Source organism: Canis aureus, chromosome 31 (genome assembly GCF_053574225.1).
Source record: "Canis aureus isolate CA01 chromosome 31, VMU_Caureus_v.1.0, whole genome shotgun sequence".
In the NCBI taxonomy this organism is placed as follows: Eukaryota; Metazoa; Chordata; class Mammalia; order Carnivora; family Canidae; genus Canis; species Canis aureus.
In genome coordinates, this window is record NC_135641.1 from 13,117,833 (window position 1) to 13,262,011 (window position 144,179).

Genomic DNA, 144,179 nt, shown 5'->3' on the forward strand with positions numbered 1-144,179 from the left:
GCAGAAAGGTCGGCATTCCACAGGACAAGTCAATGAGCCTTTTCTGCTTTTCCAGACACTGTGTTGTTGGCATTGGTGCGCCCACTGGTTGGTCTAGATGAAGGTCCATGGTCTCTCCAATACAAGCTTGCTCCCAGGTAGGATGGTTCAAGTACAGCAAACCTCAGTTCAGTTGTGCCAAGCCTACACCCAGTCCTTCTGGAGCAGATGCAGCCCTCCATGTATCTGTCCTCCATGGAAGTACAATACACAGAGGGGGATCCTCTCCTCTGTCCTCAGGGAGTCTTACCAGTACCTGGCAGGCTCAACCAGGTAGCAAAATCATCCTGAGGGCAGAGCACAGGGCCCCCCAGGTGGCACATAGAACAGAAGCTTTAAACAACGCTCTCAATTACTGAGGCTCTAATACTCATTAGACACTTTGCTGAAATTCCTTTTTCCATTTTTGTCACATCATATTTTCACATGTGCTTTAAATATAATAAAATATCATAATCAATAAGAAATAAGGAAATAGCATTTTCCTTGATTTGGACAAGCATCTAAATTCATAGGATTGTTTCTAGCTTTTAACGAGGTCCTGAGAGGAAGGCAGTCACCCCGTGCCTGAGATGTCGTGACTACGCCAAAAACTGGCTGCTATGATTCATTTAGAAATGCTTTGGTTTCCTTGCTCCTTATCTGACTGCCGGTTCAACAGCGCTGTCTAGGCAGGCCATGAAGAAGGGAAATAGGATATCTTTCTCCTACAGTTCAGTTTTATAGTCACGGCTCCCCTCTTCGCCTCCCTGGGGTGGGGGTCCTGGTGTCGCAGCTCTTTGGTGTGGGTTTTTGAGCTGATCCATCTTCTTCAGGTTACAAGTGCTCATGCACAGAGGCATCCAGGCACCTTGACTTTGCCCAAAGCACAAGGGCAGTGATCGGCTTTGGCTGAGTCACGGGCGGTCCCATTGGCAGCCCTACGAATGGCAGCATTGTGAGATTCTTCTTTGAAGCAACTGGTGTGCATTCTTGACAAGGCCCAAGTGAAAGGCTTCCCAGTCCACAAGATGTGCCTCAGCATGGACCCGGGGGGCCCAAGGAGAAGAGTATGGCTGTGTGGGGGAGTCTGGCCCAGCTGGGGAGCTGCACACACAGCTGCGGGGGAGCCCTGAGCTGAGATCTATACAGAGGATACTGCTATGCTTCCAGCCACCCTTCCTGTTCTCAGCTGGGGACAGCATCCAGAGCCCTGGCAGGTGGCTGAATGTCGTCCACATGTCTGCCCTCTGACTCTGCCAAGAGTGGATTAAGGATCTGACCTCTTACACTGCCACCACAGAAGGAGGCACAAGGGATTGCTTTTCCAACACGGGCTGTGCCACAGGACAAAAGGAAGCCCTGGGGAAGTCAGGCTGGGTGCCCTGTAGCCAAGTCCACCGTCCATGAAAGTGTCAGCATCCTGCTCCTGGTAAAGCTTGTCAGGAACCATGCAGACAAGCCTAAGCTCCTCACCCTTCAGGGAATGAAGTCATGGAAGCACTTTGTCATCTCTGCAAAGAGCCAGAACTTGGCCTTGCCAGCATCAATACTACCACCTACTTCCCTCAAGCCAGCAGGGGGTCCCCCCCACATCTTTCTAATCAAAAGAAGGCAGATTCAAAACAAAAGAGTGCTGGTTTATCACACAATATGTCTCTCTGTGTGTGTTGTGGTGGTGTGCGCACCCCCATGCATGTGTGTAGATGGACACATGTTCACATAGCCCAGGGCCACTGGGCAGCACCGTCCCGGGGAAGAGGCATAGTTGGAAGTCAGGGCGTTGAAAGATCTGAATCTGAATCCAAACTTTGCCTCCCCTCTGCCCTGCTCTTGAGCACCAGTCTTTCCTGAGACAGTGGAGGTGACCATGCCCAGGCACCTGGGAGTATCCCATCGGGCACCAGTCCGCTCCAGGCACCAGCAGGTGGCAGTTGCTGCATGGTGCTTCAAAACCTCGCAGTCATGATGCACTAGGAATTCTGCACTTTTAACTCTACATGTATGTTAGTTCGTCTGTCGTATGAAAGTACCACACAGGAGGAGGCTTAGAACAACAGGAATGTGTTCCCTCTTGTAATTCGGAGGCTAGAAATTTGTGGTCAAGGTGTCAGGAGTGTTGGTTCCTTTAGGAGGAATATTTTGTGCCTCTCTCCTGGTGTCTGGAGGGTTTGTTGGCAATAGTGGTGTTCCTTGGTGTGTAAAATTATCCCTCCAGCACTGCTATCTGTTGGTCTGTCTCTATCTATCTATCATCTATCATCTATCTATCTATCTATCTATCTATCTATCTATCTATCTATCTATCTATCTAACCTATCATCTATCTAACCTATCTATAATCTATCTAAACTATCATCTATCTAATCTATCTTTCATCTATCATCTACCTATGATCTACCTATCTATCATCTATCTATTTATCTATCTCTATTTATCTACTATTTATCTATCATCTGTCTAATCTATCATCATCTATTGTCTATCATTGTCTTTTTATCTGCCTATTTACTTATTCATCCAAAAACACTTTTTAAATCACACATGCTATTACTTCACTAAGCAACAAATTTTAAGAGGAGACTATAAAAAACATCTATCCTTGAAAATATGATTGCTATTATGAGGGGGATCAATTGGTGTAGTCCAAGGAATATGAAGCGGAAAACAATTTCAACCTGTGTGTGAGTGGCAGGCCTAACAGTGTTAGAGGTAGTTTTAATTTGTCTGACCAGCAGAGGGCACTCCAGGCTTAACTTTGGAATAGATTTCTGTTTTGGGTTTTTTTGTTGTTGTTGTTTTGTTTTGTTTTTTAATAAGTCTTCAAACAAGAACAAGTGCAAATCAATTAGAATCTCATCTATATGTATCAGGTGCATCTACAGTATCTTCCAAGAGAAAAAATAAATAAACCTTACCTGCGTGAACACATATACAAACTAAAGGCTTCGGATGTGTTAGCTATCTCCAGGGTCCCTTTTTTTTTTTTCAGGAAATAATTTCATTTTTGACAACTCTTTCTAGGCAGGGTTGCATGGACTTTTACCAAGACAGAATATGCCATCTATAGCATATTGCGGCGGAACTTTCTGAATCAAGTTTACTCCATCAGGAGAATGGACGTTTGAAGGGGTTGGCATTAATTCCAAGAAGTCGATTAATTCATTCACAGTTGCATTTGTAGTGCTATAAGGAAATGTCAGAAGAGGTCATCTATTTGTTTTCATGTTGCCACTATGGCATGGACTCTCTGTGTTCCCAGTTAAGTAGATAAAAATAAATGGTTAAAATAGCTCCTTTAAATACTTCTTGTTTGTTTATACATGAGATAGCCACAGTTTCCTGAAGTCCTTGAGATGAGAATATATTATCTCAGAGACTGCTTGTTTAGAAGTTTGTATTGTATTTACAGTGTTCTCGACAAGGATATTACTATCTAGAAGCATTACCTGGGACTGGATAAGGGGATTTTATTTGCTAGTTATCCTCTCATTTAGGTCAACCACTGAATATGAATTGACCAGTTGACAGCTATCTAGAAAAGAGATAAACTTATCTAATGCTGTTTTCAACAAATTCATGAATTTAAATTACCTGCCTCCTAGAAGTAGCTCAAAATGGTCCAGGAGAGAACATCCTTCTAAACTTGGTAAATCATTCATAAATTGAATTTTATTTAAAATGGCTGATACCTATTCCTAAAACTCATTTCTCTCTCCAAACTACTGATTAAAAATCACAGTGTATTTCCTAATTGTATTGGATGAGGGGGCAGTGGGAGCTCTTTCTTGGGGAACAAAGCTTCTAAAATCTTGGGTCTGAAATCTTGGTTACCACAACACTTGGTTACCAAACAGCTTTTGCATGTTTCACAAGGGTGCCTGGGTTTGCTCTTTCAGATTTAGCAAAAAATAAATGTTCAGTGTGGTCTTATAAAGAAGAAACTGGTATTACTGAAAGAAGGAGGGAATTTGGCAATGGCTCAGTGGTGACGAAAAATGGGAACGGGAAGCAGTCATCTGTTCTGGACATCTAGTTCAGTCAACTACTTCATGGGTGTTGAGATGTTAAGGGAGGATTGTGAAGTAGACATGAATTCACATGTGTCGTGTCTCCTTTTTGGACCTTACCTTCCTCATCTTCCAACAAAGCAAGCATGGCCAAGCCAGTCACTGTGCCATTTGCCCACAGCCTCCGTTGGTTGAGGAGACCTGGACTGCCATGCTTTATGCTGAGATCACAACTCCAGCCCTTGGATGATTGCAGTAGACAGTGACCTGAGGACAACCTCCATGTCCAAATCCAGTAAGGGGTCTGGCAAAGGAAGCAAGATGCATGGATCACTATCTATTTTGAGAAACCAACCAAGAAAATATTCAGAGAAGGCAGAGGATAATATATATGCATCAAATGCATCTTAAGATGGTTTTGGATCAAGAGGAGTCATGACAAGCTCAGGTGGTCATGATACTTGAGTAAGTAGAAGGTATGAGTCTGTAAAACAGGCATGAAAGTATGCCAGTCTCAAATCATGGCTGCTATGGAGAAACAGTTGCGCATGAAGTACTTGCAATAGTGCCTGGCACACGGCAATCTCTGTAGTGCTGTCAGCGTCCCTGTCCTGGGCATTGCCCTCTCAGCCCATCTCTGAAAAAGGTGGAGTCTTCTGAGTCAGCTCCATGACACTCGTGTTGGAAGGATACGGGTACAACTCAAGTGCAGTTGACCCAGGAGGGTGTCAGAGCCTCCCTGTGATTGCTTCTTCCCAGAATCCCAGTAGGAACTGAGCAGTGACTGTGTTCTGCTCTTAAGATCTTCAGAACTATCTAGACTTTCCCATCACTCAGCACCTCTCCAGGTTTCTGTGTTGGCTGTGGGTGAGTAGGAATCCCTCCAACTCTCATTCCTAAATATTTATGTTTCTTCTCTCTGATGTCTCTGCTTCCTGAAGATGAACTAGGATGAGGTCAGGACTGTGGAAATGGGACTTGCTCTGTTTTCATGTTCCCTGCTCTCGCCCACACCATGGTTTGACTTATGGCTCCCAGGCACTAAATTTCCAGGCTCTGGCTCTTGCCAGGTCCAGCCAAAGGATAACTAGAAAGTATTGCAAGGTAGGGAATGCATCTCTCAATTTTTCAAAATCAGTCTGTATGTCAACCAATACATTTTTATGTTTTAGAAAATACTCATATGTTCACTTGAGTATTTAAATTTAATCAGAAATTGTTAAATTCCAATAAATACAACATTAGCATCAATTGCACTCATTTATTTATATGTCATAATATATGGTTGATTTGTTAAGAGATATATTATTGAATTTTCTGTGTATCCCTAAACCTTATTATGTTTAAAATTAAAATTATTTAAATTATGGCTTAATTTTCTTTGTTATATTTTACTTAGGACTTTAACGTTGATATTTGAGTTGAGGCTGTTTTGTTGGTTATAATTGTGTGTATATGTGTGTCCCTGATAACTTATGGTACACTATTATGTTGATTTTATAAACAAACAAATATGCAAAAAACTGTCTTGTTTTTTCTCTGTAATACGTTCTAGTTTAGCTGGAGTCTCAATTATATAGTTTGTGACAATCATGCATCCCTCCATCTGCTCTTCTCGCCACTTCCATGACTCTTGGTTATCGTATGCCATTTAGAGCTTCTAGTTATTACTTGTATAAAATGTAAATCATAGTGCAGAAACACCCACAGCCTGATTTCTCATATCTACATAATGGAGGCTGAATCTCCTTTGACTCTACTTCCATGTAATTTTCACTCTACTCATGGTTTTCAATTTTTCCTTGTTTTCTTTGTTTTTCTGAATCTTTGTAAGTTTGCTCAATGTGTCTCTGCTCATACATTGGCCAGGGTTATAAATATTCCCTGTGGATCTTATTTAGTTGTTTCTACTGTGGCTTTCCATCCAGATATGGTTTTCTGTTTCTCTTCTAATTCTCCATAGCTGTGTATTTTTTAAAGATTTTATTTATTTATTCATGAGAGACACAGAGAGAGAGGCAGAAACATAGCAGAGAGAGAAGCAGGCTTCATGCAGGGATGCCAATGTGGGACTCGATCCCAAGACTCCAGGATCATACCCTAAGCCGAAGGCAGATGCTCAACTGCTGAGCCACCCAGGCATCCCTCCATAGCTATGTTTACTCAAGTTCCACCTTTTTAAAAACAACTTTGTATGAGAGAATATCCAGATATTTTCTAAGAATATTTTCTCTGAGGAAAGGAGAATCAGACCTGACCTGGGCCAGTGGAAATTTTAATTCAGTTGTGTTGACTCAGAACAATTTCTCAGGAGTTGTTGTCTTCCCTGGTCTGGGATCTCCACTTACAGTAGGAAACTGTAAATAAGTACAGTCTCCATGTCACAAACTACTTAGTGAACTGGGGATCCATCTGTGGATTATGAGAAGCTAGGTTTCTATGAGGTCACTTGACAGACATCTCTCTCTCTTTTGCCAGCTTTGGTCAAGACAATGGCTATGTTCACTTCTTTGTCTATCATTCTTCCTATTGTTTTTTAAAAAATATAGTACGTGTGTGTGTTTTCTTCTTCCCTACCGCGTTTTAGCTGTCAATCAGAAGTGTGATAAGGCATTGGTGCTGTTGCTGAAGCCCATCTCTGTTGTCCCAGGCAGAGTAGGATAAAGCTTTTTGGATCCAATGATTTGGATAACTCTTCATTCTGCTTGATGTTGTTAGAGATCTGTGTCTATGGTTAGCACATTTCTATTTTAGTTTATTTTGTTTTGTTTTATTAGATTTAATTCAATTTTATTTGCATTTGTCATTCAGGTAGGTAGAGATATTTAACACTTCCATCTTCATTCTGAAGCTCTGAACATTTCTATTCTCTGTGTGAGAAGACATGCTCTCTCAGACTGATGGGGAAAGGTAGCCAGGTGTGGAGTTTTAAGATAGCCAGGTGTGGAGTTTTAAGAAAAGTTTTGAATTAACCTTTGGGAGTAGGACTTGTCTAGGGAAATATACAAATGCCTACAGGTGGTGGACTTGAGTGCCAAGTGTCCAATTTAAATTAGAGATCAAGAGCTTTAGAGTTACCAATCTTGACAGGCGTGTAATTCTTTTAGAAGTGTTGGTGTTGGCACAAAGAAAACAAGAATGCAGAATAATCAAGAATATCCACTTAATGGATAGGTACAATGAAATGGTAGCATGGCAAGAGAGTTGCCTTTCTTCTCAGCTGAGTGGTTAAAAAACAATGTTGTTTGCTGGAGGGGCAGTGGCATGAAAATATACTTCTACGTGAGAGAAGCCTCAGTGAGGTCCAACAACAGGTGTGATAGGAGAGAGAAGCTCCGGGGATGACAAGATGGGAGGCTGTGGTCAATGAGTGGATGTTTCAGAGTGAGGTTGAAGTGGAGACAGAATTGGAAGTGATGGGAAAAAACTGCTGGGTGGGGCTTGACTGCCCGTGGCTGGCTGGGAATGTGAAGAGTGAGGACAGTCCCGGTGAACTCTGGCACCTCCCAGGGCAAGAGAAAACACCGAGGTGGACAGGGAGGCCAGGCAGAAACACCTCATGCAGGGACCAGGACCTGGATCGTGGTGCATCAGCCGGATGCAGCCATAGTGAACGGGGCACGTGGGCTGTGGTACGCAGGGTGCATGGCTGGTGTCACATCGGCCTGAACTTACCCTACTTGTGAGGACTCGTGTTCTACGTGACCAGGATGTGATAGAATTCATTGGTTTCCAGAAGCACATCCATCGATTGAAAAATTGGCAGCCTCCATGGGTTATGTGGGCATTTCCTTCCATTTCCGCCTCCAACCGGTCTGCCTGACTTTTGGTACTGCTCTATATTATTGGGTTTTTAAGCCAGAGACAGAAGAAATAAAATGGATTTTTAATAGAAAAAAAATCCCTAGATCACAGGATTTAAACTCTAATTATTTCAAATTTTTCACCTTTAAGTCTACTCAACAGACCTTCAGTGGGTGGTTATCACTAACGGAGGAACACATGATATTTGGGATGTGTCACTTAGAATGTCATTACTAGTAAGTATTGAAAAATCGTTTTAATTTATAGTTTTATCTGACTCTTAGACCATTTAGAATCCTGATTGTATTTTATTGGAGAGATTTAATTTAAAAACTTCTTCTAATGAGAAAATTGCTCTTTTATTATTATAATTATTTATCCGTTTTGATTCAAATTGCAAAAAGAGAAAAATACCAAAATCCAAGATACCAGTTCCAAGTATCAATAATCAAATTTCACAGTGTAAGTATTAGCATGAATATGACTATTTGCTCCACATAGAATTGCTCCAGAAGCAGTAATCTGAGCATAATTTCCCTTGACATAGAGGACCTTGGGTTTCACAGCACGCGTGTGAAGGCTTCTTGCCTTCTTATTCTTCTATCAGTGACAATACTAAAATCTAGTTTGAGCTGAGAACTAGGGAAAGAGGATTTGCCTTTACCCTCAAATTCTATAGGAAATGGAACACGCTTTGTTTAAAGTGTTTTTATCCCCCTTCTTGGCTCATCCGCAACACACACGGCTTTTGTTTCACATGCTCAGATAGAATGCGAGCTGCAGTATGCTTTCCTCATGGCAAAGATATCAAGTGTTTAGCTATTTATGAAATCATGCAAATTATCCTACCTATCCACTTTCAGGTAGTTCATATGGCTGATACTACGCAAACCTGTATTTTGAAGTTGATGAATCGTGTGGCCATATAACCTGTCATATCAGTTTATGAAGTCACCCAGTGTAATGAGATGTGACCCACTAGAGTACATCAATTATTAGAAAGGTTTATTGTGGCAGACACTGGTAGAATGTGTGGTTTTCCCATTAGACATCTCCAATTAGTACTGAGAGGGAAAGGCTTCATGTCTACATGGACAGATTTGAGCTGGAGTAACGATAGAATAGGAAAAAGAATTAAAAACCACAGCCAGAGAAAAACTAAATGTAATGATAGTTATATTTAATATCATACACACACACACACACACACACACACACACACACACTTTTCCAAATCTCTCTGATAGTTAGGACATGGACTGCCACTCTGATAAGCCATGTTTGTTTGCACCCCAGCAGGACGGATGACCCCACATGGAGCAGAGAGTCACGTCTTCCTCTCTAAGCCACACTGCACCCTGAAATGTGCTGCATCTCACTTTGAGACACCACAAACTCTTCCAGGAGATAAATTTTCAGCAGGTTAACTGCAGATGGAAGTGGAGATACAAATGTTTACACCAAATGAGTGTAGATGCCTAGAGGATCACAAGGGTCAGGACATCATTGAGCTTTGCTGCTTTGGGTGTCTCTGAATACAAAAAAGATATTTGATGAGACAGGGAGCTGATTCCCTGGGTCCTCTAGGCTACCTTTATTCTTTGTGAGCCTGGAGTTTCTTTACTCAATGACAGAAACCATCAGCATAACCTGAGTGTTTTTAGGAAATCTGTGGCTCATAACTGATGGTGAGATGGAAGAGGTCATAAAACATGAAGGAAAAAAACCTGACGCTGTTTTTGAGAATGATCCAGAGAAACCCTCTCAGAGCCTGCAATGTTTCTGTAGCCCCTCCCCAACCTAAAGTAGTCCTCCCATCACTGTTGAGCTTCAGATCACTTCAGTGCTTGGAATAGCCTCCAGGTGGAGAGAACTTTGGTTACTTCCATCATGGACAACATGGAGACAGAGTGAGAATGGTAGATGTCTGTGTCCAAAAAGTAGAGATTGGGTTTGGGTTTCAACTCCTTTTGGCCACATGGCTTGGGTCAAGGTATTTATCTGGGTCTCACTTTCTTCCTTTGTAAAATGAACATTATGAAAAATAAACAAAATAACATACTTAAGCATGAATCTAAAGATGTGTGAAGGGTCAGGTGCTGAAAATTAGGAAACACTGATGAAGAAAGCTAAAGCCTAAATAAATGCAAAGATATACTGTTTTCATGAATCAGAAGAGTCATCTTTTTCCGAATGTCAGTTCCCCTAAATTTCCCTGTGGGTTCAGTGTAATTCTTATCAAGCCAAGCAAGGACTTTTTTTTAACAGATCAATAAGCTTATTCTAAAATTTATACAGGAAAGCAAAAGATCTAAAACAGCTAGGAACATTTTGAAAACACTGAGGTGGGAGGAAACACTCTCCCAAGTGTGAAGTATTGCTCTGCAGCTAGAGTAATAAAGACTGGAGGTTGCACAGAGCATTGGGTCAGAATAGAAAACCCAGAAACAACTCACAAAAACACATCCAGCTGATTTTTACAGGGATGCAAAAAGCAATTGCATGGAGGAAGGATGGTTTCCTCAACAAATATTACTGAGGCAATTGGATGTAGATAAAAGATAAATTAATAAATATAAAAAAGAACTTTGACTTAAATTTCACACCCTGTACGACAGAATTCAAAACTGATCACGGATTTACATGGAAAGTATAAAACTGTACAACTTTTAGAAGAAAATAGAAGAGAATCGTTGGGACCCAAGACTAGGTAAAGTATTCTTAGACACAAAACTAAGAGCATGATCCATCCAGAGAAGAATTGTGTAATGAATTGGACTTGCTCAAACCTCAAAAAAAAAAAATCACAACAACAAAAACCACCATTGCTATTCAAATGACCCTAATAATGAGGGGGTGAAAAGAGAAGTTACAGGCTTGGAGAAAATGCTTGTAAACCACATATCTGACTAAGAACTTATATTTAGAATATATTAAGAAATTGCAAAACTCAGCACTAAATAAACAGTAATAATAAACAAGTTAGAAAGTTGGCAACAGATATGAACAGCCATTCCACTAATGAGGAGCTATGGATGGCAAATGTGGGCATGAAGAGATGCTCAACATCATTAGCTCTTACAGAAATGCAAATTCAAACCCCAGTGAGCCACCACTACACACCAACCTGAATGGCTATAGTGTCCAGTGCTGGTGAGGATGCGGGCACTGGGTCACTCAGGAATGGAAAATGCTAGACCCACACTAGAAAGCAGCCTGGAGAGCTCTTGTAAAGCTAAGTGCAGCCCTTAATGCTCTTGAGTGGTTGTCCTGGAGAAAAAAAAACTAATGTTCACAGTAGAACCCTGTTCATGAGTGTTCAGAGCAGTTTGATTCATCACAGCCCCAAAGTAGAAAAAAAACAGATTTCTTTCAATTAGTGAATGAGGTTCAACAAAGTGTGCATAGCTGCACCCTGGGATTGCACTCAGAAATTAAAAGGCACAAACCGCTGATATACATAACAACCTAGATGAGCATCCAGGGGATTTTGCTGAGTGACAAAGTCAATCTCAACAAATTACATACTGCATGGTTCTCTTTATGTAACCTTGAGCTGACAAAGCTCTGCAGACTGGGAACACATTAGTTTTTGCCAGGGAAGAGGGATGGAGCCATAAAGGGGTAGCATGAGGGAGTTCCTTTGAAGTGATGAACAGTTCTGGGTACTGACAGTGGTGGTTGGTTGCTACACACGGACTCAAGTTGCATAAAACCACATGGACACACACACACACATGCTCACATATGAGTGCGTGTAAAAAACAGGTCTGTAGTCTTGGTAACTATGTTGTGCCAATGTTGATTTCCTGGCTCTGATATTATTTTACATTTATATGAGATGCCGCCATGAGTGAAAAGAGTGAAAGGGTTTAATGGAATCCACGTACTATTTTTGAAACTTTCTGGGAGCTTATGATTTATTTTGAAATCAGATATTAAAGAAACAAAGACAGCAAAGAGCATTAAGAAGCAATTTGAGAATTTCCTGCTATAACATATTTAAAAAATATCTACTGCAGCTTCTTTTTCAGGAAGTCACTGAACACAGAACGGGGAGAGCAAAAAGCAAAAGCAAGTACTCCGTCTTCCACTAGGGAAGGAGACGTTTCGAATCTTGTAATACAAGTACACACATTCAGCCTGTTGCACAGGCATTGGTCCAGCATGAAAAGGATTCTGAGAAGGTGCCTAGTATAGTGACCTCAGGTGCATCTGCACACAAGGCTATGCCTGATCTGAGGAGTAAATCCAGGGTCTGCTAAATTGGAACGACTCAGGACAGAGCAGGGCCTGAGCGTGGGCAGCAGCCCCGCAGTGGCTAATCCTTATCACTTGGAGAGAAGGAGAGGCTAAACCTCTGAGAGCCCTGCTGGGTGACAGGGCTCCACAGGGAGCCTGAACTCCACAGAGAACTCCACAGGGAACAGGGGCGTCCTCTCTCTGGCATCTGCAGAGACCTGCTCTTACGTGAACATTCAACTTGTCAACAGATGGCCTATCGAGAGTTTACTTCAATCTAAGAAGAAAATGGTCTTTCTAAATACTGTGAACAGAGAAAGAGGAAAATATACATACACAATAACAAAGGATGTGGAAGAGAAAAAACATTTTTGCCAAAAGATGTAAAAATGTCATTATTTATGATTTCCCCAAGAAACGAAAGTTCTTAATAAATGTCTGGTTTCTGTCAAATATATTGTTGAATCAATGGGGCAAGAGTTCAAGAAAGAAATGATGAAAAAGAAAAAGAAAAAGAAATGATGAAGGAAGATGTGGATGGAGGATTTGAAGTTGAGGAACAAAATGCATGTGATAAGTGAGACAACTCCAAGAAGGAAGCATGCCTTGGAGACGTCTCAGAGGAAGCTGATGGACCAAGTCACAGAAAAGCATGCAAAAAAGCGGAGAGAAGCTTTTTCTTTTTAAGATTTTATTTATTTATTCATGGAAGACAGAGAGAGAGGAGAGTCTCGATGCGGGACTAGATCCCAGAACCCAAGGATCACGCCCTGAGTCAAAGGTAGATAGATGCTCAACCATTGAGCTACCCAGGTGCCCAGAGCAAAGATTTTTAAAAGGCTAGACAGATGCACTGAAAGACAAAGAAAATTCAACATGGTATTCTTGATGAAGAGAATTAGAAGGGAAAAAGAAGTTTTCAAGATACAATTTAGGAACAGTGTCCTAAAATAAAATATCTTCTTCTGGTTTGGAAGAATGGTACAATCCTGATTCTTCAGCGCTAAGAGAGTACCTAGGAAAGATGGTAGACTAGAAAGAAAAAAGAAATTTATTATTTTTTTTTAGATAAGCAAAAGAGCCAAATTACCTCTGCCACCTTTAGGGGGTGGTCCATCTGATTTCAAACTTCTTCACCATAGTTTTCAGCTGAAGAAGGCAGTGTAATGGCACCAAGTAATTCCTCAGGAAAAACAATGCGTTTAAGGAGGAACACATGTGGCTAATGGTTACTCAAATACACGGAGGACAGATGCAGTATGTGAGAACTCAGGGAGCATAGTGTGCAAAAGCCCTTTTAAATCAAAATCATATTTGAAAGATAAATTCCACCAGCCAATAAACAAATGGAAAATTTGAAGCAAAAAGGTAAACATAGAAAGTAGGGAAGAACACAATAGGAAATATAAATACAAAACACAATATAAATACAAAATACAAAACATATTAAATATGACAATAGAGAAATATCATACGTAATAAAGGTCAAGAAATGTAGGGTGGGGAGAGAGTTCTCTTAGTGATCATTAAAAGGTTTTAGTTATTTAATATTTGAATGGAATCAATTATGGATTAATTATAAATAAAATTGTTGTCAATCTTTCCAAATGGTGCTTCTAAACTTAACAAAACATATATATATATGATTTAATAATATATGCATTTTCATTTTTAAAGTAAATGTTCCTTAGAAATATTGTGCAAATTCTTTCTCCCAGACACTAAAATCACCCGCTTTTGTGATTTTCACTGAGGCACGTGTGAGAACCTTTAAAAAGACTTGGGCCTTAGGATACTTTCTACTTCACATTTTACTGCTCCCTCTTCCTACCACCCTGAAAGATCTTGGCTTTGCTTTTATCTTTATGACTAATTCACATCTATTGGTGGCATATATATTGTTGTCTGGAATGGAATTTGGGCTTAGCAAAAAGTGCTGACAGGAAATCATAGAATCTCCCACTGACCTGTGGAAGGAGCAAACATGGCCTCTATGTTATCTATTTGCCCACATAAGGCAAGTCAAATTCTCAGATAATTTTAAGGAGGAAGCCAGAGACATTTGGCTAAGAATGGAAAGCAAATGCTAGAACTCAACTCAATCTAGCAAATGCTAGAACTCAACCCTCAATTCCAAGACTGATGCTACTCCCATGTTTTGATGTTGCATAATATTCTATTTTTTGTTGGTTTATTTCAGTGCCATCATATGTTGACTTTGCGAAACTCATCACCACTATAATAATCATTATCATCATCATCATCATCACTTCCACCATCACTATCAATACCACCATCACCACCATCACCATTATCATGACCATGACCACCATATCCACTGCCATCATCATCATCACCACCAACACCTCTACCAAAACCACTGCCATCACCACCATCACTTCTATCATCACCTCCATCATCATCATCACCATCACCATCATCACCACCATCACCCTCACCATTACCACCACCATCTTCACTACCATCATCATCACTCCCACCATCACCACCACCACCCCTACCATCACCACTACCATTGTCACACTAGTGTCATTGCCACCACCACCATCATCACTATGTCACTACCACTGCCACAGGTGTCACTGTCATCATCTGTCAGCACTTCTCAAAATCATGGCCTTTAATGCTCTTCTCCATTAAAAAAAGTCCCACTTCAACATCCCCAGCAACTCTCACCAAAAATGTGCAATTCCTTCCGACTTTCCCTGTAAAGATATTCCCTCAGGACTATAAAAAATGGAATGGCATGGAGGAAAACCAGCTGAGGTGTGTATCCCTTTGCCATGGTTGTGTCCACAAGGAAGGCACTCCAACAAATATAGCCCATCCTAGAAATGAAGAAAGTGAGACACGCAAAATGCTACTTCATTGTCTATTGACAAAATTAGAGGGTAAAGGAATCTCTGCACTTGAAACTTAAATACTGTCTCTTAAATTCTGGTGCTTCAGATGATTTTTTGCATTTAAAAAAAACATTTTATTTTCTTTCCCATTTTTGTGCATAAGCCCTGCTGTCTTATGAAAAAGTCACCTTTCATCACTTTGCTTTGCTTTGTTTGTTCATAGCTGACATTTTAGCATCTAGGTGATGTATCGTGCCTGTCTTTCCAGTAAAGAGAAGGCCCTAACAATAAGGAATTTTCTTTACTTGTGCTTTACTTACAATGATGTGTGTTAGATACCAGTTATAATCTCGACATCCCTACTATACTCTGTCCTCTACCATCTGCCATTAAATAACAGTAACAACTTTTCCCTAAAAAACTGCTTTTACCTTCAAGCCACCTCCTGGGGTAGAGCCAAAGCAAAAGGAGGCCACCCCCACCAAAGACACAAAATGTTGAACAACTAATGGCCTCGAAAGGAGTTGGAAGCGTGTTTATCAACCAATGATAAGCTCTACTTATCATTTTCTGAAATTCATCTGCTGAGATCACTTCTAGTTACACAACTATGCCATATGAAATAGCTCCAGAAACAAAATAACACAGCTAATGTGGAATTATATCCAAAATAATTCATCTGAAACATTTTTATTCAGTGCTTGGACACATTATCCATTACTCCACAAGTCCTATTGGTGGGAAATAAAAGGTGAGTTTCTCAGTCATCAGTGTGACCTTTCTCAGTACTCTGTGCTTTCCTACTTAGTGAGAAAATTGCCCAGAGAGATTGAAAGCCTTCCATTTATAATTTTCACAGAAATATTGAATATGAAAATGTGCAGAACAGACTGAGGAAAGACAATGAACCAAACTATTCATTCTAGCACTAACATATTCACCGTGTTTTATAACAAAATGAGAACCTTGAAACATTAATTGAACAAACTGTAGGGTGATTCATATTATTAATATGATCTAAAACAACCAACTGGCTCAACCTAAAATTTTGCTGCAGGATCTTTCTGGAGGTAGCAAACATTCCAGGGAGATGGAGAGCTTTGCAAGAGAATCTGGTGAGAGTTGGTGATGAACGTTCAGAAGAATATTGATTCATTTTACTCTTTAATGGGATATAACTATTTCAAGTTTTACGTTCAAAGGAAAAATGTCTACCTGCCTATAGATATCAAATGTGGTCAATTCTATATTTAACTTTCTTAAAAGTATTTTATTTTCAAGGCTGTTCAAAAATGTTCCTCAAGCAAGCCAAACATCATGTCATGGTGGATAGAGAACCATAGGTAGTTAAAATAGCCACGTGATTTTTTGATGTATAGGCTATGAGAGAATTCCACATTCCCTTTAATAAATCCACAAGATTTAAACTTTGTATTCTATCTTGAGGTTTTATGTTTTAATCTGCCTCAAGCCACAGATGAGGTGCTTTAAATATTATCCTGTGAATAAAAATCAAATAAATAGTGGCACTTTTTTTTTTTTTTTTCAGATTAAAGCATGTGGAAAGGGACCAGCTCGGAATGTCGGGCTGGCTTCCGCTGCCGGGGAGAGAGCTGGGGTTGCGTGAAGGGGTGCACTTTTGGGAAAGACTGTATGCTACCATGTTCAGTAACAGGTTTCCATGCTTTTAAAATCAGGAACAAATCATGGTAAAGGAGAAAACGAAGACAAGGCTTAGGTCACAATGGCGATTTCATGGAGAGGGTGATAAACTCAAAGGCATGTCAGAAGTCCCTCATTTATCAGGTATTATGTCATTTAAATTAAAGTTATAGCTAATTCATTAGATGTCCTCTGAGTCCCCTGGTAGACTGTCATAGTAAACCCACACAAGACTTCTGCAATAAGGTCATTAAAAAGATGCATGGGCCCCTGAGTCCTCTGCTAACTTTCCACATCGAAGCTCAGTGACTTACAACTTTCATTCTTGTGGGTAGCAGGGATGTTTGTCAGCTATTATGAGTGGACTTCCAGAGGTACTCAATTTACAGTATCTAGAGTGGAGTGAAAATGAATGAACATCTGTACATTTGCTCAGATACTATGTCAGGCGATATGAAATTAGCTGTCATAACAAGTCCATAAAGCCTTAACACACTATTTGTCTTGCTCAGTTTATAAAGTACATAAACTACTGGAAGCTGATCTAAGCTGGCTGTCTCTGGAGGACAGCTTGATCTAGCAGTAATGAGAATCTCCTATGGATTTGACCCTGCTGAGAATTTTTCTTCTGTCTTATGGGCTCTTATTTTATTTGCATCCTTAACGGTAGGTATCAGTCCATCTGGTAGTTTTCTCTTGGTTCTTTTATCTTCCACTAAAGTTTCACCAACAATAATCTAAGATTTAGAAGTATCTCTCTTTTTCTTTACAACCTCAAACCTGGTAATAATAATTTGTAGTTCAGATTTAAGAATGTTTTAGTGGGAAAATGTAAGGATAAGTATAACCTGTTTCTCCAAAGTAGTACACAAAGAAAGAGGCTAAGAGATCGATAATTTAAAAAGGTCATCTCTTTGTTGGGACTTTAGAATTCAGAAAACACTTGAAAAATGCCCCAATTTTCTTCAGGTGGTATGCCACCCCTGCTTTACCTAATCTCAGAATATCTCCCTCTTCATTTCTGTTGATTCCAAAATTTCTAGACAAAACTCATGGATATGGGGTTTTTAACTGTGAAGATTAAAAAATCTAAGACTTTGGGTTTAATATGGGGAGCTTTAGATCAATGGTTTCAAATGAGGATGTGAACATCCCTAGAACTGAACAATCCACCAGGATGCAAGAAAAAACTACTAGAACTTCCATTTACATTTATTTTAATCAAAAAGATGTATACAATTTGAGCTTTACTGATATTTATTGCATGGACTGACCCTTGAGCCCATCCTTTGTAAAGGTTATATGGTGACATATGATCAGCTGCTTTAGTTTTGAATTTATGGTGCAGTCCAGGTGTGCTCACTTATGAGGGAAACTGGTTTATGTAGTCCTGCAAAAATTGAAATTAAAGATATTCCTGATAAAGTATTCATGGGAAAGCCACACACACAAAAATGTCCTTTGTCAACCACATTAGTACCAAATGATGACCTAATTATGACTGTCAGGAAGGTGACCCCAAAAGGACATGAATTTATCAAAAAAGATAATTTGAAATATGGCTATTATAGCCAGTACTTTTAACAATATTTCTTACCCTCTGTAAATATTATGCCATGAGAAGTAAGCTACGGACCACTGAAAACCACACCAATTCAAAATTAAGCATCTAGATTGTGATGGCCCACTTCTTCCAATGTTCAGCATGTCTATAGGTATGTATTACTTCACCCAGCACTTGACAAAGGTTTATTAGCCTGGAGGGTGTAGATTGTGTGCCCAGGGCAAAAGGACAAACTAAGTTACCATATCATTGTCTTTGCAGCAACAATGAATTCTAAACCATGGAATAATTTCTCTCATATTGGAGAGAATGTAGGAGAATATCTTAAATATATTTTAGGTTGCCATATGTAATGTTTCAAGGATGAAATAATTTAAGATTTTTTTCAGGTGTGTCTGCCTGTGTGTATACCTCAAAAAACTCAACACTTTATACTCGATAGCACAGATGTTATTTCACCCAAACATGACACTGAATAAAAAACACACAAATGCAATCGTTGAAATGGCTTTCTTGCCTGAAATTAGGAAAAAAATACATAACAAGAAAAGAGGAGAAAAGTGAATTTTCCAGGTCAATATTATCCAGATAACACCAAACACAGGATTCACCTGCTGGGTCATTTGAAAGCCAGCTTAGACTAACAAAGAAACTGAAACCAGAAAAGCCCCAAATGCAAATGGCTGTAGTCAAATGGTTAATTTGTTTTATAAAAAGCTCTTTATAAAATTTTCAGTTAGAGGAAAAGCCGGAGTGAAAATCTTGCTTGGCACAGAGGAATTATGCTGCTTAAAAAACGCAGGTTTCAAAAAAAAAAAAAAAAAAAAACGCAGGTTTCTTAACTGAGGGTGTTAAATACGTAGGTGAGGGATAGGTGTTCTTCTACAGAAAGACAACTATTAAACTTTGCTAACTAATTGCTTTTGAATGAGATGACTCTGCTAGTGTGGATGCTTTATGCAGTTATTTTTAAATATGTTCAATGCCATCTTTTAAAATGAAATTTTAGTAAGCAAGGCAGCAGCTAATTTTAAAGAGAAATTTTACCAATGAAGATATAAAAATACTGAAACAATAGATTTTATGTTAGTCTTCATTATTATGCAATTTTGTTATAATAAATAATGTAAATGTATCACCTGTAAATTCACACAATCAAAAAAATTCACCTCGAAAAAAATCAAATCTGTTTGAAAATGAACTTGGAGCAATTGAGAACCTTCCGGTAATATCTAATTTTATAAGAATTTTCTATTTCTTGGAACTAATAACTTAGTATTACGAAAGTAGGAAGGTAGGAAAATAAGAAAAATTACTCACCAAGTTTAGCAAAAATCAGCATAATTAGTAAATGGGATGGAACACATTTGTTTTTGTTTGCTTTTAACAAATATAGCCATTAGTAGGCCTTTTCCATGTAAACCTATTCAGCTCTACAAGCAACATTTACCAACTACGAGGAGACCATTGCAATCAAAGATCCAAGCAGTGACCCTGGAAAGCAACTTTCAAGTTATTCCATAGCAAGATGTGACTTCAAGAGTTTACAAAACTAATTCAGTGCCAGTGATCATCTGAAAACATGACCAGCATATGGCATGTAGTAGTGAGAACGAAATTATTTCCACTGCTGACAAAAAAAATATGTCATTTGTTTTGTTTTCATGAAATGCACGTAATGCAAATGTTTTTACAATACTCCAAGTTTAGGTCAGAGACCACCTTTATATATAAGAAAAGATCTAGGTCATCAGTGTGAATTTTATTAATTCCTCTAGGTAAGAACCTGATTAAGTCTTATCTTCTTACAATTTCAGTGTATATAAAATGCTTCTGTATAATCAGAGTCCATTCATATGGTTGCTTAAGTTTCATATTTTTCTTCTAAGCCAAAATAATCATTAGACAGGGATAATTGATTTAATTGATACAGTATTTAGACTTTCCTTTTGTGATTCTAAATAAAACGCATTATGGAATAAAGCTTTCACTTCTTATGGAGCTTGAAACGATTATTTGTGTCCTCTTTGTTGTTGAGAAATCACACTCTCTCTTCCTCTTCGCCTCCCAACTTCCCTCATTATTATATCACATTTGTGTTTCTAGGAAATATCGTTTTATCCAAAACTGATCATAAAAACAATGATTTCAAAGTAAAAGAAAAAAAAAAGAAAAAAAAAGTAAAAGAAGGTGGTAAGAAGAAGGAGAACTTAAAACAGCTGTGTTTCACTGCCTTGTATCTCACAGATAGTTATTTTGGTAGGTGCTAGTTCTTCATTCATTTTCTTAGGACCTTGGTTCCCTCTGCTGGAAATTGAACGTGGTTGAAAGTAAGTGAAATAATAGAGCACAATGTCTGACACACAAGTGCACACATGATGCACACTGGCTTGTGTTACTTTTATCATTTCAAATGATATGAAAATAGTCTTCTGAGTAATGTGTAATTAAACTTTATAATTAATTAAGGAAATTGTGTGTATGTTTGCATGTGCAAACACACACGTATGCATGTATGGGCATTGTGTGTGCACACATATGCATGCATAGATGTGTGTGCAATTATGTGCATGTATGTGCATTATCCATGTGCACATATGTGTATGCACGGGCACTGTATGTGCATGGACGTGCATGTATGGGTATCGTATATGCATGTACATCATGCATAAATGGGCGTTTTGTATGTGTGCATCTATGTGTATATAATGGGTGGTGTGTGTATATATATGCATGTATGGGCATTGTGTATGTTTGCACATGCACACATATGTGCATCTATGAACATTGTGCAAAGTATTTTTCTTGAATTTTCACAGCAAACACCTGAGATTGAGATTATTATATCCATTTTACATATGTGCAAAGTGAGTGCAGAGAGAAATAACTATGGTAACCCAAGCAAGGACACAAACCTGGTAGGAGAAGGACTGGGATTTACATCCAGCCCTTCAGCCTGGAGCGGGCTCTAAGCATTCACTCCTCAGCCTCCGAGCCAGGCATCTGGAGCATCTGGGCAAGGTGGGGAGAAAAGTGGCCCACCTGAAGCTGGGGAGCCTGCTCTCACACTTCTGAAAATACCTTATAAACTGCAGAGGGAAATGTTGTACTCATCATTTTCTGAAATATTGCTTCCTCTTTGGAAACTGATGGACTTGCTAAAGATGGCCCGGTCTGTGCCTCAGATCATTCAGCTTTTCCTTCTAAGTTTGATTTACTCACATTATGTGGATTCTCAAGGTGAAAAAGTAATAAATATACAAGTAAACACCAACAATCACTAAGTAATAAATACATCTTTGATGGACGGGTAACTCTTTTCACTTGGATTCCTCACTGACTTTGGTGTTATTTTAGTGAATTTCTAAATAACCTTCTCATGTAAATGTAGAAAAATTTCAGAATAAATGTTGAAGATGCATTTAGAACAGCCTTAAGCTGACTACATGGTTCTTCCATTTAATATTTTGAGGGATTTCTGCTACATCTTTTTTTCTACCTGTTATTTTTATACATCTTGAGTTCATACTACATATGATTGTCTTCCAATATATTTTTTAAGATTTTTAAAAGAGATTTTATTTATTTGTTTGAGAGAGAGATAGAGCATGAGTGGTGGGGTATGGAGGGCAGAGGGAGAAGCAGACTCCCTGCTGAGCAGGAAGTTCAACACAGGACTCCAGATCCCAGGACCCCAGGATCATGACCTGAGCCCAAGGCAGACACTTCACTGACTGAACCACCTGGATGCTCAAGAGTGTTCTTGAAATTGTAACGTGATGCTCTTTCATTTTATTGGTGGTTTTAATCACAGGGGTCTGACGTAAGAGTCAGTCTCTAAATGTCCACTACCGAGGGCATATACTTTGCCCGATTTAAATAATGCTTCTATAAACAGTACTGTGCCTACCAATCTTAGCTGGTATACTGATTATTTCTGAGAGCAATAAACAGAAGAAAAGAAGGCTTACCACAGCTTCTAAAGGCCTGAACCAGTTAGAAAGCATTGGATGCGCATGAATAAATTACTCTCTACATGCATGTTGTCACCTTCCCAGGATCCTGCTCTCGTTTTAAATCTTTCCTAATTTTGATAGGCATTCAGGTACGTTGTCATCGATTTGGTTTCATTTGATTTGAGATCAGAGGCTGACACAGCCAGTATTTAGAGGATTTGGTTTTCAAGCAAGCATTTAAGCAAAACGTTAAAAACAGACCCAGATCTCATCAACCACTCAACCACCCATCCCTGCCCATCGCCAGAATTCCTGAGGCCTCCCACCCTTCCCATTTGTGGATCACAGGACAGGCACACCATCGCCTTCCTCCTGACTCCCAGGAGGGACTTTCCCTGTACCAGCTCCTGGTCAGCTTAAATCGCTGCTACCCCAGGAAGGAGTTTAAATTTCACTGATTTTCTGCCTTGTTTTTCTGTTATCAATTTTGTTGATTCTTGCATTTATCATTATTTTCTCATTATTTGGGTTCATTCTGGATTTAATTTTCTGGATTCTTTTTCTACTTTCTAAGATAAATGTGTACCGTATGATTGGAAATATTTCTTGTTTTTGATGTAGGAATTTTAATACTATAAATTTTCCTCTCAATACTACTTTAGCTGTGTGCCACACACATTTTGATATGTGACTTTTTTTTTTAATGCATTGCCATTCAGTCAAAAACATTTCCTAATTTCACTTTTGTTTGCTTCTTTGATGAGGGGGATGGAGAGAAGTGTGGCTTATTTAATTTGCAAGTATTTGGAGGTTTTTCATGTATTATTCTGTAATTTATTTCAAATTTAATTCCATTGTGATCAGAGTTACTGCGGTTTCACTTCTTTTTAGCTTATTGAGATTTGTTTTATAATCTGGAATATCATCTAAAGTTCCACATATGCTTGAGCAGAATGTATCTTTTGCTATTGTGAGTGGAGTGTTCTCCGTTCCCTATAAATACCAGCTGGGTCAAGTTGGTTGTGTTTAATGTGTCTTTTGGATCCTTATCAACTTCCTGTCTACATGAGGTCTGCACTAATAAGGAGTATTGAAGTCAACAAGTATAATTATAGTGTTTTCTACTTCTTTCAGCTCTATCCATTTTTCTTTTATCATTTTGAAGCTCTGATACTCTTACACATTTAGGATTGTTATGTTGTCTTTATCAATATACTCTTCTATAATTATAGAATGCCTCTTTTATCCTTAGCAATAGTCCCTGTTTTAAGTCCACTGTGTTTGACACAACAGACACTCCAGACGTTTTTTCTTAGGTTTGGGGGGTATAGATTATCTCATCTCCTTTAAGCTATCTTTTTTTTTCTTTTTCTTAAAGTGGATTTATTTTTTCACACCAGTCTCTGACTTCTATTTGTCAATAGATCATTTACATTTAATGTGCTTAAGATTACTTCTATTTAAATGTACAATTTTGCCATTTGTTTTTTATTGGTTCTTTGCTTTTCTTTCCCCTTTCTTCTGCCATTTTGTTGGAATACTTGAGTGGTTTCATTTTAATTGCCATTATCTGCTTATTAGTTACACCTCCAATGGCAGGGGAGGGGCTGGGTGGCTAGAGGAATGATGCAAGTAGAAAGGTCCAGAAACAAGGGAATTAGGGATAGCCCCATTGGAGGTGGAACGTCATCCTTCTATTCTCCAGGGCTTTCTTTGTAATCTCTCAAAGAAGAGGTTTCGTGCTCACCCCTGTGAGGAAGTGGCAGGCTTCCTCAGGTGTACTTTCAGCCTCCCTGGATGAGTAAGACTGCCAGTTTCCAGCAACACTCTCCAAACACATGATTTAGTCAGCCAGAATCAAGGACTGGGAATGAAAAAAGGATTAAGCCTAAAGAAAGATCATTTCTGCAAATTAAATTTTAGTTTACCATTTGCTTTATATTATGAAAAATTGGGGCCAAACATGGAGATCCTTCTGAAGTAAAGATCTTAAACTTCAGTTCAATGTAAATGACGGTGACACTTGTGGTGAGCATAGCTGAGTATATAAAGTTGTCCGATCAGTCACCATGTTGTCCCATCACCGTATTGTGCACCTGAAACTCAGGTAACATTTTGTGTTAATTCTACATTTACTAGATGTAACATCAAATCCCTACTGGTTTAATGATTTTTGGTTTGTGTTTATTGTTTAGTTTTTTAAATTAAAGCATCAGTTTTGGCCACCAGAATCATGTTTGGTTCTTTTTACAAATATGGGCTGTCTTTTTGTCCAGCTGTGGGTCTGGATGACATTCTGTCAATCTCTCAAGTATTAATTCACAGTCTTGTGTTTGAGATATGCAGCAATCTGGCTAACACGAGAGCCACATAAGTACTTAATGTTCTTTAAGAATGAGAATTCATCTTTGAGTGTATTCCGCTGAAGGTTGAAATTTCATTCCTTCAACTTGCTGATATGTATAATACTTTAATTTTCTTTGACAATGTTTCAGGCCATAAAGATATGTCAGAAGACCATGATTCTGGGTCCTGGCTCCAAAATGATAAGGTGCAGGACACCCAAATGTTATTTATGTTTCATAAAGAAATGATTCTTTTTTACCCTTCCAACCTAAAATAAAAATTAATGTATTAAATAACAAAATAAGTGTATCTCAAACTTCAAATCATTTCTAATGACCTCAGTTGATATGAAAGAATTGTCAAAAATGTGATTTGTACTATTTTTTTTTGAAGATTTATTCATTTATTTTAGAGAGAGATAGCAAGAGAGAGTGAGAATGGGAGGAAGGGCAGAGGAAGAGGGAGAGACAATCTGGAGCAGAGTGCCAAGGCCACTTGGGGTTTGGTCTTATGACCCTGGGATCATGACTTAAGCTGAAACCAAGACTGGAACGTTTAACAGACTGAGCCACCCAGGTGCCCCTGCATCATGCTTTAAAATAATAAATACTGTATGTGTCTTGGCTTGGTCTGCTATAGCAAAATACCCTAAACCAAATGGCCTAAATAAAACTTTGTTTTCTCACAGTACTGGAGACTGGAAATCTAAGGTCAAGGTGCTGAGTGATTTGGTGCTTGATGAGGGCTGTCTTCATGGCTTGTAGATGGTCACCACCTTCCTGTGTCCTTAGGTTGTGATCTCTTGTTTGTGCTTACATGGAGAGAAAGAATTCTATTGTCCTCTTCTTACAAGAGATTCTAACCCAATTATAGGGGCCCCAGCTTCATTACCCCATATAGGCCTAACTATTTCCCAAAGGGCCATCTCCTAGTACTATTGCTTTGGGGGTTGGGGCTTTAATATATAGCCCATAATAATACATAAGCACCCCTCATTCTTGGAAACTTGCAAGGGTGGGTTTCAAAATAAAATAAGGTGTGAAAAGTTATTCCTTATGCAACATGATTTAGTTTCATTTTCATTGGTATGTTATTGTTTCAGAAACAGAAAAGGAGGGACACCTGGGTGGCTCAGCAGTTGGTGCCTGCCTTCATCTCAGGGTGTAATCTCGGAGTCCCAGGATGGAGTCCCACATCGGGCTCCCTGCAAGCAGCCTGCTTCTCCCTCTGCCTGTGTCTCTGCCTCTCTCTCAGTCTGTGTCTCTCATGAATAAATAAATAAAAAAATCTTAAAAAAAAAAAAAAAAAGAAACAGAAAAGGATAATGATTGAATCTAGAGCTGAAATTGTACTAAAATATAACTGAGAAGTACAGGGGTACCTGGGTGGCTTAGTGGTTGAACATCTGCCTTTGGATCAGGGTGTGATCCCGGGGTCCTGGGATAGAGTCCTGCACTGGGGTTCCGTCAGGGATCCTGCTTCTCCCTCTGCCTGTGTCTCTGCCTCTCTCTTTGTGTCTCTTATGAATAAATAAATAAAATCTTTAAAAGAAAGAAAAAATGAAGTATAATACTGAAACTACATGAAGGAAAAGTTTCAGTTTAAAAGATCGCTGTTACTTTCTCTCTAATTAACAGATAAAATATTTTTAAAAATTAAAAAGATACTGTTTACTACAATAAAGAAAGATTTTTCACTATTAATATTAAAGCCCCATGGAAACCAATAAGGCTTCAGTGTGGTAAAGTAATTATCTATAGTTAATTATATATTATCTAAAACAGAAGATTGTCAGTCTTTATGTCCTGTATAATGTGCAATTGATATCAAAAAGTAAAATTTGTATACCCCAAGGTGAAAGTAGAAATTTAGCAATGATGAGAGACATTGGTTCAGCTCTGTCAGTCCCTGATGGAAAATAAATGCAAAAGTTTAAAGCCTATGTAATTAGTAAAATAGAAAAAATAAAATAAATATAAGGAGAGCATAAGGTGAGAAATACAGATACAAGCCTACTCTAAAGACAGACTGCCTGGGTGAATACTTGGCTCTGATGAAAGCTTTAGCAAACTACTTCAAATCACTGTGTTTCACTTTCCTCATCTGTAAAATGGATTTTGTCAACATTGACAAAGGTGGCATTATATGTCAATGGGAGAAAATATAGATTACTCAGTAAATGTTCTGTTTGGATAACAACTGAAAAATGAAGTGGGATATCTGCCCCATAATCTTTGCCAAAGTAAAGTAGAAATATGTACTTATTTTGAAAATATGGGGATCCCTGGGTGGCTCACCGGTTTAGCGTCTGCCTCTGGCCCAGGGCGTGATCCTAGAGTCCCGGGATCGAGTCCCACACCAGATTCCCTGCATGGAGCCTGCTTCTCCCTCTGCGTGTGTCTCTCTCTGCCTCTCTCTCTCTGTGTGTGTGTGTGTGTCTCTCATGAATAAATGAATAAAATCTTTTGTTTTAAAGAAAATAACATGCAACAATAAGAATGCTAAAAAAACTAGGTAGATTTTTAAAATATCATCTCAAAATAAGAAAGCCACTTTTAGATATAAAACAAAACTCAGAAGCCATAAAAGACAAGCATTAGTCAATTTTACTATATTAAAATATGTATAGTTAAAACCACCATAAACAAAGTCAAAGTCAAATGGCAAATGAAGGAAAATATTGACAGCTAAATATCAAAGGTCTAGTATGTAAGACATTTCTATAAATCAGTAGGATAAAGACCAACACAAAAGAAAAATTATCAAAAATAAAGTTTTAGAAAAAGAAACATAAACTTTTAAAAAAAGATTTTATTTATTTATTCATGAGAGGCCCGGAGAGAGAGAGAGAGAGAGAGAGAGAGGCAGAGACACAGGCAGAGGGAGAAGCAGGCTTCATGCAGGGAGCCCATCATGGGACTCGATCCCGGGTCTCCAGGATGATGCCCTGGGATGAAGGCAGTGCTAAAGTGCTGAGCCACTGTGGCTGCCCAACAAAAACATTTTAATAAGTGAAACAATACTGACATTATAATTAAAAATAAATGGGAGTTGAAATTAAAATAAAATATTTGTCCTTACCTGACCAGATTGGTAAAGATTTGAGTTTGAAAGTCCAATTTCTTGGTGACCATGGAGAAGCAAGTACTCTTTCACATTTATTTGATCTATCAATTGATGCAATTTATGGAAGGTGATTTGTCAGCACATCTCTAAATTTAAAATGCACATGCTCTTTTACCCAGGATGGTAAATTCCTAGGACTCTACCTGAGAAATATCCTTGGACTTGAGACTGGCGACTCTGGATACTCCCCTGGAGGAAAGCTCCGGGTAGTGCCAGGTGGGTGGTGGAAGGTTAGATCTTAACTGCCCACTCTTTAGAGCCATTTGATCATTTTCTTTTAAAGATAGATTTATTTATTTATTTATTTATTTGTTTATTTATTTATTTATTTTTGAGTGGGGAAGAGGGGCAAAGGGAAAGGGAGAGAGAATCTCAAGCAGACTCTGCACTGACATGGAGCGCTGCATGAGGCTCCATCAATCTCACGACCCTGAAATCATAATCTGAGCCAAAATCAAGAGTCAGACGCTCAATGGACTGAGCCACCCAGGTGCCCCTAGAGTTATTTGATTTTTGAAAACTGTTCATATATTACCTATTCAAAAGAAATTATTTGTAAGGAAAAGAAAAGAAGTAAATATCCCCCTGTTGTTTCCACAAACCTGGTTATTAACTCCTACACAGAAATCACTTGAATGTGTGCACAGCAAAGGGTAGGCAAAATGAAGAACAGAATTCTGGGGTGCAGGTGGTGGGAGAGACAGGGCTGCAGTTGATGAACAATGGATGCTTTCCTGTGCCAATTATCTGCTGAGTTGATCAAATAAATAGGAACCTCCTAAAGATCCCCAGCATCAGCAGAAGGCAGGTGAAGCACCACCCTTGGGTTAGATGTCAGAAGGACCCATTAGCTGAGTGATTGGCTAAATGGCCCTTCTTCAAAAGATCTGGAGAAGCAAAATGATTCCTTGTGGAGGTGGGTGGTTGGAGAACCGGGGCCCTCCCAGGGTCCACCTGTTCTTTATCACTGCCTCTCTCCTTTGGTTACTTTGTGTCCGGATTCTGAGCATTATGAAAGTGAAGCTGGCGAGTATTCTCAGTGCACCTAGTCCTACTATTCTCTGGGCGAATCCCTCTTTGTTAGCTGAGCTGTGATCAGAGCCTGAGGGCTGGGCTCCTCTGAGGGTGGCTGCTGTATTATCTAAAGGGAACTGCAGTCACCGCAGAGGGACAGCTCTGTGTAGAGCAGTCTCTACCGTGTTGACCTCGCTGACTGGGGGCAACAAGAGCCCCCTTTTCCTTGTCACAGTCTTCACAAAATTATTCCTATCCTCCCTCTAGCCTCACCTCTCCAACAGCAATGTGCAAGGCTTTTTTGATACCCCAAGAATAAATGTAAACCCCATTCTGTGTGAGCCCCTTGAAATGAACCATGTGGGGATAACTAGATGAAAAGCAGAAATCCTTCAGGTTTTTTGTTTTTGTTTTTGTTTTTGTTTTTTGTGGAAGGATCGGATTTTTTTTTCTATCTGATACTATCATTGGAAACATTTCTCACATCTCACTAATTCATCAAAGCTTCCCATGTGGCATCCTAAGGTTAGACAGGCCTGAGCCAGAGCTGCTTCCTCCCTTTGCACCAGGAGAGATTAATTTTTCTCATTTATCTGCTCTCTGGGGACTATGGCATCTTTATCATCTTGTTATGACACTGAGATCCCTCCAAAAGCACTTGCTCCCATGGGATTGAATTCAAGGGTCAGGGACTACAGTAGTCAGAGTGATTTTGGTTGCAAGTCAGAAAATCAACTCAAACTGGTTAAAGCACAAAAGTTAATGTATTGTGTCATGATGTACATACAAGATCCAGACGCAGCTGTGATTCTTGCTCCCTTCCCCTGGGTCATTTGCCTCTGGGTTGCTGAGTCCCAAGCAGGATCTTCATGCTCGGAGGCAAAGGTGGATCCCATTGCCTCAGGCTTATCTTTCATCCTCCTGGCCACAGCAAGCAGAAGAGCACACCACTTTCCTGAACAGAATTCTACTGACCCAATGCTCTCAAGTGCCCCATCTGGCAGTCACCTGCGACCAGGTGAGGGATGGATGCCATTGGCTAAGACGTAGCCTTGTGCCCTGCCTTGAGATGTTGGCTGGCTTTATCATTCCCAAATCAGAGACTGAGAGGAGGGGAGTATGGTTTTCAGAGGAGCATTGGACAAAACAAAGAAACAAACCTGGGCAAATCCACTTAAGAAGCACCTCTCATCTAGCTCACAGCTGACCTTCCTCAGCTGGGGCTTTTCCCTGACAGGGAGGTGCTTTAGTTTGGATCCTGGCCACAAGGTGGTGCTTTAGTTGTTGTTGCTAGTAGTCTAGTAACTGAATTACAGAAACTGTAAAACAATTATTTCATCAATCCTGGGCACATAGTAGTCACATAAAATGATAAACAACATTACAACATCGACCTAGGTTTTCTTTTCTTTTCTTTTTTTTTATTTATGATAGTCACACAGAGAGAGAGAGGCAGAGACACAGGCAGAGGGAGAAGCAGGCTCCATGCACTGGGAGCCTTATGTGGGATTCGATCCCGGGTCTCCAGGATCGCGCCCTGGGCCAAAGGCAGGCGCCAAACCGCTGTGCCACCCAGGGATCCCTGACCTAGGTTTTCTGAACGCTGAATACTGTGCCTACACTGGCACAACCATGCAACCAAACTAGAGCACTACTGGATTTTTGCAGTATCCTTTTAACTACTAAACTAGCAAATACGTATGTTCAGATTTGATAGTGTTTCACTTCTTCAGAAAATGATTAATGGGAAAGATATCAAATTATGAGACATTACTGAGGGTTGATGTGCCAATTTTAGATGTACCGATGGATGATATCATTTAAAGTAAAACCTATGTTTCAAATGTCACGTGCACTGATCCTTGTATTATTTACCATTAAACAAGGTGAACTAACCACAGATGAAAACATGCCTAGCGACAATTTCATTTGATTAAACCGTGATTATAAATGGGTCATCACTACTCTTCCTCTTACTTCACATTCATTTACAGTGATAGATCAGTGCATTTCCTCAACACAAAATGGCCAGTAATATTATGTGAGACAATCTCTAGCAGGGAAAGGAGGGAAAAAACCAACCTGATAAGTCAGGGCATTAAAGTTACGGGGTGGGGAGATCTACACAAACCACTTAAGCACACTCATTATTATGGCTATTGCTTCCCCAGGCCACTGGAGACTTGATAATTTAGTCAGCATTATGCAGTTTGAAGTGTTTCATGTTCTGCATGGGAGCAGGCTGCAATTCAAGTATCAGTGGCCATGAAAAATATGCACATACGTTTAGTAGGAAAATCTCCAAGGGGACAACAGAGGAGATGGGCATATGTCGTCGCTGTGTGATGGAGAGTTTCTGTGAATTAATCATCTGGACATAGTTTATCACCATTTTTCATTTTGCCAGAAACATCCCCCCTTCATTTGTTGGAGAAGCTTATTATACATGCACATCCTGGAAAGATAATAAGACTAAGGCCTCTGATGCTTAAACGCAACAGGGTTTGTAGGTTCTGTTCTGATGCCGACAGCTTTCCCACCGACGGAGCTTTCCGATGGAAAGTGTGATTGCTTACTTCATCTAGGTTAGGGGGCTGTGTCTCTTTCTAGCAGCTACTTTATTACATCAATTACTGCAAACCATCTCCTTGTATAATTTATGGGGAAGAATCCAATTTCATTGAGATCATCTTTTAAATGTAAGACATCCTTTGTTCACTTGCTTCCAAATATTAAAATTTTTATCACATGTTCTAGGAACCAGGGCCGTTTCATATTCTGTGTGGATTTAAACATCTGGCTAGACATGTAACCTGTGTGATTTGTTTGTTTAATTCGAGGGTTGAAGTGGGGGTTGTTTTGCCTCCCAGATAAGATATTTCTGAGTGAAATACCTAATCTTTAAAGCACAGTTAACATAAATGGCAATTTTTAGAAATGAATTCCTAATGCCTTTAAAGCTGGGGGTGAATGTGGCTGTCAGAATACTGGCCCGCAGTTATGCCATTTGGTTGTTGTTTTGCTTTAGAACTACTGAAATGTGCTGCTATGGTTAGCAGTGTAAGTGTAAACCAGAGCAATTGCTTTTGACACTTAAAAAGGATTTTATTGACAGTTGGAAACACGTTGGGGATTTGAAAAGAGTACTTTTCCATCTGTAATACTTGGTGTGATCAAAGATCACTCAGCAGCCCCAGATTAGTGGAAATGAGGCTGCAGTGAGTGTTTGCCACTCCACACGGGATGAGGGCTTGGTTTTTGATTCACACTAATCCCCATCACGATCTAAGTGGAATTTACGGTAATGTGGATATACTTCTCAGGGCTCCTGCCAACGTATTTTTAAAGAGCCCTAAAGTAGATAATAATATAGCCAGATTTAAAATTTCCTTTTAAAGTTAAATCTTACTTTCCCACTCTCCATTCATACACTGGTTTAATGTTTCTAACATATCATATTTAACTCTCTGCGTTTCCCATATGCATTTACAAACGTGTGCATGGTAGGTGGTGGTGTTTGAGATAATAGGGACCAATTTGCCTCAGTTCTTACTGAGCAGTGGCTAGCAAGGTGAAGTATGGGGTCATTAGGCTGCAGGAACTACTGAATAATGATAGATACTGGTCTCCGAAGACCTGGTGTTATTTATAATTCCTTTCTTCCCCCTTTCCTTCCTTTCTTCCTTCCTTCTGACTCTAAGTCATATATGTGTATGTACATGCACACATTTATTTACAAAATGGCCACTGAGTACCCTCCACCTGCTCCAAGTCCCTGGCTTATCTAAGCCATAAGTTTTACTTCTGATAAAGGAGGGAAATAATCACCTCGCTCGTAGTATTTAAGTAAGAATCAAATAGTACACCATAAGTAAAATCACCAAGTAAATGTCCCTGTTATCCTGGGTAGAGTAGAAACGACAATGAGACACAGAACAGTTGGACCCCTTCAATAAGCATGAGATACGGTGACCACCAGAAGTAAGGGGAAAGAGATTTATTTTTTATGGCAGACAAAAGAGGCACATGAGCCACCAGAATGAACCAAATGCCTGGTCTGAGGATTCCCTGGCCTTGGGAATTCCCAAGAGAGGAGCATTTTGAGGAAGGTGGTAAGGAAACAGCACAGCTTTTAAGGAGATGTGGTCCCCAATCCAATCAGTCCACTTCACTTATACATGGCATCCTATTTCCAAATCAGCATCTGATCCAATGACCCCTCAACCTTAATCCCACCCTCCAACCCCCAGCTCCAGGATGAAACCTTAGCACCAACTTTACCTACAAACTCTGGTCCCAACAACATCCTCCATCATACCACAAAGATAAACACCATCAAGCATCATCATTATTCAAGACCCATATATATGTCTTTTTTTTTAAAGAAATACTCTGTGAATTGGTGCAGATAATATTTATTTTGCTTTATATATATAATATATATTATATATATAAAGATATCAAGATTATCTAACCTGGGATCCCTGGGTGGCGCAGCAGTTTAGCGCCTGCCTTTGGCCCAGGGCGCGATCCTGGAGACCCGGGATCGAATCCCACGTCGGGCTCCCTGCGTGGAGCCTGCTTCTCCCTCTGCCTGTGTCTCTGCCTCTCTCTCTCTCTCTCTCTCTGTGTGTGTGTGACTATCATGAATAAATAAATAAAATCTTTAAAAAAAAAAAAAAAAAAGATTATCTAACCTCATTTATTTAGTTTGATTTTTAGATAAAATAATTCCTTAAAATGTTTCTGAAAACCTCTAAGAAAAAAGAGTAGGAAAAAAACGTGATTTAAAAACAAGCATACAAAAACAGAAATGGAGCCATGATCATATGTAGTTACCTACTGTACTTCCTCCAAACAGACTTGCTCAGATGAGCTGGGGCTTCCAGAGGATAGTAACATGATCCTGTCATACCTCCTACATCCTCAGTCTAACATCTGGTCCCCTTGTCCAATAAGCCAGATGCTCACGAGACTACCAACTACAGCAGGGTTTTGGAAATTCCAAACTAGTTCATGATTCACTAGATCTTTGAGAATATTAAGAAAAGTGTGCAGTAACCAGGCACAGATTTCAGAAGCAGGGCATCTGGGTGCACCTTGGCCTGCTGGGGATTTGTTTCTTTCAGAAAAGGAAGTGCAGTGGAAGATGCAGAGAGGTACAGGACTCTTGGATGTGATCATCAATTCATATGGGGTAAGTTCCCCTAGCTGGCCTTGGGGTCCTAACAACAGGCTTCAATGGTTATATTATGTGCGTGGTGATAGACAGCCTGGTGATCTGGTCCCGCTGCACAACACTCTGGACACATTCCACATCACAATTTGGGGCTATTACAGGTGGAACCACTTATTTGTAAAGATAAGCTCTCAGGCTAACAGAAAAAAATGTCATGAAAGGCTGTGTAGACAGTTGGCAGACTCTAATTCTGAAGTGGCCAGTGGGCCTAGCTGCAGCTCTCAGTATCTCCAAGAGCACATGGACAATCTCTGGACCAGAGCAAGATGTCCAATATGTCACTGGATCCAGAGAATTTTTCACAAATGGAGCCATACTTATTTTTTAAGCAATACCATGGTTTCTGAGGTTCACTTGGAAGATGATGCCTGGTTGTTAGGGAAAGTGGGGAATGATTGATTTCTGGGGGTGATGATGCTCCATTTTTTTTTAAAGATTTTTAATTTATATATTCACAAGAGACACACAGAGAGAGGCAGAGACAGAGGTAGAGGGAGAAGCAAGCTCCTTGTGGGGAACCTGATGTGGGACTCAATCCCAGGACCCCGGGATCATGACCTGAGCCAAAGGCAGATGCTCAACCACTGAGTCACCCAGGCATCCCATGATGATGCTCCATATTAATAACACAGTATGGTTGGCATTATCATGGTATCAAAAACATTACAGCATTTCTTGGGGCTAATGCCATATATGACTATTACTTTGGGGTGTAAAGAGAAACTCCTAAATATATTTTGCTGTATTTGCTAAGTATATTTTGTGACAGTTTTCTATCACAAATGGAACAACTCAGGTTTTCATAATAGTTTTACCACACCAATGCTGGAATTATACAAAGCTGTTCTCATGTGAGTTTTTAAAATTCAATCCCTCTTTCAAAAAAAAAAAAAACACACATGAGGTGAGGGATTTCTGGAATGGCAGTGAGAGAAACTCAGTGGACTCTCTTACCAGGTGAAACATCTATTTAACTGGTGACAAACATGAAAACAAAAATTAAAGTATCTGGAGATTGTCCTGAGGACATATAGCAAATGGGAAACATTTATTTAAGAGAGTCTACAATAGAGCACCTGGGTGGCTCAGTGGTTGAGCATCTGCTTTTGGCTCAGGTTGTGATCCCAGGATCCTGGGATCGACTCGTGGATCAGGCTCCCTGTGGGGAGTCTGTTTCTCCTTCTGCCTGTGTCTCTGTCTGTCTCTGTCACTCATGAATAAATACATAAAATCTTAAGAAAAAAAGTCTACTATATCGCAGTAAGAACAATAAGAGTCTGTGATGTGTGAACCATGGCCCTCTTCCAATAGTCCTTCCTATCCGGGTGTAAGGGGAGCTGTATCCCAAGTGCTTATGGCCAAGAAAATGGAGCTGATCTCCCCTAGATCCCAGGCTGGAGCTACAGTTCCATTCTGAAAGGGGAAGACCACTGTCATGGCTCATTCTGCACAGCTTCATGATGCAGAAGCCATATTTCAGGAAAGTGCAGCCAAATGGATTGGAGAGTCTTCCCTTCAACCAGCTTCTCCTTGTAGGGTAGGAGCTCTAACTTGGATGTGGCACACCATGAACGTGGGGCCCTAACAAACCTCTCCCCTTAGGTTCAGTGCCAGAAGGTACAAACCATGAGTCTGGGGCTACCATTCCTGCCTAGCCCTCAGGTTGTAGAGCAGGGTGTTTATTTTGGAAGAGTCCCCAACCCCAGAGCAGTGATACAGAGATTCTGTGTAGGGGGTGATAGGGCCATGAGAAAAGAGAACTGTTTCTGGTCTCCTCAAGTTGAATGACTATTTGGCAGGTTGTGAGTTTTGTGTCTAAAGGTTTTGTTGAAAACAATAGAGATCTTGGTAATGTGCTACTAAGACACCATTAGCAACAGTAGAAACAGTAAACCTGCTAGAAGTTTAAAAGAAAATAAGAAAAGCAATGGTTAAGAAAAGCCCTCTGAGGGCTTAAGAGTCAAGGGTAGATCCTGCCTTTTAACAGACCTCAGATATGATTGATCTGGTCTGTGGAGAAATTTATGTCGCAGAGCATTGTCAAAAACAGCCAGCAGGTGCCTAGCAATTAGTGAAGGCTAACAGCTAAGTGTGATATCCATAAAGGGAGATGAGCCTGAACCTTAATGAGAAAAATTACAGGAAGAAGCACTCCAGAGAGCTCAGCTAAAACCCTAGTTATCCTTGGTGGTAAGAAAAACCCTACATTTGCTCAAGGTTGCACACTCTGAGGAGCAATATCAGAGGCTGGGAGAAAGATGGTTCTGAATCAGTCTGGCCGTCCACTAGACAAACAAACAAGAAAGTAAACAATGGCAATAGTGAAAATCCCAAGGAGCAATCCTTACCCAGAGTTGCTACAATAGATTATATCACGGGAGCATCTGGGTGGCTCAGTGGTTGAGCATCTGCCTTTGGCTCAGGACGTAATACCAAGGTCCTAGGATCAAGTCCTGCAACAGGCTCCCCGAAGGGAGCCTGCTTCTCCCTCTGCCTATGTCCCTATTCCTCCATCTATGTTTCTCATGAATAAATAAATAAAATCTTAAAAATAATAGATTATATCAGTTGTCCAGATTTCAACAACCAAAATCATGAGATATGCAAAGATACATGAAGATGTGATCTATAAACAGAGAATAAGAAGACAAGAGCAAATGGAGACTGCCTTTGAGAGGGTTCAGATGTTGGACTTTGCAGACAAAGACTTCAATAAAGCTGTCATAAGTTATGTTCAAAGAATTAAAAGAAACAATATTTAAATAATTTAAGAAAGGGATGTTGACATGTCTCATTAAATAGAGCCATATAAAACAAAATCACACTAAAGTACCATTCACACTCACTCTCATGAATGTAGTGAGAAGGCAGACAATAACATATGATGTTGAGGGCAGAAGGAAACATTAGTCTTCATAATTTGATTGTGGCAATACAAAATAGTGAAGACACTTAGCAAAATATCAACCTCATAGTTAACACATGACCCAGGTGTTTATTCCTGAGAGATAAAACCTACATACAAAACATAAAAATAAAAACCCCTGTACTCAAATTTCCATAGCAGCATTATTGGTAGTGTCCAAAAAGTAGAAACAACCTGAGTGTCCATCAACTGGTGAGGGGATTAACCAAAGAGAAATAAGCATCCAGTGGAATTTCATTTAGCAGGAAGAGGAATGCAGTTGGGATACATGTTACAAAATGAAGGACATGAGGATATAATGTTAGGTGGATGAAGTCAGATTTTGGTGATGGTTATACACCTCTGTGAACATACTGAAAAAGATTAAACGTGCATTTTATGTGAGTGATTTGAATGGTTTGTGACTTATATCTCAATGCAGCTATTAAGTGAAATAAGTCAATCATAGAAAGGCAATTATCATATGGTTTCACTCATATGTGGAATATAAGAAATAGTACAAGGGACCGTAAGAGAAGGAGGGGAAACCGAGTGGGGAAAAATCAGAGAGGGAGACAAACCATGAGAGACTCTTAACTCTGGGAAACACACTGAGGGTTGCTGGAGGGGTGGTGGGTGGGTGGATGGGGTAACAGGGTGATGGGCATGAAGGAGGGTAGGTGATGGGATGAGCACTGGATGTTATATGCAATTGGTGAATTATTGAGCATTACATCTGGAACGAATGATGTACTATATGTTGGCAAATTGAGTTTAAATAAAAAAGTAATATAACACATTTTATCCATAAAAATGTAAATTGTAATAAGTGAATTAAGGATGTATCTACTATAAATACAGTAAGAAAATTCAAGGTTTGTTATTTTATAAAGTGCATAGGAATAAGAAAAAGCAATTGCTCACATATAAGAAAATTTAAAATGTCTGTCTGTCTTAATCCTGTCCTTTAATCCATTGAAATTAAAAAAAAAAAAAAAAAAGCCTGGGATTTGGTGAGATGTGGAGAGATGTGCTTTGTGAATCAGGCCAGTGCACAGTTGGGGTGCCACAATCCTGCCTGTGTCCTGTGACTGAGTGTTTTACCAACATAGGTTCATGTTCACCCTGCATGGTTCAGCTCCCTCAACTCCTCATGGGCACATTTCTCCTTATATGTTCCAGTTGTTCCAAAGTCAGTCTCCACTCAAACCTTCCGGACATGAAATGTGTCAGAATTGTTCTGATCCACTTACATTTCCCTAGCCATGGTGCTGAAGTGTGATCTATTAATCAACTTGCCAAAAGTAGATGCACCTTCTTCTGACTCTTTCTTTAGGGCTGTGAGTCATCTCCACACAGACCAGTTGACCAGTTGGCTCTCCATCCCTTTATGTATAAGTTCTAGGAAACCAAAGTGACTGCAGTCCAAATTTTGTCTCATTGACTGCCACACCTGGAGTTCTTCTAGTGACTGTCTCTGTGGTTTTATAATAGTGCTACTAGTGAGCAGATTTTATCTATACCCACCGACACACGAGGCTATGGCAGACCACTGCTCTTCACATCAGCCAGAAGAAGTGTTCGATTCACTTGTGCATCTCATCTTTCATGCTTTCTGATTAGACACCTTGAGCATGTAATCTGTGAATCACTCTGTGTTTTGATTCAAAGATGCATTTTAGGACAAGTGATCTGGGGTGCAAAGTGGTAGATCTCTAGCACCCCATCTCTCAAGAAATCCAGAACCAATATCACCAGATATGGTATCAAGCCATTGGGGAAACTGAGTGTGTTGAGACTTTGCTGAGCCTTGTGGTGTAAAAGCCATCATCTCTTATTTGCCATCAGCCTGGAAATATTGAATATCAAAGACTTCATCTGATTTAAAAATTTTCAGGTCAGTCCCATGATATTTTTCTAAAACTATGTTATTATCACTAGTTATTATTCTTTTAAATTAATTAATCTTTTAAAGATTTTATTTATTTATTCACGAGAAACACAGAGAGAGAGGCAGAGACATAGGCAGAAGGAGAAGCAGGCTTTATGCAGAAAGCCCAATGTGGGACTCGATCCCGGGACTCCAGGATCATGCCCTGAGCCAAAGGCAGATGCTCAACTGCTGAGCCACCCAGGCATTCCTCTACTTTTTAATTTAAATCCTGACATTGACCTAGACATATTTTTTCTGATTTTCCAAGGTGAAAAAATTCACTGCTTATTTTCTCATCAAGAAGATTTGATTCAAACATCTGCTGAAAACCTGGCCTTCATATCCATCACTTTTATTACTTAATATAATCTATACAAAAATAGCACTATTATTATATAAGTATTTTATATAATTTTATAATTATCCATTTCACTTTATGAATAACTCCTTTAACATACATCTCTATAATCCTTCATCAAACCAGGTTTCTGCCACACAGTGTTCAGAACTTGTGTGAATTCACCGCAGTCACATAGACTTAAACAGATTTCCCTGTCGCAGACAGAGTTGTAATAACCACTGATAAAATCCTGAAGAATGTTGATGTATTGAAATGTGTTTTGAGAACCACATTTTAGATTTCAAATTTTATTGAAGATCTTTTCAAACTCTGGGTTAACTATAAAATTGGTGACAACATGATGGATGTTGTGCCCTTATAAAAGTTTCTTTATGGAGTTATTAGAAATCCCCTCCTCTTAGTATGTCTTGAGTGTTTGTGGTTCCCAGTCTTATTCAAAGATTTGAGAGCGCGAACAACTTCATGACCAGTTTTGGACTAACTATGTGCTAAATATGAATCAACAGCTATGAAAATAAAAATTCACTCCTTGCTACTTTTAGAACTAGCTCAGATGCTCTACCTCTGCCTGCCTTTGTGATCTTGCATTTGGCAGGTTTTAGGGAGCATGAGCTACTTTTAAGAAAGTCATCAACATTTCCACACTGAATGTTGAGTTGCTGATTTCTACTCACTCTGTCTTTTCCTCCTCAAGCTTCAGTAGGGAAGTGTGGCCCTGTCATAGCTGCCACACATCCCTGTAGACTTATAAATCTCCTCCAAGGAGCTCTGTGCATTTCTTAAGTCTGGGAGCTTTGCAAGGCATAGAGGAAAAAATTAACAATAAAATTTTTGTTAGAAGCTACACATCTCCCACCATGCTGGCCGGCTTGTGATTCCTCCAACATGGCCAACATCACCCTTTCTTGCTGCCTTCGCATTTTCTCTTCTTTATACATAAAATATTCTTTCTCCTATAATTTTCCATGCATATTTCTTTTTTTATAAATTTATTTTTTATTAGTATTCAATTTGTCAACATATAGAATAACACCCAGTGCTCATCCTGTCAAGTGCCCCCCTCAGTGCCCATCACCCATTCACCCCCACCCCCGCCCACCTCCCCTTCCAACATCCCCAGTTCGTTTCCCAGAGTTAGGAGTCTCTCATGTTCTGTCTCCATTTCTGATATCTCCTCCATTTCTGATAATTCCCACTCATTTTTTCTCCTTTCCCCTTTATTCCCTTTCATTATTTTTTATATTCCCCAAATGAATGAGACCATATAATGTTTGTCCTTCTCCGATTGACTTATTTCACTCAGCATAATACCCTCCAGTTCCATCCACGTCGAAGCAAATGGTGGGTATTTGTCGTTTCTAATGGCTGAGGAATATTCCATTGTATACATAAACCACATCTTCTTTATCCATTCATCTTTCGATGGACACCGAGGCTCCTTCCACAGTTTGGCTATTGTGGACATTGCTGCTAGAAACATCGGGGTGCAGGTGTCCCGGCATTTCATTGCACCTGAATCTTTGGGGTAAATCCCCAGTAGTGCAATTGCTGGGTTGTAGGGCAGGTCTATTTTTAACTCTTTGAGGAAGCTCCACACAGTTTTCCAGAGTGGCTGTACCAGTTCACATTCCCACCAACAGTGCAGGAGGGTTCCCCTTTCTCCACATCCTCTCCAACATTTGTGGTTTCCTGCCTTGTTAATTTTCCCCATTCTCCCTGGTGTGAGGTGGTATCTCATCGTGGTTTTGATTTGTATTTCCCTGATGGCCAGTGATGCAGAGCATTTTCTCATGTGCGTGTTGGCCATGTCTATGTCTTCCTCTGTGAGATTTCTGTTCATGTCTTTTGCCCATTTCATGATTGGATTGTTTCTTTGCTGTTGAGTTTAATAAGTTCTTTATAGATCTTAGAACTAGCCCTTTATCTGATACGTCATTTTCCATATTTCTGCTGAAATTCCCATTTCTTGGATAAATTAATGTAATAACTTATTTGACTTCAACTTGGTATTGTGAAAACCAACTACCTAAAGGCTCTGTTGCTCTTTGCTGAGGCTATGCAGAGAAAGGGGACCATCTGAGCTACAGTTATGTGTACTTAGGTAGGGTGAGGAGTGTTAATCTGACTTTTTCCCAGCAAGGAGTGTGGACGTTTTCCAGACCAAGCTCCTACTGGCTGGGGTTTGCTGCATCCAGTCCTTCCTGAACATACTTCCCAGATGTCTCTGCTCATCAGGCCTGAAAGGAATGTCCAACCAGTTTTCATATTCTGTGGCTGGGAGGGTGACAGCAATCAGAATGGCAGGCCAGCCATCTAAGGATTCCACTCCCTCCAACAAAAAAATACATCTGGGCTTTTTCTCTGAAGGAAAAATTAAGAGTTCTCAGACTTCCCTGTGCTGAAGTGTCCTCCCACCCCTCACCCCAGGTCAAGGCATCAGCACTAGATGTCTCTGACGTCAGAGCACTTTATCAGGCCTGTGGTCAATAGCCAAAAGAGGTCTGTGTCAGGGGAGAAGTTCAAGACTTGCTTCAATTCCTATATACACACAAAGTTTCCATGGAGGTGATCAATTGCCTATGTTGGTTATAATCATTCATTCATTCAACAAACATTTATGTTGAGTCAGTTATGCTTAGGGCAAGAGACACAATGCTGGATGCACACACTACTACCCCTGGTTCCAAAAAACCTGCATTACACTGGGAAGATATTCCACAATCACAAAATAATGTTTCAATAGCAGTTATGGTGAGAGCTATAGATGAATATACATTGTATTGTGAAATTGTTTATCAATGTCCCTGATAGAGATTGGATTCTAACATGGCCTATTTGAAGAAATGTACTTGCAAGGAGATCTGAAAGCTATGCTAAGCCTGCCTTGTTTTTTGATTATAACTAAATGTACTAATACTTTATTATTATTATTATTATTATTATTTTATATCTTTCACCTGCCATTTACACTAACTGCTTCATTGGGTGCCGTTTATGGATGTTATCCCTGTCCCAATATCAGCCAAAACTGCTTTGAAATCTGTGAGGCATACACACAATTTTCTAGAAATAACCAATAGTAGGAATAGCAAACAGAAAATATTTATCAATGAAAAAAGTAAACATGAAAAGGAATTAGAATCCCTGATATAATGTTGAAACATTGTCAGGGCAACTGATGAAAATTTAATCTATTGGGAGTTCTAGAGAAAAAATGAGAAAAAACAAGTGGTGACAGAATAATAATATAAAATGCTTAATTTAACAAACAGAAATTTTATTCTCTGATCAAGAAATCATTCTGATTACAATGAAATACAAATGAAGAACTATAACATTTATATGACCCTATAGATATTCCTACACTCCAGTGAGAGGGATAAAATGTCAAAGTTTTTCCTACTGCTAGTCTTATTTTTAATTTTTTTCTATTGTTATTTTTAAATAACTTATTTTCAAAATAAAAATGATCCACAGATTGTAGACATTCACATCCTATAGTAGAAGCTCGAGATATTTGCACTCTATGCAGTTCTTGTGAGGAAATGAATGTTTTTTACCAAAATTTTAATAAATGGTACGTACCATCATTCTGTCTTTTGATGAGGAGCAAAGAATTTTTGACATTTTTAAGATATGCAGAGATTTAGGAAGTAGGAAGCTCATGTTCTCTATATGAATGATTTTTTGTCCAGGAAGTAGTCTACCCAAAAGCATTGAATCAGGAGAAAAAGAAGACAGAGCAAGATTGGATGGGAAAGATCCAATAATGAGAAAACATGTGCACCATATAAAATAGAAATCTTAATAATGAGAACATAACTAGGAATTTTAATTTCAGTAATAAGTCAAGGTTCCTAAAAGTAAAGGATAAATTCCCAGAACTTGAAATTCTAAACCATTAGAAAACAAAGGTGGCATATCCTTGACTCTGGAGGAAGAGTCATTATAGGTTCTCTCAAGGTTCCATCTCAGAATAATGAATAAGCAGATGGGAGAAACATCTCAGTGGGAAGGAACAGTTATGATTTTGTATACTTTATAAAGGAATTATCAGTTGAATGATTTATCTTAGAAAAGCATGGAGGAAAACATTGTAACTGGTTTCCCAATTAATGTATGGGGAAGAAGAAGAGGGGAATAGAGGTGAACCTAAAATATGCCAGAAAAAAAGGGGAAAATTTAAAAAGAAGCAACATATATAAAATAGGTGTTAGATATTAAACTAGGTAAACAATAAACATGCAAGTGATACATTATTACGCAGTCATACAGATTGTCATCTTGGATTTTAAAAATCCAGGCAAATTAGCAGAAATAAGCAGACCCTTTACCCCCACAAAGAAGAAGAGAGGAAGATTAAAACAAAAAAAACCTTGGAACAAATTGATTAAAAAATATCAAACAGAAGAAAGTATAGTGTCAGCATTAATAATAATTAAATCACATTTCGAAGCCCAAATTTTTGAATGAGAAAAAATGGTTATACAACTAAAAATATATATTACAGACATAATTTATATAGTCCTTTATGCACCATCCTTATCACATGCAAAAAGACAATTGCAAGAAATGCAAATATGAATTAATGAAAATAAAATATTTGAAGAATTTAATTGATGTATCCAATAATCAAAAATCAAAACATATATTTAATTTAACAATGAAGCTAATTACATACACACATATGTGTATAATTAGATATAATTTAACAATGATCAGAATGTATAAAAATTTAAGAAACATTCTTGTAGGAACTAAATTAATAACTCATTGATGAATGGAAAGTACACTGCACTCAATAAAGACAGATTAGTGGGCGGGGGGATGGGGTAACTGGGTGACGGGCACTGAGGGGGGCACTGGACGGGATGAGCGCTGGGTGTCGTACTATATGTTGGCAAATCGAACTCCAATAAAAAATATACAAAAAATATACAGACAGATTAGATACTTGGAGAGAGTTCAATAGAAGAGTCTCAAATCAAATTACAGAGATAAAACTGAATTTCAAAAGTGGAGAACAGAAAAGAGATGTGGCATATAAACAACTGGCCTGGCAAACATGTAGTCAGGTTCCCAGAATGAGAGAAGAAAGAGAATGGAAAATAAGAACCATTTGAAAACAGATACCTAATGTCTAAAAGTTGTCAAATCACTAGGCTGTCCACCTGAAACCCATGTAACACTGTGTGTCAAGTCTACTCAAATTAAGAAAAAAAGAAAGAAAGAAAACAAAGACACCTAAAACATTTTTAAGTTGTCTTACAGATGTCAACCCACAGAGTCTAGAAGCTCAGGAAACAGTAAGCTGAATGAATAGAAAGAAAGTGTCACCGAGGCCGTACGAGTGAAACATAAAACTCTTGGCTAAAGAGACAGCTTGAAAGCAGGCAGAAGAAATGTGATACATGTCCTTCAACGACACAGCAATGAGACCCAGGGCTGATTTGTGAAGATCAGTAATGGAATCCAGAAGACAACAGAACGACTTAAAAATCCTGCAGGAAAAGAAACAGAAAACTGTCAACCTGTGATTCCACACCCAGCAGATTTCCTTCCTCTCCAGCGGACAGGGCGATGGAAGCTTCCCAGACCAATCTGCCAGTGTACCTGCGATGTTGGACACTCCAGAGCAAGTTCTGAGCCTGAAGGCAGATGGCCCCAAATCGAAGGGCAGAGGTGGCAAGGGTGTCACCAGATAGGATATGAGTCACTGGCTCAGCTGACCTGGTTGTGACACCACAGCACCAGGATGGCGGATGGCCTGGCAGCAGTGGGGAAGGACGGCATCCTTCCCTCCTGCTTTATACAGTATTTCTACCTGCAGCCCAACTCCGTGGTCTCTCATGAACACCAATGACTTTTTAAAAGTTAAGTGTTCTTTAAAAATCTCCAACAAATAAACATGGAAAGAATGACAGAATTTAAAAGTAATATAAAAGTGCTGATTTAAGTACTGATTGGAGACAATGATTATGAATCATTGACAAAATGTTTGGGTGAATGGTTGATGGTAACTTCATGCTATAGACTGAATTTTTGCCCCACTCCCACCCACCCCCCACCTTCGAAATTCATGTTAGAGCCTAACCTCCAGTGTGGCTGGACCTGGCACTAAATCTTCCAAGGAAGTCACTGAGGTCAAATGAGGGAGGTCATAGGGATGGGCCCTGATCTGATAAGATTTTTGTCCTCAGAAGAAGAAATATCAGCCAGAACTTTGATCCTGGACGTCCAGTCTCTAGAACTGTGAGAGAGTAAATTTCTGCTGTGGAGGCCACCCAGACTGACTGCCCAAGCAGATGAAGACACTGGGCTTCTGTGTGATGCTTCCTCCCCCCACCCCCATAGGAAGAGTGTACAATGAAGGGATGAGGCTGTCACCACCCTAACGCAGTGGCTAGCATGAGTAGGATGTGTCTTCTGATGTGATTCGACATCAGCAATTCAACATCACCTATGTTTTGTCGTGTAAAAACCATTATGTAACATTAAACATTTAGATTTAATTTTCATTTCATGAAAATATGGGAATGAAGAACAAATTAATTGACCCTGGGAGGAAGCAGAAACAAATTGTAGCAGTGGCTCTTTCTACAGAACATTGAGCTAAGTTTCTTTAACAATCAGTTAAAGAAACTCTCTCTATATGTGTGTATATAAAGACTAATGAAGTGTCTTTATATACACTTCATTGTGTGCCCAGGCAAGGCCAATCCCCCCACTGGCTTGTTGTTGCCCTTAGAATGAAGTCCAACCCCCTCACCATGGCTTCGGTACCCTCCCGGTACCCGCCTGCCTCTTTCATGGCTGTCCGTATCACTCTTGCTCAAAAGGCTCCCAACGCATTCTATATTTCTTGCTCCTGCCACAGGGCCTTTGTGTTTGCTATTACTCCAACTGGAAAGCTCTAGCACAGGTCTTTGCAAGATTGTTTCCCCTTATAATCATGTAAGACATAGATCGTGTCACCATCTCAGACACCTTCTCCAACAGCCCAACGTAAGTACCTGTCCCTGGGTTTTCTCTTGTGCTATGTGTTCCCTCCTCTCCTACCTCATTTCTTCCTCCTTCTTCTTCTCCTTCTTCTTTGCTTCATAGCAGTTATTAATGAGATATAGTTTATTGTTTATTCCTTTATTGTCTTTTCTCTCCTTTAATATAAGCCCTGTGACTGTTCTGTTCATTGGCATGTCTTCCTCACCTTGAACGTTGTCTGCTGATACCTAATAGCCTCATGCTGAGATTCAGTGAATATGTGAATACAGGTGGGACTGAATCCAAGGTGGACCCCATGATCTGTACATATTCCTTCCTTTGTGTAATTCCCTTCCTTTGAGTCTGGGCAGAGCCTGGGAATTACGTCTTAAGTAACAGAATATGGCAAAGGTGCAGAGGCGTGCATGACTATGTATACATAATTACATGACGAGATCACCCAATATTTTGGGGCCACCCAGCTTGAGCCTGTCTCTCTCCCTTGCTGTCTGGGAAGAAGAAAGCTGCCTGGGGGAGACCTGGCAAGGTACTGTGGTTGGCCTCTAAGACTCTGGGTGACCTCTAGATAGTAAATAGCCCGAAGCCCTCGGTCCTACAGGTGCCAGGAAACCACATCCTACAATGACTTGAGAGAGCTTGGATGTGGTTACTTCCCCAGTTGAGTCTTTGATGAGAACTGAGGTGAGGCCCACACCTGGACTGCAGCTCCTTGAGACCCTGAGACAGGACTGCCAGCTAATCTCTACCCAGACTTCAGATCCACAGAAGTCGTGAGCTAAGAAAGCAGTGTAAGTCACTGTGGCTGGGGCCTTCCTGTATGCAGCGGTAGTGACAAGCACACTGACTTACTGGAGACCTTACAGAGATGTCTGCAGCATTCCCTGGAGGCCATGAGGGCTGTTCTGGCTAACAACACTGCTGGCTTTCTAGCTTAATCCTGTAGACCCTTCAGACCATCAGTGAGGGCTGGCTTGATGCCATACAAACCTAGATAGCTTTATAAGAACCAGGTGTGATGCCTCTGGAAGACGGGAAGGAGAATTTGATGTATTGTCTCCATAAGTGCTCTCCAAAAGGACCTCATCCTAACTGTGGTAGGAGAAAGGCCATTTCATGTACCTTTCCCTGGAATGGAAAACTAATTTTTGACCTCCTTTGACAGCTTTTTTGGGGGAGTGGAGGGAACAACTCTTATTATTAAAATGTCATTCATTAACTTATTAATTTTGGAAAACATGAATCAAATAACATAAACGCAAAGTGCATATTTCAAACTCAATTCTAAATTCTGTCTTAGGAGTTTTGCGAAAGAACAAAATATACGCTGACCACAATTCAAGGCTTCGGCTACGTCTCCATGACTCCGAGAGTGATAGGAAGGCTTCTCAGCAGTGCGTATCCACTTCCTCCTCTGGGTCAGGTCTGCATTCAGCACACTTTTTAGTCCGTGTCTCATAACAAACGTGGGCCTTGGAGAGCCTGCAGCTGCTGTTGACAGGATGTGTGGGATGGCCTGGTGGTGGAATGTGGAGCTTGCTACCCGATTGTCCCCCAGGTCCAACAGCCTGCAGAGCGCACAGCTGCTACGGCGACTGAGGGTCAGTCTCTGTTCTGGTGCTTTCCAGAGGACGAAGGCAGGGAGACAGTAAGGGATTAGCAGTGTGTTGGCCAGCCAGTGGTAACAACTCGAGCAGAATCAGATGTCGGAGCACACGCATGTTTGAAAGCTTGCAGGAAAATAGCCCCTTCATAGAAATCAGATTGACAGCTACATTTTTTTTTAACTTTGATCTCAGGGAGCTGGTTTAACTCCCTGGTAATAAGAACATTTTTTTTTCTTTTAATGCAAAGCTTTTTTTTTTTTTTTTTTTTTTTTTTTTTTTTTGGTATCTTACTATATTTGCTTAGTCGCTTCTTGTTCCAAGATTCTCATGTTCAGAAACTGTATTTTATTTATCTTTGTAAACTTCCCAGGATCATTTGTTGTTGGATATAGATAAATAGAGTGGATGCTCAAAAATGTCATGAGTGCTCAGAAATGGGAAAAAAAGAGAGAAAGAGGAAGGAAAAAGAAAGGAGAACAGAAAGAAGGTAAGGGGAGGGCAAGAGGAAGGAAGAAAAGGAGAAAAATATATTCCATAATTACAAACAGAATTTTCTGGAATATTCTTAACATTTACCAAATCTCAACTACTGCTTATTAATGATATCTTTTAATATATTTAACCACAAGAGACACTAGGTACACTAAAGCATTTCAAAATGTGTGAAGAAATACCAATTTAGTGAAGTGAATGATTCCTAAATAAAAATAGAGATAGGCAAGTAATAAGCAGTGACTTTCCTTTTTTGCAAACATTATAGAGTAGGACGGTATTTAAAAATACCTACAAATATTGATGGACATAGTAAAACCTGTGAATACTGGTATTTTATCATTATTAAGATTACATGCTTATTTTTAGTTCTTTTTTATTTTTAGTAATTCTAAAGTCTGTTTCATATAGCTGCTATTATTATCTACTATCTAATTCTTTTTTCTTCCACTTTTGTTAAATCATACCCCAATTTTGGCCTGGAGTTTAGGACATTGTAGTATATTGTTTGGTTTGCTCCAAAACCCACAGAAATCTGTAATAGGGAAGGGTCTCTGACTGAGACCCGACAGGCATGGCGTTTGATGGCCTGGAAGCATTCAGTGAATTTAGAGACAGTGTAGGTCCAGCAATCAAGATGCTTCTTGCAGGATCACACATTTCAGTGTTTGGAAAGCAACACCACCATGAAATTGGTGAAGAGTACACTAACTGATAAGCTGAGTCTAAAAACATCCATGTAATATATAATGGGCTCTTTTTCCTCTCTCATTGGTATATATTTGAAAACCTTTAAAAATATTCTAGAAAAAAAAATGGATGTTACATTCTTTACCATTTGCTTTAAAAAGGATTTTCCACTCGTTCATCTCCAGAAGGTCATCTTTGAGATGTACAAGCCAGCTCTTCATTAGACCCCCTCTTGCATTCATATTTAACTTTCTTTCATTCGGTGGCCTTTATTAGCTGAGCTCCTGCAGCTTGTAGCACACTTTAAACAGCAACACTGGGAGGCTGTAAATGCAGAATAATGTATCAGGACTCAAATTTGCATGGTCAAATGTCAAAAAAATTAGGCCTTCCCCAGAACCATGTCAAGAGAAATAACATAAGTGGGCGAACTCAACAGCAGGCACGCCATTATCATTTAGCGCAAGCTGTCATCACTGCCAGCGAGTGGAAGCAGTGGTCATTAGCTGGAACTCTGCCGGGGGACGTTGCAATTCTTCCCTTTCCTCTTTTTTTTTAAGATTTTTATTTTTTCCCCATCATCTGACAGTATTTCACAGAACACCGCAATGCGATGTTGCCTCCCTGACAGGAAAGTCAAGAGATGGGGGATGGCACCTCCAGAGCAGGGGAGCCAAGGGGTGAGGGACCCAGGCTCGTCCACTGTCAGCTGGAGGGTGCAGGAAGTGCATTACCTATTGGATAAATACTCATTAAGAGTAATCACTTTATTTCAGCTCTGTAATGACATTAACAAGCTTGGAATACAGGGAATTACATGAGTCAGAACAAATAATTGAATATTCTACTGCGGAGGGAACAGAGCCCACGTCTGCCTTCATGTCATGCCGTTTCTGAAGCTAGCACAAGCATGCAATTAGATAATAAGCTTAAACAGCATTAAATTGGCACTGCTCATACCACCACTGAGAAAAAAAGAAGTATTAATTGTTCAACTCTCACCTGCTTGTAATTGCACGCCACGCAAATGCTAGTCAGGCTGCCCTATTTTTATTTAAATGGACTTATACACAGGATTTAAACAAACCAATAAAAAAGGGCACATAAAGAGAATTTGAAGAGGAATGTAAGAAAGGTAAAAGAAGTGGAAGCAGATGCTGATGAGAAACCATATTAAGGCAGGAGGGCGGGTTCCTCTTTGAAAAAAAATAGAGAATGATGAAAATTTGGCTAAAATTTTAAATGTAATAATACGAATACGTGTCCTACGTCTTTTTCTCTTTGCCGTATTCTAGCAGACAATTTTCTTTCAGAGCTACCATCACATCTCCTGAATATTTGCACTGAGGAGAGAGTCCCCCAGTTTGGCATAATTAGTGCAGCAAAGTGCTTGGGCATGGATGATAATATAAATGCAGATGTGGATACAGATGCAGATACCGATAGAGGTACACACAGGGATACAGATGTAGACACAGATATGGATGCACATAAGGATACAGATGTAGATGCAGATAGAGATGCACATAGGGATACAGATGTGGTCACAGACACGGATGCACATAAGGATACAGATGTGGTCACAGATATAGATGCACATCTGGACACAGATGTACGTGCAGATAGAGATGCACATAGGGATACAGATGTAGACACAAGCAAAGATTCACTTACAGATAGAGATGTACACCCAGACATAGGTACACATATGGATACAGATATGGATTCAGATACAGCTATAGACTTGGGCGTCCGCGTAGATACAGGGCTGAGGCGTACACAATGCTGTACAATGTTGGTACATCATTTTCAATCACAAAAAATGTTAAAGGTAAGTAAGGCTTTCAAATGGAACATATGCTTCTGTGTTGGGTAGACAGGGGAAGATGGTAGAAAGCTGGTAAACAGCATGAGCCACTTTCTTAACTTGTTTAATTTATTAGCAAATCAGAATCCTAAAAGATGTAAGAGCTGCATTTTTGACACCCCATCCCAGTGCCACACAAAGGCAAAGGTGTCATTTGGTGTCCTCCACGCCCTGAGCGTGAGTTAACCCGATGTGATGCATCAAATTACAGGAGCTGTTAGAGAAAGCCAGGGAGGGAGCTCAAATCGCTGCCTGCGCTGGCCTCCTCACAGAGAGGACGGTGTCTCCCCTTCCAGAGTGTGCTGCTGAGATCAGAGCAGGCTGAGATGAGATGTGAGAGTCAGGGCTCTAGGGATGGCAATTTGGGAGCTATCAGTTTATAGCTGGTTCCGACCATAACTCCAAATCTGTGTGGTTATTCAGACGAGCCAATCAGCACTGTATATTTGATAGGCAAACTCAATAATCATTTATAATCCTGACAGGTTAAGGGTCTCCAAGGCAAGCCTTAATATACACAATGGGTTTGAAAATAAGAGAAAACAAATAAAGAAATCTCTATATTCCTGAGCAAATGTCTTTTCTTTCTCTAGTCCTACAATCTTCCAATCAGAGGTTTGCTTCATCATCCCCATCCTCTCAGGACACACAAAACCATTTTCAATCTATTTTTCTAAGTAGACCACCATCCTGGCCTTCATCTCTGTGTCTGTCTGTAGCTTATGTGGGTGTTTGGAAGTTATGCTTTAATAATGATGGGGAGAAAGGGAAACCAGAGCTGACCTGAAGACACTTAAGAATGTGTCAATAAATTTAAGATTGAGGACTAAACTGGAAAATCGAGTGTTTATCACATCTGTCCTATAAAATAACTTGAAATTGTGAGAAGAAAGATTATCCACCAGCCCAATCTTTTTGAGGGATTAACACCTAGCATATTGCATTGCTCATGGTAGGTACCCAATTTATCCTAAAAGAAAAAAAAAAACACATATCCAGGTAAAGGACATTCTTCAAGTAGAAAACTGAAATTAAAATTAGCAGCAGCAAGAATTCTCCTCTCATCTTCCTTCTGTTCCTTCTCTCTACTTTCCTTTTGCTTTTTCTCATGCCCTCCTCTCATTATAAAGCAATTTTAGTTTCAGCGCAGTCATAATGAGAGTCCATTCTATGGGACCTTAGCTTACACAAAATGCATACTAAGTATATGAAGAACTGTGTTAATTGCAATTTAGTCAAAAAGAACGTGAGCATTTATTGATTATTTAGTAAGAAATATTTTCAAGTATGTACGTTTCTGTTGGGTTCACAAGATTCATGAGACAATGATGAAAGAATAAAAACAAAACCAAGTGTTCCATTACATCAGAAAAGAATTCAGAATTAATTCCACTAAAAAGAGTTATTTATGTATTCAGCCAATAAATGTTGATTGATCACCTTCTATGTGCCCATACCAGGCATCACACTCTGTGGAAGACATAAAACACACTGAACTTCCTTGAGGACTTTTACTCCCTTGGAGGAGCCAGATACACACAGTGAGATGCGAAACATGGTATTCACTGTGATGGTTCTTTTTCAAAGAATTCTTTGAAAAAGAACCATTCTTGTCAAGATGACATCAAGAGACGTGACTTTTGGCAGCAAAGATCTGCGGGAGAAGCAGCAAACAAATGACACGAGATAATAAGACAAGAAGGACAGGACAAGAGAGAAGCAAAAGGTCATGTATCCTCCAAGTGACCCTTCTCCATGACCATCCCACGTAGTCCTCAGACTCTGGATCTTCAGAAGGATTATTAGAATTTGCACATCCTGGAGACGCAGAGGCTGAAGAATTCTGTTATTACTTTTTTTTTTTTTTAATCACCACAGAGGAAACAACAGCATTCTGTGTAGATGCAGAAGCTTGGAAGAGAAAGGGTTGCTTCGGGTGCTCAGTACTTTCTAGAAGGTGCAGAAGGCTTACTGACTGCAGAAGAATTGCAGCTTGACTCAAGTGTGGGATGACCCATGTTAAAACTTTACTAAGTCCAGAGCCTTAGAAAGAGGCAAACTGGGATTGATTATTTCGTGCAGTTAGAGCAGTTTGTGCAAAGCCATGGAAGCATAAGAAAATGTGTCTTCCAGCTCGATATTGCTGTATAGTTCATGAGGGGAAATATCATGGGTGAGGATGGTCTATCATCTCGTGGAACTGGGATCATAATTTTTCCTGAAGGGGGTAAAAATCTATGATGAGTTTAGAGTGAGGTGTGAAGGCGAAGAGGCCGTCTTGGTTAAGCTATCCCATGGTAGACATCCCAATGCACAGAGACTGAAGGAGATGAGGTCAGGGCAGTCGGACCAGGAAGCAAAGTACCCAAATAGCCCTGGGGAATTTGACTCTATTCATCAAAAAAATATTTTATTTTATTTTTATTTTTTTAAAGATTGTATTTATTTATTCATGGAGAGGGAGAGAGAGAGGCAGAGACACAAGCAGGCTCCATGCAGGGAGCCTGACGTGGGACTCGATCTCCGGTCTCCAGGATCATGCCCTGGGCTGAAGGTGGCACTAAACTGCTAAGCCACCAGGGCTGCCCAAAAGAAAGATTTTAAAAGAAGCATGAGCAGTTTTGGAAGTTTGGAACATGTTAAATTTGAGACAGGTAGACGAAGAAATCATCTATCTAGAAAACTCCTCTGCACCCACAGGAGACAATATGTGATTGGCCTCACACCTTTCCACAGCTGCATTCAGTTTCAGAGAAGAGATACACACTCTCTTCCCACACTTACCCCATCTTTAAAGGGAAAGTCCTTGATGTTTTGCAATTGCAAATGGTGGTGCCCACGTCAGCCGACACCTGTAGTGGTTGGAACTAAGTGTGGCTCTGACCGACAGAAAACACAAAATTCTAGTGATTTTGATAAGATGTTTCATTCTTCTACATGACAAAGGAGTTTGGAGGTAGACATCCCTGGGATCCATGGTCTTTGGTAAGCAAGGGGCATTCTACCTCTGCTCCACCACTGGTGGCAAAACCTGTGTGCTTCCAGAAGGCTGCTCGAGCTCTGGCCATTGCACCTGAAGGGGGAGGAAGGCTGTGCCAGCAGCACAGCATTTGGTTATGCCGTGATCCAGAACTCAGGCAAATGGCCACTCCTGGCTGTGAGAAGAGAGGAGAAATGGGATTTTTGTTCTGTGTGATCATGTGCCCAGCTAGAGATTGGGATGTCCATTGTCAGGGATAGGAGAAGATTGACATGAGGGGAAAACCAGCAACTTGCTCTTCTATCTTTTCCTAGGCTGGGGGTTGCTCCTACTCCTTTATGCAAATAATTTTTTTTCTGTAGATATCAAATAATTTAACAGAAACTAGATATTTTTAATGAAACCAAGAAGATCTCAGATAAAATATAAATCTATGTCAGTCTTTTCAAAACACTTAATCAGGCCAGCACAGTCAGAGCAGCATTGGGCAAAGCCTCAGAATAGGTTCATGGTCTATTCTGGGCACTGTCTGTGCCCCCGGCCCAGGGACAGAGCCAGCGTGGGGCTGGGAAGCCAAGCCTCGCACAGCTGGATCTCCGTGCAGGTCATGATGTAAGCTTTTTGCTCCAGGAGCAAAGTCATGGCCAACATTTTCAAATGGGCAATATGCATTCTTTTGACATTTACAACTGGGGATAAAAAGTAAGGCTCTTCACTGAAAACTGGTGAGGGAAAGACAGCCTTGGTCAGTGTGGGCCTGTCAGTGGCCCTCTGGGTATTGTTGGGGTACCAGGGCTGTGGCTGCAGACTCTGGTCCAGTGGACTTCTTCCCAATTCTGTGGGATGGAACTCGCCTGTATTCATATTCAAACATCAGTGTGTTTCTGCAACTTGCTAGCTGTGCCTTTGGGCAAAATGGCATGGCAGGACTTAAATTCGTTGTCCGCATTTTTGTACAAATAGTAAATTTGTTTGCAGACATGACCCCTGTGTCTGAGGTCCTCGGGCCCAGCTGCCAAGTGTTCAAAGTGACTGTCAAGATATGCTATCCAGGGAGCCTCAGGGGTGGATGGCAGGGTTTTGTTTTATTTTGTTTTGCAGATGTTGAGCAGCTTTCTCTTAAAATGAATATTAATGTTACATTATATTAATAGATTATTATATTAATAGATCCTCTAATTTTAAATATTAAGCAAAACAATTGAAGGTGAGATATAAACCAGTCCTTGTTCTCAGGTGATATGATTGTCTTCATTGCAAATGCAGCAAAATCTGAAGGTAACTGTAAGAACTAACTGGAGAGCTCAGAAAATTGTTGGATAAACTATTAATATACAAAAAATCAACTATACTCTTAAATATAAGCAGCAACCAGTTGTAAAATGTGATTTAAAAAATCTCACTCAAAATAGCAACAAATATACATATGAATAAATGTAACTTAAATACACATAAAAGCTTCATTTTAAAGACTGAAAATTTATTGAAAGACATAAAGGAAGACACATAAATAGACATCCTAAATTAGTGGATGGGACCAGTATATCATTTTTTCTCCAATCTATTCAACATGTGTAATGAAATTCACATCAACTACTTCATATTTTGCTGCAAAACTGGATGATTGCATCCTAAAATTTAGTAATAGTCGAACAGTGGCTAAGATAACTCTGAGGAATCATAAAGGGAGTATCTCGCCTCATCAAACAGCAAGAATAATTGTAATGCTGTGCTATTTAATGCCATGTAGGAATTGAAATGAACAAATGAGCTGCTTGGACAGAATAGAAGGTGCAGGAACAGAAACACAAACACACATTTATATATTCATATATGAAATGAACATATGGCAGATAGGACCCTGCAAATCAGTGGGATAATTGGCTATCCAAATGGAAAATTAAAATTAATTGAATTATAGCTATATTAAAGACCTAAAAGAGCAAAACCAAACTTCAAGTTGAATAGGGAGATACAATGTGTCCTCCACATGTGGCAGGGTTTTTCTATAAGGCATCAAGAAAGGAAAGAGGGGAAAAATAGGTTTTCACTATATTAAAATAAGTTGAAAATTTCTGTATAACAAACATTCTCTAAACTGAGTATACTGAAAAGTCACAGAGTGGCTACAGGCTATGGAAAGACCATCCCCATGCATATGACAAACAAAAATAAGCTTCCATAATAGGTAGCTTCCCTTTTTTTCCCCAAGATTTTAGTTTATTCATGAAAGACACAGGGAGAGAAAGAGGCAGAGACGTAGGCTGAGGGAGAAGCAGGCTCCCTTGGAGGAGCCCAATGCGGGACTTGACCCCAGGACCTGAGGATCCCAGGACCTGAGCTGAAGGCAGACGCTCAACCGCTGAGCCACCCAGGTGCCCCATAAGGTAGCTTTCCTATAATGCAATATTTAGAAGACCGGATGCAAACCCTTATAATGGCTGTGAACCTGAAATTTATAGGAAAAGAAATCTGAAAGGACCAGTGGGAATGGACTCATCATTTGAGTAGCATTCAGAAGAGTTTCACTGCTCTAAAAATCCTCTCTGCTTCACCTATTCATCCTACCCACGACCCAAAGCAACTGGTGATCTTCTTAAAGATCAATTATAGGGGCACCTGGGTGGTCCAGTTGGTTAAGTGTCCAGCTCTTGATTTCAGCTCAGGTCATGATCTCAGGGTCGTGGAATTAAGCCCCGAGTGAAACCCCACTTTGGCCTCCATGCTCAGCACAGAGTCTGCTTGTTTCTCTACCTCTGCTCCTCCCCCAGTTCATGCTCTATCTCTTTCTCTCTAAAATAAATAAATAAAATCTAAAAAAAAATCAGTTATAGTTTTGCCCTTTCCAGAATGTCATATGGTTGGAATCACACAGTCTGGCTTCTTCCACTTAGCAATAGGAACTTTAAGTGCCCACATGTTTCTTCACGCCTTGATGGCTCATTTAATCTTATTGTTGAATAATATCACATTGCATGGGTGCATCCCACCCTGTTTCTCCATTCCCTGATTGTAGGATTCCTTGGCTGCTTCCAGGTTTCGAAGATTATGAATAAAGTTGCTACAAAACTTTCTTTGCAGGTGTTGTGCGTATGTGAATTTATAGCTCCATTGGGTAAATACCTGTAGGCTCACGATTTTTGAAATATGTGGTAGGGTGACATCTAGCTTTAGAAAAATCTGTGAAACTGTTTCCAAGGTGGCTATACCATTGTGTACTATTTTATAAATGGTGAGAGTGCCTCTTACTCTGCATCCTTGCTGGCAACTGGTATTGTCAGTTTTGTTTTGTTTGATTTTAGCCATTTTAGTGTGTGTGCAATGGCAGTTCATCATTGTTTCAGTTTTCACTTCCTTAATGACCTATGTCTTTTCATATGATTGTCTGCCATATGTGAATCTTCATTGCCAAGGTATCTCTTCAGATCATTTGCACATTTGTAATTGGGCAGTGTGTCATTTTTTAAAAAATATTTATTTATCTATTTGAGCGCATGCACATGAGGTGAGGGGAGGGACAGAAGGAGAGGATGAGAGAGAACAGACTTCCCACTGAGCACAGAGCCCAATGAAGGGCTCGATCCCATGATCCTGAGATCATGACCTGAGCCGAAATCAAGAGTCAGATGATCGAGCCCTTGAGCCCCGCAGGTGCTCCTGGATTGTGTGTCTTCTTATTGTTGAGTATAAGACTTCTTTGTATATTTTAGATAGAATTCTTTGTCAAATATGAATTTTGCAAAATATCTCTTCTCAGTCTATGTATTATTTTTGTCAACCTCTTAGCAGTTAAGTTTCATAGTACAAAACTTATTTTTTGTAAAAATAACAACTTTTCCATTTTTCTTTTCACAGATTCATGCTTTTGATCCTGTATTTAAACACTTAAGCAACAAACTGAAGGCCACCTGGGTTTTCTCCTATGTTTGCTTCTGGAAGTTTTACAGTTTTTCATTTTACATTTAAGTCTATGATACATCTTGAGTTAAGTTTTTTGAAAAGTGTGAGTTCTGTGTTCTCCCTCTTTTCTTCTTTTTCTCTCCTCTCTTCTCCTCTCCTCTCCTCCTCTTTTTTTCTTTTCTTTTCTTCTCTTCTCTTCTCTTTTCTTTTCTTTTCTTTCTTTTCTTTTCTTTCTCTCTTTTTTCCATAGAGATGTCCAATATTTCTGGCATCATTTTTTGGAAAGACTATTGTTTTTTTAATTGAGTTGCCTTCATTACTTTTTGAAAATCAGACATTGGTATAAGTCTATTTCTGGGGGCAGCCCGGGTGGCTCAGCGGTTTAGTGCCGCCTTCAGCCCGGCGTGATCCTGGAGACCTGGGATGGAGTCCCACGTCAGGCTCCCTGCATGGAGCCTGCTTCTCCCTCTGCCTGTGTTTCTGCCTCTCTCTTTCTCTCTGTGTCTCTCATGAGTAAATAAATAAAATCTTTTTAAAAAAGTCTGTTTCTGGGATTCATTGATCTATATCTCAGCTTTTACCAATACCAAACTGCCTTGGTTACTATAGCTTTTTTGGTAAGTCTGGAAGCCGTATAGTGTCAATCCCTCAACTCTATTCTCTTTCATTACTGTACTGGCTCTTCTGGGTGTTTTGCTTTTTGATATAAACTTTAGAATTGTTTAGCATAAAATACCATGAACTGGACAGCCATGGTTTTATTTTATTTGGAATTGTGATCCATCTATCAAGTTGGGAAGAATTGACAATGAAACAATGTCTAGTCTCCCTATCTATGAATATAGAATATTTCATCATTGACTTATTTTGTGTTTCATCCCAAGTATAATTAACATACAGTATTACATTAGTTTCAGGGGTACAAAATAATGATTCAACATTCTATATATTTCTCAGTGCTCATCAAGATAAGTGTGCTTTTACTTCACATACCCTATTTTACCCATCCCCCCTCCATCTCCCCTTTGGTAACCACCAGTTTATTCTCTGTAGTCAAGAGTCCAGTTTTCTGTTTGTCTGTTTGCTTTGTTTTGTTTCTTAATTTCCACACATGAGTGAAATCATATAGTATTTATCTTTCTCTGACTGAGTTATTTCACTTAACATTACCCCCTCTACATCCATCCATGTTGTTGTGAATGGCAAGATTTCATTCTTTGTTATGGCTGAGTAATAGTCCATCAAATATATGTTCAGCATCTTCTTTATCTGATCACTTACTGATGGACATTTGATTTGTTTCCATATTTTGGCTACTTTAAACGATGCTGCAATAAACATAGGGTTGCATATATCTTTTAAAATTAGCATTTTTTTATACTTTGGATGAATACCAAGTAGTGGAAACACTGGATCATATGATAATTCTATTTTTAATTTTAGTGAAAACTCCATAGTGTTTTCCATGGTAGCTAGACCAATTTGAATTCCCACCAACAATTCACTGGGGTTCCCTTTTCTCCACATCCTCGTCAACACTTGTTATTCTTTGTTTTTGGTTTTAGTCATTCTGACAAGTGTAAAGTGATATCTCATGGTTTTAATTTTCATTTCCCCGATGATTAGTGATATTAAGCACCTTATCATGTTTTCCATCTGAGTATCTTCTTTAGAAAAATGTCTATCCAGATCCCCTGCCCATTTTTAATTAAAAAAAAATTTCAGTGTTGAGTCATATAAGTTCTTTATATAGCTTGGATATTAACCCCTTATTGGATATGTCATTTGTAAATATCTTTTCCCATTCAATTGGTTGACTTTTTATTTTGTTGATAATTATCTTTACTGTGCAATTTAGATCATTGGTTTTCTTTGGTTTCATTAATCAGAATGTTGTGTTTTTCTGAATATAAATTATGTAGACATTTTATTAGATGTATTTATAAGTTTTATATTTTTGTGGTAATAACATAAATGAATAATTAATTTTGTTCAACTTTCAATTGTTTATTTTTGGTAGATAGGAAAACAATTGAGTTTGTATATCAACCTGGTATCCTGCAGCTCTTGTGATAGTTACTTATTAGTAACAGGAGTTTAATTGTTGTTGCAGATGTTGACTTTCTGGGATTCTTTACATAAACACATGAAGACAAAAAGTTTTATTCCTTCCCAATCTGTATATCTTTTATTTCCTCTTCTTAATTATATTAGTTAAGAGTTCTAGTACACTGTTAAGTAAGAATAGTTGGAGGAGACAATTTTGCCTTGTTCCTGATCTTAAGAGAAAAGCATCTAGTTGCTTTCCATTAAGTGTGATGTAACCTATATTCTTTTTGTTTGTTTTTTGAATGTTCTTTACCATATTGAGGAAATTTCCCTTGATTTCTCTTTTCCTGAGTGTTTTTATCATGAGTGGGTATTGGATTTTGTCCATTGCTTTTTCCATATAAATTAATGTAATCATATAATTTTACTTTCTTACCCTGTTGGTTCACTACAATGATTGATTTTGAAATGTTGAACCAGTCTTATATACTTGAAATAAATTCTTCTTTGTCATCCTGTATAGTTATTTCTATAGGTTGGTGGACTTAATTTGCTAAGATTTGTATCTATTAGAAATATTGGTCTGTAGTTTTCTTTTTGTACTTCTTTATATTGTTTTGGTATTAGAGCAATGGTGCCTTCATATAATGAGTTGTGAATTTTCTCCTTTGTTCCTATTTTTGGATGGCATTTTGAAGAATTCATATGATTCCTACTTTAAATTTAATGGATTCATGGGATCCCTGGGTGGCGCAGCGGTTTGGCGCCTGCCTTTGGCCCAGGGCGCGATCCTGGAGACCCGGGATCGAATCCCACGTCGGGCTCCCGGTGCATGGAGCCTGCTTCTCCCTCTGCCTGTGTCTCTGAGCCTCTCTCTCTCTCTCTGTGACTATCATGAGTAAATAAATAAAATCTTTAAAAAAAAAAAAAAAAAAAAAGATTAAATTTAATGGATTCACAACTGAAACACTCAAAGCCTGGTGGTTTCTTTTCTTTCTTTTTTCTTTTTTTTTTTTTTGGAGTGTTTTTAAATTTTGATCACTTTCTTTAATAGAGAAGGCCTATTTATATTATTTATCCTGTGTGAATTTTATGATTTTATGTAATTTTTATGATTTATGTAATTTAATTAATGGGCACATCTATATTATCAAATTTATAGGTACAGATTTTTTTCTAATATTCATTTATTATTCTTTCATCATCCATCAAATCACTAGTGATGATCCCTCTTTAATGTTGATATTAATAAAATATTCATCAGTTGTTTTCTTTGTTATCCTGGGAAGAATGCCATCAATTTTATTCATCCTTTCAAAATCAGTTTTGGTTTAATTGACTTACCCTATTGTTTTCCTATTTATAATTTCATTTATCTCTACTTTAATTTTTAATATTTCTTCCTTCTACTTGCTTTAGACTTAAATTGTTCTTCTTCCTTTGGTTTACTAAGATGGAAGATTTTCTTACTTATTTTGTGCATTTTCCCCTAAAATAATCATGTAATGCTATAAATTGTCCTCTAAATACTGCTTTCACTGCATTGCACACATTTTGGTAAGTTGCCTTTCCTTTTTCATTTAGATAAAATATTTTTATATTCCTCTTGAGACTTTTTACCCATATGTTATTTAGATGCATATTGTTTAATCATTAAAATTTTAGTAGTTGCTTCAGATTTTTCATTATACATTTATATCTAAGTGTACTTTCAAATAACACTTTGGTTCACAGGTAACTTACATACGAATATTCAAAATTCCTCCTCAGTGTTATAAGAAAATAACATTGTTGTCATGTATGACACTCATTCATATGCTACTGTTACCCAGTACATTTCCACTGTTACTTTGAACAATCATGTATGGTCCAATGATATCTTACTACTTTATTAAACACTTGATCCTTTTAAAAAGGTTTTTATCTTTGTTATGTTGTCTAGCTTTTGATTTGTCTTCAGCAGGAAGTTGGGGCCAAATTACCTAGTACATTATTAGCAAGTAGAAGCCAGCATGTAGCTTTTCTCAACTTGATGGCATTATCTTTTTAAATTTCTCTCTCTCTTTTTTTTTAAGTATACCCTATACCCAATGTGCGTACTAAACTCACAACCCCAAGATGAAAAGTCACATGCTGTACTGACTGAGCCAGCCAGGTGTCCCCAGTGGCATCACCTTAATATCAATTCCATGAGCATGATGAACAACTCTCTCAATTTATTTTCCTGTCCTGGTTTTACCACTGAGAGCTCCATGTCCAAAGAAACCCCTCAGTTCTGGGCAAACTGGGGCAATTGGTGTCCCTAACCAATACACAAAACAAAATCTCTGCGTAGAGCAATCGGGAGCAATGCCTGCTTGGTGCAGGCTCAGGCTTTTCTCTCCTTTATACATGTTAGCGTCAACTGTGTTCTTTATTCTGCCTTCCTTTTGGTTGTGAGAATGTGATCACGGCCTCTTTGTCTTCTTCCCAACATCTCTGCTAAATAGTCTCAATGCCATTCCTACTGATGAAGCCTGAAACATCTCTTTTCTACAATAAAATAGATTTTACTTGTGACCAGTTATATTCAATGAAAGCACCTAGACTTGTAGTGGAACTAGGGTAGATCTGGGATCTCTGCTGCTGAAGTTTGGCAGCCTGTTAGAGCACTAAGGTATCACTGTGGCTCTTTAGACAATTCTCAGTCCTGCCTCTCTCCCTTTTTAACTTCACATTCTTAGGAGACCAACTGATCAGAGAGCATGTGCCAGCTGTGCACCCTGAGTAGCTCAACATTGCCTGGGGCGGCAGGGGTAGAGTGGAGTTACATGACACAGACACAAGTGACACGAGAGGGTCTACTCCCATGCATTAGGGTGAACCAGGCTCTACAATAGCACTTAGACCAGTGGTTCTCAAAGCATGCTCTCCAAATAGTATCAGCTGCTCCAGTGCCACCTGGGCATGTGTTACAAATGCAAATTCTTGAGCCCTACCCCAGACCTACTAGATAAGAAACTCAAGGTTGGGCCCAAACCAGCCCTTATGATGATCTGCATACATGGTCAATTTGAGAACCCATTTTCCAGAAGACACTTTTGACTTTGTGACCCTGCCTCTACCATACTACATTTTATTTTCCAATAAACTAAGAAGAGAAAATAATTGAATAATTTTTCTCAATATTGAAGAACAAAGAAGTATAACCCTAATCCTTGTGATAGTGATCACCCCTTAGCCAGCAAGTGACCTTCTACAGAGTAGTATGTAACAACAGTATGAGCTAAGAAACAGAGCCATTCCAGAATTCCCTGAAGCTGGATGCTCCTGGGAAGTGCAATGCATGAAACAACCCCTGGATTCTCTGGTCCATGGCCCTTTCCATACCTCCGTGTTGTGAAGTGGGTTTCTTGATCAGATTCTGTGCTGTGTGGGATCAGACAATCCATAATACCCTGGAGAATGGGGTTAACTGAGAATCTACTGGTTGGAAAGACAAACATTCCCCCATAATAGGTAGTCATCTCTATGAAGACAAACCTCTGGCCATTGCAGAATGGAAGAGGTCCAGTGTAGTCTCTTTACGAGACCATATCCTGGCTGGTTGCTGTCCTCAAGGAATAGTGCCATAGTAGGGGATCAGTGCTGGTCTTTGTGCCTTGCACGTTGGATAGTAGCTAAATCAGTTTTGGAAAGTGCCAGGTCCATGTAACCTTCAGGCAGGAAACTCAAGGTTGGGCCAACCTTGGTCCACGTAACCTTCATCTCTACAATCATGAAGTCTATTCACATGCCTATTTTGCAAAGTCTATGTTGGCTAATGATGATGGCTGTTCATGTTGACTCTGAGTTATTATGTCTACTGGGGTATTCAACGTCTCTTCCATGATAGATACCTTCCACTGGGCATGAGCAAGTGATACAAATATCTTCACATATTGTGCTCGCTCTTGTATATGCATTCATCCATTTGACTTAATCAGAACACTTTGCATGTTATATTTCAATTCTTTTTTTTTCCATGTCCCCAACCAACAGCCAGGCTACTGGCAACTATTCAGAAATAAGTATACATTCTCATGTCACTTTACTTCCCTTCCACACAAAGTCATTTCTGCCCATTGCAAAGATTTTTTTTCTCTACTATCTATTTTGGACATCCCAAAATGTCAGGGTAGTGGCTGCCATGCATTGTCAGCCTGCATCCATATCCTAAGCCATCCTACCCTCAGCTGGTCATATGGGACCACTGTAGAGTTATAGAAGTACTGGGGTAAGGGCGCTCCCAAAACCATGGAAGTAGGTGGCCACTGGTTCTTGGTTAACTGGTTATGTAACTCACACATGCCTTCTGGTCCTGCATGGCTTCATCCAGGATGTTACATTCACATTTTACAACAAATTGTTGTGATATCCATATAAATTTGTAATGTGACAGGGGTGAAAAAACCCTGCTCATAAGGTGCAACCTGGATTCACAGTCTGTTTCAGCCCCATGGTCAAGTGTTCCATCTACCAGGGCCCATTAATATATTAAGAGCTTTATCAAGAGGCATATAATTCTCTGGTGCAGGTGTTATGGCTTCAGAATCTCAGGGTCCTATGTTGTGATTCTTCCCCTGGAGCTTTCCATAAACATCACCTGCATCTTTCCCGACTTCTGATGTCTCCAACCACAGTGTATGCCGTGTCATAGGGTCTAAATGAAAGGGCTGCCTGGACTACAGACTGACCTTCTAAAGATACCATTTTTAATCTGGCACCATTCAAATAGTCGTCCTTCTATGACACCCGACATATGGGCCACATAACATTCCTGGTTGTGGAAGGCATTGTCTGCAGAACCCACAAAAATCTCCATGCATGGTGCTTCTTTTTGTAATAGGAATATCCTGCTAACTGTCCAATCTGTATGGTGTCATCTGTGCAATGGACCAATGTGAGGTCTGAGTCTTATGAAGCTGGAGACAGAGAAGTAGAGTTGAGCATCGAGTCTGCAGAGGTGGCCCTTTTCTCTCCTGACCTTCTTCTTTGCAACCTCGTCTGGCTGCTCAGAGGCTTTCCTTGGATACATGGTTGGAGTGAGAGGCCCCAGAGGTGGGAGCCCCATGAGCTCCACCCACTGAGAGCCCTGGGTGTTCTTACCTGAGTCTGTTGGAAATACAAAGTTCTTGTTGTGATCCACAGTCTTAGAGCTTAAGGATCCTTGCTCTTGGGTCAGCAGACCCATCCCTCAGTGTTGTGTTCTATCTGAACCCAGTGATGATATGCCCTGATCTTATGTGCCTTATATTCACCTCACCCTACCTTCCTGAGGCCCATCTCTTTGGATTCCCCACAGCCATGTCAGAAAGAAAATGAAACAGCATTGCCTTCTGTGACCTCGTTACATTTCTGCCCTACCAGTCTAATTATTCTGGGGGCCATAGGAATGCTTCTGGATAAACTGAAGTAGGGTCAGAAATCATGAAAAGGAAAGCTGGAAGATAACTGTTATACACACTTATGATGTCAGAAAAACACCCACATGGTGACAGTGACCATAAAAGTCACCTTGTGTATCCAAATCAGGCTTCATCCAGGTGACTCAGTCTTGGGTGCTTACTCTGCAGAATGCACTCTCTCAGAGCCATTGTGGTCTTGCTGTGGTCCATGGCAAATTGCTGGGGGTTCCCATTATCCCCTTTTTTTTTTTTTGTGGTCCATCTCCCTTTATATCTTATCTTCCACTTTATTTTTCATCATTTTTTTAAAAAAAGATCTTTCTTTCTTTCTTTCTTTCTGTATGTATGTATGTATGTATGTAAGTATGTATGTATGCATGTATGTATGTAAGTATGTATGTATGTATGTATGTATGTATGTATGTATTTGAGCGGAGAGGGCTGAGAGAGAGGGAGATCTCAAGCAGACTCCTCACTGAGCGCAAAATACCACATGGGGCTGGATCCTATGACCTTGAGTTCATGACCTGAGCCAAAACCTAGAGTCAGACACTTGAGCAACTGAGCCACCCAGATTCCCTTTATCTTCCACTTTAATAAAGACCATATCCTAGAAGCCCATGGGCTTGATGAGCAAGTAATCATCTAGGAGGGTAAAGACTCAGATTGGCCCGTTATGTACATCAGAGCTCAACTCTTGCCACTACCTCACTCTGAATAGATCCCTGCTCTAACAGATTTAAAGGGGCCAATCAAGTTGTATTTTGGGTTCATTAGCAGTCACTGAATCAATGTAGTCAAACTACATTTTATTTGCTAAAAGGCCCTTATCTGACACTTCCTGGTCATCTGGTGATCAGCTTCATCAACGTAAATATATTTAGTCACATATTAGCATCTTAACCCTCACCACCAACTCACTCTGTATTTTACAGCTATCTGAAATAAAATGCACTGTGTGCTACCCTTTCCATATCCACAGGATACGTGCAGATTCTTCCGCCTCACCAAGAAGCCACATCAGGCCCTGGGTGAGGGCTGGCATTTTCATGTAAATGGCAAGTTTTATATCAATGTCAGATTAGCTGCGAGGTTGTTTAAACACTGAAACCTTCTGACCAGTTGACAAGACAGGATTTCTATGAAGAAGGCGACATTTCTGAGGCATCCGTATCTTGGAGGTTTTGATGTATTAGTTGATCTTTCCCCTGATGGCTGGCAATACAGACAGTCTTGTTAGTATTTTAAAAGTAATTTTTTTAAGTTATCTTTCCTCTTGCTCTCTCCTTCTCACTTCAGAATTATTCAGAATTATTCAAATTACCTTATTCCGATATTAGCTTTCACAGGCTGGGCTAATGGATGGAAAAAAGCCCGTGATGGTGTCCTGGCTGTCTGGCTGCGGAGAGAATGGCCAAGCCTTGTGCACTTGGCCCACTGGACAGTCGGAAAATTCTCTGAGGCAAATAGTGGCTCCTTTGTTCATTCATTGTTACTATCCACGTGCTGGAAAAGGTGATCCAGGATATTGCATAGGTTTCCAATTTATTCTTGAGAAGGTGGGGTCTCTGTGACCAGAGGCAAGGATGGAGGCAGAGAGAGTAACATTCTCACACTTTAAAAAAAAAAGCCACGATGTCTTGATTACTTCCTTCTCAAAAGAGGAAAGAACGTGCTTGTCCTCAGGTAGTCTGGATAGCGGATGCTGTGTGCAGAATGTGAATGCGCACAGCATATACACACAGGAAGTGTGTCCAAATCCAGAAGCTCTGGCTTCTGACCTCTCCTCTCTCTGAACTCCAGCCTCTATGTCTCTGGCCTGATAGATGGGTCTCCCTGGTTGACTCATTGTCCTATGTGGTCATTCTCCCCAGAGTGCAGGAAATGCTGACTCCATTAATTATAACACTAATAATAAAGACAGCATTGGGGCGCCTGGGTGGCTTAGTTGGTGAGGTGCTGAACTCTTGATTTTGGCTCAGGTCATGAGCTCCAGGTCATGGGATCGAGCCTCATGGCAGGCTCCAGGCTCAGCACAGTCTGCTTCTCTTTCTCTCTCTGCCTCGCCCCTGGCCCTGCCCCCCTGCTCAAGCTCTCTCTCTGTAACTAACTAACTAACTAACTAACTAACTAAATAAATAAATCTATCTTTACAAAAATAATAAAGATAGCATAGATAATGTGACTGCTTTCCACATTGTCCAAATTCCTCTCCCCTTGACCTTATAGCCCAGCCAATTTGCAGGCAATGAGAGCTTACTGCCCACCAGATGGTTCTAAACCCTTTATCCTGGTCGTCTATACTCTTCATGATTTTCTTCTACTTACACTTCCCAAAATGACACCTGCTATTCCCAGTCCCCCTTATTAATCCTACTTTCAGCTCAAGTGATATTATCTGCCATTCCCCAAACCTGGCCTACGGGCTCCTATCCCCCTTGCACCTTCAGCTCGTTTCCATCTAAATCCTGCACATTGTGCAAAACCAGGTCCAACGCCATCTTCCAGGAGCACTTCAGCTCAAGAGCTCAGCTCAGAGCGTAGATATCCCATTCCTTGTGAGTGTTATCATTTCAGTGTACATATGAGCCACCCGGACATACATATGATGCTTCTCTCTGCCTCTGTGCTCCTGCGTCCCCCTCACCCACCCCATACGCTTCACATGGAAGAAAGAATAATTAGAAAGATTAGAAATATCTCTTATTTTTAAGAGATTGAAGGTAAAGAGGAGAGTGTATCTCTACTGCATGTCCCAATCCATACTTTTATTCAATGTAACCTAAGGCAACCGAGGAATCCGATGCATTGTTTCATTTGTGGGTTCCTGTCTTGGCTTCAGAGGGTTAATCTGAATGCGAGTGTTTATAGTGAGTGCCTTTGAACAGCTCCAATATGGAAAACAGCTGAAAGGAGCTGTGAGACTGAATGTCAGAGCCGGATGGGTGGGAACTGTGCTGCACAAGCTAAAAAGGCTAAGTTTTAAATAAGATATATAATGCACAAGGAGCCAGATGCACAGCTAAAACACACCAGATACAATCTTAGTTAAAATGTACATTCAAAGACCAGCATTGAGTTAGTCATCAGCCAAGAAAACATTTGAGCTCCCCCGTATTTGAGCTCGAGTGATTATTCAGGCAAATATTCCAAACCTGCGTTTGAAAGCTGTTCTGAATAAATTGTGCTTCGATAACTATTTGCCTTGAATACCAAGTCTCCTCCCTTAAATCAACACAAAGTGAAGACCGCAAACTGAAACGAGAGGAGAAAACTGATTAACAGGGACATCCATCCCTAAGCCATTGTTGTTTGTGATGTTTTCCCTACATTTATGTCAGTGTGGTGTGAAAAGGAAAAGCCTGCTTAGTGGAATGGTGGGTAAGTCTCAACAAATGTCAAATGCAGCTTGTAAAATACGTAGGAATTGGATAGTCTAATGCCTTCAAAGTTGCTATTAGAGACCAGATTGGGATTTTCACCTAAGAAAATTTAAGACACACTTCAGAGTCAGTTTTGGCAATTTCTGTAAGGTTGCAAGACTTTAATTTGCCAGCATAGAATGTATTTCTGTGATATATGGTGAAACAAGGCCATGCACCATCATGACGTTAAGTCTCCCATGTGTTGGGGCTCACGCTTCAGGGAGTGTCGCTGGAAGCAGTGGTACCCACGAGGAGGCACTCTGCCTCGGCTCAAGTGTGTCTCCACACACGCAGATTCTTTTGTGTAACACACTGCACTTCTCAGCCATAAGTTGATGTCTTTTCTGGGACACCAGAGACAAAATGAGGCCAATGAGAGATGATTAAATTAGGTTCTAAAACGATTCCTGATCATGGACCGGTTCCCTTAATTTCCTTCTTCTCATTGAAATGCCAGGCCCCCTTCCTAGATATTTTAGCATTGACAGCTGATGTCTCCAATTTGTTATGGATTTTCAAATCAGAAGTGATATTTGTTTCTCTCAATCAAATTAAAAAGAGAAGACTTTCCCAGTGGGAATTTGTTTGATCGAACAGAGTCATAACATAATAGTCACAGAATTGATTACCTATAATTGGGGTAATTTTGTTCAATCCTGAGAATCCTGCAAAGCATACTTAGCTCCACTAGCTCCCTTGTCTGGGTCATAGTTGGCCAAATTAAAGTAGAGTGGCAAGTTTTAATTATTAAGCTTGTGGAGGCACTTGTGTAAAACTCATGCTAATCAATTGTAACTCACTTTTACTCACTTATTGATCATCTATTACAGCCTAATGCTCCAACCTAATACACTCTAATACTGAGCATCTAGTACACTACTAGTCTCATTGGATGCTATGGACTGTGGGAGACCCAAAGACACAACACGTGAGACAGCTGACATGCAAGTCCCATACCAGGAAGGAACAGTGACGTGGAGAAATGTGCAACAAGAGGGTCATCACAAGGGGATTCCTGGGTGGCTCAGCAGATTGGTGCCTGCCTTCAGCCCAGGGTGTCATCCTGAAGTCCTGGAATGGAGTCCCGCATCGGGCTTCCTGCATGGAGCCTGCTTCTCCCTCTGGTGTGTCTCTGCCTCTCTCTCTCTCTCTCTCTCTCTCTCTCTCTCTGTGTGTGTGTGTCTTTCATGAATAAATAAATAAAAACTAAAAAAAAAAAAAGTCATCACAAGGAGAGATATCATGGTCTGGCTGGTGAGGGAAAAAACAAGAAGGGATGATCGAAGTAAATCCTTAAAATTCCAAAACTCTTCCTTAATGTCTACTTTTAAAAATAATGCTTGTTTCTGAACTGCCAGGGAGGTGCCTCTCAACAGACCATCTGTTGAGGATTTTCATGGGCCAGCGGCCGGAGTCCTCTTGTATTGTCTTCCTGTATCATGCACCTTTTGATGCATAACTTCACATTCTTGTCTCTTGTGCTTGCATTCAATTTTTTTTTTTTTTTTATGTTTGGGGCTTGTGTTCAATTCAGAAATATCACTGCTTTTAGTTTGTTAGCCTGTGTGACAGGGACCAGTTAGCTGCTCACTAGCCTCCTGGACCCACAAGGATGCTTTGTTTCTCTGATACCTTTTCAGTGTAGGGCCATGGGACACAGTGCCAACAGGCTGTGGGTAGTTTGTGCCATGTGGGGCCTAGATTCTACTAGTTTATAGGATGATCAGTCACTATAAAGGTTAGCCAGGGAAGCCGTTCAAGCTGCCCAGGTTCTGAATGAGAAGTAAAGCTTTATTTGTGAAGCTCATTCATTAAGTTATTGCCATTACCCAACTCACCCAGAAATTGGCATGTCTTATAGCATGGTTCTCAGCTATGTGTGCTCAGTTGTAAGGGGAGAGGTAGCGACTGGGGTCTGGGAGGCTGGGTCGATCTTCTGCAGGGATGGTGTGACACGGGGAGAGATGTCAGGTTTGTTCTGGGTCCCCTCTGTTGCTGAAACCATGATTTGTTCATGATTCAACTTATGGAGTTCCCCTCCGGTTGGCCCAGAATTCCAAAGAACAATGGGCCTCTCCCACAGTTCAGTCACTGGGTTAGAAAAAATCCTACGGGAGATCATTTAGAAACACCACTGTTTGGAAACATGGTTTCTCTTCCAGCTTCAGCAGCTCAGCTGAGTTGTGATGGGTGGTGAGACCCATGTGGATGTATTCCTCTTGAGCCAGGCAGTTCAGCATTTCAACACACAAGTCCTTCATGCTAGGTGGCACAAGAAAAACTCAACCTGAGGGTTCAGATGTATCAAGATTAAAAGGAGATTTGATTGGGGATGGTGGACTTAATCTACAAGGTTTCTGAGACACAAAACCATCTTCCATCAGAATTTAGGGTCAAAAGCCATTGATGTTGTAACAATGTTGGAATGGATGAAAGTTTTGTTTTTTTCATACAACACTTATTTATTTGGCATAACCCACTTGTTTTAGATATCTCTGCTTTATGACGTATTAAGTCCTACCCCTACACATCCTTTCAAATTTATTGATAAATCCACTCGAGAAGACGTAGGGCCATATTACTGAATATGCTGAAGAAATGCATGCTAGGGATGCCTGTGTGTCTCAGTGGTTGAGCATCTGCCTTCAGCTCAGGTCGTGATCCCAGGGTCCTGGGATCAAGTCCCACATTGGGCTCCTAGCAGAGAGCCTGCTTCTCCCTCTGCCTGTGTCTCTGCCTCTCTCTCTCTCTATGTATCTCATAAACAAATAAATAAAATCTTTAAAAAGAAAAAGAAATCCACGCTAAAGAATGGTTACCTAATAATGCCAGTTCTGTTTTCCTGCTTAGTTTCACTTGCTTTGCAAAGTCTCTCTTTTTCTAAAAGCAATGGTTTAATACTTTCATTGTCCAAGATGATACCCTTCTGTAAATTCTATCTTTAAATAAGTTACTGCATGGAGGTCTGAAAAATAAACCAGATAGAAGAGCTGCCTCAGTGACTCTGTGTGGGGGGCTGGAGAGATTATGAGGATCTTCCTGAGCTGACTGCATTCACCACCCATTGATCACAGGCCCCCCAAGCATGGCCGGCAGAAAGTGGACTTACAATCAGAATTTTATTTTAAGAACTTCTTGATTTCAAATTAACGTGACTGTCTCCATGTAGCACTAAGCCTACACACAGAAGAGGGTCACTTCTAGTTTTTATACCAATCATAGTAATCACAAGTGATGTTTTAATCTGTTGAGACCATATCATCTGGCCAAACAAGCTCCTGCTTGCAGAAACGTGCTGATGAACTCTCTAGCATCAGAATTTCTCTATCTTGAACTCATGTATAATTCTCTAAATGTGTCTTGCTATTAAAAGTTAAAAGATATTCTTCTACCAGCCCATGTACTAAAATCAAGCCAAAAGCAAGTATTTGCATCTTCTGCGAGGGAGGACCCAAGCTGCACACGCTTCTTTGCCAAAACAGTGCAGGTTACACGAGGTAAATGGCTGTGGTCCACGCCTGCATATGCATATTGTCCAATAACACTTGTAATTGTATCAACAAAGCAATACAGCCCCTCTCAGCCCTTCAGACTTGCATGGTGGTGAGGCATTCACACCACGGCTCCCTGTCAATCTCCCGGTCTGCTTTCCCTAAATGCGGCGTATCTGTATTCCATATGCAAATTCTCCAGTGAATGATTTTCCTGTTTTGTAAGCTAGGCTGTACCTGTAACATGTGGGATTGAGTTAAAAATGACAAGCAGACAAGCACAGGCACATTATCTTGACAAACTCAGCCTCCGAAAATTACCCTGGGCCTGAATTATTAAAATAACAAGGAATATTTCACTCAGCTGTGCAGAAATGATCCTAATTGTCCACTTTAGCCAAATCCTTTCAGTCTCTGAGATCGGTCAATTTACATCGGTGGCTTGCAAATTCCTCAACTCCCATTAGACGCAAGCACAGCAGCAGCCCAATGCACCCTCATTTATTTTAATAACCTGCCAAGCAGACATGAAAATGTTAACGTTGGGAGGCTATAACATGACAGGATCCTGACTTGTCAGAGCCACATTATAATCTAGTTAAAATACTTTCTTTCTCCCTTTCATGTCTTCTCAGGTAAGTGGGGAACTAATTGTCAAATTACTAATTTTGTTGGCATTAATATCAATACCGAGACAAGAGGAGCATGAACTGTTGAACGAGAGGTTTTTCTTCTACACCTTCTGCTGCTGATGGGGAAATTACCCTAGAATCAAGTAAAGAATTAAATTTGTATGATCCGCCAGCTATCTGGCACCAACCCATGCTTGCAAGTGCTGTTTGCTAATACTGTCAGGGGAACCTTTTTACATCATCTGGCCTGTTTGGGGTTCTTCGTGGGCAGGGTATCCTGATAATGAATCGATATGAAGCATTAACTATGGGTTATGTTGTGTGCAAGTACACAACACAGCAGGACCCTGTATGTGTTCAAGGACTTGCTATTTAAAGTCCTTATATGAAAAGACCTTGAAATCTGGCTGTAGACATCATGATCCTAAAATCTAGATCATGCCCATAGTCCTGGAAAAGTTACAAATATCATTTTTCCCCTGAAAAGTGAGACCCACATGCTGCTGGGCATGGTGATGCCATTTTAGACATAACACCAAAGTCAGACTCCACGAAAGAAATGATGGATGAATAGAAATAAAATAAAATAAAAATTAAATTAAAATTTAAAAAAAAATTCTGCTCTGTGAAAGACAATGTCAAGAGAATGAAAATCATGCCACTGACTAGGGGAAAATATGTGTGAAAGACACATCTGATACAGGATTGTTATCCAAAATATACGAAGAACTCAGAAAATTCGATTGTAGGAAAACAAGCAGCCCAATCAAAGCATGGGTCAAAGATCCTAACAGTTACCTCACCCAAAAAGAAACACAGATAGTGATTGGGCATTTGAAAAGATTCTCCCAACAGGCACCTGGTTGGTTCAGTCAGTTAAACATCTGCCTTCAGCTTAGGTCATGATCACAGGGTCCTGGGATCAAATCCCATATCAGGCTCCCTGCTCAGTGGAAATACTGCTTCTCCCTCTGCCTGCCGCTCCCCCTGCTTGTGCTTATTCTCTCTCCCTCTCTCTGATAAATAAATAAAATCTTTAAAAAAAGAAGAGGTGCTCCCTCTCATGTGTCACTAGGAAATGCAAAGTAAAGCAATGAGTTACCACTGCATGCTAATAGCATGCTCCAGACTATACAATCCAGCAATCATGTGTCTTGGTATTTGCCCAAATGAGTCAAACACTTCTGTCCACACAAAAACCTGTACATGGATATTTACAGCAAGTTTTTTTCATAGATTCTAAAATTTGGAAAAAAAAAAAACAAGATATCTTCAGTAGGTGAATGGATAAATCAACTGTGGTCCATCCAGACAGTGGAATATTATTCAGCACTAAAAAGAAATGCGCTGTCAAGCCATGGAAGGACATGGAGGAGCCTTATAAGGCATATCATTAAGTGAAAGAGCCAATGTGAAAAGATTACATCCTGTGCGATTCCAACTGTATTCCGGAAAAGGCAAAGCTATGGAGACAGCAAAAAGATCAGTGGTTGCCAGGGTGGGGTAGTGGGGAAGAGATCATTAGGCAGAGCAGAGGATGTTTAGGGCAGTGAAAATACTCCGTGTGATACGTATGATCAATATACCTCATTACACAGTTGTCCAAACCCATGTAATGCACAACAGCAAGAGGGAAGAGTCATGGCAACTACGCGCTGTGGATGATAACATTGCCTCACTGTTGGTTCAACAACTGTGACAAATGTCCCACCCTGGTGGGGCTGCTACTCATGGGGAGGCTGTGCGTCTGTGGGGGCAGGAGGCCTATGGGAAAACTCTGAGCCTTCCCCTTAATTTTGTTGTCCACCTAAAATTGCTCTGAACAAATAAAAATGAAGTCTTCTTAAAAGGGCCCTAGTGCTCAACCAAAAAAAGAAAACAAAACAAAAAAAAAGAACGTTTGAAAACCCAATGAACCACTATATAAAATCTGGTTTAACAGTAATTGATTCTGAAGCTCTCTCTGTATACTCATTTATACTGTCACTGCCCCAGACAAAATCTAGGGTCTGTTCGCATACCTCCCTCTGAGTTATGTTTCAGACCTTGGTAATCCTGCATCTGCTCTTCCCTCTGCATGGGAGATCCTCACCTTCTTCTCTACCTGGAGCATCTACTGAGACCCTCCTGCCCAAATCTCCTCTTTTGAAAGCTTTCCTGCCCTGCCCTCCCCTCTGCTGCATGTTTATTAGACCAGCAGTTGGACTTCATGGCTGGTCTAACACTTAGGATGATTTGATTCCGTCTGTCCACTTACACACATAAAATTAATGCCCTCAACGTAGGGAGCATGTTTTAATCATGTCTGTATCTCTGTAGGAGCAGAATAGAGACATTATCATATTGCTAAAACTGCATAAGGAAAAGAGGATGTGAACAGAAGCACAAAAAATTCAAAAGTTGTAGTCCCTCTACCTCCAAGCCTACCAAACACTTCCACTGCTGTGTTAGTAGCACCAGATGTCTTAGAACTTCCTCAGGGGAACGACTTGTTTAGAGAGTAATGTGGGCTTTGTTTGCTGTGGAATTCCTACTACAAACTCCTTCCTCCCCACTCAACCCACGCAGTCAGGGACCACACAGCCCCAGCCCCTCCATGCCACTTTTGTCACGCAGAGGAGACCTAGGCCCCGTGCCCCAGCCAGCAGCTGGTCTCAGACTGGGGAGGGGCACCGTGCACGCCTGTATTCCCTTCTCCCCAAAGTGGAGATGTTTGCTTGTTTACTGTTTTGTTGTTGTTGTTGTTGTTGTTGTTGTTAACACTGGGCTTTGTGGGAAAAAGTGCTTTCAAAAATTCATAGATCGGCAGGGACATTTTCTCAGTCAAGTAAGTGAATCAATATTTAATGGCATCTTTAGAAGCGGTGTTTGTCTATGATCATGTTGGAGAGTCTATAACCTGGAAATGAAAGCACCACGGCTGTGAGTTTTTGAAGAACATTTAACCTTTCATGTGAGTTGGGTCTGGGGAAGAGGAGAAAACTATAGACATTTTTAGAAACTCGAGAGCGGCCTTGAGGAAAAGGAGAACAGAAAGGCATGTCAGATCCAGTTGACGGCAAGTCCATGCTCCCAGGTGTAGGAAGTGCGAGAGGAAGGGGGCGATGGGAATGCAGCAACCCGGTGGTTTCAAGGTCACAGCTGTCCGTGGAGACAAGGTTCACTACAGAGTGGAAGAGAATTCCAGCTGCTCCTGTCCGTGCATTCACACTTCATCCTCTCAAATTATTCGTGCTACTGGAGACGGAACCGAAAAGTGGCTACTTCGTCCAGCCTGCTGGACCTCAGCTCCTGGGTACACGGTGCCATCCAACAGCCTTCTGGGGGTGAGTCTAAAGATGGGGCCTCCTGTGTACCGACCTTTCCCTCTGAAACACTGCCCACAGAACACCACCCAGAGACTACTCCCAGGAATGTGGAAATTATCTATTCCTGCAGCTCCTTCCATTAACCTGGCAGAGGATGGCATCCTCTAGAAGAATACAGATGAGCTGGGGAGCCCATCTTATCATTTTGTCCTGGAAGCACGATGTACTGGGTTGCAAAAATAAAGTGCGTTAGTTGGTAAAGGCTGTCGTAACCAAATACTGCAGACAGGGCAAATGCCACAACAGAGATTTATTCTATCACAGCCATGGAGGCTGGAAGCCGAGACCAGAATGCCAGTACAGTCAAGTTCTGGTGAGAGCCCTCCTCCTGGCTCACCGAGGGCCACCTGTTCTTAGTGTCCTCACACAGCAGAGAGAGAGAAAGCAAGATATCATGAGGGCACCAACCCATCGTGGGGCCCCACCCTCCTGACCTCAAAGAGCCCTAGTTATCTTCCTCAGATTCCACCCTCTAACCCATCACACTGGGAGTTAGGCTCCCACCCATGAACTCAGGGGACACAACTCAGGCCATGACATAAAGTAGTTAACTTTAATTTCAACACAAGTAGGTGCCAGACTGGTATCTCGGATATCTGATCACATTTAAAGATAGAGCAAGTGATGAAGCCAGCTTGTGAAATTTGTCTCTGTAATGACTCAGCTTTTTAAAAATTACATATGTAGTCAAAGTAGTCCACTCATTATCAAGTTAGATGTATAAAGTTGATTAGTTCATGTGAAGACCTTGAAGAGAAATATGGGGACATTGCTAAGCCCTCTCAACTTCAAATACCAAATTTATTCATCAAGTCTTTCCTGAATGCCACTATTTCAAATGCTGAGACTCTGGAACAAAAGAGACAAAAATTCCTTGTTCCTTAGTATTTATTCTTAAGTTACAAGTAAAGGGGACTTTTGTGTTATCCAAAATTAGATAAAAATGCATACAAGTGTCAGTGCATGCTTCCACCCCAGATAGAGTAACTGGATTTAACCTCTTCCAAAACAACAATAAATGGACAAAATATATAAAGCAACCATTTTTTTAAGGATTGTATTTATTTATTCATGAGACACACACACACAGAGGCAGAGACATAGGCAGAGGGAGAAGCAGGCTCCATGCAGGGAGCTTGATGTGGGACTCAATCTCGGGACTCCAGGATTACAACCTGAGCCAAAGGCAGACACACCCAACCACTGAGCCATCCAGGCGCCCCTAAAGCAACCATTTTCTTAAAAGATTTTATTTATTTATTTGGGAGAGAGTGAGAGAAAGAGAGAGAGAGCGAATGCGTGCAAGTGCGGGGAGGGGTACAGGCAGAGGGAGAAGCAGACTCCCCACTGAGCAGGGAGCCTGATGCGGGACTCGATCCCAGGACCCCAGGATCACGACCTGAATGGAAGGCCAATACTTCACTGACTGAGCCACCCAGGTACCCCTGAAGCAACCATCTTTAAGTCACAGGCAACAAAGAATAGTGATTCCTGAGGGCCAGAAGTAAAGAAGGCAAATACAGAGAATGGGGTAAGAGTTTCCAGAGTACAGTGCAGGGAAGGGGGACCCAGAAGAACCTGGTGGGCCCCTGGGGTGAACAGATAGACCTGGAAACCTAGGAAAACCAAGACACATAGAATTTGTATTCAGAGTCCTGAGAGGAGAGCATCCGGGGGAAGTTTGGTGATCTGCAAGTGGCAGCCACACATAGCCATTCCTGGGTGTCAAGAACCCACAGGAGAGAGGGAAAGAACCACATGCCAGGTTTCAAAGGAAAAGTACCAGACACCCAGAGTAAGGAATAATACCTGTTCCCACAGCCAGACCATCAAATCCCATCATTCAAAGGACATCACATTAGAGGCCACTAGAGGGATGGTGCCTTTGTAGTGGAGAAAAGTTAGCCCTGTACTCAATACTGTTCTGGGCCATCCCAGCACATCTTGAAAGCAAGAGCTGGAAAAAAATCCAAGGATACGTATTCTTTATCAGAAATGCATTTCACAAACATATTCTACATCCATGACCTGTTGTTTCATTACTTTTACAATGTCATTTGCCCAAGAGAAAATAAAATTTTAATAAACTACAATTTATTAATATCTTATTTCATGGATTATGCTTTTATGTTATATCTAAAATCTCATTACCACACTAAGGTCAAAATATTTTTTCCTGAGATGTTTTGTTCTGAAAGGATTATAGTTTTCCATTTTTCATGTAGGTCTCTGATCCATTAGGAGTTAATTTTTGTGAAATGTGAAGTGAAGCTGTGGTAACTACTCTTTCATTTCTGGTATTTGTAATTGTGTCACCTTTAGATTGTGTGTGGCTGGCCTGGACAGGATTGAGATTTATACATTTTACCATTTTTTTTCAAAGAACTCTCAGGTGTCAACAAAAAGCAAAATATTTCATTCATACGTGGAATATAAGTGCAAGGGACCATAAGAGAAAGAGGGGAAACTGAGTGGGGAAAAATCAGAGAGGAAGACAAACCAGGAGAGACTCCTGACTCTGGGAAACAAATGAAGGGTTGCAGAAGGGGAGATAGGAGGGGGATGGGGTAACTGGGTGACGGCATTATATCATTGATGTGATGAGCACTGCATGTTATATTATATGTTGGAGACACCACTCCACACCTATTAGAATGGGCTTAAACCAGAACAAAACAAACAACATCTGATAGTGTCAACTGCTGGCAAGAATGTAGAGCAATGGGAACTCTCATTCATGCTGGTCAGGCAACAAAACCATACGGCCACTTCGGAAGACAGTTTGGTGGTTTCTTACAAAGTTACACACCGTCTTCCCATTCAATCTAGTAATTACACTTCTAGGTATTTACTCAATTATCCTGGAATCTATACCAACACAATGACTTCCATGTGAACACTTGTAGCATCTTTATTCATTATCACTAAAAACTAGAAGCAACCAAGAGGATTTTCCATATAATGGATAAACAAATTGTAAAATATTATTCAGCAATAAGACAAAATGAGTTTTTGAACCACGAAAAATACATGAAGGTGTCTTAAATGTATGAGGGAAAGAAAGGAACAGTCTGGAAAGGCTATATACACTGTGATTCCAATTCTATGCAATCAGGAAAGGCAAATATTTTGAGATAGTAGAAAGATCAATTGTCACTGGGAGAAAGAGGGAGTGACAGTTGAATAAATGAAATACCGAGGCTATTTTAGGGCATTAAAACTATTCTGTATGGTACTGTGATGGCAAATAAATGATACTATGTATTTGTTGAAACTCAGGTCTTCACAGACAAAGAGTGAACCCCAATATATAAAAATTTATAAGAAATCATTTGGATCAAGGAATCCCAGAATAGAATACACAATGTGACAAAGTAATCTGACCATATGACAAATATACAAAAAACCTTCACTGAAATACTGACCTAGTTAATTTGGAAATGAGTGGAGCCTGTAAAACCAAAAGCTAAAGGAACTGTACGTGAGCACTGTAGTCTGGTTGATGGAATTATTTCCTATGGATGAGGGTTAGCAATTCTGATATTGCTATCAATACTGCAATTGCCTAATTAAACAAATTAGTGATGGATGGTGAATGCCTAGATGTTCACTGTTGGAGTGGGCCCCCTCACAGTGAGCAGGGAGATGGTTAGAAGGGATTAGTGCTGAGACTTCAGTATGAGCTAATACATAGCTGATTTTTAAGGAAAAAAGAGAAGACACAAAATACCATTATTAGGAACAAGAGAACATCATTCTAGATTTTAGAGATATTAAGAATATATCTAAGGGGCACCTGGGTGGCTCAGTGGTTGAGCATCTGCCTCTGGCTCAGGTCATGATCCCGGGGTCCTGGGAGCAAGTCCCACATTGGGCTCCCTGCATGGAGCCTGCTTCTCCCTCTCCCTGTATTTCTGCCTCTCTCTCTCTCTGTGTGTCTCTCATGAATACATAACATCTTTAAAAAATAAATAAGAGTATATTTAAGATCTATAGAGGAGTACCTGGGTAACTCAGTTGGTTAAGCACCCAACTCTTGATTTTGGCTCAGGTCATGACCTCAGGGTGGTGAGATCTAGCCCTGTGTTGGGTTCTGTGCTCAGTGAGAAATCTTCTGGAGATTCTCTCTCCCCCTCTCCCTCTGCCTCTCACCCCTACTTGCTCTCCCGCTCTCTCTCTTCAAATTAAAAAAAATCTATAGATTTTAAAAATATCTATAGATAATAAATCAACATAAGAAGCATCTGCAGAGATAAAAATTCAGCATGAACAAATTTTATACCATTCATTTTCACAACTTAGATAAAATGGAAAAATCTATTGGAAGATACAAACCACCAAACCAACTCGAAGTAGAAGGTAAACTAAATAGGCCTATTAAAAAATTTAATCTTAACTTAAAAATCTTTCTATGAAGAAAATCCTAGAGCTACATGGCTTCATTGAATATCAGTCTTCCTTAAATATGTGGTATTTATAATACTAATCTAATGCAAAATCTTCCCCCTAAATGAAGATGAGGTAATATTTCTCAATTCATTCTGTGAAGTCAGTATTGCTCAGATTATAAAAGTCGACAAAAACAGTATAAAAATGCAAAACTACATATTAATATCTCTCAAGAGAATCAATACATAAATCAATGCATTATTGGTAAATCAAATGAGCAATATATTAAATGATAATACATTATGACTATGTGGGGTTTATTGCAGGGATTCAAAGATTCTTCAACATTTAAAATCAATTGGTAACTATCATATTAAAAAGCTAAATTAGAGAAACCATGTCATCTCAATGGAAACAGAAAAATCCTTTGACAATATTTAATATTCATTACCGATAAATACTCCCCACAACTAGAAAGAGAAGACAATATCCTGGATTTGAATTGCCATCTACAGAAATATTATAACTCACATACTTCACATTGGGAAAATTAATGCTAGAAATAACTTATTACAGTAATAATCAGCAATAAGAAAAGAACGCCTGTTCTCACCACTTCCGTTCAAATTTGTACTGATAGGTTTATCTAGTGCAATAATAAAAAGAAAGGAATAAATAAATAAATAAATAAATAAATAAATAAATAAATAAATATGAATGGAAAAGCAAAAGTAAGCCATTTTTATTCTCAGGTATCAGAATTGTCAATGTAGAAATCTGATGGAATCTACAAAAATGTAATACAGCTGGTATTTCATCAAGGTAATTGCATGCACAGATAACATACAAGAGGCTTTTGTATTTCTATACTCTAGCCCAAACCATCAGAAATTTAAAAAATTAAAAATAGTATTTGTGGCATTATAAAATATTAAATATTTGGGACACAATTAACAGATTTGCAAGTCATGTATACTGAAAACTACCAAACTATGGTGAGAGAAATTAAGGAAGACCTAATAAGATAAAAGATACACCTTACTCATAGACTTGGAAGCCCTAGGATATTTTAATATTGCTCAAATGTCATGGGTCATATTAAAATATCAAATTTTCCCACAAGAATGTATAGATTTAGTGTGATTCCCATCAAGAATCCAGCACACTGGGGATCCCTGGGTGGCTCAGCGGTTTAGCGCCTGCCTTTGGCCCAGGGTGTGATCCTGGAGTCCCGGGATCGAGTCCCACATCAGGCTTCCTGCATGGAGCCTGCTTCTCCCTCTGCCTTGTCTCTGCTTCTCTGTGTGAGTGTGTCCCTCATGAATAAATAAATAAAATCTTTAAAACTAAAATGAAAAACAAGAGAATCCAGCACAGTATTTTGTGTAAATTGACAAATGAATTCTGAAATTTACAAATTGGCCACAGTAATATTCAAAAGGAAAAGAAAGTTGGAGAACACATGCTACCTAATTCATGGGTATTAATATAGACTGGTAGTTCAAGGGGACAGAATGGAGAATGCAGAATTAAGACCATATGTAGATGGACACTGATTTTCAGAAAAGCTGTACAGGGATTCAACAAAGAAAGATAGTGTTGCAAAAAATACTGCTAATGCTACTAGATACTGTTCTGGGGTGAATTGTGTTGCCTGCAAATTCTTATGTCGAAGTCCTAACCCTAGATCCTATAGGGTTCACCCCTTATGAATGCATGTGACTGCATTTGGAGAGAAGGTCTTTAAAGAGGTAATTAAGGTAAAGTGAGGTCATATGGGTGGGCCCTAAGCCTGTGACCAGTGTCATTATAAGGAGAGGTGATCAAGATACAGACAATACAGACCAAGAGGTGAGCATGTGAGGAAATAGCAAGGAGCTGTTTGCATCCAAGGAGAAAGGTCCTGGAAGAAACAAAACCTTTGGACACATTGACCTTGAACTTCCAGCCTCCAGAACTGTAAGAACATACATTTCTGTTGTTTAAGCCCGCCAGTCTGTTATTTTGCTCTAGTAGCACTAGCAAACGAATACAGATATTAATAGGCAAAAAAAATAAATAAATAAATAAATAAATTCGAAACAAAAACCAAACAAAAATCTCTCAATCCACCTCATACCATCTACAATAATTAATTCTAAAGGGATCACAGATTCAAATGTAAAATAATAAAGTATAATGTGTTCAGCAGAAAACAGGAGAAAGATCTGTGATCTTGAATTAACAAAGACATTTTTTAAAGATATGCCTTCAAATCCACTATATCTCAGAACCTTCATATATAGACTGATCTTCTCATACTATATTGAAATACTCTGAATTTAGAGCTAGCAGTCTGGCTAAAGAAATCAGTTTTGCTTAAAATGATAGAGTTGAAAAAGAAATCCCAAGTATATAGATAGCATTTTGCTAGTATACTAATGCTGAACAAGTAATGTTTCAGCAAGGACATGTCATTTTTTTACTAGTTCAAAGTAATTTTGCACTTTATAGTTATTACAATAATTTATAATTATTAAATTATTCAAATAATTGACACATTCTAAAAAACTTTTTCAAAAGGAGCCAATGACAGGAGCCCCGCAGGTGGCAAAGGCATCACAGAATCCCAAATTTTACTGAAGAAATTAGAATCTAAGATCTTTCTGAAGGTTTATTATTTCCGGAGAATTTTAACTTCAAATTGTAATGCTAAAACGTATATAGGCTTACTCAAGGCATGTTATTTCAAAATAGGCAATCATTTCAGTAAATTCTCTAATATCAAATATTGCTATGCTACACTGTATCCAGTATGCATATTTAGCATACACATGGTATATGGGCGTGTGTATGATAGTATACTGTATATACACATTATATGGCAATAAGTAAGCAATGGCACAGTGTTAAAGAATGTGGGCTTTTAAATATTTATACTCTAAATAGATAGGAATAATTTTCATTCATCCCAACACGTAGGAAGAGGCTATTGCTACAACCACTTACCTTCAGTTACCATCAGTTGTAGGTTGTTTTGAAGGAAAATAAACATCTCTCCAAACAGCGTGGCTGTTTGCTACAGAAAAGAAAATTAGTAAGCATCAAAGTGCTTAATAGATTTTAAAAATTGGATACGGCAAAATAAATGGCTCTTAATCTCTCTATAACTTGAGTAAATAAATGCCTGCTTTAATTCAGGGCAGCTTGCCTCTGAGCTCCTCCCTTCTGTTAGCATCACCTGTCAGCGGGCAGTGCCATGTAAATGAGCAGGGCTCGGCTTCTCTCTCGCATCTTTGCTAATCCTCTCCTATTCTTCTAATCAGGCTACACAGAAGCCAATATCTATTTTCATCAGGCAGATAGGATCTCTTAAGGAATTAGAGAGGTTTTCCACTTAGTTCTGCGGTGGGCAAGGCCACGGCTGTGATCTGGGGTTTTAGGGATTTCTCATTATGCACGGGCAGTTGCTGGATCGAAGAACGGAGTTCTGGCTACTGGATTTTTAATCCTCTTGTGGTCAGGGTTAGAACTTCCAGTGATTTAAGATCTTTGATTACTCAGCACTTGGCTTTTGATTGAGTGAACTTCTGAAGACAGCGCAGGACTGTGATTTGGAGTTAGCAGTTTGAAAGTAACTACTGGCAAAAATAGATAGGAAAAGCCTTGTGATGAAGCTAACACTATCCCTTCTTAATTGACTTTCTGAAGTTACCTGGTGCTTAACTCCTCGTGTGCCAAAGAAAAAGAAAAGAAACCGAGGGAGTGAATTTAATGCCACCCCCGCTTGCCCCGGAGAGAATTTCAATGAAATCTGTAGGACTCTTGGCTTTGGTGACACCGAAGGAGACTTGGCTTTAGCCAGGGCAGTGATTGACGCAGAGAGGTTTTATTATTTATTTATTTATTTATTTATTTATTTATTTATTTATTTATTTTTTGCAGAGAGGTTTTAATATGGAAAAAATGAGGCAGATTTCTGCCCATAGGTATTAAGTTCCTCTGTGGACGATTTAAGTCTTCAGAATAAAAACAGAAGCAAGACCACCACAATAATGTCTAGAGAGAGACTACAGACGTGTTTAGTACAAAAGATATCATGAGTAAAAATATTTTGTGCTGGCTAATACAATCAGACAAAATAGTTATGTGTCTTTCCCTATAACTTGAAGAAGTCATGGGTTCTGGCCTCTTCTGTCTAGTCCTAGAGGGAAGTTACTTGCAAAGTCTCTTTCCCTCAGACTGGCAGGATAAACAGCCCTGAGGAACACAACAGCCCTTCACTCCTGGGCACAGATCGTCGGAGAGGGGTCCCGGGAGTGCTAGTTGGGCTCAGAGCGAGTCTGTGGCTCTTGTCACGTCCTGAGACACTCCTCTTCCCCCCTCCTTTCCTTCTCTTTCCTGGTTGGGAATTGGAGACTAGGTGCATCTGAGTATGAGGCATGAATTTCAGTGAGCAGAACTGACCACAGCCTCTGTAGTTCTTTCTCCTCAGGGACACATCTCTCTTCATTTTCCTCTGGCCTGGAGGAGCTCCAGGACCTGCAGCTCCTCTGCAGTGAGCCACCCATCCTGAGAGGGTGTTGAGGAAAAGGGAGGGTAATAAATGTGCGACAATTTTATCCTTTCCTTGTTGGACATGCTCTTAGTAACCAATTTCTTTTTCTTGTCTATTCCTCCCCCCCCCCCTTTTGGAAATGCCTGGGGTAAAAAATGTAAGGTTTTCTGAAAGCTGTCTAGTGAACTCAGAAGGTGGACACAGCATACCTTTCAATTCTTGAAGCCATCCCATCCTAACTATCCATAACAAGAAGAGAGGGGAGGGAGTAAAGCCCTGGTGATGTTCAGGGAGGATGGAGCTGAGGTGGAAAGTGGGTGGGAATAAAATGTAGACGCCAAGCATTAATATTCTCTAAGTGCTTCATTTTGCTTCCATTGGATGCAAACTCTCTGCATCAAAACTGGTAAATTGTTTGCACTATAAAATAAATGTTGTTCTGTGTAACATAGCACTTGATATTTCACTTCTGAAGCGATCCTCAAGAAACATACAGAGTGAAGGCACTTCTACTGTCAGAAATGGTAGGTCATCTCATGTGGGACAACCCTTTCACATGGAAAATAAACTCCAGGAGAAAATACAGAAATTGTCTGAAGTCACCAGAGTGATCACAATTAAGGAAGAAACTGGACTGGAGTGATACTTGAAAGAGGTAAATGATTGTGAGTGCCACCTTTTTTTTTCCTTTTAAACTGTTTTTCACCCAAAGATCTCCCTCCCCTCTCCATGTCCCCCATTAAAGCCACCTTATGGAAAAACTAGAAATTGGATAGAAAATGATAATAACACTGGTTTAAAAAATCAGATGACAGATTTCAGGGATACCATGACCAGAGGAAAATGAGGAGAGATGTGTCCCTAAAGAGAAAGAACTGCAGAGGGTGTGATCCAGATCTGCTTATAAAACACAGCACAAACCTATGCAACTGCTACATGGCATACATGGGAGGTGCAATGTGAGTAGCTCAGCCAAGTTTGCAAGACAGGTAACAGTCACTACCTGTGCAGGGAAGGCAGAGTTATGAATTTGCTTTTTGTTGAGAAAGTCATCCACTAATACGAAAAATTAATGCTCTCTGGAAGGAATATAACAGAATCCATAGTCTCTACAACATAATTTTATAATGTCTATAATGAAATAAAAAATTAGTAGACATGCAAAATAAAAATACACAGGCAAACATCAATCAATGTAGAAGTAACTCCAAGATGACTTAGATGTTGGGATTAGCAGACAATTTTACAGAGCTATTATGACCAGTCTCAAAGACAGAGATGTGAAGGATAACAAAGTACAGAGACCAGAGTCATAAAATATCAGCAGAAAAATAGAAGCTACAAAATATAATGAAGTGAAAACACCTGAAATGAATAATGGTGTATTTGAAATTTAAAAAAAAAAAAAATCAGTAGATGAATCCTCCAGCCCAATGAAGTCCTCCAGCAGAATGAAGATACCAGAAGAAACAATAAGACAGAAGTTAGGTAAATATAAATTATCCAATCTGAAGAACACAGAATAAACAAATTGAAAAAAAAATAAAGCTCAGGTGTTCTTGGGGCAATGTCAAGAGGTCTAACACACATGCAACGGGAAACCCAGAGAAAAAGAAAGACAGAATGGAGAAAAAATAGATTTGAACACATACTGGCCAAACAGTTTCAATTATGACAAAGTGTCATAAACCTTTAAAATGAGAAGTCCCAAAGCTCAGGGGGGTTGCTTTAGAACCAGAAATGAAAGTCATACCATTGGCTTTTTACTAGAGACAGAAATATATTATCCTTCTGGACCCCTGTTTCTGGGCTCCATTCTAGCTGAGCCAGGTATCTAGGAACAGTTCTCTCCTGGGCCCCAGTGCCTTGAACTGGGCATCAGTATTTACATTGTTTGTGTGTGGACGGATGTGTGTGTGCGTGTGTGTGTGTGTGTGTGCGCGCGCACAAGAGTGATTGAGGTTCTGGAGCTGAGAATGTCCACAAAGGCTGGTCAAGCTATGAGGAAATAAGTATAGAAAGGTAATTTGGGTAAGTGGGACCCTGGTCATGGCCAACCTGAATCCTGGTATAGGTTTTAATGCTATTCTGATGGCAAAATATTGGAATATTGACAAACTTTATGAAGACACTACCAATTAAACACGGATTCTCAGAAAAAGCATTTCTGGTAGCATTTTGGAAGAGGAATTTAGGTGGACCAATCTCTAAATTGATTGTCAGTAGAGGGGTATGGAATCTTCTTGATAAGACATTTTTATCAATGCAAATGAAAAAGATGAGGTGGATTTCCAGTGGGTTTTGAATTAAAATGAAGTCGAAACCAGATTTTTGTGGGAAATACCAAAAGCAAAGACATCTAGAAGTCACAGGTGTCAGATGGAGTAGACGTTTATTCAGTTGACAGGCAGGAGAGGCAAGGAGCAGTGTTGGGGACACTGTGCTCTTCAGGAGCCTGGGAGATAGTAAAAGGAGGTGTGTAACAGGAATGTGGATTGTGGGTCTGGGCTCAGCTGAGGTCCCAGAAGTCTGTGTTAGAGGCAAGGATACTGATTTTTTTTTTTTTTTTTAACAGAAGTCACTTGTGATTCCAGGAGAATAGATGTGATCACTGAGACAGAGCCTGTTGCCAGAGTAATCACTGAAGGCAGGGGTGAGTTTAAAGAAAGGCACTTGAAGAAATTTCAAGGATATCTCAAGGAAAAAAGGAATAATGCAAACACCAAGGTACCGTGATAAAGAGATGGGAGGACATTCAGGAAAACTAGATGCCTCGGTGCATAGGTAATGTGGAATGGATATAAGATTCAAGAGCTGGAGTCTGGATTCAGCATTTGGACAGGCACGGGAAAATCAGGGGCCTCTGGTGTTGTGTCAAAGTCACAAAAGCCTTCGAGACAATATTATTCTTAGCAAAACAGTGATGGAAGGAACTGGATGTTAGAGGGTGAGGAGCTGGATGAGGAAGGTGTGAGGAGTGGGTAGCTCCGACGACAGTGACTTCAGAGTCATGGGTTTGACTCTTCTACTGGAGAGTTTAATGTGGGTGTTGCCAGATAGTGCATGTCTTTGGAGGAATGTCACCCAGTGGGGTAAGCCAACCTATAAGAACGGCCCCAAGAATCCTCTCCTGGTGCCCCTGGCCCACAGCAGCCCACCCATAATCAGTAAGACTGACCTCGTATTCAGGGGTAAACTAAATATCTGATGGAGGGAAGCCTCCACACCATCCCAGGTACTGTGGCTTTGGATTTACTCTCTCTTGAATCAGTTACCTTGAGGAAAGCCAGCTGCTGTGTCACGGGGGCACCCAGGGAATCTGTATGGCGAGGATCTAAAGCCCTCTGTCCCTCGTCAGTGGCAGTTTGCCAACCTTGTGGGGGAACAGCACTAGAAGTGGACTCCAGATGACTGAGCCCCGGTCAGCGTCACGACTGCAGCCTCATGACTGACCCCAGCCAGAGCCACCAACGTCCTGATATGCAGCAGGTGTGTGAGATAATAAATGGTGACCCCTGTTGTAAGTTCTTATGTGTTGGTGTAATTTCTTACGCAGCCGTAAATAACTACAACATCCGGTCCCTCTGTTATCATCCCATTATTTTGTGTTATTTCAGTCTTGTGGAATCCTTGATTAAAGATCATACTCAATAAATCATTTTAACTTTCCCCAAATCACCTTGCTACAGGGACAGGAGTCTCAGGGCACAAGCTGCAGAGCTAGAGAAAGGTCAGATTTGTGGTTTCATGCTTGTCACGGAGTCCCTCTGCTTTTTCTATGGACTTCCTCGTAAACAATAATCGTTCTACTCAGTGATTTAGATGTCCTCCAGTGAGGATTTCAGGCATGAGCCATGTGGTTCTTTCAGACTCTGGTTTTTAAGTGATAGAAACTACATAGTGTGAAATGCTAAGCAGCTTTTGTGGAATATTAACTTGCACAAAAGTAGCTGAACTCACTTTGTCTTCATCTCTATGTTTATAGGGACCAATAAAACTACAATTTTGCTTATGTTCTTAAAGTCATATATAACTGATATTTATTCTAAAAGTATCATTATGACATTGTGTCTTTCAATTCACTATAGTGTTAAATGTGGTAGCGTTTCTAATATGCGGTGATCTTTTTTTTTTTTTAATTATTGATTTACGATAGTCACAGAGAGAAAGAGAGAGAGAGAGCGAGAGAGAGGCAGAGACACAGGCAGAGGGAGAAGCAGGCTCCATGCACCGGGAGCCCGACGTGGGATTCGATCCCGGGTCTCCAGGATCGCGCCCTGAGCCAAAGGCAGGCGCCAAACCGCTGCGCCACCCAGGGATCCCTGCGGTGATCTTAATGCTAAAAATAGTGTTGCTGTTTCTACCCATGTGAAAAGCAGGCACTCGGATGGTGGGATTGATGGGTGTGTGTAAACTGGGCTTTCTCTGCTGCTATAAGTGGGTTCTACTCCTTCTCTGGCCTTACAGGGTGGGCACCTTGGCATCTTCCCTTTCCAGGCTACTACAGCCACCCAGCTGTTTTTAATCCTCAAAGGGCTTCCATTTTGTTGTTCACTTTAATTATTTCTGGACATGAATCTTATGCCCCAAACTTAACCTCATTGCTCTCTTCTCCAGACATTATTTTGGGGGCCCTTGTTTTCACATGTACTTCTGTACCGGCTTCTTTTATCTCAGACAACCATCCTGCTCCATAGAAGTTTTGTATTTCCATATATACTATAGCACTGGAGCAGAAAAATATAAAAAAAATTAAAAGAATGATGCACATATCAAGGAATTACATATATTTATCACCTATCTTCCTTAATCTGTGGGCAATTTTCTTGTTGTATGTGTGAAGAGGAAAATAGATAACCAATACCAAATCTATGACCAAAGTTATGATTTTATTATTTTTTAAACTTTTTTTAAGATTTTATTTATTTATTCAGGAGAAACACAGAGAGAGAGGCAGAGACACAGGTGGAGGAAGAAGCAGGCTTCCTGCGGGGAGCCCAATGTGGGACTAGATCCCAGGACCACGGGATCACACCTGAGCTGAAGGCAGATGCTCAACTGCTGAGCCACCCAGGAGCCCCTCAAAGCTGTGATATTAACTTCAGCTATTTTATAACCTTAATCTCCGCATGCCACAATAATGTTGTAGAGTTTAATAGCTATTTTGTTGCTGCTCTGCATTATAATTGTGACAATTGACAAAATGTACTCACTTGGAAAGTTGTTTTTTTAAATGGCAACAAAAATGAAAATGAAGTCAGCCACATAGTCCATCCCATGTCCCAGTCTGCACAGTGGCAACCAATCATTTCAAAACCTTGACTCATTCATTCCATGCAATGTGTTATTAGAAGAACCCTGTTTCAAAGATGTTTCTGCCTTGATGCATAGATGATTTGATTCAATCAATGAATCTTTTTGTGTCTTTTGAGATCTCCTAGCATGTTTTCTCTCATTGTTTAATCCAGAGATGTCTAGGGCCAGGTTAGGAATGAACTGGAACCTTTTCAACCCAAAGATGAATAGCCTTCATGCAGGCTGACATGGGATATGGCGAGGTATAGTGGGCTTCCTGGTAGGTTACCAGTGAAGGAGGTAGTTGGAATCACCTTGGTGAGAGGCTAGGGTCAATGGAAACAAAAAGGGAAAGACTTCATCACTTCAGCTCTGTAAAGCTCTGGATTGTGCTTAGAGCACAGATGGCTAATGATAGGAATGTCCGCATGGTGGAAGGGCAGTGCAGAAATCTCCCGGCTCTTAGTAACTAGAGGTCCCCTTCACTCATGGGGATTTGGAGGAGGGCAGACCACAGAGCAGGATCAAACTAGCCCCTCTTATTTTCATACCCTCCAGGATGTTAATGATGTTTATGCAGCTTTGGTGATGTTCACCTTCACTTTGCTCAGTGGATTTGGTTATTGAGAGAGTATCTCAGAATCTGCAGTATTAGGCCTGCTATAAATACCCTCCTCAGTAGACACCTGCTTCTGAGTCCCTCACTGTTAGCTGATTAAGAAATAACTTTCTAAGTGCATCTGCACTTTTCTTTACTTAAAAAGGATACCAAACTGTTTTTATTTTGGTGCTCTATTTTTTTCGCACAATAAATGAAGACTCAATATCTCTGTCCCAGAAAAAAAATCACTAATTGGATCACCTTTGATTTACTTGCTTGTACTCTCCATTCTTTGTGTACTGAAAACATTTTTGCAAGGGCTGCTCTATTCTTAGGGACAAATTGATTCACAAATAGAATTTGGTGGAAAAATGCAATGGGAGAGAATGAGCCAGAGGGAAATCAGAGTAGGAGATAAGAGAATCAGCAAATTAGAAGAGAGTCAAAAATAACTCTGGTTTAGATACACCTTAATTAAGGGAATCAATGTCTCCTCGGTAGGTATTCTACAGTGCTTTGCGATTTGGATTATAAAAACAAAGATGCATTTGGAAAAATGGGGTCCCTGTAATATGTAACAAGGGGCTTAGTTAGGAATTTTTCATGAAAACGCTAACCTCTTTCATTGGCCAATATAGTTTCCTCTCCATCCTACCCCATCTTGCTCGAGCCCACGTGCAAGGACTGCCAAAACCCATCTCTAACTTTCCTCACTCTCTTTCAGAGTTGTCCTCCCTGCCACCACAGGCCCACTTCTCTCCCCACCTCATTATCAGAGTAATTTCCTTCATAAAAGATTGAATTATGTCATTGCCCTGGGTTTTAAAAACTAAGTAAATTTAAATATTAACATCAGCAAGAATTCTGTGATTGAGGATGAAGTCCATAATCTCCTTTATAGTCTGGTAATTTCCCTGGAGGCAAGCAATGTGGCTTTTCTCCCTTTGCAGCACTATGCCCAGAAAATATCTATTTGCTGAGTGACTTGCCTCCCAAGCCCCTTCACCACCTGTGTCTAATCTACTCCAACTGCCCTACCTTCTGCCTCCCTGATAGCTTCATTCAGCCAGTCATCCAACCTTTCTGGAGCATCTGCTGTGGATGGTGTATCTTTCTAATCCAGATGAAATTTGTCATCAATCCCCCAAGCTCCAGGAAATGGTGGTGGAGGGGCTCACCTAGAGCACCCTGGAGAGCCCCCGCAGACAATGTGCTGGCCTCAGTGCAGAGAACAGAGGTAGAGGTGGGCCTGAGGTCCAAGACACATGGGCATCCTCAAGGGGAAGGCTGACCTGTGAGCTGGGGATGAAGATGGATAGAGATAGGTGGAGTCACTTCATGGAAGGTCATTTTTAGGATCCCGCTGGGGGACAGGGAGCAGGCATAGCTTCTCTCAGATGATTCAACTTATTTCAGCAAATTGTTTCAGGTGGAGATTGCAATTGGTTAGAGGTTGTGGGGATCATTGGGGGCTGCTGGCAGCCTCTGGAAGCTGACTTTTCAGATCACTCAGACTGCAGCTAATATAATTCAGGGTGTCAGCTACTTGACTCAGACAACATATTGGCCCCATTTCCAGGAGAAATTGTTCGTAAGGGGTGTTTTGTCAGCCTCTCCCCACACCAGCCTATATACCAAGGACAAACCCCTCCAACCACTTCCCTTCATGCCAGCGTGGCCCAACTCAGACCCCTCCCCCTCTGAGCCCATCTCTCACCAGTCTGCTTCCTTCCCCCATGGGGCCCCACCATATCCCACAGAAAATGCAGAAAGAGGAGGAGCGTGCATATAATGCATGCATGGGAAACGCAAGTCACACTCAGGTCTAAAAAGATACATATGCCATCTTGGAAAAAGACCAAGTGATCGTGGTTTTTAAAATTCAGTGACAGAATTTTAAGACCACTGTCATTTCTGCAGGAATACAATGCCAACATTAAACAAAACGAATAATTTCTTGTGGTCACTTAGGGAGGTTGCAAGTTCACCATAGCTTTTGTAATTGTTAAGAATAGAAATAATTTACTAGATAATGACTATTGGGAATCATTCACTAGGTGATTTGAGATCTGAATGAGATCGACACCCAGTCTCACAGGCCCGTGGAGGTTTTCTTCTGGAATTATTTCTCATACCAAATGATCATTATCCCCCAAAATATTGTGATGAGCCTCAAACAACGCGATTTAACAAGTATGTGCTAAGCAGCAGCCTTAACATCCTAATTTATGGTGTGCCTTTTGCAAAAGTCCTTTCCTACCTGCAGGCTTAGCTTTCTTTTCTTCGTAAGCATTGCACATAACAAGCAAACAAAAGCATTCTTTGCAAAGTGAAGGGATTAATAAACACAATAGATTTCTTATGTTGAGTTTAATCTGATTAGTGATTAAAACCTTCCAGAAACTAATCCTGAGATTCACTGGATTATAAATATGTTTAGTAGGGTAAAAGGATGGATATCTATCTACCCAATCTTATGCCGTACATGACCCAAAAATGCCAGATTTAAGGGAATGATCCATTTTACTTTTGATGAGACATTAATGAGGCAATGTCTGGTTTTATTAAATATTATACATTATTCATAAACCATCCATTCTGGAAACTAAAATATAGACATTTTCATATTATAAGCATCAATACTACATGAGATTAGCCTGGGGGTCACCCAGAGGGACCTCAGGGACCAACGCACATCCCAGAACAATTTGTGAACAGTTGCTCTAAATGACACCCATTGGTGGATTTGGAATAGTTTCTCTTTGGGGGAAAATATCCATTTTTAAAAGTTTATTTTTACAATATTTCTTTGTTCTTCTGCCCTGTAAAATAGACTTTTTCCTATCATGAATGTGTTAAATAAAAATGGTGATCTTAGGTTATTCAAAATAAACATGATTTTACTCAGAACCTTACAGTGAAGAGCTGTGCAAAATTACTTTGACATAAGAATAAACCTTATTCCTTCAACTTCCAACTAAAGTGAAATGCATTTCTGATATGACTTTATTTCTTGTGTACATTGAGAATGTCACACTAAAAATATATTCACTACCCCATGAATGAAAAGACCATAGAAAACAACTCTAATATATCATAGTCACACTCTGAATGACGAATACAGGTTTAAGTGGTGTTATTCTTTGATTAATATAAAAATATTTAGATGATCTTTATATTGAGAGAAATAACATTCAAAAGAATAGAACTGTTTGAAGTTTGAACTACTCGAATTTTTTTGTATATGACTTTCACATATATTTTAAATAAAAAAAATAGGAACTATTTCACTGTTCTAATTCATAGTTGGTAGGTGATCTTAACTATTCTTGCTGTTCCGGGTGGAATCATGTCCCCAAATTCATATGTTGAAGTCCTAACTAACAGAGCCCCAGAATGTGACCATAATGGAAAGGGAATCTTTATAAAGGTGAGCAAATTACAAATGAAATAATTGAATGGGCCCTAATCCAATTTCACAGGTGTCCTTACCAAAAGGGGAAATTTGTGGACAGAGATGCATACCAGGAGAATGGCCTTGTGAACATGAAGGCAGAGATGGGGCAGTGCATGTATACAGGCCAAGGAGTCTCAGGAACTGCCACAGTCCCCAAAAGCCAGAGTAGAGAGATGCATCAGATTCATGCTCAGGACCTCAGAAGAAACCAGTCCTGTTGATCCTTGATCTTGCACTTCCAGCCTCCAGAACTGGGAGAAATATAACTTTCTGTTACTTAAGCGCCCCTCAAATGTGGTATTTTCCTGCTGAAACCCTAGCAAACTGGGTTCTCTGTTAGCAAATTCTATCAAATGTCCATTCTTACCTCCTCATAGAGTGTCCATACTATTCACCTTTTGGGATCTTTTCATGGTTTTCAGAGAAAAACCAAGTAGATGCTCAATTATATACCCATGGGACCTTTCCTTCTCCCCCCTCAAAGTCTTCAGAAGAACCACAATTTGTAGTACCTGGTGAATTTATTTTTGCCACAAGGAAGATGTTTGATGAAGTGCACACAGATTCATTAATGGTAATACCTAGCCACTGCTTATTTCCTCCAGGCACATCAGTCCCAGGAAGAGCCCTCCAAAACAGCCACCCCCCAGGAGAGTGCTCTGACCATGTGGAACACCAGTGTCATAGCAGTAACTCTGTCCTGGTGGTCCTTTCCCCTTCCTTTGACAGACTCTTGCTCTTCCCACAAAGACAGTTGTTACTTGTGCTTCATGGAGCCCTGCTTCTATGTTCAGTTCTCCAGGGCAAACAGGCCTGGGGTCAGTCCTTCAGTTCTCATTTCAGTTGCCACATGGGGGAGGGATGGCCCAGGCAAGGGACATTGTTTTCTGCCCAAGTTCTGAGCACAAATGAGGCAGCTTTGCCACGTTGTGCTGAGAACCACCAGTAAAGCATCCTGGCTGATTCCTGACACATGGACAGGGATGAATTTCACTGTTATTTAGCCCCAGAGCACCGTACACATCCTTCTGTTTGAGACACTCACTACAGTGTATTTCCGTGTTCCTGTTACCTACCTACCATGTCCACCATCCAGGAAAGATGTGGATATTCCTTGATATTCCCTCAGTCCCTTCTATACAATGCTCCTCTGTGGGTCCCTGGAGGTTCCCCAACTCTAGCAACTCCAGGATTAATGCCTGACCCAGCGCTGTACTGTGTGTCATGCCCTGAGACCCTCTTCTGCCCACACAGCACTTTCACACTGTCCAAGTCTGGGCAGAACCCACCTATGTGGTTATAGCCGTTCCCTACCATGACCTACCAGACCACATTTTTTTAAAAAAATTAAAACCATAAATGCCCATTTATTTTCCAGTCTTTTGAAAAGGGAGATCATTTCTTTGAATATAATCTGTGGGTTGAAATTCCAAGTTCTCCTTGGAATGCACACTTAACGCTTTAATGTAGGATTTCCCTGGGTGTGTTTTTTGTACAGGAGTGAAACCTTGCCTACACTTTGTAAAGTACTTTGAATCTGGAATTCTTCCATTTGTTTAATCTGCCTTGTAAGTGTGCATTTCTTGAATCCCTCATTTTATAGGATTTTTAAAAGTGATGTGCTTTCATCAAATTTTCCATTTGTATGGTCATCAGTCATATGGCTTACAGGAGGAATGGAGAATAGGGTTAATTTAGTCAGTTTGTTAGGTCAAAATTGGTTAAGAGAGTGGCATCTGGCTGGCTCAGCCAGTAGAGCATGGGACTCCTGATATCAGGGTCCTGAGTTCAAGCCCCATGTTGAGCATGCAGACTAACTTTAAAAAACTGGGCAAGAGAGCTATTTCATTGCAGTATAGCCCTCATTTTGAAAATAAAGAAAACAGAGCTCAGAGAGGTTAAGTAGAATATACTCAAAGGTAAACAGGTGGCTAAAAGCCAAATCCTGCCCCAGCAGCCACAAGCCCACCAGCATTCAGATCTTTGTTTCTAATTCCCATTCTCCACTGAAAGGAATCAAGGCTTCTTGGAGAAATGCCTGGCTGGTTCCAGAACTGGAGCAATAAATATACCTGACGAGCCTGAAGCATCACAAAGTGCCAGAAATTAGGAAAGTGTTCAAAAAGCAGTGGAAAAAAGCAGCCTCGATGAGACTATGTGAAAGGGACAAAGGAGCCATCTGACCTAACCTGGAAAGATTTACCAACAAAACAAAGATGGTCAGTATTGGGTTATAATGCAAAGTATAAGTTAAATATCCATAAGTCCACACTGATATAATTAAGTGACTGAATAAGTAAATAATGGAATTGCTTTATGTTTTTGCTTCTTGAACTTAAACTCTCAAAATAGAACTCTTCTGTTAAAGGAGTTTCGATCCAGAGGGGGATTCAAAATTTGAAGCATTTAATGAATGAAGCAAGGAAGAATATATCTCATGACATTTTGCACTAAAATCCATGTTACGGGTGCCCAGTGAAGCTGGGATTGATGTTGACTGCAGCTGTCAGGGAGACAGGCATTCAGCAGGGTAGGATGGACTTAGGCAAGCAATCGGGAGCAGGTGAGATATGACAGGTCACATCCCATTGGAAGTGGGAGAGGATGAGGAGGGGTCAGTAAGGAGGGACCATGTGAAGAGGAAGCCAACTATGTGCTGTGTATTTATTTTTCTACGCAGTGGAGAGTGCTTCCTAATGACAGTTGTATGTTTACACCTCGGTCTAATAGATATTAGCTGAGCAAGTTCCTGCTTTAGCTTGGCTTGCTTTTGGAAGAAGAAACGCAGGTGCATAAGCATCTCTGACCCAGGGGACGTGGCAGGGGCTCAGACCAACAGCCAGAGCGAGGAGGCTCTGCACATCTTCCCTCACATAAATAAAAAAGGGCATCAATCTGTTTGCTGGCACCCAAAGGGGCTGGTCTAATTGGCAAATCAGCCTTTTATCACAACAGCAGGAATAAAAAGAAAGGAAAGAAATAATTTAATCACCTATTTAGTATCATTATGGCTAAAATGACCTTGATTCCATATTCCCTGTATGTGTTCACAATTTTAATTAGTCATAATAGGTTTTAGGCATTAAAGACAACAATATTTCTCCTTTGATTCGTGATTAACACTTGAAGAGTGAAATGAAGCTCTGTTTACCTTATTGTTGAGCAATCTATGGGACATTGAGGATGGGGACATGTGAGAGAAGCTAAATTATATTTACGTGTCAGGTGAGAGTCACAGTTAGGAGTGCCTTATGAAAATGCCCAGGAATAGCAGGTTGTGGTTACTAGAAATGCACCTGCCCCATTGAAATGTTTCTTATCCTATTGCTTCAACTATCTGATGCCCATTAGTGTTGTTGGGCTAACTCTACAATATTGGGGAGACCACCTAGTTGAGCTCAGCAGATCCACAACCAGAAAGTATCACCAAAATTAACCAACAGAATTAAGATTATCCATTCGGGAGTTCTGCCTCTGTCCAAAACGCATTGCTCAGAGTAGGATGGCTGAGTCCATACAACCAGCTAGAGATAGAAAGGTGGACACACCGGGCCAGATGGTAACAAATTTTTGGTTTAGTATTTAAGTAATCACACAGACTTAAGGTCATAACTCTGTTTCCTTTCCTTAATTCTCCGAAGGGAAAAATGCAGGATGAAAATTCAGAAGGCTGTAGCTCTAAAATTCATTGGCATGAACAAATATTTGACATTCCCAAGAAAGAGAGCGAATCCTAGAGATTATGCCGTTAAGCTACAGCTGGATTGTTATTTGTCTGCAATTTTAAATCCTGGCTGTTAAAATTAATTACATTCAAGGAGAGTTTATCAGAATAAAAGTCTCAGACGTGATAGTTTTAGTCTCTGGAATTAAAGTGGCACCCATGAGCCAATAGATCACACTGAAACAGCCAGGCTTGCCGTTTCGAGTTCTTTAAACAGACTTATTCTGATTGTAACAAAAACACCCATAAATCTATGCACATATATATTGATCTTGGCTTCCTCTTAAAAATGACTCTGTCCTAGTAAGTTGGCATATTTCATAAACAAACCAACAAATTATTGATCTATCATATACTCTAAAAGTCCTATGAAGAATCTAGGTTGCTTTTAAGTTCATACTACACCTAAGGGAATGAGAAACTCTGAAATGAAAAATAGATATTTAAAGAGAAGCATGGAAGATATATAGCTGTCTCTTTCTGCTTCCTCCTGACCTCCTATTGTGATTCAATCTGTGTGTACCACAGCCCACATTGTAGCTACTGATACAGCACTTAGTACAGCAGGGCTGTTTCTTCCAAGAGGCTGCAATAATTAAGTTATTCCATTTAATAATTGCTTTCTGAAAATGCCTGTCTGGATAGACCTTTGCTTAAACAAAAGAGGTGTAGATTAATATATTTGTGGGGTATGTTCTATTAAAACCTCACAGTGGAAATAGATTTAAAAACGCACACACGTTGTTTTTGATTTAGTCTAAAAAGGATACTAATGTGAAATATTTTATGAACAAAATTAAAATGGTAACTGATACATGAATGACAGTACTGAGTGAAAGAATGATGCCTATACATCTTTTCATCAGATGTGTTTTTCATAGGATGAGGCAGGCTCTGGTAGAGGCTCAGGACGTCAAGACAACATTGATTATTGATTATAAAGATTGCAGTTCATATGAGGAAAGTCGCTTGGTTGTAGCCAAAAGCTGGAGTAATTGTGTAGGGTCTAGGCCTGTGTTTGAGAATCTTAGATACGTAGATACGTACTGTTTTGTTTTGTTTTTTTTCAAGACTAAACACTGTCTTCCGCCTTTCAGAAAGGAGAGACAGAAAGTAAAATACAGGCAGAGATGACTGAATAGACCTTAATGGTTATTGAAGCATGGTAAGTAATGGAAGCTGAAGAATACCTGAGGCCCAGTCAGGGTGCTGGGGAGAGCCTGGGGTGGTGGCAGGCAGGAGGCAACATAATTTGGTGTGGTCAGGTGAAGACCTGTGGGAGGAAGGGAGACATTTGAGCAAAACCTTCAAGCAGGTAAAATGTCAGCAACGGGGATGATGGCTGGGGGAGAGTTTCAGGAAAAGGTGACCATGGCAAAGACCTGGGGTGGGAGCGTGTGAGGTCAGGTCAAGGTTGCTGGGGACCAGTGTGGGCGCTGACTGCAAGAAGGAAAACAGTAGGAAAGGAGTCAGAATGGTAGGCTGCACCGAGGGCATTTTGGAGCCACATGGAAGGCCACTTCAGGGACTCCCAACATCCACGGAGTGAAACACAGAGCTTTGGCTGCTGAAGGTCAAGCATAGAAGCAGGGAGGCCACTTGGGAGCTGCTGCAGGGGGTCATGGCCCACACCTGAGTCACACATGGGGGAGAGCTCCGGGTGGTGACCATGTATCAGATTCTGAGGATACCATATGGTATGACTCAAGTCAAAAAGGCTTCCTCATCTACAGTTGTAGAGTGCAAAGAAAGAGGGGTGGGGATGCCATCAAGCTTTCTGGTGAGAGCAGCCTCAAAGCTGGGAGTGCCATTTGCTGAAAGAAGGGCCATAGAATAGGTCTGGGCATGGGGACCAGGGCAGGGACTCAGAAGCTCAGACTTGGTCTTTTGCTTCTTGAATGAGATGTCTGTCAGACATCGGGACAGGAGCGGGCACTGGGCTGTCTGGGGTTCAGGGGCAGATTTCAGCAGGCAGCAGTTGGGTGTCCTGAGTGTAGAGGCACATTTAGCGCCAACAGAAAGGGTGAGGTCCCCATGGAAAGAAGTGTAAAAGTGTGTGAATACTGCAAAATATCTTTGAAATCTCAAATCTAACCACATTCCCACAACATCAGTCGTGTTTGTATGTAATAAGGAATCTACCAAGCAAATGGTATATTTGGGATGATGATTGCTATGTTTCACATGTTTAAACATAAATCAACACAGCAAACGTGAGCACAAGCTCTTAGGAACCCAAAGGTGAGAGTTACGTTATTTTAGGCCGGCATATGTTTGCTATACCAAATCCCAGGATATTCCACACACATATACACAGTTCACAAGACTGAACTTCATCACATAAAATAAAGTCATTTTATGACTTACAATGGCATTAAAAGGAATGGTTTCTTACATCAGAAGATCAGGCTTCATTCTCTGGTTTGAGTGTTCCCTTAGCAATCAGTCCATAGGCAAAGCATTGTCTCTAATTGTCAGCTGTTTTGGCTTTGAAACGGAATCATAATATTTACATGGACTAAATTGTAGTAGAAATCCCATTTTTTGAATTTTCACTATTACAGCATCAGTTTGTCCTTGATAAATGTTTAGAAATTTAGAAACTTTTTTTCATATTAACAAAATATAAGATGTTTTGGTTATTATTTCAGTATCAATTTGTAATTATTTCAAAGGTTAAAGATTGACCACAGAACTTTCTATATTCCATTATGATATAAGCGTTAATTCGTTACTCAGAATTTCTATATCTGCTATTTTGGGAGTTCATTCAGTGCATCAGTTTCTGAGAAAGTTGTGTTAAAATCTGCACTGTGATAGTGAATTTATCCATTTCTTGTAACTTTTCTTTACTACCGTGCTTTTTATAGTTTGTTAGGTACAATGCAGATCCAGGAAAGCTGTATCTTTTACCTGGAATGAATCTTTTATCGTGATATAATGATGTTGGGCTCTGTTGCTTTGTCTAGTGTAGATTTACCAACTTGCATTTGGTCATGGCTTGCCTGATATGAGGTCAGGGCTTTGGGAGGGATTCTGTTTTTGTTCATTTTATCTATTTTTAATGTTTTAATTTTTATTGAGAAGTCCTCCTGTTTTAACAGGAAATGTGACCCATTAACTGTATTGTTCTCACTAATTGTCTTAGGGTGGATAATCAGTAGCAGCCCCTGGAGGGGTGGTGGGTGGGGATAAATTGGTTGTAAGGTCAGTTTAGCACAGTTCTTCCAGAGACTTCTGGAGAGCCCAGAATAGCAGCTCGGACCCATCTGATCAGGAGGCTGGAGCTGGAGCTCTGTATCTTCACAAGTCTGTTCCTCACTGGTGAAGGGCTGCCTTTTAGTGACAGGACAACGAGGTCACCTGAAGCACATCCTTGTCTCTGCAAAAGGGCAGCTCTCAGTGGGAGAGATGGGGTGTGGGCTGCAGGTGGCAAGGCTACAATTCCTAAGAGAATCTGTCAGACTATGGGCATGGATCTCACATTTTTAGGCACATGATATGATCTTCCACTGTGTTATGTATACTCTATTTCCTAGTGTTTTGTTTTCTTCCCTCTATTTGTTCATATCTGTTGGATCCATTTATCTATCATCTATTTAGCTATCTGTCTTCTATTTACCATGTACTTGTTTTTTCCAGACATAAGTTTGAAACTATAAATTATCTATATTTTAAGTAATCGTAAATCATGCTAATGTGACTATGTCTAAAATTAATCAATGCAATAAATAAAAATAGCAAATCTACCTCTAACTGATAATTGGTGAGAGATACGTAGATGTCATTCTGAATAACCGCCCCAGTTTTGGTGTCATTGCTGTATAGTACTTTGTTTTCACCTTTTAAAAAAGTATTGGGAAAAAGTTTAATGTTATTATTGTGTTGTTTTTTTTTTCCAAGATCATGGTTACTTGGATTTATGGGGGGTAAAAAAGAGGTCTTTGTTTATTTTCCTTTCTCATATTCTTACTTTTCTATCTTTATTCGATTTCCTTAAAATTCATCCTTCGAAATTCTTACAGAAAAAATTTGTTGCCTGGATATTTTCTTTGTTTAAACAATGCCCTCTTTTGCTTGAATTCACTGGGCACATGATTTCATATTGAGCAGTGTTTTATATCAACTCATTCATGTTACCATTGGATGGACTACTGACCCCAACAATTATTGCTGTTGCCTGGAATGTATTCAATGTCATAGTTTAAATATTTTAGTTTATATTTTATAAATTTAATATATTGGCTTTTTTTCAGTACTCCAATTCTAATACTTCCCAATATGTTGGCTTATTTTATTGACTCTTTAAAACGCAGAAGAAATAAAGTCACTGTGCTTGATGTACCTGCTGCACAGTGGTGAGGGCTGGGAGGGGGAACATTCACCTGGGCCCCAGCCCCACTGTGTCCACAAGACTTCCTACATCCATAGGACAGGTGCTTTGTGTTTTGTCAGAAGAGAATGCTGTCTCCTCTCCTTAACTCCCCAGAGAGCCATGCCTGAGTTCACCAACAGTGGTAAATTATTATGATCTCCAAGAGGACTCCATGAGGATGATCAAAGAATTTTTAAAAACCACTTTACTTGGTTGTTGAAAATCAGTAAGAACAACCTATTGGAAAAGATAAACACTCCTCAAGTTACTGGTTTGAGATGAAATTTGAGATAATTAAGCAGGAAATTAAAACAGCATAAATAAACACATAAGAAAGGCACAGAAACATACACACACATGATAAGCTTGGGTATGTTGGTGAAGTGGCTTGAAAAAGAGGTAACCCGCCCCCCTCTCCAGTTTAAATATGATCAAAATACATATTTCAGAACATCATAAGAGTAATTAAGGGTGGCCATTCCTAGATTAAGTTATAAATATAAATAATAAAATATTTAGGGGAGCAAAATATCCCCAGTTGTTTTTTTTTTTAAAGATTTATTTATTTATTTATGATAGAGACAGAGAGGCAGAGACACAGGCAGAGGGAGAAGCAGGCTCCATGCTGAGAGCCCAACGTGGGACTGGATCCCGGGACTCCAGGATCGCGCCCTGGGCCAAAGGCAGGCGCTAAACCGCTGAGCCACCCAGGGATCCCCATCCCCAGTTGTAATCTTCTGAAGATGGGTGTGATCTCAGGTATGTATTAGGATCGCACATGTATTCTTTTCTTGCCTTTTTTTTTTGTAAACGGAACTTAACTATCTAAACTCCTGGAACTCCCAGGTATCTTTCTGATAGGACCCTATGAATATTTACTCGAACAAGATCTTTATTTAAAAGCTTACACTGAATAAAATTCTCAGACAAAACTTTTAAGCTATCAGAATTATCCCCATCTGCTCCAAATGTGATTTATCAGTATTATCAACTTATAAGCTTATTGCTCCTATTACCACTAATAATGTGATTGCAATGGTGAGGATCTGGTTTTTATTCAATTTCATTGAGGAAGAAAAGGATAAAGAAAAACCCTGACCTTTCTTGCTGTCAAGCCTACCAACTTTTTAAATAATAATTTATTTAAGCTTGCTAGTATTTTTCTGCATGGCAACTACAAATATGAGTTTCCTATGTGATTATTTTGCATGAGAAATATGTGGATTTCAAACACAGATATTCTATTATTCAGTACACTCACATTTTTTGTTACATTTGGAGAAATGTGTTAGCAATTTGGCAACCATTTAAGCTTTATTCAGTTTTTGAATTTTTGACTAAAAACTCAGAGTCGTGTGCCACAGACATCACTGTGGGAGCTGAAACCACCCCAAGCGCCGCACATCACTCTGTGAGCACGTGTCTGTCTCCCACCTGAACTAGGTCATAATTCCCGGCTCCCTCTACTTACAAACCTTGCTAGCAGCCAGTAATGAGAAAGCAAGCCCACCTTTATTGAGTGATATCAGGGGCAGGGGTTTGGAATCCTGGAACACAGAACGAAAGTGGATCATTTCAGTGATCTAAACTCTAATATTGACTATGGGGGGAAATCCATGGCAAATTAACAGTGAATGACCAGTGAAGGGCATGGTGCATTTGCAAAATCCAAGACTGTTTATGAGTAGGAGCATGGAACAATAGAATTCACTTCTTTTTCTTTTATTAATGTTGAATCAAACAGTCAAGAGCCTCTGCAGAATTCTTGTTTCCTACTGCTACAAACCCTGAGAATCTCGAACATCTGACATTATGTGGCACCGCACATTTGATACATTGAAGGTCACCGTTGGTGGAAAGTACTGGTGCAGATAAAGGCTACTAAGCCCAGCAAAAATTTCCCTTGCAGTTTGCTATTGTCAAAGGTCAGTACCCAGACTCACATGTATCTTTATTTCAAATTTGTTTCTGCCAGTTTCCTGGGCACATGAAAGCATTTCCAACTTGTTTACATTTTCATTTTTGATTGCTGGTGAAGGCTTGCACTTTCTTTTTAAATGTTGCTATTTATTCTTGATATTTCCTTCTGCATTGACTCCTGTATCCATCTCTTCTGAGCATGCATCCACATCCCAGGGGAATTTTTACCTCTGTATTTTTTAATTGGCTATTTTTTTTCAATACTGTGTTTTCTGTTGCTTTCCTTTTCATATTTGAATTTTTAAAAAGTTGTTTATTTTTATGGAAGTGTAATTGACATGCAATTCTGTGTTGGTTTCAGGGGAACAACAGCGTGTTCCCACAGCTGTATGGTTTTCAAAATGCTCACCCTGATGACTGTTGTTACCTAGAGTCTTTTGCCCAATGCCCTTGCTCCTAGTGGTCAAAGTCCAAAGAAAGAGAAGTTGTCTGGGACACTGGGGAATTCTGATGATGACTTCTAAGGCCGGTGGTGTTTGGAATTGTCAATATTTTAACCATCCTCACGCTTGCTATTCTTTTCCTAGACCATGCTAGCACTGAATTCGCCAGATATCATTCATTTTGGTAAGTTCTCTTAAGTAAGAAACATCTCAGCCCTTTCAATCACTATAATTTATGTTCCCTGATCTCACCCTACCTATTTTCCACTGTAACACATTGCAAAGTCTTACTATATTAGCTTAGGTTTCAAAGCCAAAAAAGAAGGTTTAATCTTGCAATTTGTGTGCCGTATTCTCCAAGGAGAAAGGTCCTCACAGCAAGAAAGAATGAGACTGTTTAAGATCTCTCTCTACTTCTGGACAAGGGCAGATTAATTGAGTATAATGTTGAGTTAGAGGGAGAAATATTAAGCCTGAAACAATCTCAGGAGTCCCTTAAGACTGACCTAAATGTGTAATTTGTGTTTTCCCTGCTGAGCACAGCCTTAAAAGAAACTCATTTTTTTCTGTGATGAATATCATCCAGTCTCTGCTTCCTGCTAGCCTCTGACTCATCTGTACTTTCAGTCAGGTACCGAAAAACACACACATCTACTTTCTGTTCTTTAACGCATTTTTATCACCAGTATTTGCACGTATTTTCTTTATATTTTCCAATGGGCTCTTTATATTTTTTTCAGTATTTTTTTTTCATTAAGTACTGCTTTTCCGTAGGGCTCAGAAGTAGGACTGTTGTCTGATGGTGCAAAGGCATGAGATTGCTTGTGCCTTAAGTCCTCCCTCAGCATGGACTTCAAACTCAAAAGAACCAACAGATGAGAAAATGCTTAAGTGGGAAAAAACAATCACAATGACCTTCCTCTGTTACTGTCTACCTGTTTTGCACGTGGCTGGGTGATGGTCTGATGCAAATGCAAAGGGAAAGCTCAGCTCACAGTGAAAATTTTAGACCTAGATTCTTAAACAGAATTTAGTTGATCTAAAGCAGTGCTTGGAACATAGTTGCTAATGAGTGCATCTGACTCATTAACCAGAAGTCCCAAGCTTCACTGTACATGGGATGGTGCATATAAATTAGAATAGCATTTTTCACTGAAGCTTGCTTCACAGTATCTAGCATATGCAACATTTGGCATGGAGATTTTTCACTAATTGAACATTCACTAAATTCCTCTGGGTAAGATACCTTTTTTCAACAATATGTAAAAAGGACATTTACACTCTGTTCTTTGTAGGAATAATAAAACAAATTCCTGAACAGAACTGAGCTCAGATTCTGCAACAAGCTATGATAAACTTATTATATGTACATATGTATAGAAACTGTGGGAAAATACAGAATGTTTCTATTCTCAACTCCCTTGAACAGTATTGAGTCCTGAAGTGAAAAAAAAAGTAACTATATAAATGAGGTGTTGCTTTCTCATGAGAAAATGTGAGGAGGTCTTCCTGAATTAAAGAATTACAGATTGTGTCCTCCCAAAAAAGAAATGAAATTTACTTTTGCATAAAGTTATATCCAAATAAATAAGAATAATGTTAATGTTTAGGTTAAATAAGAAATTAAAATTGTAGCAATCCTTTTAGAAAAATCTCTGAGCATTCTCTTTGTCATCTAGTAAATTTCAAGTTTTCTTTTTGATGGTTAACAACTAGGTAAATTCCTAAAGTCATATTTTATGAAGTTATAAATTATCCAAGTTTCTTGGCCAGAATGTGGTAGGCTAACTCAAGCAATATTTGAATTTTCCTTTTTTTTTTTTTTTTAATATTTGAATTTTCTAAGACTCTGGAGTAAGCCATGTGATGTCATTTCTTTTGTCCTCAACTTCATTCATTTACCTTCAGTGATATTTTTCCTTTCATGCAGACTCACATTTCAATCAAAACTCTTCTACAAGGAGACAAATTTAGAAAATAATTCTTCATAGTTTCAAAGAGGCTGAAGATTTCCACCACCAGAAAAATGATCAAATCTTTCCTTTTTCAAGCAGGATTGCCCTGAAGCCTAAAGAGTTCACATGGTGATCTGCTTCCAGACTTCTCCTAAATTGTCATCTAAGCCAGTGTGTACATTATTAGCCTGAAAAGACTTTGGATCTAAGTGTTTGCCTTATTCATACCTCCAGAAATACTTCAAGTATCTCAGTTTGTGGATGGCCTCTTGCCTATTCGATAGTTAATAAAAATTTTCCCCTGTTCTTTTTATTGCTTAGAATTTTAGTCAAACACTTGAAAATGTTCTCTAGGATGTTCCATTCTCTAAGTGTCTTCAAAAAGTGACAGGTTGAAGTCCTCACTTTGATGAAGTTCACTATTTTTATACAACATTGAAAGCACCATGTTGGAGATTTCTGGCCAAGTCCTTGTCAACAACACGTGTGAATATAGCAGACAGAGATTTGCTGTAGGGTATGAGGCATCTTGGCTCACCAGAGGGACAAACCTAGGTGTCTGTGGTCAACCCTCGGCTTGACTTTTCCCAAACCTAATATTTTGCCTGGCGAAAGAATAATATTTTATATAATGTTTATATAATATTAACATATGGTAACTTTGAGACTGTTCAGGAAAAAAGGTAAACCCTAGAGAAATCTAGTTAGTATGGCTTTAGTTAAAAGAAAAAGACTAAACTAAAATCACAAATCTCCCTCCATTCTCCCCAAATAGTAACATAACAACCATTTATTACTCTCACAGATGCATGGATTGGGGAATGAAGATATGACAAAACTGGATGTCTCATCTCTGTTACAAGATGATTGGAGTCTCAGCTGGAGACTTGAAGTCTAGATTCTAGAATCATCTAAAGTGTCATTTGTTCACATGTCTGGTGGTTCATGATGGCTTCTGGCTATTGCCTAGGGGCTCACTTTTCACTTTTTCTTTATGTGGGTGGGTTCCAAAGGTGAGAGAGAGAGAGAATACTATGTGGAAATCATATTGCCCCATGACCTAAACCTGAAAGTCAAGTTTCATTCCTTCTACCACATTCTAGTAATTGAAGCAATCACAAACACTGGTCAATTAAAAAAAAAAATATTAAAGCAGAAGCCATCTCTATGGAGATCTACAAGATTCTGGAAGGGCATAAAGGACCAGATGTGTTGCTGTGATTGCTTGAGGGGAAAATACAGTCTGCCACACACAAACATACCAGCTTGTTAACCTGATTTTCCTTAGACAAGGAGAAAAAAAGAATGTTTTGTTTTTCCTTTATATATATTCATATTATCCCATCTGTACAACAAACAGGCATTACTCCTTCAATTTAACAATTTCAAAAGAAGAATTTTTTAAGAATAAAAAACACAACTGGAAATACCAAGAGCTAGCAAATATGTGGACATATTGGCTCAGTGGATAAGAAAATAGAAGACCAAGAGTAAGGTAACCTAGCTGAAAAGAAGGCAAGAAGCACAGAGAACATGTGAGTATGAAAAGAGACTAAAATTAAGTGATGGAATTAAAACAGGTGTCGGGAAGAGTAGAATCCACGTTGCAGAGCATTGAACTGGTGACACATATGTTAGGTAGAAGAGTGCAGGAAACCATGATGGAGGAGAGGTTTGTAGTGGGAAGGTAGGGATGCAGATCCATGAATGACAGATTGGTTTCTTTACAGATGATATTCAAATAAAGTTAAAAATATAAAGTTACACATACTGGTTTCTCCATTTGAAGACAGAGCTAACCTACAGATGAAAAGCCCTTGCCAAATACCCAGAACGATGGAGGATTCATAAATGCCAATGTATATGGATGTATTGTTATATTGTTAGCAGCATAAGTTTATGTTATAATTTCAAGGATAACATGAAATTGACTCAGATGGGCAGGAAAGACATCAAGTAAGTTGTTCAATTCATGAAATACATATTTTGGAATCAGATGGGGAAAAAGAAAGCAAGAATGTAAAAGGATTTGTATTATTTCAACCATAAAAAGAAGGGAACCCAAAAATTCCACAGACAAAGGAAAAATAAGAGAAATGGTAATGCAGTTCTCTCTTAGAATAAAGTACTCTTCCAAAAACTTGAGCTCATTAAATCCTAAGCCTTGGCTAAATGGATGGCAGGAGAATCTTTTGTCAGCCACCTGGGAACATGTGACACTATTCACTCCTTGCTGGTCTCACCATATGAGCCTCTTCTGCCCTAAGAACCAGACAAAGTAGTGGAAATTAAAGCCAAAACCAGCTAAAGGAAAAAAATAATAAAGAAGAGAAGTCAGTTAAATTGCAAAAAGAAAAGCCATAAAGGCAATCAGTGAAGCAAAAGTCTGGTTCTTGGAGAACTCTCCAGGTGGACTGATTAGGGAAATAAGAGAAGAACCACGAACAACCAAGATTGGAAATGAAAAGCTGTCATAGACACTATGGGGAGTAAGATGGAAGCAAGGAAGCATCACAGGCAAGTTTATGCTTAAGAATTGGCAAGCTTAGATTAAATAAATTATCTTCAAGAAATAAATTACCATGCTCAGTAAAAAAAAAAAAAAAAAAAGAAATAGATAAATGGTAGTCAGAATTTTTTTAAAGAAATGGAATTTGCATTTTACAAACCTCCAGCATGAGAACTCTAGGGCCAGGTGGCTTCATTGGAAAATTCTACAATTTAATGAAAAAAATAATATCAATGCTGAAGAAGAAGAAGAAGAAGAAGAAGAAGAAGAAGAAGAAGAAGAAGAAAAAGAAGAAAAAGAAGAAGAAGAAACATTTCCAAAATGATTTATGACAATATCATCCTAATATGTAAATCAAAGACATTGCAAAAGAACAAGATACAAACCAGTATCTCTCATGAACATAGATGCAAAAATCTTCAACAAAATATTGACAAATTGAAGCTAGAAATGTATAGGAAGGATAATATAGCACATACATGTTGCTTTACCCTAAGAACACACAGCCTATTCAACATTTGAAAATCAGTCACTGACTGCATATTATCAAACTAAAGAATTCAAACAATATAAACATCTCAATTAATGCAACCCCCCCCCCCAAACTGACCAAATTAAATTCTCTTCATGCTAAGTCTCTTAGAAAACTGGGATATAAAGGAATTTCCTTAAACCAATTAACAAGCATTCATTTAAAACCTACAATTAAATTTTTATTTAAAGTACAAGATGAAATATTTTCTCCTAAGACTGGACAAAACAATGGTGTCTATTCTCACCATCTTGTTTAATATCCTAATTACAGTCCAAGCCAGCAAAGTAAGGTAAGGAAGAAAAAGGTACAAATATTGTGAAATAAGTAATTAACCTATATCTATTCACAGATGATATGATCATCTATGTAGACAATTACAAAGAATATAAAACACTAATGAAATTAATAATTTGTTTTATAAGGTCAAAGAGTATAAGATCAATATACTAAAAAAAGCCAAATTTAAATTTAAAAGTGACATCTGCATTATTTACAAAAATCTTAAATATGTAGATATAAACCTTAAAAATTATGTGCAAGAGCTTTATGTTGAAAGTAAAAATAGAGTGTTGAAATACATCAGAAAAGACATAAATGGAGATATATGCTGTATTCATGCACTGACTAATATTAGGATTTCCATTCTTATCAAATTGATATATAAGTTCAATAAAATCCCAACTGAAATTCTAGGAAACTTCTTTTTGTTGAAATGACCAAGCTTATTCTAAAATTTGTCTCGGAATGTGAAAGATTAGAAAAGCCAAACAATTTTGAAAAAGAAATACAGAATTGGATGACTCATTTAACTTGGTTTCAAGATCTACTACAAAACTGCAGTAATTAACACAGTATGATATTGATAAAGAGAATAGAGATCAATTGGATCAATTTCTAAATAATTATACTGAGTGAAAGAAGCCAGAACCCCCAAAAGAGTATATATCGTACAAATTCACTGACATAAAAATTATAGAAAATGTAAACTAATTTATAACAACATAAAGAAGATCAGTGTTCTGGGTAGAAGTGAAGGAAGGTGAAAATTTGGGGGTTCACACTCTTGGTTGTGATTACATACCACTCATTAGACCACGTACTTTGTGTGTAGTTTATTGTGCATCAAATATGTGGAAATATATATATATATATATACTATAAACTGAGAAGGTGTAGAAAAAATAGTGTTCCTCATGTGTTCATGATGGAATTAATAATTTTATCTTTAACTGGTTTATCTATTTTTCTCCCCAAAGAAGAACCTGTATGCTGGATACCAAGAAGCAAGAAACGGAGGGGAGAGGCAAGGGAAGTTAAATCAAGGATGTGTTAAGGAGCTGACCAGACAATAGAGACAAAGGAGCTCAGTTCCAACGTGAGCACCATGTGCAAGGGACACATGGGGAACTCCACATTTTTCCACTGGCTCCCATCTTCTTTCGGTCCAGGAATTCTCTCTAAGGTGCCAGCTCCCTTGCTCTTCCAGGTTGTGCATGCATCAGAGTAGCTGAGTGAGTGGACAGAGTCCCATGGAGGAAGGGCAGACATGCACCTGTTGGAAGGGGTTGTATGAGTATGTGCACCTGGCTGTTGCAGGTACAGTTGCAGTGAAAAGTCAGATGGAGAGTATGTGAGGAGCTTGACAAATATCCAAGGAGGTGGCACAGTCATCCTTGGCTCACGATTCCTGACTCTCTTTGAAATTAATTAAGTAATCAATTGATTTAATAATATCATGAGGCCACTGTTCACCTCCAACACTAGAACATCACCAATAACATGGCAGTTCTTGAGGTGTTCCCCATCTATCCCACTCCAGTTCCTCAACTAGTCAAATCGACCTCTGGCCTGATTATTTGTGTTCATCATCCCCTTACTTTGAAAAAGTTCTATTACAGATTACTCTATGCCTCATTTTTGGGCTTAATGGAAATATATTTTAGATATTATGCCATGGGACTTGTTTTTCACTCAAATTACATTGCTAAGATCCAGGCATATTTTTGCATGTAATTGTAATTCATTCATTGTGCTGTTCTTTGATTTTTCATGGTGAGAACATACTGTTATCCATTCTCCATAATTGATCACGTAAGTCAGATATTGCTCTTATATAAACATTTTTGTGCATATTTCCTGGTCCTTATGTGAAATGTTTCTCTAGAAACAAGCAGTGATAATCTATTGTGGTAGGGAGCATAAATATACAAGGCAGCGCCAAGTGCTTTTCTTGATGATTCTAACTCCAGCCAACATCACATGGAGCAGAAAACCATGTAGCCAAGCTCTGTCAACCCTGAGAACAGCATATTGTAGTGATTAAGTCACTAACTCTCTTATGTAGCATCAGACAACCCAAATGCAAATAATTTTATTGCTGGGACTCTTAGGTAAAACAAATGCTGGAATCACCCGAATTATCCATTTTCTAAAACTTATATAATATTTACTAATTACATTTAAAACAGGAAAAATGCTATCTACAAAACATCTTTTTAAGATGTGGTTAATATAGTACTTAGGCAAAATTTTTTCATACACAATGTCTTTAAAAACCCAACTCAAATTTGTTGTTGTATTAGGGGCAAGATTAAAGTTTTTATTAGTTTCATGATTAAACAAGAAATAATTAAATGAAATGTACTAAGGATCTCTATTGAAGAAGAAAATCTAAAGAAGTTGAGATAAATTTAATGATGCCAACTTCAGGAAAAAGTAAAGTAGAATATAAATAATAACAGATTTACAATATTTATTTAAAATGCTCAACTAAAACAGTTATATTGTAAAGTCAACAAATTAGAACATATGTATAAAAATAGAAGAAAGGCATTCTGGCCATGCAGACACAGTACTAGCAATGAGATGAGTCAATAGTCAGAAAAACCTCTTCTATGATGGCTTACTTGCCTAGGATGATCTCAATAGAGTTCAGGAAGACAGTTGATCATATCCAGTATTCTTTCATGATTAAAAGAAGCAAACAAAACCAAATGGAAGTCATTTAGGAAACAAGAAGTTACTTACAATTATAAATCACCTCTATTTATGCAAAGAACCAACATCTAACTGAAGAATTCAGTTAATTTCTATTAAAGTAAAAAATTTCAAGAAAGAATGTCAACTGTCCTGTTTAGCACTGATCACTTTTCTGATTTTTTAGATAATCATATAAAATAAGAAAAGCAAATAAAGCACAACTTTCCAAAAAGATGAAAAGAGAATGTCAGTGTATGCAGGTACCTTGAGATTCTACAAACCTACCAAAAAAAAAAAAAAAAAGAATAAGCAAAACTTAAAATAATGTGAAATTCAATCAGATTATCTATTATGCAAAATAATTTGACAGAATTTTGAACTCTTTAATACTAGACATTACAATTTATGCCAGTATAACAGTGGCAATAACCACAAATGTGGAAAAGAGCCATAAATTAAAAAAAAACTCATAAATATATTTAACCAAAAAATGCATAAGGTCTGCCTGAAGACAATTTCAAATCTTACCTGAAGGCTACATATGGTTTAAATAGATAGGCATGACATGATTTAAGACATTAAAAATATGTCTCCCCAAAAAAAATGTCTCACAATGTTATATAGATGTGTATACAGGTATAATTTTTAAATTTTTAAAGTTTAATTTCCATCAAAATCTTTTTTTAGTGATGTCCATTCAGATATGACTATATAAGACATCTGTAAAATGGACTGTGAGAAAGCAACATTTTAAAAATAACAATCAACCATGTGGTGTGCCTGAAACTAATGTGCCATTGTGTGCCAACTATACTAAAAAAAAAATTCTTAAAAATAAAATAAAAATAACCATCAAGAGCTCTTGGCAGTATAGTAGTTATCAAACAGTATGTTACTGATAAAAGAAATAACAGTGGATGGAACAGAAGAAATTAGTAGAACAAAATAAAAAATATATTTTCTTACCATTTTAATACTATCAAATTGATTTTTATGTTTGTTTATGGATTTCTAACAATCTGCACTAAAACACAGGTTAACTACTTAGAAAAAGTAAGTTTAGATGATTTGCTTTTTATAATACACAAAAATAAGTTTCAGCGGGAATATATATTTAATAAAACTATTAATGAACCATAAAGACAAATGCATGAACGTAAACAACCATGAGGGTCAGGAGGAATTTGCTAATTCAAAAGCCAAAGGGAAAAAAGGTGAAAATATTTTGTTAGATTTGTTTATGCAGTTCTTAGTTTCTGAACCTCAAAAAAGACATCATAGAAAAAAAAGCATCAATATTTGCACAAAAGAATAAATCAGAGACTAAGAAAGTCAGTATTATATAAGCTATTGTGCAAACTGAAAAGTAAAATGCAAAGAATCTATTGTTAAAGACTTTAGTAAATCCTGACTCCTGGGATCTGATACCCCCTACCACACACTTGTGCACATGAGTGCATACACACACACACACACACACACACACACACACCATTCCAGTAAACATCTCTCTTGCTCTTGAGATTATTGACCCCAAGAGACTCCGAGAATCCCACTCCCTTCATATCCACAGTCTGTGCCTGACCAGGAAATGTGTGAAACTGTCCCCTATCCCTGCCCTTTTGTTTGGAAATTGCGTCCATTTGCTTTTAATGGTCCTATGTTAAGATCGGAGAAACTCTGAAATAAGGTTTTCAGGAGCTGTCACCATAAGTTTATTATTATTATTATTTTTGCCATGAGAAAAGCAGTATGAGTGATATGGAGATCGAACTACCTATTGAGCTTTCTATTTATCATCTATGTGTCTATCCATCTGTGTATCTATCTATCCATGTGTCATCTCTCTAGAGACAGAGGGAAGTACTCTAAAAATGGAATTATGGTTCGTTTGGATATGCTCAATAACAGAATTATAGATTGCTTTTGTTATTTTTTTTACTCTTTTTAGTATTTTTACCTACTAAAAAAAATTCAGTAAGCAGATATTGCTATCATCATGAGAACAGGAATCAATTAATCATTTGTGTTAATGCACTTTTCTAGTAGCCTGTGGTTACCCATAATTCCTTTCCCGAACAATAGTGCTAAACCTCCGAGTGCCAGGACTTTGAAATCCATCAGTCAGAGACAAGAAGTCCCTGGCATTTTCAAAAGATTTTAGAAAAATAGCATTTGTACAGTGATGGAAACCGAAGGGCCAACTATTTTATTTGCCTTTGATTTCATCAGAGCATTGATTTTCTCCAAATATTCTTACAAAGAGTGTGTTTTACTTTGTACAAATTATAACATGCTCATGCAAATGAGCATACAAATATTAGTATTTCTTTGAGAGGAGTTTGGTAAAGGAGAAAGACCACTGGACTCGGGGCCTGGGTCTCTTCACCACCCAGCGGCATAACGTGCCTGGGTGCACCATGAGCTCCTGAGCCGCTGTGTTCTTCAGCAGGAAACACAGAAGGTGGAGGTTTTCTCCAAACTCCTGTTTCAGGATGAGGCACACACGGGTTATGTTGAATTCAGAATCTTTTCGCCGGTGCAGTTATGCGAGGCAGCTGAATCAAGGAAAACATTTTTTCCCTTTCAATTTAATCATTATGCTGGATTGTTTGCCTTCCCTATTGCTAGGGGATGGAAATGAAACTCTACAGTTAAAATGTAACTTGAAAGAATTTATGTGGTTCACTGGGTAATAATTGCAACATTTTCCATGGCCTATTAAAGAGCAATTTCTTTGGTTTTATTAGGTGTTTCAGAATATTTTGAAGGGTTTTTCCTAGTGTATCTTTTCTTCTTCTTTTTTTTAAATTTTCCTTTGAGTGGCATGATATTCCTGTATTTCAATGGAGAAAGTGGAACTAACACGATAAAATGAAAATTTCCAACGCAGTTCTTTTACTGCTTTTTTTTTTTAGCCGTTGTAATTGAAGAGAAACTAACCCTCCGATATTCTTGTGATTTACTAGTTCCTTGAAACATATTTACACTTAACTTTTATCAATGCACAGAATTAAAAACAAAAAAACTGTCCGCTCCTCCCTGCTCAGGGGTTTAATTAAAACGTATCTTCTGAAATGTATCTGATAATGACGCACACAGAAGCACGAGGAACATTCCTTTTCTTCCCTCGCCTGTGTTGCCTTTATAAATCCGACTTGGCTCTCGGCCAGAGACTTTCAGAAGCATCCCATCTTTTAGAGGAATCATTTTCTCTGCGAGCTGCATGAATTCCACAATCACCATCAGGGGATGAAGGAGGCTCGGGGGCAGGCGGCGGGCGTGGGTCTGCAGACGCGCAGCCTCTGCTTCCCAGGACCAGCCAGTGGGTGGGGGTATAAGACAACATTTGCACCATCAGCGAGCTGGGCAGCTGCCTGTGTGCGAATCAAATCTTCCTTAACAATTGCCACCGATAAAAATCAGCTTTTCCTCTTAATTACTGCTAAGTGAATACCTTCTGATCTAGCAGTCAGATGGTAAGGCTGATTATTGAGCCGGCGACTAACACTTCTGGAGAGCCAGAAATTCCCCGAGCGCTGCACGGAATATTTGCACGCGCGCGCGCACACACACACACACACACACACACACAGGAGATCCCACCTAAGCATTGCAGCGACACTGTGGCACGGACACCCACAATTTTAATGATGTGGGCACGGCAGCTCAGCACCCCCCAGCAACCCCCTTTGCTACTCTTGTAACTCTCAAAGCGGTCTTGACCCCGGGGTAGGTGGGGGGGCGGGGAGGCAGGGGAGGTGAAAACACACACTTACCCAATTAATCCCGGTCCCTGTACTGCCAAGCAGGATGCGAGTCCTCGGATCTCACCCTCACGCGCGAGGGGCCAGCATTTACCAGCGGGAAAGTTCCAGGCGTTTAAGTGCTGTGGCTAAGTGCAATCAGCGGGGCTGCAAAGTGGGCCAAGGTCACGGACGGGAAGAGGGAGTCCTGCAGGAGAGGCCCGGCTGAACTCAGCCAAGGGATGCGGATGCTCCCCACATTGGAAACATGCAAAAAATATAAAGGTGAGTTGATGTGTACGAGACGTTCAAATGACTGGGGAAAAAAAATACCCCCATAGGAGTATTTTCTGTGTATTTTTATTTTTTATTCTTTTGCATATTTCGGAAGTGAACCTGCTTTGTCACTGCATGTCCACTCTTGAGAAATACTGCCTAGCTTCCATTTGGAGATTGACACTGCTAGACTACCACCAGCCTCTTTCCCTGTGTTAATCAAATGACCACACATACAGGATTGTAAGTAATGCACACCCACATAGAGTGTGCAGGTGCCCTAGATCTGCTTGCACCTTCACATCAAGGGTAAGCTGTCAACAGTGCTCCGCGGGCCCGGGGAAATACTCCTCGGTGGTGGGCTTCCCTGTGCCAGTTGATTTTTTTTTTTTAATTTATGATAGTCACAGAGAGAGAGAGAGGCAGAGACATAGGCAGAGGGAGAAGCAGGCCCCATGCACCGGCAGCCCGATGTGGGATTCGATCCCGGGTCTCCAGGATCACGCCCTGGGCCAAAGGCAGGCGCCAAACCGCTGCGCCACCCAGGGATCCCCCTGTGCCAGTTGAAAAGAAAGAACCCAGGTCAAAACCACGGATTCAGTAGCCTCCCACAGACTTGCATGCTGGAGAGAATTAAAAGAAAAAACTGCATTCCATATATACGTAATACAGCAGCTGGGGGTGGGGGGGTAAGCTCACTGATGTGAGAGTCTTAGTAGGATGTTTTTGAAAATCAGCTCTGTTGAGGTATATTTGACATAGAATTGACTGTGCATATCTACAGTGTTCAATTTTATAAGCTTTGATCTATAAATTCTTCCCCAGGAAACCATCACCACAGTGGAGATAATGCACGCATCATTCACTCCCAAATTTTGTCATAACCCGCCCCCCACTCCCAGTCTCTTCCGGAGCCGACTGCTCATCTACTTTCTCTTGCTGGAAATGAAGTTCACATTTTACCGAAATATGAATCATACCCTATGTACTTTTTTCTGACTCCTCCCACTCAGGATGCTTCTCGTGATACGCATCCGTGTGGAAGCCTATATAAATGATTCATTTATTTTCTTGCTGAGTGATATTCCATCATAGGGATGTACCATAGTTTATCCATCACCTCTTGGTAACATTTGGGTTATTTTAGTTGTCGGCTAATACTAATGAGGCTGTTTAAACATACCTTGGGGGTATTTTGTGGACATATACCTTCATTTCTGCAGGGTAAATATCTAGGAGCAGGGTGGCTAGAGCAGATGGGAGGAGTAGATTTAATTTTTGAAGAAACCCAGACTGTTTTCCAAAGTTATCATGACATTTTACATTCCTACTCACATAGTCTATGAACGTCTCTGTCCATGAACGTCTACTTCCTCCAAATCTTCTCTAACACGTTGTAAATTTATAAGGTTAGTCTTTTTCTTTTCATGTCTCTCTCTTTCTTTCTTTCTTTCTTTCTTTCTTTTTTTCTTTCTTTCTTTCTTTCTTTCTTTCTTTCTTTCTTTCTTTCTTTCTTTCTTTCTTTCTTTCTTTCTTCTTTCTTTCTTTCTTTCTTTCTTTCTTTCTTTCTTTCTCTCTCTCTTTTCTTTCTTTTTCTTTCTTTCTTTCTTTCTTTCTTTCTTTCTTTCTTTCTTTCTTTCTTTCTTTCACATGTTAATCATTCTATCAGGGATAGGGTATTATCTCACCATGGTTTCATTTTGCATTTCCCTGATGATAAATGGTGTTGAGTATTTTTAGTGTGCTTATTTGCCATCTGTATGTTTTCTTTGGTGATGTGTTTGCTCACATCATTTGCTCATTTTTATTTCATTATTTTTTTCCATTTGCTCATTTTAAAACTTGTCTTTTTGTTTTCTTATTATTTATTGCATTTCTGGGTTTATATATTGGTTAAAATTCTTATTGATATGGTATTGGCAAGCATTTTACTCAGCCTATCATTGTGTTTTCATTCTCTTTAAAAGTATATTTTGAAGAAGTTTTCAATTTTTATGAAGTATGATTTGCTGTTTTATTTTATTTTTTTTAATTTTTATTTATTTATGATAGTCACAGAGAGAGAGAGAGAGAGAGGCAGAGACACAGGCAGAGGGAGAAGCAGGCTCCATGCATCGGGAGCCCAACGTGGGATTCGATCCCGGGTCTCCAGGATCGCGCGCTGGGCCAAAGGCAGGCGCCAAACCGCTGCGCCACCCAGGGATCCCGATTTGCTGTTTTAAAGTTCAAGTTAAAGTTTTTCTGCTTTATAGACTGGGATTCTAGTGTCATATCTAAAACATCTTTTTCTAAATGAAAGTCACAAGATCTTACATTGCTTTTTTTATTATTACAAAAATGCTGCAATAAGTATTCTTATACTTATGGCCTTGTGAGCATATATCTCTAGTCTATAATATATATATATTCGATAATCTCTCCAGATCTATTGAGGTATAATTGATATATATAATATTGCATGAGCCTATGGTGTATGACCTGTTGATTTGCTACACTTACATACTGCAATAGGATTACCAACATAGTGTCTGCTAACACATCTCTCAGATCATTTCCTCTTTGAGGTAAGAACCTCTAGGATCTAGTCTCCCAGCCACTTTCAACTCTATAGTACAGTGTTATTGTCTATAATTCTGATGCTGTTCATTAGATCCTCAAAAGGTATTCATCCTGTAACAGAAGTCTGTATACTTTGACCAACATCTCCCCATTTCTCCCACCTCCCAGCCCCTGGCAACCGCCATTCCGCTCTGTTTCTAGGAGTTTGGCCTGTTTGGATTCCACAGGTGAGAACACACAGTGCACATCTTTCTCTGTCTGATGTAGAATGTGTATTTAGAATAGGCTGCATACTTAGGTGTGAGCATTTTCACATTTGCTGGATATTGCCCAGGTGTTTTCCAAAGTGGCTGGGTCCATATGGCCTCCCCACAGCAATGCATATTTCCGTAACCCCATCCCACATATGCCCTCATCAGACTCCTTAATTTTTCACCAATGCCATCTCCTTGTAGTGCCAATTTACAGTTCCTTTTTTAAGGCAGAGCTGAGCATGTTTCTATGTTTGTTGAAGACTCAAGTTTATTCTTTTATGAATGACCTGCTCTTGTGTGCAGGAAGGGGCTGGAGCAAACCTAGATTCCGGTGTGTCCTAGGGGATGATGGCAGAGGCAAGTTATCGTTCATCTCTTCTTTGGGAAACATATATGAACATATTGCACTTGTTTCTTCTCTTTTGTTTTTGTTTTTGTTTTTCTGATTGCTTAAACCCATGAGACATGGAGCCAGGGTCTCCAGAGCATGTGGGGAGAGGCTGATGAACAGGAGAGCACACAGTTCTCCGTGAGAACAGCACGTCCAGCTTTCTGAAAGCAGCCAGATTGTCAGCTGGTCCCAGCTACCTTAGTTGTGTGTCCCTTGAGGAAGCCTGGCTGCCTTGGTGCTGCCTTCCCTCCTTCTGCTCCACTCTGAGTGGGTGTTTCTAGTCCTTTCCCAATGAGACATCACACCCTGTTTCTGATGCATGCTCATATCCATCATATGACGATAAAAACATACCTCTGCCTATTTCTCTAATGTATCAATTTTAAAATTTTTCTTATTACTCTGTCTGGATTTCAGCATATTCTGGAAGCTATTTTCTTGGTTTGCTTCTTGTGCTGTTTGTTCTTTGTTTGTTTAAATAACTCTTCCAAGTCTTTGGTATGCTTCTAATGTTTCTAGCTATTTGAACTTGAAGAAGTTACATAATATGCTATAGCTCAATATCCTCATTGGAAAATTTATGATGATAATAGTATCTACCTAATAGATATCTTGACAATTAAGTGGGTTAATATATATATGCAGCAATGAGAGCAAGGACAGACAAATAATAAGCACTATATAAATGTTTGTTATCCTTATTATTAATGGATAATGGAAACGTCTTTTGTAACAAAGACGTTTTAATGTTAATGTAGTCAAAATGAACAATGACTTGAGAGGATAATGTTGGTCTTTTAAGATCTCCTTAAGAAGTCTCACCCTACACTGATGTTGAATGAATATTTTTTTGTGTGTCATCTTCTGAAAGTTGATACCTTTGCATTTTAATCATATCTTTAATCCACCCGGGACTTACTTTTTGATGTAATCAGAGTATTAATTTTATATTTTTTCACATATGAAAAGTTGTTTTCAAAAAAATATTCTGCTAGTCTCATTCATTTTTATTTCATCTTTCACACAAAATATTCACATATACATGGACTGTTGAGCATCTATACTTGGTTACATGCTCTATTTCTGTGTCCATGCATACATGCGTGCTCTTGAAGACTAAAAATTTACCCTTTAATTCTGATTAGGTGGGAATGCTTCTTCACTTCTCCTGGCTGACTTTCTTGTTTCATTTTTATATGGGACTGTAATGATCAACTTGTTGATTTCCATATAATTTTATTGAATTGCATAAAATGTGTACATTAAAAATCTATTGCATTTGTTGACTAATTAGGGAAGAATTAACAGTTTTTCTTCCTATACATGAACATGACAGGGTTCTCATTTTATTTGGGCCTTTTTTATGTCTTTTATTAACATGCTTTGTTGGCCATTTTCCTAGGTAGCTCAGTGGTTTTTATTTCTACTATAAACGAGATCTTACTTTATTTCTATTAAATTTCACAATCATTATTATTCAGCAATACTATTAATATTTAAATAGAATGCATTATATAATAGAATATCATATATGTTGTATATACCATAATGTATGTTGTGTATACACTCATATATGTGTATGTTTTATACATAGTCTTACATGTAGACAGTTGTGTTTCTTTCTTTATATTTCTCATAAATTATTTCCTGACTTTCTGCTTGGCTAGGACCAACACAAAGCAAAACAGGATGAGTTATAACTGGCATCCTTGCATTTTTCCTGACATCAAGGGGAAAGCATTTGACGTTTTGTCACTAAGGATGGGCTTATACTATAGTATTATAAAAGAAATATCTGATAAGTTAAGGAAAATCCTTTCTATTCCAAATTTGAGTCATCATATAATTTTTGATGAGGACTGAGAGTTGGCTGAAATTTATGAAATCATTTTTCTGAGTCAGTTGAGACATATTTTCTTATCTTCATTCAGTAAATTCCACTAATTCTTGTCAATGTATATGGCATGATTTAATAGCAATGTGTGTTTTCCATACCCCAAGGAATTTGCTTTGCTACTATTTCACTTACAATCCTTTCATCTATCATGACAAGTGAGGTTGTTCTAGAATTTTTTTCTTTTCAATATTTCCCCAGTATACACTAGATTATATTAACCTTATGAATGAGTTATGGAACCCTGCTTCATATTTTGCTCTCTGAGAGAGTATATAGCACAGAGATAATATATTCTCTGATATTTTGTAATCCCATTTGTAAAACAGTCAGTATCTCTTTTCTGTTGTGAAAAGGAAGAGAAGAGCTTACTCATAATTTGATTTATTAATGGTTCCAGGTCTACTCAGGTATTCTGAGCTTTCTTGACTTAATTTTCATAATCGATATTTTTACAGGAATTGTATATTTATCTAAGTTTTCAAATTTGTCAGCATAACATATCTTATGATGCCATAATTTTTATATATTGTTTCTATTATTTGATATGTCATAAGTTTCAGATCTAATATTGGTTTATTTTTGCCTTCCCTATTTTCTTGATATATTTTGGCAGCTATTATTTACTTAATTTCTTTTAAAAACCAGAACTGAGTTTTATTGATTCTTTGATCTGCTTCAATTTTTCTTCTTTAGTTATCTATGTCTTAATATATGAATTGGGTTTATTATTTTTTTTCTGGATGATATAGTTGCTTTCAGACTATAATTCTAAGTATTGACCCTTTACAGATGAGCTCTTTTTTTTATTTGGACACATTCCATCTTCCCTTGTGCAAAGAGTCCTGCTGTTCCACTGACTCATGTCTGGGTGTGGATTTCACCTCATCTACCCTGTGACATACTGTGCTTATTGTCCATCAAGAGTTTTGCAAAAATGTTTCTTTTTGACTTTTTAAATGTGTTTTTCTGTTGTTTCCTTCGTTTTAGATCTGAGTTGCACCTTTTCATGTGATTTTCTCTCGTTTTCCTGCTGCCTCATCCCTGTTACCTGCTGTGATCTCTTCACCCTGCACTGGTGATTTCCTTAATTCTGTATTCCCCTTTACTAATTATCTCTTCCTTAAGCAAAATATTGGTTATTGACTCACCTATGATATTATCCATCGTCTGGGTTGCTTATTCCAAATATTACATTATTTTTACAGTCTTAATATATTTTATTTTGTTGATATTTTGTTTCTTTTATTTGATTTCTTAAATTTTTAATTATTTAAAGCCTCTGCCTCATTATTCTGTTCTTTCAAGTGCTTGTGATTCTAAATTGGGAGAGAGTTGCATGTATGCATGTGTGTGTGTGTGTGTGTGTGTGTGTGTGTTGTGTGTTGTGTGTTTAGGCCCAAGGGGAGACCAGGAAGGAATAATTAGATATTTCGGTTTTATAGTAATGTATAATGTGTGAATATCAAAACTCCATAACCATAGCTCCATTTAAGTATTTAAATTAACTTTATAAATATCATTGTTGTTTATTAATCTAGCAATTGTTTGTCATTTTAAAATTAACATTTAATTGATCAATATGTATTAAACTGACTGATAAGATTCCCTTTACAACAATAAAGGCCATTCAATTACTTATTTGAGTAAATTATCTTACTCAAAACTACTGTATTAGATTATGTTTTTGTGTACTCAGGCTCTTCCCAGGGCAAACATACAACCCCAAGAGTAAAATACTCCAAAACAATAAGATCTTGCAAATCTTAAAAATTAAACTCATGAATTCATAAACTGAGTTCTTAAAAGTATTTTAATACTGTCTAAAAACTGACTACAAATATATTAAGATCTTTAAAAGATGCATGCTGGATGCTCTTAAACAAGAATCTCTAAAGAGAAAACCCAGAGTGATGTTGGATGGTAGTCCCTTGGGCTCCGTAGTGCTGCCTCCCCAGGCAGGGGACACCAGTGCTGCAGACATCCCAGCATGCACTATCCTCGCTTAGTGCACCTGGAGACCCTGGCTCTTCAGGACCCCAAGCGATGACACGGCGAGTCCCATGATGCATTTCTGCTGCACACAAAAGTATGACAAATGTTTCCAGGAAGAGGCCTTCTGCGACTGGCTTGGAAGCCCAACTCGCTATGTTCCACATGTACACCATGTTTAATTGAAACAACATCTGACAGATGAACTATAATTTTTCAGACTTTGGTAGACATTTTGTAGACCTTTCCTTGAAAACAAATCAAGTGAGCCTGACACTTCAAGGAAAATGACTGACAGTCTTTGTTGCTACGGATAAAATTTGAGTTTTTAAGCATGAGCTTGACAGCTTCTCAATACTTAGATTTTTTCTGATGAGATTGGGATATTATTAATAAAGACAAAGTTTTGATATTTTGAAATGAACTGTGTTAATCAGAAGATCTACAAAATTCAGTGAACCAGTGCTTTCCAAATGACCAATGAGGGCTGTGACAGCATCACGGATAGATTCTCCATTCAAGATACAAGATAGACTAGAGGATTTCAATGTAAAAGAACATAAAAAGACCATTATTTTGTTTGTTTGTTTGTTTTGACCCTATATTGCAAGAAACTAACTACTACTTGCTTGGTTTCAGTAGTATCCTGGAAGAATGTCCACAATTACACATTTAAGTATTTCTCTTTTTTTTCCCCACCACTTATTTCTGTGAGGCCAAGAATTTCCTCATACATTCAAACTCAAACAGCTCATCACAAGGGATTAAATCAAGAAGCAGATATGAGGACCCAGTTATCTAATAAGAAGTTTGGCATTCAATAGATTTGCAAAAATTTTAAAGCAATGCAACTCTTCTCCCTGCCTTTTTTAAAAATAAAATTATTATTATTTTTAAAAAGTATTTATTTATTTTAGAGAGAAAGAGAGAGATTATGGAAAGAGGAGCAGAGAGAAGGAGAGAGAAACTTTAGCAGACTCAGTGCTAAGTGGGGAGCCCCATGTGGTGCTCAGTCCCATGACCCTGAGATCATGACCTGAGCCAAAACCAAGAGTCAGGCACTTAACTGACTGTGCCACCAGGTACCCCATAAAATTATTAATTTATTTTACAAAAATACATTATGTACATAAACATGCATTGTGCTGATTAAATAAATTAATAGAATTAAACATATCAGTTTTAATTTCCAATATAGCAAATATAAATATAAATAATTCACATAAATAACTCCTTTATTTTCAGTAAGTTTTAAGAGTGTAGGATTCTGAAACTAAATTATTTGAGATTTGCAGTCTTAATTTGTGCAAAATCTGACACCCATTGATGCCTCTAAGACTTTTGACTCCTCTCATTTGTTACTTTGCATGTGACCTATTTTTTTTTCTGGATTTCTTGGTATTTTCTCTCTAGTTCTGAGATTCCAGGATGCTGTGATGGTCTGCTTTGGTGTGTGTCTGCTCCCTCACTGTGCTCGGCCTTTTATATCCTCTGATCTGGTGAATCCTTAGGACATTTCTTCTTTCGTTTTTTGATACTTTTTCTTTTATAATTTAAAATTTGTTAGTTAACATACAGTGCAATATTGGCTTCTGGAGTGGAATTCAGCAACTCATCACTTACATACACACCCAGTGCTTCTTTCCACGTTGGTAGTTTTTTTTTCCAAATACCCTCTTTGTTTTATTTTAGACTGTTTGGCCTCATTTCATGATGTTCTTACCTGTTTTTTGTGTCCTATTTCATTCTTTCCATTTCACTTTTCTACAGCTTTCCTTGATTTTTTTTAATGCTCTGTATTTTAAATTTTGCCTTTAATATCTTTAAATTTCATGAATTATATCTTTTCTTAAGACTGGCACTTTTTGTTTTGTGGACACAGTATTTTTCTTATCATTGTTGGATATTAATTACATTTTGTTCTTGAGTGGCCTCAGTATTTTTACATTGCTGTGGCTTTCTTCCCATTCTGTTTTTGTCTCATTTTGGTCTCTCTCATGTGAGAGGTTTCCCTCAAATACCTGGTGGTGTTTAGGTGTCTACAGACTGATTGCATGATTTATTCTCTCTCTTTCATGAAACTCAATTAAACTACAGGAAAGAATACAAATGTGTAAGTCCCATAAGAGCCAAGGAAATCAGACACTGCTGGACATGAACCAGTGACACGTCTGTGAGTATTGCACAGGATCGTATGATGAACAGTAGTGGGGGGGAGGGGCACGGAAGAAAGAGAGGACATTCTGAAGTCTTCAGACTGCATGCCTGCCTCCTCCACCCATCAACTGATCTCACCCTACTCTTCCAGGTCCTATGGGCTTATTCCAGAGAGCAATTAAATGCCTGAACTCCAGGCTTGTCAGTGATTAACCCAGTGGATGGTGAGGATAAAGTATGGATAAGAAAAGGGGAAATAAGCAAAAATGTACCAGGCTCCTAAAATGCAGGTATGACTTTCCAGGCAGGATTTTGGAGAATGTCTCTTAGAAAAACACAAATCAATGAATCAACCAATCAATAGGTCAATAATCCCAGGGGAAATCCCTCTGTATTCCTTTGTATTTCTGTGTATATCAGTGCTTGTATTAACTGCTTCCCCCTTGCACCCCACTTTTATCTTATGCTAGTTAAATACTTGTTATATATCTCAAAGGGAAATTAAGAAAAACAAGATTGGAAAATCTTTGGAGATGGAAATGGAGTACTTAGCACATGTATCTCCGTTTTGGAAAGGGGGTGAGTATGTCTTCAATTGTATATATAAGAGTTATGTGTTCTTATTGTTTTATTTGGACATTAGATAGGAACAGAGTGGGTATATGGACACTTATGTGACAAAATGGCAAATTATACATGAACACCAGTTTTCAGTTAAGCATCATCCCTGCCCCTTCTGAGGGCTCTTCTGCAGTACAGGGACAGTGTTTGTCAGCATGTCATTGAAGTGAGAAGCACCACCCTGAGGTTTGCCAGGTCATGGAGAAGGTAATGGCTGTGTTCTCTGCTGGCAGTGGCAGCTGGATGAGTGGGCCAATGCGTGTTCATGGTGGCTCTCCAGAGCATTTTCAGCATCAGTGTCATTGCTCAGAGACAGAGCTTCCCAGAGACTCTTTACAACCACAACAGTTTCCATCATTCTCGTGCAGAGCAGTCTTTGGGGCTTCAGGCTAAAAGCCTAAGTGCCAAGGTGGACTTCCTGAACTTTACTGCCCAACTCCCCCAAAGGGAATTCCTATATGGAACAACATTAAGAGGAAAGGTCTTTTATTTCACTGTTTGTGCCCTAGCCAACAGGACCCCAACCCATTTTGTCTTCATGTGCCATGCTTCTGTTCCTTCCACTGTCAGAGCTCAGGCTTAGCAGACATGGGCACTCATCTCTGCAGGGCTTCCTAGTGTTGGTCTCCTGCCTCTACAGACCTCTTGACTTGCGATCAGTGGTGTGGCTTTCCAGGGTCATGACCCCGTAGGTCAAGCCCTGGCAGGGTCAGCAGTAGGGAGAGCATCTGAGAGACAAAGACATTGCATTTCATTAAATAGGACTCTGCAAGGGGCTCCTGGGTGGCTCAGTTGGTCAGGCATCTGCCTTTAGTTCAGGTCGAGATCTCAGGGTCCTGGGATCCAGCCAGTGTTGGGCTCCCTGCTCAGCAGGGAGTCTGCTTCTCCCTCTCCCTCTGATCCTTCTCACCCCCGCTTGTGTGCTCTTTCTCAAATAAATAAATAAAATCTTTAAAAAAAGAAAAAAAATAGGATTCTGCACAATCTAAGTGTCTAGTCTCAGATGTTATGCTGAGGAAGCAGAGATTGGGGTATGGGGCCTGGTAGAGAACTGGCCTGGCCTGGCCTGCTATGTGGCTTCAAATATTTAGCATCAGTCACAACTGTGTCATCCTGTAATCATATTTAACACTGCTAGGCTGGCTGTAATTCTAATGATATAAAGAGATAGAATCTTGTTGGAAAGAAGTAATTGTCATTCCTTTGGACATGATTCTAGTCATTCAATCCTTTCCTAGAGTTCATGGTTTAACATTTGTGTTTTTGCTTTATTTCTCTCCAGAAAACTCACACACCCACACAGCTCTGCAAGCATGCACACAGACATGTCTTTGCTGAAACAGTTGGAACAAGTCTGAAAATGTTCAGAAAGTAATGACACTTTGTCATTTTGTCAAAATGTCAGCGGGTTTCACCCAAGCATAGGTGTGCCATATAACCAAAATGGCATTGTCCCGTCTTGGGTAATTAGCCAATATCCACCATCTATCTGATATCCCAATCTTGTTAAATTTTTCCACTTGCCCACATGTTCCAGTTGTGACAAGTTTTTTGTTTGTTTGTTTGGTTGGTTTTGCTTTGTTTTAAACTAGAATTACATGGTTGTTATCTCTCTCTCTCTCTCTCAACTAAGCAACTTTCGTTTTGTCCTTCATGACCTTGATCATCTGGGTCAGTTGTCTCTTGATAACACATTTTGGGTTTGTGTGGTTATTTCTTTATGGATTTGTGAACCTTGTTTTTCTATCCTTCTATACCATGCAAACCAGATTTCGGGTCTAGAGTTTGATCTGGTTCCAATTAAACCAGCATTGGCAAACATGGGTTATTAGTATTGATGTAAGGCCCAAACTCTTCTATTACGGAGAAAAAAAAACCAGTTACACGGTTCACCATTTTTTAAAAGATTTTTATTTATTTATTCATGAGAGACACAGAGAGAGAGAGGCAGAGACACAGGCAGAGGGAGAAGCAGGCTCCATGCAGGGAGCCCTATGATCCCGGGACCCCAGAACCACACCTGGGCTGAAGGCGGCGCTTAACCATTGAGCCACCCAGGCTGCCTGACGGTTCACTATTTTGGATCTCATCATTTACTTAAAGAAATATGCTATTCAATGAAGAAAAGCAAATTTATTCTAGTTCTTAACTCTGAAGAAAAAGGTCTCACTGCCTAGTTGACACAGAATAACAAAGATCATGTAGTCTGTAGCAATATGTAAAAATTGCAACTGTGTTCTATATAAATAAGGCAGTTTCATATTCATATACTGACCAACCATTTATGAGAAAAATATACTTCTCCTCTACAATTCTCTAAAGACTTTGCATGAGGAGATAAAATAGTCTAATAATTTATTTAGCATGTGAATCCCTTTTCAATATGACATAAAGGAAATTAATCATAGATTTTGTCTTTTTTGCCCTCCCACACCGATTTCAGTATAGTTTTATAAGCGAAGTAAGAGGTGAATCTCTTTACATTCAAAAGCTTAATATCATTTCATTAATGAACATATGGCGAAGTGATTTTGGTAAAGATATGCTTGCCCAGTCATGCTAATCAATGTGAGAGCCAAAATGATGCTGCCTGGATTGGCTAGGACAGCGTTTGTGCCTTCAGGTTGAAGTCAATGTTTAACTGAGCCTTAGGGCCAATATGCATAGTCTTAGTACCATGACAGATGACTCTGGGTCTGTGCTGAGGCCTTTCTTTTCCTGGTTATGGAGCTCATCTGCTTTGGCACATGAAGGTCATCGAACATGATCTGAAACCCCTGGGAAGCCCTAAGAAACCCTGGCTTCCATCATGCCCAGGCTGTGGAAGAAGACTTTTGGGTCTGTAGAGGTCAAGGTCCAGGGCTGTAGGCAGTGTCAGTATGAAGCCCAGGGCTGACAGCGGGTGGGACCCAGGTGCATCTCCCATGGTCTCCTGCCCAGATCTGCAGCTTTCCCTGGAAATGCAGGCAAACTCTTGGCCTTGCTTGAGGTTCTCTCTGATGCTACTCGCTGGAGTTGCTGCCGGCCCTCCTAACAGGGCCTGCCCATCACACCAGGAAAGAAGCCGCCTCTTACATCGGCAACTTTCAGAAATGTCTTTTTCCCTCAGAGGAAAGTGGTTTTGAACTCTGCGGTCAGCACAGGGTCCCTCCAATACATGCCAGAAAGAACTTTCTACTCTGTCTATTTTGTTGTTGATCCTGACCTTCACGTGCTCTCTCTGTGGGCCAGGTGTCTCTTATGCCAGAGGCCCTATTTCTTCTCTAGTCCTCCTCCTGGTAGATAATAGACACTAGTTGTATGCCAGTTGAATAAACATGCACATCAACAAATCAATAGTTTGAGCTCTGATTCTTTAATGTCAAAATTTTATGATGAGGCGAACTCAGTTTTGCCCATACCAGCCTCTTCCCCTCCTGGAAACACATAGCCTAGAGTTTTTATGGATCTGATCATTGAAATTCACTGTTATCATATTTTACTATGTCATTAAGTATTAGCACATTTACTCAATTTTCCCTCCTTGTTTTCCAGTTCTGTGTAGAGTTAACATATTAAGAGCAGGGCATTCTCAGAAGGAAGATGAGGAGCCGGAATCTGTGTCTTCTAAGCCCAAGGAATGTCAACTTTGGGCCAACATCATTCTCCTTCACCGCAGCCATTTCTTTATACTTCTCTCATGACCTCCTTTTGATATTCTTAATTAATTCTAGAATCACTAAAATCAACTCAACTTTTAATTTTCTTACTCACTAATGCTTTTTATCTAAACCTGCATCAAGTGATAAAATCAGAAAAGCTTGAAAAGCAAGAAGAAACAAACTCTGATTTTTTTATATGCACTCTACTTAGCCAAACTAATTGCCCAGTTAGACTTAACCGTGTTACTATATGGGCCAAGTTCTAGAATGTGCCAATGTTTCAGGCTGAGGACGTTCTGCTGATGTGCACAGTTCATAATGGCCCTGGTGGTTTGCTTTGTGACCCAGACCAAGTCAAAGGTCAGGTATACGGGCTGGGACATGTCACCTCCAAGAGGGTTGCACTTTGGTGAAGTTGACTGTAAAAGCACTGTCTCGATTCTAGGGAAGGAGAGCAAGGAGGATGTGGTAAGGCTGCAGCCACCTTTGGGGTGTGCCTGAAGCTCTCTGCCCAGCTCTGCACTCTGATAAAAGGTGGTGGCCAGACAGAGTCATGCATCCACTTCAGGTGCAGATACTGGGGGAGCCCCAGGGGCAGTGCGTCTGATGGTCAGAGTGAAAAATCCTTGGTGAACGTCGGAGAAATGATCAATGCAGCACAGAGGCCTCCATCCAGGAACCATACACAGCTACTGTTTTTGACTTCTGAGGGAGAGGTCCCTCTTGGTGGCAGCAAGGGTAGTATTTATTTATTTATTTATTTATTTATTTATTTATTTATTTATATTTATCTATTTGATAGAGACAGAGAGAGAGCAAGAGAGAGCAAGTGCATGTGCAAGCCGGAGTGAGGGATGGGTAAAGGGAGAGGGAGAAAATCTCAGGCAGACTCCATGCTCAGTGCAGAGCCCGACCTGGGCTCTATCTCATGACCCTGAGATCATGACCTGAGCGGAAATCAAGTGTGGATTGCTTAACTGCCTGCACCACTCAGGTGCCCCACAGGTCGTATTTATTTGGTGACTGTACATTTAGCATGTAGGCAATTCCAGGGCCTGCATTTTTGTGTTGCTGCTGTCGACAAGTATCACAACCTGTTTTTCTTATTCTCTAAATGTCAAGCACTTCTTTCATGCCCCAGAAAGAGAATGGCATCACTCCTAGGTGCTTGTTGAATTATTTCAATTGCTTTTAAATAACCTATGGCTTTTTCTTTCACAAATCTTTAAGCGCTGATAAAGCGTAGTCATAGTAATAATCAACATGAGGAACAGATCACGGAATTGCATTTTCTAAGCTGCTGTGCTTACGAGGCAGGCCTCATTCCAGACTCTTTGCCAGTTTCTTTAGACCCTCAGGGAAGGCAGCACCATCCCGCCTGCCTCCTCTTCCTCTCCCTCCCCGCCCCACCTTGTTGTGAAAGCTTGCACCATCTGCCCCCCATCTTACCCACCTCTTCCTCTCAACTCAGCATGACAACTGCTAGAAATCTCAGAGACTTTGTCTTAACACAACTGACACGTGTTCATTTTATATATCTGGCAATGAGCATGAGCTTTACACATAGCTTTGAACTAGTACCTGATTTTCCCTGGTTATCATTCCTCCAAATATTTCAAGGTAACTCTCAGCTATTTTTCCAATAGTCTCACTATTTCTGTGTTATGTCCAATGTCAGCACTACGGATATTTAGGGCCAGGTGATGCTTTGTTGTGTGTGTGGGTGCTATCCTCTGCTTTGTAAGAGGCTGAGGAGCATTTTTGGTTTCTACACATTCAATGGCAACAGCATTCCCTTTCCCCAATTGTGACAATCAAAAGTATCTCCAGACTTTGCCAAATGTCCCCTAAGGAGAAAATTTGCCTCAACTGACCATTGCCGATGTAAAATATCAAAAAATTGTATACAGGTCTGAAACTGGAACATGGTGAGATTAACTATTTTGATTTCCAATGTCAACTTTCACACTGTTGCCAGTGTGGCTTCACATTGATCATAAGTCCAAACCATTGATGAACACTTGGTGTTTACCAGTATCTACATGAATTACTTATAAGGCAAATCTCAAACACGATAAAATTCTGCTTTTGTTTAATTTCCCATTGTCACTTGCATTTACATGTGATCTTCTGCATTCCTTAAAGACTTTTTGAAACCCCTTAGTGATTAGGAACCTGTGATTATGGTCATATACTGACTGCAAGAGCTTTCTTGGCCCTGCATGATGACCGATGGCACACTCCCTGGAAGAAATTGTGTGTGCCAGCATGTGGGGGTGGGGCCGGACTAGGCAGGAAGACCCAAGGAGACCACAATAAACTCAAAATACAAAATGAATTCACTTCTGAGATTAAGTTACAACAACTCCATGTCATATTCTTAAATAAGACTTTGCCAGATGTCCCCTGGGAACGTGTCTATATAGACATGAGGAGAATATTGTTGTCGATTAAAGAATTGGTGTCACAGTTCACAAATGTTTGGTGTAGATTTTTATATGCACAAATTTAAGAGTAATATGATTTTTTTTTGCAAGCTTGTCTGCAGCCACCATGCACAACTATGCTAATTTGGGAATACTTCTAGAATTGGGAATTGAGGCCCAAGAAGAAGGAAGAAGTAGGTGTTAGGCACTCAGAGACAGTATTTCATTCTGAAATAATTTGTTGTTTTTATGCTGTCTCTGGGATGGGCGAGTTCATTAATTTGTCTTTCCTTTTACCTGATGGTTCTACCACTCAAACCTGCTTGCATCCTGGAGACCATCGGTCTCTGACACTGGTCGTGCCTACCCCATCACCTCCATGGCCTTCACATACAAGTGACCTTTGGGGCAAGGGCATAAAGCTAGCAAGGTCTGGGAGGAAGGTTTCCCTGGGACCTGAGCAGTGTTGGACAGGAAAGTGGATGCTCGAGGGCACCAGCCATGCTGTGCCAGAGCTGAGCAGGGACCCCAGGCACAGAAGGACTGCAACCTTGAATGTTTGAATGACGCAGGGCTGTTAGCTTGCCATGTTGAGAAGTTGTGGAACCTGGCCAAGGAACTACTGTTTTGAAGGAAAAGGACTGGTGTCAGTTTCATTAAATCCCAGAAATGCAGTAATCCTAACTGTGAAAACCCCAAGCAAGCCAGCTGGGCTGTGTGTACCGAGGGAGGCAGCCTTGTATCCTGCTGAGAGCCCAAGGCCCTGGCCGATCAGATGCCCAGACACCCACAGGTGGGTTGTGAGTGCTCATGCACATGCAGTAAACTCTCTTGACCTCTGTGGTGACAATTGCAGGAGCCCCCTTGTAGGGTTATGACAAGCAGTGATGATGCTCATAGAGTGAGGAATTTAGACCAGGGCTCAGAATAGAGTGAGCACCACATGGTTACACAAACAAATGTATTACATACAGAAAGAATCTCTTTACAAATGAGATTCCCCATATTGGTGTGAATTAGACTCGGTCTCCTCACAAGCAGGGCCCTCTCTCATATGGCTGCATTAGGTCATGGTGCAATGTTCACCTTGGGCAGCTGGCCGCAAGCCTGGGACACAATCCCTCACACCCTGCTCTCATTTTGTATACCCAACCGACATCAGACCCTGTTGGTTTCACCTCCCAAGCCCCCTTCCAATCATCCACTGTGACCCACCTTCATAACCACCCCCACCACCACCTCTCTGCTGCGCTGCAGTCACCTGTAAATGAGCTACAGCATGGTCTCTGACCCTTCCTCATCTTTCCTCCAGCCAGTGTCCATGATCCACCTGGAGTAATCATTGCAATTGACAGGTATGGACATAAACACCCCTTTTCCCTCGTACCCACATTTTACTGTCAGTAGCTTTGCTGTCAGTAGTTATCTGTAGCTTCCCATTGCCCTGAGATGGAGACACAGGCACCACACAGCTGGCTCTGGTGGACTTCCTCCTCTGCAGCAGGATCCTCTTGTCACTACATGTTGCCACCACTGCTCGTCCCTGCACCCTGCAAAGTTGCTACCTCCCAGCAACCTTGGCACAAATTGTTCTGTCTTCCTGGAATGTGCTTCCTTCCAACACCTGTTTAGTGACCTGTATGGGTAATTTGAACAGCAGCTACAGAGCAGCTTGTGTGGGAATGCCTTCTCTGGTGCCTCAGATGCTCCCATCTCCCCCCCCACCCCCACCCTGCAAGAGCTCTGGCTCCAGCCTCCCTGGGCAGCACTCCTTATGCTTCAAATTTCCATTTATTGGTCTGACTTTTAAGTTACTGCCTTCTCCCATGATTGTGAGGGCCAAGGCCATCCCCAAGCTGGCCCAAGGCCTGGCACAGACTAGGGATTGGCGTTCAGTGGATGCACATGGAGAGGATGCTGAAAGTAGAGGGATCAGGGCACCCAGGGTTAAATGGCAGGGCATCAGAAGCTTCTGTCCTCGCTCTTCCTTATGCATCCAGTATCAATCAGTTATATTCACTCTGTTGGAAAAAAAAAAAAAAAAGAACAGATGAGAAAGCAAATAATTACACATTCAGTAGCTTTAATTTTCAGTTGCCCACAAAACTGTGTTAATTGATTATGAAATTGGGACAGGTTGTGCATGTGCATCTCTGAAAAATAAATGTTATCACAAAAGAGATAAATATCCATTACTAAGAAATGATGATTGGCTCTATTTCCTCAGTCAAGCAATATTTATCAGGAACATTGATTTAACTAGAGGCTATTGGCAGATACAAATGGATGATGACAAGAAACAAAAAACCACCTTCAATTGCCATCAGGGCTTTTCATTTTAATGTAATGCTTTTTGGAATTACTGATGCTCCAGCTATACCTCAAAGATGAATGAGCGGCTCCTGCCAGGTTCAATACATCACACTCTGGAGTTTGTGTCGCTGGTGTGCTGTAGTCACTGCTTCCCAGAGTTTAAAAACACCTTGAGCATTTACTGGAAGTTTCAAGGTGGGGGTGGGTGGGTGGGTGGGGAACTAAAGCTGAAAAGGAAATAAAACCCAATTAACATGGTTTCAATTTTTACAAGATTCCTCATTTTAAAGGTCATAGGTGTAGAGAATGGTTATTTCCCATTTGAGAGAAAAGAAGCACAATGCTGTTGTGAGATGGTCTAGAAGCCAGGGCTCACAAGCCTGTGTGTGCTGAGAACTGAAGCCAGAGAGGATGTTCTGTCCCCTTCAGCCTGATGAACAGACATCTTAAAAGCTCTAATGAGAAAATGTCTAGGACAGGGCAAGAGATCAGATCACAGGATAAGACTGACACTTAAGGCTCTTTTTTTTTTTATTCCCTCTAAATGGAAGTAATAGAATTTGCACTGTATAAAGTCATTAATCCTAGTGCTCGGAGGCCTGGCTGTCTCTGGAGCTTGAGGCAGGGTGACGGGACCTCAAACGTGCGTATTGGGATTTTGAGTGTCAATTGTATCGCATGAGATCCCAGGTGAGTCACTCGCTGCTTTCACTCTGGCTTTCCCTTCCTGTCATCATCAAAATGATGTCTCAGTGCATGGTCCACATGCTTGTGATTCTTCAGGAGAAAAACCAAGCAAAACTGAGGAGCAGACAAGGCTGGTAGAGGAGCCCAGGAGCTCATGGAGCGGAGGAGGGCAGGTGTCCTTGGAATCACAGGTGTGCCTAGTAACGGGAGACCCGGACCCCCTCATGCATCCTGGGCCATCACATTAAACGTCTATGGTGGTGTTAGTCCACCACATTCATGGGAGTTCAGAATGAGCCTCAACATGCTGACAGATGTGCCCTCCATGCTTGTATTCTCCACCTCGCAGCAGCCACAGGATGGCTTTGTCTTGCTCTGAGGGTGATGCGTTTATAAGTCATGAAGAAGCTCAGTGTTGAGTGGTTAAGAACTTAGGCTTGGACGGATGGGTCATGTGGCATGGCTCTTCACTCGTTGTGCTACTACGGGGAAGTTACGTAGGCAATCTGAGTTTCTCCCTCCTCCCTACAAAGTGAAGTCTGCAGCAATACCTACAGCATAGCCTGTTTCAGAGCATTGAATGTGATCATTCGTGAAAAATACATAGTCCCAAACCTGGCGCACAGAAAGAGCTCGGTAAGCATCGCAGGGTGAGGCTGCTGTCATTACCGTCCTCATCGTTAATACTAAAATATCATCGTGATAATCCTATCAGTGGCCACTCTGGGAGAAGCAGAGAGATGGCTTTCTCTAAAACAAGGCAAGGTCAAGATTGGGAAGTAATAATTCATACCTGCTCTTTGTCCTAAAATAACACAAGACAACAGTCCTCACGGGGCATTTAACCTTTCCGAAGGCCGAGGCAGCAATATTCTTAACTGCCATTGCTTAATGCCTGTGGGTAAATGCTCCCAGAGGATGGATTTTGCATCCCGAGTAAAGCGTGGGGCCTTTTGAGTGGAATTAATACTGCACACCCGTCAAGGGCTGCGACAAGAGTTTTTCATTCTACCCTCCTGGATCTCCCTGAGGACATCGATCAGAATGCCGTCACACTCGGGAGCCAAAGACACCAGCATATGCTACATCAAATAAACAATTATGTGCCAAGTATGCCCTGTTATAAGAGAAAATACCTAAGAAAAGTCAACTTGCAGAAGTAAATGATTTCTCTATCAAGATAAGATGATTTTTAACCTCTTGAAACATGAACGTGCTACATTTCACCCTGCAGTGGCCCTCTCCTGCTTTGTCCGAATTTCCCCCACTTTCTGTTTCTCACGTGGGATTATGGCCTCATCAATTTCGTGGATGACTTTGCCCTGGGCCCAGCTGGATTGTGTCCCCCCTGCTTCCTAAGCCATAGAGCAGCTCACACACCCTTTCTCTCTGTTTCCATCCCTGAGTTTCTGTGTCCTGATGTGGGAGTTCTCTCTCTCCTGTCTTACCAACCATCTCTGGAGAGAGAACTTCACGTCACCTGGAAGTGTGCAGTCAACTCCGGGCTCCTGGAGACCCATTGCCACTTGTCTGTATTTGCTGCTAAAATGCAAACATGACTTCTTTTCTCCCTGTCTCCTCAAAAGGACTGTCTGGATTCCTTCCTAAGGTAGACTCTATGGTGTGTTGCCTTGGAACTAATCTCAAGTCTATAAATAAATGACAAGGTGTTTTATTTGCACAATACCTGAGACCTGGACAGGTAGCCAGAGATCTCTGGAAGGAAGGCCTTCCAAGATCATCCATACCAGCAGCAGCCATGGTGTTTTGGGGACCAGAGCCCTCCCCCAAAAGAGTGCATGCTCTCTGGGAGCAAAGACAGCCTCCTTCTGTTCCACCGTACTGGGCAGTGAAGCTCCAGGGTTAAGATAAGCAGCTTTTTGAGGGACCGTGCACGTCTCATTCGAATTTTTTTTTTTTTTTACAAATTGACTCATTTTTTGAACTCATAATTTTTATAAATATTTTATAGGCATGTACAAGATAAGAGTATTTTGAGTTCCTGAGATGCACTCATGCATGCGTCCTCTGAACTTTGTTCCATGCCCTCTGAGGAACGGCCTAGTGGCCCTAAACCTCCTCTTTATTTCTTCCCCATTCTATTCTTGTTTATTCTTTTTAAATTGTTTACCTTCAGGGGTCAACCTTCTGCCCTAAAAGATCCAAAATGCCCGGGAGGCTGAGTCATGTAACCAAATGACAGACTCAAGGCACATCAGAGCCTGACAAGTCGGGAAGCCATATTACAAGTAGCCCTGGCTTCATCCTCGGCGGCGACAGCTCCTTTGCACGAGGCATTCACAGAATCACGTACCACACTGTTGAATATTTTGTTCACCAGGACACAAGCCTCCATTGAGGGCAGCCCAACGACTGCTTCCTTTGGATGTGTTCAGAAGTGCTGTCATGCTCCTTCCTCGTTCTTGTTAATCCTCCCAGGGTGTAATTAGCACCATGTTTCCAAAGATCAAGCTATTACAATTTCCCCCATCTGCTCCTTGATGCCGAAAACCCCTTTACAGAGCACAAAGCTTTTCATTCAATAAGGAGAGATACTGTTTAAAATGAAAATATCCTTGCAAGAGGCAATACAATGACTTAAAAGTATTACCGAGGCGTAATTTACTAACACCACATTTCTCTGGTGTTCAGGTTTTGTGTTGGAAGATGAGAAAAGATGACCCTGAGGATTCAATTTGAGGATGAAATGAGCTAATACGTATAAAGGGCTTAGTACAGTGCCTGCTGCAGAGCACCCGCCAAGTCGCGGGGTTGCTATTATCTCCAGTTTACAAAGGAAGAGGGGCCTGCGCAGGTTGACGGTCCTGGTGCGAACCAAGGAGCCTCCGCGCCCAGGCTCCTGCTGGACGGGGCTGTGATGGACCACACCTGGCGGGGAGGGAGCCTAACGTAGCTCCTGGTACTCAGTCGCAAGAGCAACCGGCAGGTGTGTTGTCTCATTACTTTTCCTGGCCTCATTGTGCCCTGGACGCCGAGGTTCTCAGGGAGGGTGTCAGAGAGGGGGCCTGACCACATACCCGCAAGCGGTGTTTGGATCCTCCAGCCAGCAGCCTCCTGCAGAGCGAGCATCCCTCCACACCTGGTGCTCTGGCACCGCACGCAGTGGGTGCTGTGGCCCCAGGCCGGCGTCGGGGAGCCACCCCGATCGTCCTACAGGTTGTGAGGCCATTCTTGCTTTCTCTTGTCTCTTCGCTTATGAAGACCGAAGAGGGTGAATGGTGCTGAGGATGTGTCCAATGGTGAAGAACTGCTCAGAGTCCCACCAACCTTCCAGAGACCGGTCAGAGTGCCCGACTCCGTGGGTGTGTGACCCCCAGAATGGCACGGGGCTCCCTTTCTCCATGTCGCACACTCCTTGGGTGCAGGTCATGGGGACACCCACCCTGCATCCTGTGCCATCCTGGGGGTGAGTGTTTAAAACCACCCCATTCATTCAGAAAACGGCCTCCCCAAATGCACTCAGCACATTATCCATCCAAATCCAAGCAAGAGCAGATTGATGCGTTTAAAAAAAAAAAAAAAAAAAAAAACTAAGAAATTAAATCTCCCTTGAAATATAACACCACATAATTGAGTTTCTGTGTATGTTGTTTGGAGACAGTAACAAAGAAATGTAAAACAGGATCCCCCGAAGCTGGGAACAGCTTGTAAAATCTGGTTAAGCCATGTTGAAAAATACTTGAATGCCCCCATTAGAAAACACAGACTATTTATTACTTCCTTTTCTTTAGCCCTACGAGGCATAAGCTCCTTTTTTTTTTTTTATACTCCTTTCTCCCTCTTTTCAAAGTGCACTCATTGAACTCTTGGCAATTAGTGTAATTGAAATTTATTGACAATGTGGCCGACGTGGAAGCCCATTGTCCCCGCGCGCGTGCGGCTGTGAGAGGCTCGGCGGCAGCGTCAGGCAGCCCGGCCTCGCTCAATCACATCCACGGGCCACCGGCTGCCAAGGGTTCCTTTGGGGGTATGAATGTTACTTAGTGATAAGAGCCTTTCGAAACAGGATCCCTGGACCCCATCTCTTGTGGGAGATGGAAATGAAATATGTATTTGGCTGCTGTGGAAAATTAATGTAATTGGCTCCCACATAAAGCTTTGACAAGTTGACCTGTTTGAAATCCAAGGAGGGCTTCGAGCCCCGTATCATATTATCTTCAACGAACCCAAGCGCGCTTCGTGCCCCCCACCCTAAACACACTGGAGGTGAAATGAAATGGAATTTGGGTACTGGTGTTTAACAACACTTCCGCTGAACACAGTTATTATTTTTGCATGTGTAGCTCCGAGATGAAGGGGTTAGGATGATTGGATTTCCGCGTGCATGTGTCTGTGTTGATAGCTCTCAGTTTGGGTTTTCTTTTCTTTGGCAGAGGCCGGGGTTGAAATGTTTGGAAATGTACACGGGCACAGCTATCTTTAGACCCGTTTTCCCGCCACCTTTCGGTGTGGTTTCTAAAATGTACATGTGCAACTTGATTAAATTTAATTGGACTCATTTAGAGGGCGGTACAGATTTCCAGTTTTCTCTTCTGAGAGGATAGATATATTTTATTTTAATGCATAGGGATTTAGGCATGTAAAGCTAATAGGAGAGATATATTGAAATCTTTGCCCATGGAAATGGGCATATAACGTTTTCCCCCAGGGGAGTTTCTTAGGAGGAGATTACTATGGTGAATTAATTTTAGCTGCTGTCCTGTCTGGTTCCTAATTTCAGATAATATGCTCTTGTGATTTATTTAATAGGACCCTAAAATGCAACACCCCAGAGTTTAAGAGAACACAATGATGAATTGGAGAGCATGTGAGAAAGCAGGTGTGTATGTTTCTTCCTTTGAGAAAATCTTCAGGCTCTTGTTAAATCCTGAATTATTTGCATGCATTAATGTACACAGACCCTTCCCTCAGTACCATTTTAAAGGTAACCTCGAAACAATAAGTTAGTAGGTTTTATTGATTCCACATTTAAAAATGGATTGGGTAAGCACCTTATTATTTTTTTTCTCATTTCAGTGCTAGAATGTGTTTCTCTGAGGGAGGCTTATTGCAGCTAAGAGAGAATGGAAGTTAGTTTCTCTCAATGACTTTTAAAACTTCAAAGCATTTTTTACGGATGAGAGTTCTATACCCTGGTGGTCAAGCTTTAGGGTGTCGTCTTGAAATCCTTGGGTAGCCCAAGAAAAAGGAGCGGAGGCGGCCAAGTGGATAGAGGGCTTGCCCGCTGCATCGGGGCCCTGGTGTGACTGGTGTGATGGATCGGTCACTGGCGAAGGACGTGCGAGGGTGCAGCCAGGTAGACGTGTGACTGGAGCGCACAGTCATTCCTCACTGGTCGTGAGACACAGGAAGTACCTGTGCAACACAGGAAAACAAGACAGAAACGAGTGTGATGGTCAGATGGAGATATGTAGAGAGGTGAGAAGGCTAGCAGGTGAAGATAAGACTCGGCAAACTGTTTTATTCCTTGCTTTCCTGAATGTCGTTGTTTATTTAAATGTCCATTTGTTAATGATCATGACTGCAGTGTGGGAGTGAGCAGACCTGGTGAGAGATGTCTTTCTTCCTGTTCTGCCCATGGCAATGGGAGCCACACACACATCAGGGACCCAAGATGTGGGGTGGGGGTGATATGGGTGCAGGGCCATTCCACACTCCAGCAACCAGCCTTCATGTGTTCTAGCCCGTCACAGCTTGAGCTATGCCAATTCATCTCAAGTAAATCAGGCTTCACATGAATTTGATTATTTTCTAATTTTTTTAAAATTTTTATTTATTTATGATAGTCACAGAGAGAGAGAGAGGCGCAGAGACACAGGCAGAGGGAGAAGCAGGCTCCATGCACCGGGAGCCCGATGTGGGATTAGATCCCGGGTCTCCAGGATCGCGCCCTGGGCCAAAGGCAGGCGCCAAACCGCTGCGCCACCCAGGGATCCCTATTTTCTAATTTTATTTTATTTTATTTTATTTTATTTATTTTTTCTAATTTTATTATTTTTAAGAATTTTATTTATTTGAGAGAGCAAGAGAGCGAGAGAGCGAGAGCGAGAGAGAGAAAGAGCATGAGCAGGGAGAGGGGTAGAAGGAGAGGGAGAAGCAGACTCCCTACTGAGCAGGGAGCCTGATGCCAGGCTTGATCCTGGGACTGCAGGATCATGACCTGAGCCGAAGGCAGATGCCTCACCGACTGAGCCACCCGGGCACCATTGTTTTCAAATTTTAAACAGGATATTTAGGTCAGGGTTCTCCAGAGGTACAGAACTCATAGCGAGGTGTGCGTGTGTGTGCGTGTGTGTGTGTGCGCGTGTGTGTGTGTGTGTGATATTGATTGATTGACTTATTGGCTTATTGATTTGCGGATTACAAGGAATTGGTCCGCACAGTTACGGAAGCTGAGAAACCTAGACTCAGGACTGCCAGTGGTATAGCTCCAGTCCAAGGCCACATTTGGTAGGGAGAGATTTATTTCTTACTCAATTTTTTATTCTACTCAGGCCTTGGAAAGACTGGATGCGGCCCACTCACCTGGGCGAGGACCACCTGCCTGACTCAGTCTGCAGATCTAGAAACACCCTCACAGCCACACCAGAATAATGTTCAACATAATTGCTGGGTGTCCTATGAGCCAGTCCAGATGACAAGTCAAAGTAGCTACCATGTGAGGGTTCTCATCCTGTTCAGGCTTTTAGAGGGTGAGGGATGTTTCCAGTGCATTTCCCCTGGGGTTAGCATGCACAGGCCTCACTTGAGTGTCCGGGGCCTCTTAGATGTCCGGGGCCTCTTAGATGTCCAGGGCCTCTATTCTCCTCTCTGCCCAACTACCCCATCAGACCCTGCATGGGGCAGCCCTGTGGTCAGCTTCAAATTTGTGATGAGAGGATAGCCACTCTGAGGCACTGCCTGGGCATTTACAGTAGAAGATTCTCAGCCCAGAGTCTTCACATTTATTTATTTATTTTGAAAGATTTTATTTATTTATTCATGAGAGACACACACACACAGAGGCAGAGACATAGGCAGAGGGAGAAGCAAGCTTCTGCGGGGAGCCCAATGTGGAACTCGATCCTGGGACTCTGGGATCACGACTGAGCCAAAAGCAGACAACCACTGAGCCACCCAGGTGCTCCCAGAATCTTCACATTTAGAGCAGAACCCGAGCATAGGATTCCTGACAGAAGTTCCCACTTTGTTTTGCCCAGGAAACCTTTCAATAAAATCACTTAGAGCTGAGTCTGCAAAAGTTGGTGACCTCCACCTCGACCTCTTTAAAGTAATAGGTGCTGCCGCCCTGCCCTCTGTCTGCTTCTCACTTGTGACCTGGGATGGAGGACTGCCCTTCCCTGGGCTCTGCACCCCTGCTCTGAGATTTGTCAGTAATAAACCTATGGCTTTACTTTCTTTGTGTGGGCGTATTGAAACTGCGCCTTCAACCAGAATGATCCTGAGTTTCACTTCCCCAAAGTAGGAGCCTGGATGCTGAGGGAGCTAGCTGTCACCCTGTGTGGGTGGCCCGTGCCTCTTCATTCAGGAGGCCATAATCCGCATGTTCTTAATTCAATGCACTAGTTACATTAGGCCCCCAACATAACCCCGATTGCACTAGGGACCTCAGATATAGATGACAAACCAACTCTGGGCTGTGCCCTTAAATCTGACCCTCCACTCTGGCCCATCTGTGGTCGCAGTACCTGTCCTGCAGCCATCCAAGACCACTGTCTGAGCATGGGCTGGCCTGCCTCCTCTCCTCAAAGCTCCCACAACTGTTGTTAAGTTCTGGATTTTAACCTTTGCCTAAAGCCTAAGGTCTGCTCTGGGTCCTCTCTGTCTCCCCCAGAGGACGAAGATCCTCTGTCTCTCTCCTGGATTCCTGATGCCCCACAGAACACTGCTCCAACTCAGCCTCAAATAGGTACCTGAGTTGTCTACTCAAAATGAAAATATGGTCATACTCTCATGTCCTCAGGGCCTCTTAAGTGTCCCGTTGGTCTGTATAAAAGTTAGCTTGGCCAGGATATCCCATGGCTTCCTTCGTGAGCTGGACTCTCCCTCCCTGGCCATATCCTCCCCTTTACCGTGTCTCAGCCAGCTACCCTCAAGATCCAAGCATGAGCAGTGCCATACTTTTGCACTTACTAGTCATGATTCAGAAATTTCATTCCAGGGAAGTGATGCCCGATGACACTGTGACCTAACCAAACAGCCTCCACTTTCCCATGTGTCTCCACTGTGGCTGTAGGGCCTTCCCCTGCCTGGACTTCTTGCTTGTGATATCCTGTCTCTTTGAAAGAATTAAGAAATGAAGTCTCAAATTAAATACATTATGGTAGACAGAATAACAAACCCCAAATGTGTCCATGTCCTAAGTACAAGAGTCCCGGACTATGAATTAAATGACAAAAGGGATTTTGCAGATATGTTTGAGTTAAGGACTGTAAGACTGAGACTTGCTCTCCAGGTGACCCAGTGTAATCCCAGGAGTCCTGAATTGTATGCGCAAGAGGAGGCGGGAGTG

The 144,179-nt window shown here is 40.1% G+C and overlaps 2 long non-coding RNA genes across 3 annotated transcripts; one reads left to right on the plus strand and one right to left on the minus strand.

The window, feature by feature from the left end:
* Positions 1-43,676: 43,676 nt before the first annotated feature.
* Positions 43,677-116,704, minus strand: LOC144302365 (uncharacterized). Of its 2 annotated transcripts, XR_013369217.1 has the most exons (4): positions 116,469-116,704; positions 99,164-99,246; positions 48,978-49,156; positions 43,677-44,545 (listed from the first exon to the last, which is right to left on the minus strand). It is a non-coding gene; the product is annotated as an uncharacterized LOC144302365 (long non-coding RNA). The 2 variants fall into 2 exon arrangements; XR_013369216.1 differs by lacking the exon at positions 43,677-44,545 and having other exon boundaries at positions 45,118-49,156; positions 116,469-116,693.
* Positions 116,705-140,269: 23,565 nt separating this feature from the next.
* On the plus strand, positions 140,270-143,065 carry LOC144302190 (uncharacterized). The gene is made up of 3 exons (XR_013369035.1): positions 140,270-140,486; positions 142,162-142,359; positions 142,867-143,065. It is a non-coding gene; the product is annotated as an uncharacterized LOC144302190 (long non-coding RNA).
* The last annotated feature ends 1,114 nt before the right edge of the window (positions 143,066-144,179 follow it).